At 39.2% G+C, this 137,378-nt stretch overlaps 1 protein-coding gene across 2 annotated transcripts; it reads right to left on the reverse strand.

Moving 5' to 3' along the window:
- Positions 1-46,932: 46,932 nt before the first annotated feature.
- LOC128659897 (gastrula zinc finger protein XlCGF26.1-like) lies at positions 46,933-117,198 on the reverse strand. 2 transcript variants are annotated; one of them, XM_053713484.1, is made up of 5 exons: positions 117,147-117,198; positions 116,591-116,754; positions 108,638-108,753; positions 106,292-107,697; positions 46,933-48,557 (listed from the first exon to the last, which is right to left on the reverse strand). In XM_053713484.1, exons 3-5 carry the CDS (start codon positions 108,654-108,656, stop codon positions 47,241-47,243), a joined length of 2,742 nt encoding a protein of 913 aa, XP_053569459.1. In that variant the 5' UTR covers positions 108,657-108,753; positions 116,591-116,754; positions 117,147-117,198; the 3' UTR covers positions 46,933-47,240. The 2 variants fall into 2 exon arrangements, with proteins under 2 accessions (XP_053569459.1, XP_053569460.1); XM_053713485.1 differs by lacking the exons at positions 106,292-107,697; positions 108,638-108,753; positions 116,591-116,754; positions 117,147-117,198 and having other exon boundaries at positions 46,933-48,079; positions 48,152-48,476.
- Between the last annotated feature and the right edge of the window lie 20,180 nt (positions 117,199-137,378).

Raw genomic sequence — 137,378 nt, forward strand, 5'->3', positions numbered from 1 at the left:
CCCCACAAATGTATTATAGGACAGACCTCCTCAAGCTTGAAAATATGGTTTGGTTCTGCTACAAACATTCATTTTACAAACTGCAGTAAATAATTATGTATTAAATTAGCCTTTTAATGAAATAACTAAACGTTAAATTCATTAACACAGCATGAAAAATATAGAAAACAAATTAAAAAAGTACAGTTGATTTTTTTTATATAAACTCTGTTTCTTATATAAAGTGAAATATTTTATCTTTATTATAACAAAATACAGAACAATATTTTCTCATCATAATATAAAACACAACAGTGTGAGGCTGTTAATAAAGATTTATGTCAGGGTTTGCATATTACCGTTTAGCTGAAGCTCTGTAAGTATGAAGTCTCTCTGGTTCCTACTGTGATATCACTGAGTGTTACACAGATATTTATACTAATGTGGGAGTGTCACCTTTCTCTGTGTGACTCACATGAGTACAACTTGTCAGTTGGGAGACAATGAGAGGGTCACACCTGGACTTTTGTTCTCATGTAGATGTCTATTGTCCCCTCTGGTGTCACATGAATACAGAGTCCCTGCCTCCCCCTCAGGATGTGATTATCATATGGATAAGTAAGGAGGAAACAAACTGTTTATTTAAATGTGAGAGATGTTTCTGTTGTGTCCTAAAATATCTCAGGATACAGCATTATATTATGTTTTTATTGATGGGAATTGTTATTCTAACATAATTTAGTTGCAAACAGACATATAATATTAACATGTTATTAGATAATAGAGTATGTGATACAATGCTGAGTATTTCAATATTAATCATTTGACCCTTTTATTGTTTGTTTACTAAATGTAGTTTCTTTTTCTAATCTTTCTAGCATACATTATATTTCTTATATATACTGTGTGTATGTTTGTGTGTGTGCGCGTGTATATATATATATATATATATATATATATATATATACGCACACACACATACATACATATATATATATATATATAAATCTAATTTCCCAAATATCAGCACTCACTGTTCCCTTGATCAAAGTGTGGGGTGCAATCCAGATAATATCCCAAATAAAGCCCAAGAGATGCACTCGCCGTGATTTTTTCACAGGAGTCTGAAGACGGGGGTCACTCCCCGAAAAGGTTAACTCACTTTTAATAATTTTTTTGTAACATGGCGAGTGCATCTCTTGGGCTTTATTTTTATTATATATATATATATATATATATATATATATATATATATATATATATATATAATTCTACACATAAATTGCTGCACTCTGCGACCAATTGTGTGCTTTTGTAATTAGTCACTGTATTACTTTTTGTATTTAAAAGAAGCTCCCGTCAGCTGTGTAACATTTTCCATACATATAATATATACTTCCATACATATAATATATACTTCCATACATATAATATATACTTACACACATATATATACTTACACACATATAATATATACTTACACACATATAATATATACTTACACACATATAATATATACATATAATATATACTTACATACATATAATATATACTTACATACATATAATATATACGTACATACATATAATATATACTTACATACATATAATATATACTTACATACATATAATATATACTTACATACATATAATATATACTTACATACATATATACTTACATACATATAATATATGGGGTGGGGGACTTTAAAAATGCATGGGACAAGCATAGGGCTATCCTACGAACTAGATAAGTTTATACTGTTAGGTAAGGTGGGGCAGACTTGCTGGGCCTATGGCTCTTATCTGCCGTCAATATCTATGTTTCTATATACTTACATACATATAATATATACATACATGCATATAATAATATATACTTACATACATATAATATATACTTACATACATATAATATATACTTACATACATATAATATATACGTACATACATATAATATATACGTACATACATATAATATATACTTACATACATGTAATATATACGTACATACATATATACTTACATACATATAATATATACATACATGCATATAATATATACTTACATACCCAGATACAGAACTTTTTTTCACTTTCTGCGATGAGATATTTTTTGTGAAAAATTTTCTGCAGGTAATTTTTAAATGAAATAAAATGTATAAATTTGTCAGTTACACTAAAGCACCAGATCAATTGCAATGTGTTGGTTATCTGGAGAATAAATCAATATTTTAAATTTTATAATCTAGTGCAGTAGTAGAAACTTGCATTGCATATTAGCTACAGACAAAAAAAGTAATTGTAAAATGTCTCTTGAATTCATTTGTTTCCTTTTCTCTTAGTCTAGCATAGAAACGTAGTAATAAAAAAGGTGCATTTCTCATACGAACAGCTTACATTTAGAGAAAAACAGCTTTGCAGACTGTGAAAAGCTAGGGAACGAGCTTGCAAAAATCTCAGAGCCAGACAACAATCAATGCACTGCTGCTTTGCAGCACTACTGCATATTTGATTGTTGTCTTCAAACAGCACTTTGCTATGGATGCACTGTGGTAAGGAAAACGTATGCAATGCAGCCAGGGAACAGCCCTGTTTAAAAAGAACAGCCTAATGTAGAGCAGCACTAAAAAAGTAAAGTGCTAACAGTTCCTGTTCTTTCTGCAAACATGCTGCATTTTCTGCGATGACATCTCAGATCACTCTATGTTCTGCCTTGGGGCTTACATACATATAATATATACTTATATCCATGTACACAAAACATATTGCTCTGTCATTTTTTAACATAAATCCATACTTTGCAAGAGCCTAAAATATAAGATTTTACAGGAATTTCTAAAATAACAGACCTGCAGTATTGTGGGTTTGTTATAATTAGCATCATCTAGCATTTTGTTAAAAAATAAGAAAATAGTAAAAACTATATAAATTGTTAAATGTCTGTAAAGCTGCATATATTTAAATTAACCCCTTAGTGACCAGACCATTTTCAATTTTCTTACCGTTGAGGACCAGTGCTATTTTTACTTTTCTGCAGTGTTTGTGTTTAGCAGTAATTTTCCTCCTACACATATACTGTACCCACACATATTATATACCCTTTTCTTGCCATTAAATGGACTTTCTAAGGATATCATTATTATCATCATATCCTATAATTTACTATAATTTTTTAAATAAAATATGATGAAAAAAAAAAAACTTTTTTCTAACTTTGACCACCAAAATCCGTTACACATCTACAACCACCAAAAAACACCCACGCTAAATTGTTTCTAAATTAAAAAATAACCAATGTTTACATGTTCTTTGCTTTTTTTGCAAGTTATAGGCCAATAAATACAAGTTGCACTTTGCTATTTCCAAACCATTTTTTTCAGAATTAGCAATAGTTACATTGTAACACTGATATCTGTCAGAAATACCTGAATATCCCTTCACATGCAGTAGACAAACCAAAATACTGATCTAGGCCCATTTTGGTAAATTTCATGCCACCATTTCACCACCAAATGCGATCAAATAAAAAATGTTTTTAACTTTTTCACAAACTTTAGGTTTCTCACTGAAATTCTTTTGTGCAATAATAATTAAAAGGCCGCCAATTACAGCTGCGCACCACACTTATTCCCAGCAGTGAAGTGGTTAATTAGGTAGATTGCAGTGGCGGCTCGTGGGTTATTTAAATGGGCTTTCACAATACATTACATTATCATATAATGGACCTGCAGGGATAACCATGTCTCTGCCAGCAGCCTGAGAGTATGAAAGCTATTAAACACTCCAAAGGTTTGGAAAACAGCACACTTTTTCTTAGGCCTGTGGGGCACGGAATAAAGGACCTGCCACGTCCAAAAATACAGTCCAAGTAACAAAGGATATCCCAGCCTCCAATATTTAAAAAGAACCTTTATTCTCTTACATGGGGTCCACAGCAATAGAACATTCAACGTTTCAAGCCTTAAGTGTACATGATTAAGAGCCTATAGCAGGCTTGAAACATTGTATGTTCTATTGCGGAGGACCCCATGTAAGAGAATGAAGGTTCTTTTTAAATATTGGAGGCTGGAATATCCTTTGTTACTTAGTGTGAAAGCTGTGCCAGCAATGCACTAGCCATGAAGTGCCTAATGATGGTGCAGTGTTAGGATTATTCTGTGAGTTCATATCTAGGACGTGTGGAGATCTATGTGCAGAAACACTAGCACACAGACAGACACACACACAGACTCACAGACATTAACACAAAGACACACACAGGCATACACACACATACAGACACACACAGAGAGATACTAACACACAGTCACACACTAACATAGACAGACAAACACACAGACAGACAAACACACAGACATTAACACAAAGACACACACAGGCATACACACATACAGACACACACAGGGACACTAACACACAGTCACACACTAACACAGACAGACTAACACACACAGGCATACATATACAAAGACACTAACACACACAGAGACACAGAAACAAAGACAGACACTAACACACACAGATACACATACATGCATACGCTCAGTCATACACACTAACACACAGGCATAGACAGACAGACACTAACACACACAAAGACACTAACACACACAGGCAGACACACACACAGAGACACTAACACACACAGGCATACACTAACACACACAGATACAGACACACACAGGCAAACTCACAAACAGACATTAACACACACAGGCATACAGACACAGAGAGACACTAACACACACAAAGACACTAACACACACAGGCATACACACAGAGACACACACAGGCATACAAACAGAGACACTAACATACAGAGGCATACACGCACGCACGCACGCACACACACACAGTGCTTGTTTATTTTTGGGGTTGTAATAGCAGCTAAGTTTAGCATTATGCTTGGTGATTGTATAGACAGTTTGCTCACACAGTGCTACATACATCAGCAGCCTTCATAAGTTGAGTAGTGCACGAGAATGCTGGTGCCCCAGCAACCAATCAACAACTGACCTGATTTCTGGAAGTAAAGAACTGCCTCTGAGGCAAAAAAACAAGCTTTCTTTAGCAGTGATCTTAGGACTGCAAAATATATTTTTTAAAACAAAATCTAATACATTACTGCTACTCTGACAATATAAAAATAAATAAAAACTTTCTGCATGCAGATCTGCTCACTGCCTAATTTAACTATTTAGGAAACAGCTTGCAAGTAAAAAGCAGTGCTCTAGTTGTTCCCTAAATAGTTACGTTAAGCAATTAGCAGATCGGCACGAATTGTGCTTCGTTTCTCCACTATGAGATAAGCAGCAGTTTAGGTGAGATTTTCTTTTAAAACAAAGCTGCTGATATTACCATAGGAAGCAGATTTCACTGCTATCAGATCTGTATACACTCACTGCAGACACGGACTGATAGCAGCTCTGTATACACTCACTGCAGACACGGACTGATAGCAGATCTGTATACACTCACTGCAGACACGGACTGATAGCAGATCTGTATACACTCACTGCAGACACGGACTGATAGCAGATCTGTGTACACTCACTGCAGACACGGACTGATAGCAGATCTGTATACACTCACTGCAGACACGGACTGATAGCAGATCTGTATACACTCACTGCAGACACGGACTGATAGCAGATCTGTATACACTCACTGCAGACACGGACTGATAGCAGATCTGTATACACTCACTGCAGACACGGACTGATAGAAGATCTGTATACACTCACTGCAGACACGGACTGATAGCAGATCTGTATACACTCACTGCAGACATGGACTGATAGCAGATCTGTATACACTCACTGCAGACACAGACTGATAGCAGATCTGTATACACTCACTGCAGACACGGACTAATAGCAGATCTGTATATACTCACTGCAGACACGGACTAATAGCAGATCTGTATATACTCACTGCAGGCACAGACTGATAGCAGATCTGTATATACTCACTGCAGACACAGACTGATAGCAGATCTGTATATACTCACTGCAGACACCGACTGATAGCAGATCTGTATACACTCACTGCAGACACGGACTGATAGCAGATCTGTATACACTCACTGCAGACACAGACTGATAGCAGATCTGTATACACTCACTGCAGACACAGACTGATAGCAGATCTGTATACACTCACTGCAGACACGGACTGATAGCAGATCTGTATACACTCACTGCAGACACAGACTGATAGCAGATCTGTATATACTCACTGCAGACACAGACTGATAGCAGATCTGTATACACTCACTGCAGACACGGACTGATAGCAGATCTGTATACACTCACTGCAGACACAGACTGATAGCAGATCTGTATACACTCACTGCAGACACGGACTGATAGCAGATCTGTATACACTCACTGCAGACACAGACTGATAGCAGATCTGTATACACTCACTGCAGACACAGACTGATAGCAGATCTGTATACACTCACTGCAGACACAGACTGATAGCAGATCTGTATACACTCACTGCAGACACAGACTGATAGCAGATCTGTATACACTCACTGCAGACACTCACTGATATCAGATCTGTATACACTCACTGCAGACACGGCCGGCATTGAACTACGGCGAGGAAGCTTTCTGTTTTGCAAGGCAACCACCAAGCCTCCTCCCCCATCTGCAACTCAGAATGTCTTGCAAAGTGCAAACTGACAACAGGAACATAAAGCAAACTAACAGAGGACTATATTTGTAATAAACTGAACCTGATAGCTTTTGGTTTTCTAAAGCCCCTTTACGGTGATTTTCTTCTGTTTGTGCTCACATTTAGGCTGCTTGACAAGAGAAACGGACGGTTTTCTTACTGAAAAGAAACATTATATTAATAGCTTATTTTCAGTTATTCACATGAATAGGAAGGACGTTTATTATTGCCCTTTAAAAACAGAGGCTTATATCATATGACATATTTATTGCCAGCAGATTATAAATGACAGAAGTAAACAAGCTGTTGTATCAGTACATTTGTATATGATGTGTACTTGTTCCTAACGTGCTGACAGCATGAATGAGTGAGGATCTCCAGAGAATAAAGAGAGGTGAAGCAATCACAACCAGCAATACAAGAAACGTTATGGTGATAATGAAAAGATATATCATCCTCTTACCAGAGTTCAATAAAACACGGCTCCAGCTCCGGCACCATAACAGTCTCATACACGGTGCAGCTCACAGATGACTCACAAGTTGTCACACACTAAGGTTCCTTATCAAGCTCGCACTCCTACTCATGCACACTGACAAGACCTCCTTATATCACATCCGCATTGAGCGCTCTGACTGTGCAGCGGTATTTGCAAATAAAGCACCATTCCTAACATGCACAAGGACCTTTGCCCTTCTTGACCCCATTTCCTCCTCTTATTGGGAGATACCATCACATCTGGAAAGTGTAATTTACTACTAGTTAAACTAGATGTGATGGTGTCTCCTAAAAAGAGGAGTTTAGTACTAACCTTCAGTGGCTTCTGTCACAGCTCAGCCTCAGCAAGCCCTTCCTGTGCTGCAGTACAGCTGATTGCTGTATGAGGATTAAGCTATCTGTCTGACACCCCTCCCCCTTTACAGGCTCCCATGCAAATACACAGTGCCTTCACAGCCTGTAGTTCAACCTTTGCCTTGAATGAGCCTCATCACATGACCTGAGTGGTGAAGTTGACGTCTTACTCGCACAGCATAAACTGTGCGATTAGAGACGTATAGGGGCTGGGTTGGTGTGGCGCCTGCAGGCACTTATGAATAAGTGCAGAGGGATATGCCAGGCATCTAAACTATACCGCACGTGCAGTTTAAAAAAAAAAAAAGTGTTTTTTTTAAACACAGTCTGGCTTGGACTTTTTTTGGCTGAGTATTTAAAGGGACAGTCTACACCCGTATTAACCTTTGCTTATATGTTAGAATAAGTGCTGATAGTTCTATCTCACCCCCTTTACCCTACGGAGTTTGCCTCACAAACGGAGATCCCAGAAATAAAAACTTTGTTTTCAGACGTTAAAGATGGCCTACAAAGTCCGCCCATTCCCTTCTTCTGCTACCTTGAACTCCCCTTCTCTTTCGATATCATACTCGTGCACGGTCAACTTCATACATCATTTACGTGTAAACACGCATGCTCCTATATACGGAAGTGACGTAGATGAAGTCCGTCTGTGCTGCACGTCTGAAATCTATCAGATTGTGTTTTAGTTCCTACGCTGCAAGCGTCCATGTTATTGTTCAAACAGTAAGTTACGCTTTTTTAGTTCCGCATAAGGTGCGCATGCGCAAAACGACGAAAGCGTGATCATGATTTTTCATCAGTGAACAAATTTTGATTGGAGCGTTTCAAAGCAGAGAGTGTATAATGTACATACTAGGCGGAGCTGGTACGCCATTTATAATGATTATATACTGAGTTTGGATTAGGAATAATTTGGTTTGTGAAGCAGGATGGTTATGGTATAGGGGGTGAGTTATAACTATCAGCACTTATTCTAACATATAAGCAAAGGTTAATACGGGTGTAGACTGTCCATTTAAATATAATTTTTCCAATAGGGGGGCTATTGGAAAAATTATATTTATTCAGCCCCCCAAAAAAATCTTCTTTTGTCTTTGGGGGTTCACATGCACCTGTGCACCTATGGAGGAGCCTCCACTGGTAGATTGTTAGGTTAATTTTAGCTTTAGTGTAGAGATCAGCCTCCCACCTGACAATTCTCACCCCTGATCCCTCTCAAACAGCTCTCTTCCCTCCCCCACCCCCAATATTTACCCCCATCTTAAGTACTGGCAGATAGTCTTCCAGAATGCAGATGTATTAGACCTTTTTTATTTTATTTTTATCTATTTATTTGTTTAAATATAATTATGTTCTTCAGTGTAGGATTACCCCCTTACTTTCCCACTTCCCTGATTCCTCCCAAAAAACATAATTTATGTAAGAACTTACCTGATAAATTAATTTCTTTCATGGTGGCAAGAGTCCATAAACTAGTGACGTATGGGAATATACATTCCTACCAGAAGGGGGCAAAGTTTCCCAAACCTCAAATGACTATAAATACACCTCCCACCTCACTCATACCTCAGTTTAATGTATAGCCAAGTTAGTGAGGTGTAAAAAAAAGGATTAAAAAGCATAAAAAAGAGGAACAGGATAAATAAAGTGCTTTATATACAGGGGGTGCAGAATTATTAGGCAAGTTGTATTTTTGAGGATTAATTTTATTATTGAACAACAACCATGTTCTCAATGAACCCAAAAAACTCATTAATATCAAAGCTGAATAGTTTTGGAAGTAGTTTTTAGTTTGTTTTTAGTTATAGCTATTTTAGGGGGATAACTGTGTGTGCAGGTGACTATTACTGTGCATAATTATTAGGCAACTTAACAAAAAACAAATATATACCCATTTCAATTATTTATTTTTACCAGTGAAACCAATATAACATCTCAACATTCACAAATATACATTTCTGACATTCAAAAACAAAACAAAAACAAATCAGTGACCAATATAGCCACCTTTCTTTGCAAGGACACTCAAAAGCCTGCCATCCATGGATTCTGTCAGTGTTTTGATCTGTTCACCATCAACATTGCGTGCAGCAGCAACCACAGCCTCCCAGACACTGTTCAGAGAGGTGTACTGTTTTCCCTCCTTGTAAATCTCACATTTGATGATGGACTACAGGTTCTCAATGGGGTTCAGATCAGGTGAACAAGGAGGCCATGTCATTAGATTTTCTTCTTTTATACCCTTTCTTGCCAGCCACGCTGTGGAGTACTTGGACGCGTGTGATGGAGCATTGTCCTGCATGAAAATCATGTTTTTCTTGAAGGATGCAGACTTCTTCCTGTACCACTGCTTGAAGAAGGTGTCTTCCAGAAACTGGCAGTAGGACTGGGAGTTGAGCTTGACTCCATCCTCAACCTGAAAAGGCCCCACAAGCTCATCTTTGATGATACCAGCCCAAACCAGTACTCCACCTCCACCTTGCTGGCGTCTGAGTCGGACTGGAGCTCTCTGCCCTTTACCAATCCAGCCACGGGCCCATCCATCTGGCCCATCAAGACTCACTCTCATTTCATCAGTCCATAAAACCTTAGAAAAATCAGTCTTGAGATATTTCTTGGCCCAGTCTTGACATTTCAGCTTGTGTGTCTTGTTCAGTGGTGGTCGTCTTTCAGCCTTTCTTACCTTGGCCATGTCTCTGAGTATTGCACACCTTGTGCTTTTGGGCACTCCAGTGATGTTGCAGCTCTGAAATATGGCCAAACTGGTGGCAAGTGGCATCTTGGCAGCTGCACGCTTGACTTTTCTCAGTTCATGGGCACTTATTTTGCGCCTTGGTTTTTCCACACGCTTCTTGCGACCCTGTTGACTATTTTGAATGAAACGCTTGATTGTTCGATGATCATGCTTCAGAAGCTTTGCAATTTTAAGAGTGCTGCATCCCTCTGCAAGATATCTCACTATTTTTGACTTTTCTGAGCCTGTCAAGTCCTTCTTTTGACCCATTTTGCCAAAGGAAAGGAAGTTGCCTAATAATTATGCACACCTGATATAGGGTGTTGATGTCATTAGACCACACCCCTTCTCATTACAGAGATGCACATCACCTAATATGCTTAATTGGTAGTAGGCTTTCGAGCCTATAAAGCTTGGAGTAAGACAACATGCATAAAGAGGATGATGTGGTCAAAATACTCATTTGCCTAATAATTCTGCACACAGTGTATAGAAAAAAAATCATAACCCCAAAAAATATTGGGTGGGTCTGATGGACTCTTGCCACTATGAATTAACTGAATTTATCCGGTAAGTTCTTACATAAATTATGCTTTTCTTCATGTGAGTTGCAAGAGTCCATGAGCTAGTGACGTATGGGAAAATAACCCAAGATGTGGAAGTCCCCGAGTCACTAGAGAGGGAGGGATCAAATAAAACAGCTATTTTCACTGAGAAATTAAATTTGTTTTAAAAATTAAGTTTTCTTAAAAATTAAAAAAAAACTCAAATCATAGGCACTAGAATCAAACTGAGACAGCTGCCTAAAGAACCTTTCTACCAAAGGCTGCTTCCGATGAAGCAAACACAACAAAATGGTAAAATTTTGTAAATGTATGCAAAGAACACCAAGCTGCTGCTTTGCAAATTTGATCAACTGAAGCTTCATTCTTGAAAGCCCAGTATGTGGCGACTGCTCTAGTAGAATGAGCTGTAATATGCTTAGGCAGAGACTGCCCCACCTCCAAAAAGGTTTGTGAATCAAAAGCTGTAACCAAGATGCCAATAAAATGGCAGATACTTTCTGACCTTTTCTGAAACCAGAAAAAAATAACAAATAGACTAGAAGTCTTTCTGAAAACTTTAGAAGCCTTAACATAATATTTCAAAGCTCTTACCACATCCAAAGAATGTAAAGACCTTTCAAGAGTTTATTAGGATTAGGACACAAGGAAGTAACAATTTCCCTATTGATGTTATTAGAACTCACAACTTTTGTAAAAAATTTAAACGAAGTCCGCATAACAGCTTTAGCTTGATGGAAAATCAGATAAGGAGACTCGCAAGAAAGAGCAGGCAATTCTAGCAGATGAGATAGCAAAAAGAAATAACACTTTCCAAGAAAATAGTTAAATATTTAAAGAATGCATAGGCTCAAAAGAAGGATCCTGCAAAATCTTTAAAACCAAATTGAGACTCCAAGGAGGAGACATTGATTAAATAACAAGTTTGATATGAATCGAAGCCTGAACAAAACAATGAATATCAGGAAGCTTAGCAATCTTTCTATGAAATAAGGGAAAGCTGGAGTACATTCTCCATTTTTAAACTTAAACAACTGTGTGAATTGTGGTTGAATGCTTTATTAGAATTTAATTTAAAAATGGTATGTCTCTGTGTGTGAGTGTTACCTGGGGAAACGGAGCTGCTTAATTCCACATACTCTTACAAGTACCTTACTTGTAGGAGTCTAATCTGAGATTCAGCGTGTGTACTTTTTATTTTAAGCCATGAGCAAGTACAGCTCTGACCTCTCTAGGTCTTAATCGCATAGAGACCCTGTTAAGTTCCAAAACCGGTAATCATAAATATATTAACCAGAATACCGGAGTGTCCCTTATAGGTTCTAAAATAATTCTATTACGCATATATTCTGATTTATTACCCTGGAGTACTACTTAAACCATAATATAGGGGTTACCTCTACAGTGCACCAAACACACTGACAACGATACTGGTACTAATTTCTTATAATAACTAGTCAATCCCTTCATAGTTAAGCGAACTTTGTACAGTATAATCTGCAGTATTGATCCAAGAAATTGGCGGTGTTACAACGAGGGCTGTGCAAAAGGAAAACATTTCAATAATACCCTGATATTATAGCTGCTGCTCTTAGAAATAGCCTCCACCAGAATAGGTGATAACCAGCTGTCTATTTAAACTCAAAACATTATCAAGTTAAGCACTAATGGAGTGCAATGCTATAATATAAGTATTACCTAAATTGAAATGGGAGGACATACAGAGTGAATCTTTTCTATTTTATAACATTCTCAGGAACACAATTAATATAGTAATCTGACAAACCGCAACTAACACTGAATATAGCTAAACGGAATAGTCCTCCGCCGGTTACGTTACCAGCAATCAACCAACCTATATGTTACTGCATTTAGAGTAAGTTCGTTATATAGAGGTTAAAAATCCCTTTAGTACCCAGTACCCAACAAATATATTACCTAGGGCATATTTACTATTTTCTAGTCTTGCAACTATACGTTTCTTAATGTATTAACACAAGATTCTAGTAACCTTTTGTATGCATTCACTTTGGTCTGATCATACAATTGCAGGACAGTTCAGAGCATTACACCTAGGTTTATTTCTCTGATACAAAAATACCCATTAGGGACAATCCGTGGGTCTCTACACACTAGTATTATCACTCACATTCTTTCGATATAAGAAGATGATCTAAAACTGGGGGTTAGATATTCTTGCAATAAATATAAATTATGGGCATATTCTGAATCCATATATATATATATACATATACAATTGCATATACCCTACCCCTTTCTTTGAGTGTATATTACTTGGTGAGCATACCACGTATTGGTCGCATTCTCCTATATTCACATTGGTTGGAATTTTAAAATACCTCACCCCCTTGCTTTTTATTTTTGAATAAATTAATAAAAGTTAAGTTTTAATCGCCTTTCTTGGACCTTCTACCTGGGTATTCATGGCCATTTTCCCCATACTTGCTGTTGAGTGCTAAATATGTACATTCTTTCAATTGCTGCTTGCAATTGATTATTCCAGTTTTCTATGAAATAAGACAGAAAGAGCAGATATTTGTCCTTTTAAAGTATTTGCAGACAAACCTTTATCCAAACCATCCTGAAGAAACTGTAAAATCCTAGGAATTCTAAATGAATGCCAAGAATAATCATGAGTGGAACACCATGAAATATAGGTTTTCCAACCCCTATGATAAATCTTACTTGAAACAGACTTACAAGCCTGTATCATTGTGTCAATTACTGAGTCAGAGAAACGTCTATGATTAAGAACTAAGTATTCAATTTCCATGGGCCTTGAGACAGAAGGTTTAGTCTTATAGGAAGTGACCAAGGCTGGCAACTGGACAAGGTTCGCATACAATTTAGAGGACCAAAATCAGCATGGTTTTACTTCAGGGAGATCATGTCAGACTAATCTAATTGACTTCTTTGATTATGTAACAAAAGTATTAGACAAGGGAGGAGCAGTTGATGTAGCATATCTAGATTTCAGCAAAGCATTTGACACCGTCCCACACAATAAACTTATTCACAAACTATATCTCCTTGGTCTAGATTCAAAAATTGTGAACTGGGTGGAATGCTGGCTTAAGGACAGAAAACAAAGTGTCTTAGTAAATGGAGTTCATTCAGCAGAGGGGGCTGTTACTAGTGGTGTTCCTCAGGGGTCAGTTCTGGGGCCTGTTTTGTTTAACATATTTATCTGCGATATCAGCAAAGGGCTACAGGGGAAAGTATGTCTCTTTGCAGATGATACAAAAATTTGCAACAGAGTGGATGTTCCAGGGGGGGTAGACAAAATGAGAAGTGATATACAACAATTGGAGGATTGGACAAACGACTGGGATCTAAAGTTTAACACAGCAAAGTGTAAAATAATGCATTTAGGGAAGAAAAATCCAAATGTTAATTACAGACTCAATGACACTTTACTGACTGTTACAGACGAGGAACAGGACTTGGGAATTATTATTTCAGATGATTTAAAACTTAGTAAACAATGTAGTAAGGCAGCGAGTAAGGCTAGCAGAATGCTTGGATGTATTGGTAGAGGTATTTGCAGCAGAAATAGTAAGGTTCTTATGCCACTTTATAGATCATTAGTTAGGCCTCATCTTGAGTATTGTGTGCAGTTCTGGAGGCCATATCTTCAGAAGGATATTAACAAACTTGAATCTGTGCAAAGGAGGGCTACCAAAATGGTACATGGTCTAAAAAATAAAACTTACCAGGATAGGCTCAATGACCTAAATATGTATAGCTTAGAGGAGAGAAGGGAAAGAGGTGATATGATAGCAACTTTCAAGTACATTAAAGGGTTTAGTAAAACTGAGGCTGTGGGTATTTTACATAAAATGGAAAACTCAAGAACAAGGGGTCATGAGCTCAAGCTAAAGGGTAGTAGATTCAGGAGTAATTTGAGGAAGCACTTCTTTACAGAAAGAGTGATTGATTTATGGAATAAACTTCCTCAAGAGGTAGTAGCAACAAACACTGTGGGGGACTTTAAAAATGCATGGGACAAGCATAGGGCTATCCTACGAACTAGATAAGTTTATACTGTTAGGTAAGGTGGGGCAGACTTGCTGGGCCTATGGCTCTTATCTGCCGTCAATATCTATGTTTCTATGTTTCTATGTTTCTATGTTTCTATGTTTCTATGTTTCATACCAGAACCTGTGAGGTAATGCTGGTGCTATCAGAAACACATAAGATTGCTTATTTGAGATCACTCCTGGAGGTGAAAAAATGTAAGCAGGTTGGTAAAACCATGAAACTGCTAGAGCATTCATCAATTCCGCCTGAGGATCCCTGGACCTGGAAAGGTATCTGGGAAGTTTCTTGTTTAGACGAGAGGCCATCAGATCTATGTAGGGAGGACCCCACATCTGCACAATCTTATAGAATACATCTGGATGGAGAGACTACTCCCCGGATGTAGAATCTGATGGCTGAGATAATCTGCTTCCAAATTGTCTACACCAGGTATATGAATCACAGCGATTAGACAAGAATTTGATTCTGCCTAAGAAAGTATTAGAGATACTTCTTTTATTGCTAGGGGACTGCGAGTCCCCTTTTGATGATTGACAAATGCCACTGTCTATATGAAACCGAATATAGGATTTTCTCTTTAATAGAGGCCAGGCCTGAAGAGCTCTGAAAATAGCACGGAGTTCTAAGATATAGATTTGGTAACCTCGTCTTTTGAGGATTACAAACTCCTTGTGCTGTCAGAGACCCCCAAACAGCTCCCCAACTGGAGAGACATGCATCTGTTGTGATCACAGTCAAGGTAGGACAAACAAATGAGAGGCCCCTTAAACAATAAGGTGATGGTATAAACAAACAGCTTGTACAATCATGGCACAAATGGTTGTAAAGGCTTCTCTGGGATCCCTTTTGTTCAGAAATAGCAGACATATATGGCTTTGGCATTGCTTTTTGTCAATTAGAAGGCCGCTGAGCACCACACTTGCATTATGCCCAGCAGTTAAGGGGTTAATTAGTTAGCTAGTAGGGTTAATTTTAGCTTTAGTGTAGTGATCAGCCTCCCGCCTGATAGCTCTCATCCCTCCCACACCTCACAATTGTCACAGCCATCTTAAGTACTGGCAGAAAGTCTGCCAGTATTAAAATAAAAGCCTTTTTTTTATTTATTTTTTCTAGCTATTCTGCAGTGTTAGATCCCCCCTTAGCCCCCAACCTCCTTGTTCCCCCCCCCAAAAAAAAACATCTCTCTAACCCTCCTTACTCTACTACCTAGTTGCCGCCATCTTGGGTACTGGCAGCTGACTAAAGTTAGAAGTTTAGATTTCCACTGGCGCTTATATATTAAGCTAGGATTTATGCTACCATTATATGTGTAACTTATCTAAGTGAGATATTCTAAGTGATGCTGATTCTTATCAGGTGAGAAAACAATAGTGTCTAAGTGTATCCGACAGCGGATATTTAGGATTTAAATCCTGTGTGTTGCCTGGTATACAATATTCTCTTAATATTTTATGTTGTAAAAAATAATAATATTACTAATCTGTAATTACAGATGATGTGGGTAGTGTTCGTGAATAGGTTATGAAGAGTAAATAAGTGTAAGTGAAGCTATTGACGATCCTATTAGCAGTGTTTAGAAATGGATATAACTATATCCAAATAATATAGAAAGTTGTAGAAGTGTTAAAACTGTTTTATTAAACTAAATTTACTGTCAACAATAAAACTTTAGAATAAACTAAAAATATACAGGCAAATAAAACAAATAAAAGCAAATAAAACAAGGGACATCTCCCTATGTGTTTTTTCTCAGTAAGTCGAGTGACTTGACAATATATGGTCTCTGAATATGACTTGATAAACAAAAAATGCCACCTTGGGATTAAAGCAAGCTGTAAGGTACCTTACAAATGTCTGTTGGGAATCGTATTAGTGCTGATGTTCTGTGAGCTTCCTTCTCAATTTTGTTCCTTCGCGGCTTAACGTGAGATAACAAACAAGCCTCCGTTCCTGATTGGTGGTTAAGGGTCACACCTCTCTTAGGATAGGCTGTGACTGTGCACGCTGGATGTTTAGCGTGTTCCGATGTAAGTAATCTTTTGCAAGATGTTTGAACTGCAGCTGTGAAAAACTTGTTTCTTCTGCACTTTGGTGTGCGGTGTTGGGGATCCACTGTTAGAAAGAAAAGCTGTACTCCACTTTCTCGCTGTTCAGATCCTTGGTCCTCCTTGTGGTTTTGGCTCCTAAATCATCAAAATTAGAGAGTCCACTTGAGGGGCTGGATCGCAGCTTGTTGGAGTTTGTAAAACTTTCTTTAGACGTGGTTGTAGAAAAGTGGTGGGGGCTTTATCAAGATACTCCAGACAGGTTGAGTGCTTCCTTATAAAGGTGTTTCTTGTGATATTATTGGTTAGGTAATTAAGGTAGGTTCCACAGAGACACACCTTCTTAGGTTTAAGGTGGAATTGCAGGTTAACAGTTTTTTTTTTTTTTTTTTTTTTTTTTTTATATAAAGGTGGTAATAAAGTTCACTTTATGCTTTTAACAAAATTAGATATTCATTTATGGAATCTTATACACATAATAAATTAAATATTATCACATATGATATTTATAACAGGGAACACAATAATGTGAATTTATAAAAATAGGCAAAAAGACAAAAAGGAAAATAATGATTATAAAGATAGACAAAAAGACATTATATATAAATTGGGAGAACTTAGAAAAGACCTATTAAACACAAAATGGGGAAAATTAAAAAGAGATCAAAATGACTATCTAGAACAAACTATAGAATTAATAAATATAGACACAGAGCCAACAACACCTAAACCATCAACAAGTAAGAATAATGAAACTATTACTGAACACAAACAAAATGAACATTTGAAACATTATAGAGGTCAATATGCCCCTCAACATATAAACAATAGATCCAACAGGGATGATAACTATAGAAGAGATTCCCACCATTACCACACTAATGATACTAATGATAATTATAATAGAAGGGAGGGGAATCAATTCCACTATAATAGAGAAAGAAGGCAAAATTCTGGTAATACATACAATAGACAAAACTGGAATAAGACCAATTTTTTTAGAGAAAGAAGAAATGAGATGGATAATGCCCACACTAGATCTAATACGTATTATACAGAACCAAGAAATTATTATGACAACACACACCCACAGAGAAACTATAACTATAGAAATAATGATTTTAATCATTACCAAACACGATACAATGACAACTATGACAGGTATGATAATAAACAGGAGAGAAACGAAAATTATTGGACCTATTCTAAACGTAGAAATCACAATTACATTGAAGATAAACCACATTGGCAAATACCAACTAGGAACAGATTTGCAGCAATTGAAACTCTAAGATCAGATGAAATTACTTTACAAAACCATCATCATTTTTTATCCCAAGGTCCAGTAGATCCAAAATCACCAAGATTAAGACCAAGAATAGAAACAGAAAAAGATATACAAAGACCCCAAAAAAGTCCAAGAAAAAGATTAAGAGAGGTTGTAGAGGAAGAGGAAGAGACAAAAATAAGAGATTACAAAAGGACGAAGTAATAGCTAAGGGTATTTTTAATTTAAGCAGTGTCAAGCTGAATAAAGATGAATTAAAAGTCCTAAACAGAGGTCTATCTTTTGCACCCTCTACAAGAATGAACAAATTTCAAACACACATACATATAAGTCAATTCGTCAGAAAACTGACTTTGAAAAAATATTTCATAAAAAATCCCATTGAAAGAAACTTCCAGACACCACTTAATCACACTACTAATGCTAATAATTCTCCAAAATATATACATACTGACTTAAAAGAAAAATCTAAATTTTATCCAAGACATGAACGTGGAAGTAATCTCGAGTTATTCGAACAACTAGTTCAAAAAGATATACAAAATACAAAATCAAAAAACCATACTAAATACAATCTTTCATTAAAAGAAAAACAAGCATTGCAAAGTTTACAAAAGAACAAAAACATAGTAATAAAACAAGCTGACAAAGGAGGGGGGGGTTGTAATTCTGGATAAAACAGAATATTTGAAAGAATCAAATAGATTACTTGAAGATCAGACCACTTATACCATACTTAAATCAGATCCAACTAATACATACTCTAACAGATTGAATGCATTACTAGATGAAGCCAAACAGAAAGGCATTATTAATACTAAAGAATTTAGATATTTATCACCAACATTCCCAAAAATACCCATTTTCTATTACCTCCCCAAAATACATAAAGATATACAAAATCCACCCGGCAGACCAATCATTTCAGGTATTGGATCAATAACATGGAACCTTTCAGAATACATAGATAAATTTTTACAGAAATATGTTAAAACTCTCCCATCATATCTGAAAGACACGACAGACGTACTACAAACTTTAGATAAAATTACATGGCAAGACAATTATTACCTCATCACTAGTGATGTTTCATCACTCTACACAAGTATCAAGCATAATTACGGTATAAAAGCAGTGGAAAATTATCTATCTAATGACAAAGAACTTGAGAAAGATCAGGCCAAATTCTTATTGGAGGGAATCTCTTTTATTTTAAATCAAAACTATTTTTCTTTCAATGGGAAATTTTACCTTCAGATAACAGGTACAGCTATGGGCACGAGGTTTGCGCCAAGCTACACTAACCTATTCATGGGCAACTGGGAACAAGAATTTATGCAGAGCCATGAGCTTGGCGCAAACTTTGTGCTATACAAACGGTACATAGATGAAATCCTGATGATTTGGAGAGGGGATATTGTCCATTTAGAAAAGTTTCTTGATGATATAAATCACAACACAATAGGTCTGCAATTCACAAACAATATAAGTAGAACAAAAATAATTTTTCTGGATTTAGAAATTGAAATTATTGACAATTCAATAAACACAAAGACACATTTTAAGACAGTAGACGCCAACAATTTAATACATTCAGAAAGTTGTCATCTAAAAAGATGGAAAGAGAATGTTCCAAAGAGACAATGTATTCGATTACGTCGAAACTGTTCTAAAACAATAGATTATTTGGAACAAGCGGACTTTCTAGAAAGAAAATTTCTAGAGAAAGGCTATAAAAAAGAGATAGTAACAAAAGCAAAAAAAGATGTGGAAGCAACTGATAGAAATGAATATTTAAAATATAAAGACAAATCTAAAGTAAACACTTCAGAAAATTCTATTATTAATGTACCACTAATCACCAATTATAATGATGACTTCAAAACCTTGAAAAAGATTGTCAATAAACATTGGCATTTGGTACAAAATGATCCAATAATAGGCAATAAAGTATCTCCATATCCCAATATTCTATACAGAAAGGCAAAAAACTTAAAAAATATCCTATCCCCTAGTGAGTTTAAAACTGAACATCGAAACATTAAACAAACCAGCCTATCAGGTAACGATATTAAAGGTTTTTTTCCCTGTTTTGGATGTAAGTCCTGCCAACATAGTTGTAAAACAAAAAATTACAAGTCCACACAAACTGGAAAAATATACGACATAGACTGCACAATTAGATGTCAAGATAAAGGGGTAATATATATGATCCAATGTACATGTAATAAACAATACATCGGAGAAACGACTAGGACCCTCAGGGAAAGAATCCGAGAACATCTATGGACAATTGAGAAAGGCAAAAAAGAAACCTACTTGTACCAACATTTTAAAGAACACCATAACAATAATTTATCAGATTTTAAATATTGGGGGATTAAAAAGATCACTCCGAATTGGAGGGGAGGTAACTTAGAAGTTGAACTCCTTAGAATGGAATCAGAAACCATATATACATTACAGACCCTCCAGCCACTAGGACTAAATTCAGAACTAGAGATATCCATTTTTCTTTGAAATTTCTATATTGCATGTTTTTTATATTTGCATTATGTACCCCTGATACTTTATATTTAGAAGCAAACTACAAAATGTAGGTACACTCATAATTGATATTGATATACATAACCGTTAATATCGCAATTAACTCTATGTGTCGAATTATAAGCAATCCAATCCCACAAATGGATTTAGAATTAGAAAACCTTTATATATGCAATATTTGGATATAATTCCAAATCCTAACATATGATAGACTCACTTCCTCCTTGTACACTATTCCATCAAGCCAACCTTTAGTGATGTCACTTACGTAGGTATAACATCATTAATTCTGTATGATAATATTTACACCAACAATTCATCCTTAACACTAATCTATTGCCTCAGAGATCGCTTTAAAACTAGCATAATGATATGTGTAACACCTCACTACATAAGGTATTCTTTCCAATGCAACACCCTTTTTTTAGTTAGAAAATACAAATTGCCTATTTTTATAAATTCACATTATTGTGTTCCCTGTTATAAATATCATATGTGATAATATTTAATTTATTATGTGTATAAGATTCCATAAATGAATATCTAATTTTGTTAAAAGCATAAAGTGAACTTTATTACCACCTTTATATAAAAAAAAAAAACTGTTAACCTGCAATTCCACCTTAAACCTAAGAAGATGTGTCTCTGTGGAACCTACCTTAATTACCTAACCAATAATATCACAAGAAACACCTTTATAAGGAAGCACTCAACCTGTCTGGAGTATCTTGATAAAGCCCCCAGAGGGTGAAACGCGTAGATCTTACTCCAGACTTTTCTACCACCACTCTTCTACAACCACGTCTAAAGAAAGTTTTACAAACTCCAACAAGCTGCGATCCAGCCCCTCAAGTGGACTCTCTAATTTTGATGATTTAGGAGCCAAAACCACAAGGAGGACCAAGGATCTGAACAGCGAGAAAGTGGAGCACAGCTTTTCTTTCTAACAGTGGATCCCCAACACCGCACACCAAAGTGCAGAAGAAACAAGTTTTTCACAGCTGCAGTTCAAACATCTTGCAAAAGATTACTTACATCGGAACACGCTAAACATCCAGCGTGCACAGTCACAGCCTATCCTAAGAGAGGTGTGACCCTTAACCACCAATCAGGAACGGAGGCTTGTTTGTTATCTCACGTTAAGCCGCGATAGTTATATCCATTTCTAAACCCTGCTAATAGGATCGTCAATAGCTTCACTTACACTTATTTACTCTTCATAACCTATTCACGAACACTATCCACATCATCTGTAATTACAGATTAGTAATATTATTATTTTTTACAACATAAAATATTAAGAGAATATTGTATACCAGTCAACACACAGGATTTAAATCCTAAATATCCGCTGTCGGATACACTTAGACACTATTGTTTTCTCACCTGATAAGAATCAGCATCACTTAGAATATCTCACTTAGATAAGTTACACATATAATGGTAGCATAAATCCTAGCTTAATATATAAGCGCCAGTGGAAATCTAAACTTCTAACTTTGTTCTCTACCCAAACTACTGAGGAGGAGTAGTTTCCCCCATCCACCAGGCATACAGGATTTTTAGTAAGCGCCAACCCTCTATCCACTCTATCACTACTGGCAGCTGGCTGTCAGTTAGGGTTGCCACCTCAGCGATGTTTTCCTGGACACTTATGAGTTAAACATGCTGCAGGGTAAGCAGAGGGGAACATGCATTGCAAACTTAAACAGCACATGAATAGTGACCCTGGACAGCACTATTTATGTTCCTCCCTGCATATCCTGCAGCATGTGTAACGCATAAGCGTCCAGAAAAACATGGCCGAGGTGGCAACCCTACTGTCAGTACCCAGTATGTTAAAAAAAACCAACCTTATTTATAAATAAAAACCCAATTTTCTGTAGTGTAGCTGCCCCCCCTCATGTACCTACCCCCTCCCAGATCCCTTTCAAAATATTTATTTGCCCCCTCTCCCTCCATCCGTTAGACTTTTCTGTAGTGTAGTGGTCCCACCCGCTCCCATGCACTCCCACCCACCTGCGTGCGCTCTCGTGCACCTGCCCAATATCAAGGCATCACGGCAATATCTTGAAAATGGCTGGAAGCGATCAGGATTGCATCCAGCCGCTTTAAACCCTAACGTCATACAGGGTACATCGCTGGTCTTTAAAGACCAGTTTGTGTGTGACGTACCCTGTACGATATGCGTCATTAAGGGTAGTTTTTTTGTAGGACGCACCTGGTACGTCCTCGGTCATTAAGTGGATAATATAACACTTTAGCTGTTGTCTGGTTTACAAATGAATAAACTACACCTGTGTGATGACACGTGAGCTGCACATTATACACATTACATGATAGTGTCTAATACTGATTTATATAACGTTTTATCTTATTCCCCTGCCCTGTGTGTAGCTGCTGTAAATGACTAGCTCATAAACATAACTTGTGCTACAGTTGTGCTTCTGTGTGTATTAACCCTTCACTAGCACAAAGAGCAACATAGTGTGTATTAAAGGGATACTAACCCCACATTTTTTCTTTCATGATTCAGATAGAGCATGCAATTTTAAGCAACTTTCTAATTTACTCGTATTATCAATTTTTCTTTGTTCTCATGTTATCTTGATTTGAAAAAGCAGTAATAAAAGGTTAGGAGCCGGCCCATTTTTTAGTTCAGCACCTTGGTAGAGCTGCTGATTGGTTTGCTACATTTAGCCACAAATCAGCAAGTGCTACCCATGTGCTGAACAAAAAATGGTCTGGCTCTAAAGCTTACAGTACTGCTTTTTCAAATCAAGATAGCATGAGAACAAAGAAAAATTGATAATAGGAGTAAATTAGAAAGGTGCTTAAAATATCATGCTCTATCTGAATCATGAAAGAAATAAATTGGGTTTAGTATCCCTTTAACCCTTCACTAGCAGAGAGAGCAGCACAGTGTGAATTAACCCTTCACTAGCGGAGAGCAAAACATTGTGTAATAACCCTTCACTAGCACAAAGAGCAACACAGTGTGTATTAACCCTTCACTGGCACAGAGAGCACCCCAGTGTGGATTAAACCTTCACTGGCACAGAGAGCAGCACAGTGTGTATTAACCCTTCACTAGCACAGAGAGCAGCACATGTGTATTAACCCTTCACTAGCACAGAGAGCAGCACATGTGTATTAACCCTTCACTAGCACAGAGAGCAACACATTGTGTATTAACCCTTCACTTGATAAAGGCTCAGGCCGAAACGCATAGATTTGCCCCTAGTGTGCACTCCAACAACTCAAGTCTGTATCTAAGACTACCCAGGACTGAATAAGAAAAACCCACTAACCATACCTGAAGCTCCAGCAAACCTTGAAAAAGGTAAACAGCTCCAGCAACTGTCAAGAAAATTTCTTTTTAATTACCAGTTGATCTGAAACTCCTGCAAACCACTTTAAGGTAAACAGTTTCACTATAGATCAACTACCAGCAACTGAAACTCCAGCAAACCCTGGGAGGGTATATAGTTTCAGCAACAACAGACGCCTACAAAAAGAATTGTTCAAACGGTTCTAAACAACAATACAGAGAACACCCCACGCAACTAGACAACTAGAAACTCCAGCAAACAAATACAAGGTAAACAGTTTCTATAACCAAGTTATACCAACAACTGAAACTCCTACAAACCCAGTATAGGTAAACAGTTTCTATAACCAAGTTATACCAACAACTGAAACTCCTACAAACCCAGTATAGGTAAACAGTTTCAGCATCTTTACCATCAAGTATGTGTTATCCTCATCTACAATCTTGATCTACAAGTTTTAAAGAATTTTAGTCAAAATTACAGCGGAATATATTATCTTATTCACATAAAGGCTTGTCTGTTCCAACCAATCAGACACCTTGGAAATTTTTTCATGCAAACTGTGAGTAATTACTTTTCCACTTAAAGTCACATCAAAAGATACATGCAAATCATCAGATGAACATTTATTTCCACCTTCCACAATAATTATTTTTACCTTTATTTTTGTTCTTATCAAATGCTTTGAATACTATAGTATGAATGTAATGTCATTTTAACTATACTATTTTCCTCACGGTAATAGAGCTCTTTACCACTAACTTAATCAAGTCAGAACTTATAATCCAGTCAAATATTGTGTTTTTTATTGCAACAATTAAATATTCTGTTTTTTAACCTCTTATAGTCTTACCTCCATTATTTTTCACCTATTTGTTCACCCATTTCTTAGTGCAATATATATTGCAGAAAAATAAAAAATGAACACGAGAAGCTCATCTATAGGTCACGATCACACACATATATATGTATTGAAATACACACAGCTCCCCTCACCTGTTTTTTTTTACCCCATCGATCCCTCACAGTTGTTTGCAGGAACAACTGTATATTAGGGTTGAGCTGTCTCATTCCAATAGGTGCACTCACTCTTAAGTGTTTTTCACTATTAACCCTTCACTAGCACAGAGAGCAGCACAGGATGTGTTAGCCCTTCACTTGCATAAAAGAGAAGAATATGTCTTAGTATCCCATTGCCTGGCATGAGCAGATGAATAACATAGCATTAAAAGGACAACAACATTTATAACAATGATAAACTTTTTATCACACAATACACACAGCCTGACTCACTCACCCAGCAACAGCAGCACAGGAAGTAGATGGGAGGGGAACAAAGAGCAGTTCAATACTGAACTACATCTCCCAGAACACATGCAGAGAAGTCACATGTTAAGCAGCAGCCAATCAGACAAAATAAAATGTGCAACCATTTCAAAGACAAATTGGATGCTTTTTAACGTTTAAATGCTGCAAAATCATAAAATTAGTAACTGAGCACATTGTCACTGTCATATCCTCTACTAGTGCATTACAGCTACACTATATACATAAAGCTACACTATATACATAAAGCTACACTATATACATTACAGCTACACTATATACATAAAGCTACACTATATACATAAAGCTACACAATATACATAAAGCTACACTATATACATAAAGTTACACTATATACATTACAGCTACACTATATACATAAAGCTACACTATATACATAAAGTTACACTATATACATTACAGCTACACTATATACATAAAGCTACACTATATACATAAAGCTACACTATATACATAAAGCTACACTATATACATAAAGTTACACTATATACATAAAGCTACACTATATACATAAAGTTACACTATATACATAAAGCTACACTATATACATAAAGCTACACTATATACATACAGCTACACTATATACATAAAACTACACTATATACATAAAGCTACACTATATACAGGTATACCCCACTCATACAGCGGGTTAGGGACCGGAGCCCCGCTGTAAAGTGAAAACCGCCTTAAAGTGAAACAAGGCAGTTTTAGCTTTCTTTTCACTTACCAGTGTGTTTAAAAACTTAAAAACATGTTTTAACTAACTTATATTAGGTGTACAATAGAGTTAAGTATAGTTTAACACTCGCACAGCACAGTATTCAATAAATACTGTACCTGTAAAATAGTGACAATCACTGTAGTACAATTTGCCAGAGTATAGCACTGAGACACAGATTGCACTGTAATGATGTAAACAGAGTGAACTAAGCATAATAAAATGGTGCCAGTCACTTTATGGTGCCAGTCACTTTATGGTGCCAGTCACTTTTCTTGCAATCTCACGAAGATTACAGCACTGTTTTAAAATCCTTGGAGGTTGAACTTCAGCTCCACAAAGCGCTGTATTAGCGAAGCGCTGTAAAGTGAAGCGCTGTAAAGTGAGGTATACCTGTACATTACAGCTACACTATATACATAAAGTTACACTATATACATAAAGCTACACTATATACATAAAGCTACACTATATACATAAAGTTACACTATATACATTACAGCTACACTATATACATAAAGCTACACTATATACATAAAGCTACACTATCATACCTCCCAACATTTCAAAATTCAAAAGAGGGACACCCCCCCCCCGCAAAAAAAATTATGTGGGCGGGGCTTAAAAAAATCATAAGACCAAAGTAATATAAATAAAATTATTAATAAATTCATAGATTTTAATACACTTAGGCAGCAAATCAAACACAAGCTCAAACCATTGGTATGGCTATGTGAGCTATGTATTTAATTATCCTTTGCACAGACATTGCTAAATATTTTTATCTTAATTGGACATTTAATAATAAATTCTTTAAAACTGCTCTCTGCATTCCCCATTAATATTCTAAATTCTGGCCTTTAAAGTCAGCAAAAATGCACAGTAGCACACTACATAGTATACACTTATACATGCAGATACACACACACACACACACACACACACTACATAGCATACACTTACACATGCAGATACACACACACTACATAGCATACACTTATACATGCAGATACACACACACTATATAGCATACACTTACACATGGAGATACACACACTACATAGCATACACTTACACATGAATATACACACACACTACATAGCATACACTTATACAGGCAGACACACACACATTACATAGCATACACTTATACATGCAGCATACACTTATACATGCAGATACACAGACACTACATAGTATACTACATAGTATACACTTATACATGCAGACACACACACACTACATAGCATACACTTATACATGCAGATACACACTTATACATGCAGATACACATACACACACTACATAGCATAAACTTATACATACAGATACACACACACAGTTATGGATACAGATAGACACACACTACATCATATATGGGTATCTGTAATTCATTGTATGGGGTCCTGGGGTTTGCAAGCACATTAGCTGGCAGTCTGCGGCTGCCACTGTTCGTTACACTGTTTGTTACCCTGGTATTAGCACTGCTCATTGTATAAAACTGAAGGCATGCTAGTATTATCACCAGGGGTTAGATATCCTCATTACCAGAGGTAGGTTAGAGAGGTCACCATTACCCGTGGTCAGAATGTATACAGCCTTCTTACTCCTGCTTAACCCACACACCATTCCTTTTTCCACAGGGAATGTAACAGGTATCTAACCATGTGAGAGCAAAGCCAGCTGCTTCTGAGTATGGGCCCAATAGAATTTAAAAAAAAAAAAAAAAAAAAAATTTTTTTTTTTTTTTTTTTTTTTAAATGCCTGGGGCAAATCGGGACAGATGGCTAGCAACTCGGGACAGAGGGACAGACCCCTAAAATCGGGACTGTCCCGCGAAAATCGGGACAGTTGGGGGGTATGCACTATATACATAAAGCTACACTATATACATTACAGCTACACAATATATATTAGCACTTTCACTAGCACTGAGATCTGCACTTTGTATTAACCCTTCACTAGCACATAGAGCAGCACAGTGTGAATTAACACTTCACTAGCACAGAGCGCTGCAGATTGTGTATTAACCCCTTAACTAGCACAGAGATCAGCACAGTGTGTATTAACCCCTTAACTAGCACAGAGATCAGCACAGTGTGTATTAACCCTTCACTAGCACAAAGAGCAGCATAGAGAACTGCACAGTGTGTATTAACCCTTCACTAGCAGAGAGAGCAGCACAGTGTGTATTAACCCTTCACTAGCACAGAGAGCTGCACAGTGTGTATTAACCCTTCACTAGCACAGAGAGCAGCACACTGTGTATTAACCCTTCACTAGCACAGAGAGCAGCACACTGTGTATTAACCCTTCACTAGCACAGAGAGCAGCACATTGTGTATTAACCCCTTTACTAAGACAAAAAGCTGCACAGTGTGCATTAAAGGGACAGTCAACACCTGATACTTCATACCATACCTTACCATACCTTAGATCAGTAATAGAAGATGCAGCTGCACCGCATCGCATGTTGATGAGCTCTAAGTGTATGGAGTGATCACCCAAAATACAAACGTTTATTTCAGGTAGATATGGCCGACAAACTCCTCCCCCTTCTCCTTCGTCCACTTCTCTAATCTTTTCCCTGCTCGTTCCTGTTGAAAGGGTGACGTTGCTGTTTTGATAATGCGCATGCACATTATCTTCTACCCGCTCGCAAACTCAAGCCGAAATCGTAAGTGCTATCCATTGCGCATGCGTGATTCTCAGTGAATGCGTATTAAACTCAACCGAGGATTGGATTATGATTGGAAGATTCAATCAAAAAGAAAGTTATTACGTAACAGTGGGGGGAGTTTGACGGCCATATCTAAATGGAAAAAGCATATGTATTTTGGGTGATCACTCCATACCCTTAGAGCTCATCAACATGCGATGCAGGGTAGCTGCATCTTCTATTACTGATCTAAGGTATGAAGTTATGAAGTATCGGGTGTTTACTGTCCCTTTAACCCTTCACTAGCAAAGAGAGCAGCACAGTGTGTGTTAACCCTTCACTAGCAGACAGTAGCACAGTGTGTATTAACCCTTCACTAGCACAGAGAGCAGCACAGTGTGTATTAACCTTTCACTAGCAGACAGTAGCACAGTGTGTATTAACCCTTCACTAGCACAGAGAGCAGCAGTGTGTATTAACCCTTCACTAGCAGACAGTAGCACAGTGTGTATTAACCCTTCACTAGCACAGAGAGCAGCACAGTGTGTATTAACCCTTCACTAGCAGACAGTAGCACAGTGTGTATTAACCCTTCACTAGCAGACAGTAGCACAGTGTGCATTAACCCTTCACTAGCACAGAGAGCAGCACAGTGTGTATTAACCCTTCACTAGCACAGAGAGCAGCACAGTGTGTATTAACCCTTCACTAGCAGACAGTAGCACAGTGTGTATTAACCCTTCACTAGCAGACAGTAGCACAGTGTGTATTAACCCTTCACTAGCACAAAGAGCTGCTCAGTGTGTATTAACCCTTCACTAGCACAGACAGCTACATAGTGTGTAATAAACCTTCATTAACACAAAGAGTTGAACAGCACTTAGTATCCCATTGCCTGGGACAAGTAGATGAGTAACATGCATTAATAGAACAACACTTATAACAATTATAAACTTTTTAAGAAGACCAGAAAGTGACTAAAACGTTTTAGCACACATTACACACAGCCTGACTCACTCACCCAGCTATGGCTACTGCACAGTCAAGAAGTAAATGGGAGGGGAACAAAGAGCAGTTCAATACTGAACTACATCTCCCAGAATACATGCAGAGAAGTCACATGTTAAGCCGCAGCCAATCAGACAAAATAAAATCTGCAACCATTTCAAAGACAAATTGGATGCTTTTAAACGTCTAAATGCTGCAAATTCATAAAATTAGTAACTGAGCACATAGTTGCCAACAGTCCCTAATTTCCAGGGACAGTCCCTAGATTTTGTTGTATGTCCCTAGATTTTTTTTGTCCCTGGAAATGTCCCTGAAAATCTCTTTTGCACAACATTTGTTGTTTGTATATATATATATATATATACATACACACATATATACATATATACAGATAGAAGATAGATATAGTGTATTATTTAAATATAATTCATTCCTAATGGAATATTATTATTATTGAATGGGTTCACATATTATTTGTCTTTCTAATTTTGATGCTGTGTTGTAAAAATAACCATATGCCCAGAATGTGTTCCAGAGACTGGGTAGGTGTAAGAGCTTGGTGCTGTAATCTGTATAATAAACTATGGATAAGGCTAAATTATACTATTACTATCAAATGGGTGTGTTTTGATTGCAGAACTGAGGGGGCGGAGCAGTTGAACAGTAGGTCGTCAATACTCCAGTAATCCGCTTGCTTACTCTGCTGCAAAGTGTCCCTGGAATTTTTTTTTAAATGTTGGCAACTATGTGAGCACATTGTCACTGTCATATCCTCTACTAGTGCATTACAGCTACACTATATACATAAAGCTACACTATATACATAAAGCTACACTATATACATTACAGCTACACTATATACATAAAGCTACACTATATACATAAAGCTACACAATATACATACAGCTACACTATATACATTACAGCTACACTATATACATAAAGCTACACAATATACATAAAGCTACACTATATACATAAAGCTACACTATATACATAAAGCTACACTATATACATTACAGCTACACTATATACATTACAGCTACACTATATACATTACAGCTACACTATATACATAAAGCTACACTATATACATAAAGCTACACAATATACATACAGCTACACTATATACATTACAGCTACACTATATACATAAAGCTATACAATATACATAAAGCTACACTATATACATTACAGCTACACTATATACATTACAGCTACACTATATACATTACAGCTACACAATATACATAAAGCTACACTATATACATAAAGCTACACTATATACATTACAGCTACACTATATACATTACAGCTACACTATATACATAAAGCTACACTATATACATTACAGCTACACTATATACATTACAGCTACACTATATACATAAAGCTACACTATATACATAAAGATACACTATATACATTACAGCTACACTATATACATAAAACTACACAATATATATTAGCACTTTCACTAGCACTGAGAAGAGCTGCACTTTGTATTTACTCCTTCACTAGCACAAAGAGCTGTGCAGATTGTATTAACCCTTCACTAGCACAGAGAGCAGTACAGGGTGTGATTAAGGGACACTAAACTGAAATTTCTTCTTTCGTGATTCAGATAGAGCAGCAATTTTAAGCAACTTTCTAATTTACTCCTATTATAAATATTTCTTTGTTCTCTTGCTATCTTTATTTGAAACAACAGGAATGTAGCTGGACCATTTTTGGTTCAGCATCTGGGTAGCTCTTGCTGATTGGTGGCTAAATGTAGCAAACCAATGAGCAAGCACTACCCAGGTGCTGAACTAAAAATAGGCCAGCTCTTAAAGGGACATTAAACACCTGATGAAAATTGCTGAAACCTACTTTTTCTTATTAATAAAAATAAAGAAACCACTGCTGCCTATTTTATCTGTTCCTCTTAGCCCAAACTTTTGAAGGAGATTGTTTTGAAATACAGTGTTGATCCAGTGCTTTATATCCTATGTAAGCTGCCATATTGTAGCGTACTTTACAGGGGCACAGTAGTCACATGGTCATGATGCAGTCATGTGACACACACACACCATATTGTCTATACATATACAGTACTTAGAGGAATCACATCTCTGCCTGCATCGTGTGAGCTGCGGTTAGGGTTGCCACCTTTTCCTTAAAAAAATACCGGCCATGTGTGGGCAGGGCCACAAAAGGGCGTGACCACAAAAAGGCAGGGCCAAAAAAGAGGCAGATTCTCTCAAAGTATTATAAATGTTTAACTAATATTTTCAGATATACAAGGCTGCTGTTTTTCATTAAAGTGCTTCAATTGCAATGTGAGTGCTGGTTTTTAAGAGGTTCTGATAAAACTTTATTTTTTAACATAAAACTTTGATGAGAACGGCTTCAAGGCAAATAAAGGTGTGTGTCAGCCTACACAGAAAGCAAGGGCTTGCATGAACATAAAAAAGTAAAATTAAAGGTAACAGTTGGCCCAATAGCATAACAAAAAGTCAGTCCACCAAACTTACAAAAACTAAAACATTCAGAAACTTTCTGTGTATAATAAATGACCAGAAGTCTTAAGGTCACAGTGTTCAGGCTAAAGTTATTTTAATTACAATAGAATATTAGCAGCTGTTAGTCACATTTTCTTTCCCTCATTATTTCTGGATATGTGCAACAGAGTTATTTTTTCTTGAAGGTATATTTAGTGTTTGACTTAGCTGCTTTCATCAATTGGGTATTTTTTAATGCCATGTCATAAAACTCTGAGCAAGAATAAAGTAAATGATAGCGAATGCAAAGTTCGCTCTTGACTATCTGCGTACCTAACCTGTTTTCCCTTGTGTGCCCCTCTTGTATCTTGCCCCCCCCCCACATCTCCTCTTGGGGGGGGGCAATGGAAAAAACCTGATTTAATGGTGTTTTTTTCCACAGAATGTGCTTCTGTTACTGTGCTTTCTGATAATTTCTCCTTACTTTGTAAATTATACTTGGAATAAGAATGGGGCTAGGCTTTTTTTAAAATAGGGTTTAAATGAACACTCCCTTCATTGGGCCTAACTGCTTGTGGTGTTTGTGTAGTGACCAGTTGTTCTTGTAATGTATTACTGCTGAGGGGGTATGGAGTATAGTTACTGTCTGTATCCTCCCCTCCTGATGCTGAACTGACACCCTGGGAGTCAATCTCACTTTCTGAGAACTGTATTCTCTTGTGTCCCCTTCTGCCTCTGCCCCTACTTCTATTTCTATTGCCTCTCCTCTGATTACCTGAGCCTCTTCTGTTATCAAACTCTTTTCTCCTAAAGAAACAATCTTTTGTATTCCAAATGTATACTAGATTGCTATTGAAATCAGTTTGGTCCCTCACATATTTATTATGTTTAATCTCCAATAACATTTCTTTCGCCTCTGCCACAGTGTTTTTCAATATCTGATCTAGGGCTGGGCAATCCTTATCTACACTGCGTGTATTCAATTCCTCCTGAGTTAGGCATATCTTGTCTGTTATTATCTTAAGTTGCGTTGTTTTGTATTGTACTAAAACCATCATTAATTTAGCTGAACTTTCAGAAAGGGTATCATTCCATAATTGTATAAATTCCTTATCTTCACTTGCAAAAGTGGGGAATTTGTTTATACGTAAACCCCTTGGAATCAGTCCCAATTCATTGTATTTGTTAAGAGTCAGAATGTCCCATTTTAATCTTTTTACCTTAATTAGTAGTTGTTCCATGTCCTCATAGAGAGCCGTCAAGGTAAATTTTGTGGGATCAGTTGTTAAAATATCCTCTATTTATATGGTATGTTCATCTCTTTCTGAGGCTGTCTTTAAAGAATAAAAACTGTGTACTTGCATCTGTGGGTTGCTGTCAGTTTCTGACATCCTTAGATAAGTCCTCTTGTCTTAACCTCCTCTGTATTCCGGAATAACACTGAGTAAGTATGTGTAAAGAGTGGGATTCCACATTCTGGATATTAAGAAACCAAACTGCAAAAGTTCAAATACTCCTCAAAGTGTAAGATACTGGTCAAAACGTCAATTGACTGTGTATATCGTCACTTGTGACTAGCTGCAAAGGCTAGCAACAGGGCAACGTAGTGTGTGAGTGGCTCTGTGTTCAATAACCAAGTTCAGAAAGTAGCTGTACTTGCTGTCTTACTGCGTCCGGTCCTGGGGTGTGATCGTATGAAATCTTGCTAGTCAATCCTACAGCACTTATCAGTCCCAATAACCCAAAAGTTTACAAGATATCCTCCATACCTTGAGCCAAGGTACATCTACTGGGTGGGTTCCGACTTTCTCCATTGGTGACTTCTTATAAACGTATCCAACAAGATGATTCCAAAAACAACTAAGAGACCTAATTGATGATGGTCTAGAGTTGGGGTTCTTTGACAAAGAGACAAGTCAGTTTCTATATGTCAGTCATCCTAAAATACCAATATTCAATCACCTCCCCAAGGTGCATAAATCTCTTATTGAGGTCAAGGGGAGACCCATTGTCAGCGGAATCGGGTCACTACTAGAACATATGTCGGAATGGCTGGACACTTTGCTACAGCCTATGATTAGGCCATTGGCAAGCTTTGTTTTGGACACAAAACATGTTCTCAACCTGACCTCCAACATTGAATGGTGTGTAAATTATATATGGGTTACAGTAGATGTTAAATCATTGTACTCATCCATTCCACATGACCAAGGACTGAAAGCTATTGAATACTTATTGCACAAATATTACACTTATGAAAATATCCTGTGTGAATTTGTGATGAGAGTTACTAACTTTATTTTGACCCATAACTTTTTTGAATTCAATGGCCAATTCTTTCTCCAAATGTGTGGTACAGCAATGGGGCTAAGTTTGTCTCCTCCTAAGCCAACCTTTTCATGGGTTGATGGGAGGAGGACCATCTATTTGGAAACATGAATCCACACAAACAGAGCATTGTTTTTTTACAAGAGTTTTATTGATGATCTCCTGTTTGTGTGGAAGGGGGACACTTTAGAGATTCCAAACTTCATTCATTCATTATTTGAACAAGAATGACAAGGGCATTGAATTCACTTTTGAACAGAATAAAACCAATATCAATCACCTTGATGTTACACTTACAGGGACACCAGGAACAAAAGTGTCCTCTACTATCTATTGTAAGCCTATCATAGGCAATACATTACTGCATGCTAAAAGCTGTCATCCCCAGTTCATACGTGTTAAAAGGAACTGCACTCACAACAAACAGTATGTAGTGGAAAGCAAAGAATTGGAGGCCAAGAAGAATTGGAGGACCTAGGATCATTGGCAAAGCTATGGAAACTGTGAATACAATAGACAAGAGAGAATTGGTATTGCCTAAAAAGGATACAGCACACAAGAGCAATGCTTCTAACAAAGGATTATTATGTGCAACAGATTATTCAGGAGAGTATCCTCAGATTTGCAGCATCCATAAGAAACATTTTGCATTATTATCAGCCGATGTTGACTGTTACGGTACCAACAGTGTACCAAGGGTTAATACCAGATGAACAATGTCCTGCATAGGGAATCAGCAATTCACAAACCAGTCAGTTTTCAGGTTTAAACAGAATGACATTTATTAAAAGGCTATGCCTAGTATTTATGCAGGTCTGACCCCAGATGGGGGTTGAAAGAATGTTGAACATTAGATAAAAGGGAGAAGCGCCCTTTTGACATGATACAAAATATTACTTAAACACTTCAACCACAAGACACTCTTGGCTCTTCTTATCACTTAGGCGTTTTCTCTCTGGAGGTGATCAAACAATAGAATGCTTAGCACTAATTAGATTATAGCTGGAGCCAGCAACTCTGTCTTTAGAAATTAGTTTCTTAGCTAAACACAATTAACTCCTTCAGTCCTGACAGAAGGGTCTGTCACATAGCTCCCCCCTTGTGGAACACTCCGGCAGACCCGGCTTGACCCTTTTGCGGGTCAACCTGGGGATGACCGGACTAGGAGGTGGTAGGCATGTCAGTTTGCCGGGACAATCCATCTGTATTCCCGTTATGAGAGAGAATTCCTGTCCATACAAACAAGGGTTCAACTTCCTCAGTGCCCAGACTAGGGCTAAACAGTCCTTCAAAATCCCATCAGCTTCTTTACGAGTTTTTTGTACCTGCTCTTTATAGGTATCCACAATCCCTTCATACTGACATAGGGTGCCCTTGAGTTGCTGCACCTCACTATGAGCCAGCGTCAGCTTCTCCTCAAGTGTCGCTAAGTTTGTCTTTAATGTTTCATGTCCCACTCTCAAGCTGGTGTTTTCTGCAGTCTGTCGGTGCAGCTTGTCTAGCAGAGATTCCTGTTCTAAACGTGCTTTTTCCTCTGCACTCCTCTTCTCTCCCGCTAGCACTGTTACATGATTCTTTAACGTGACCATTTTATCCTCTACGTGACTCTTCTCCTTCATCAGCGCATTGTAACGGGACTTCCACGTATCAATAGCGGATAGAGATTTACTGAGCTCAGCGTCCTGGGGCTTAGCAGCAGGGGGGTCAGTCTCTGCTGCACGGATCTGAGCACGGGTAGTCACAGGGTTAACATCAGCGGGACCCATGGGAGCATAGGCAGAAACAAGGGGGGCCAAGTTATTTCCAAGGAGAACATCAGCGGGTAAATCCTTCATGACCCCCACATTCACAGGTCTAGCGCCCACTCCCCAATCCAAATGTACCCTGGCAACAGGTAGGCAGAACACAGTGCCCCCTGCTACCCTCACAGCCACAGTGTCTCCAGTGTGCTGTTTCTCAGACACCAAGTTCTTTCGAAGCAAGGTCATGGTAGCACCAGTATCCCGTAGACCACTGACCTCCTTCCCATTCACTTTAACCAGTTGCCGGTTATTCCTCCTTTCCACTTGGGCTGCTGCAGCGCCGCTTTGGCGAAGTAGGTTGGCCTCCACAGCTGCTATGACCCGGTCGATAATTTCCGCAGATGGGTTGGGGCCATAATGTGCCAGTCTTATTTTAACCGCCCGATCAAAGCTTGCTTCTGCGGGGGTTCTGTCTGCTATGCTGGGCCCATTGGTTCCTTCTGTCCCTGGTACTCTTTCCATCTTAGTCAGTATTGTAATAATCCCCCTCTTCCTGAGGTTACTGGCTTGTGTAGTTGCTCTTCTGGGCGATAAGGTTCATTCCGTCGCTTGCCACCAATTGTTACGGTACCAACAGTGTACCAAGGGTTAATACCAGATGAACAATGTCCTGCATAGGGAATCAGCAATTCACAAACCAGCCAGTTTTCAGGTTTAAACAGAATGACATTTATTAAAAGGCTATGCCTAGTATTTATGCAGGTCTGACCCCAGATGGGGGTTGAAAGAATGTTGTACATTAGATAAAAGGGAGAAGCGCCCTTTTGACATGATACAATAGAATTATATTACTTAAACACTTCAACCACAAGACACTCTTGGCTCTTCTTATCACTTAGGCGTTTTCTCTCTGGAGGTGATCAAACAATAGAATGCTTAGCACTAATTAGATTATAGCTGGAGCCAGCAACTCTGTCTTTAGAAATTAGTTTCTTAGCTAAACACAATTAACTCCTTCAGTCCTGACAGAAGGGTCTGTCACATTGACCTAACTGATCTATCCAAGAACGGGTTCCAATTCTCTTACAAGAAAAATAAAATGATTGGCAACATGGTGTCACCTACTAAATTGAAGTAACACAGCAAGGAGGATCAGCTTGGTTAATGGTCAAAGGCATGCATAACTGCAACTTCAAAGATTGTGTTGCTTTTGAGAAAGTTGTATGTGGAAGCACATTCAAATCTTCAGCCACAGGGCAGCAGTTTGACATAAATACTTGTTTTAACTGCAGGTCAAAATACGTAATTTATCTTATCACCTGTAACCTATGTGAGGTACAGTATGTAGGTTTAACTACTAGGGAAGTGCGGTCCCGAATCAGGGAACATTTGTCTACCATTAGAATTGGCAGATCAAGTACCCCCATAGTACAACATTTTGTGAAGGTTCACGATAAAAACACAGAAAGCTTCAAATGGACAGTCATTGAAAGGCTAACTACACCTTCGAGGGGAGGAGACAGAGAAAAGGTCCTGGGCAAACAGGAGGTTTTCTGGATCTTCAAACTAAAAACCAGAACACCGTTTGAACTCCACATATGATTTAATAAACTACTGGCAGTAGTGACACTAATCCTCTATCACACAAGCATGCACCCACAGCATATGATAGACAGCGCATAACTACTAACCAGGTCAGTAATGCAGCGAATATCCCTAAATTGCATTACTGTTCATTTTAGAAAGTATAGTATGAATAGAATTGCAAACTTAACAGTAGTGAGATTATGAGTTTGTTTATGTTGAGAAAATGTCAGCTCTTGAATAAACTAGCATCCAATGTTGTCTAAAAGGGCACATATGATATTTTTTTTTTTAACTTAAATGTTTAAGTGATAAGACATTCATGTAGACCATACATGCTAAAACAAATTTGTAAAGTGACAACGATTATTATTTCTATGTAAATTGGTATAAGTGGTGCTACCAACTGTCTGGATGTTAAAGTGTATTGCATTGTGTACATGTGATTTGATTTTATAGGTTAACCAATGGGTAACATGAAGACCCTACAAAAAGGGCCAATCGGAATTAAGGTAGGAAAAATCTGATTGGCTGATCCAATCAGATTGAGTTTGCATTCTATTGGCTGATCGGAACAGCCAATAGAATGCGAGCTCAATCTGATTGGCTGATTGGATCAGCCAATCGGATTGAACTTGAATCTGATTGGCTGATTGCATCAGCCAATCAGATTTTTCCTACCTTAATTCCGATTGGCTGATAGAATCCCATCTTGGATGACGTCACTTAAAGGAATATCCATTCGTCAGGTAGGCGTTGTTGGAAGAGGATGGCTCCGCGTCGGCTCGTTTGAAGAAGGCTCCGCTTCGCTCCGGATGGATGAAGATTGAAGACGCCGCATGAATGAAGACTTCTATTGGATGGAAGACCTCTTCAGCGCCCCTTGGATGATGACTTCAGCCGCTGCGGATGTCCTCTTCTGTTCCATCGGTGGTCGGCTGGCTGAAGACGGCTAAAGGTAGGATGATCTTCAGGGGGTTAGTGTTAGGTTTTTTTAAGGGGGGTTTGGGTGGGTTAGAGTAGGGGTATGTGGGTGGTGGGTTTTAATGTTGGGGGGGTTGTATTTTTTTGTACATGCAAAAGAGCCGATTACTTTGGGGCATGCCCCGCAAAAGGCCCTTTTAAGGGCTGGTAAGGTAATAGAGCTGTTAACTTTTGTAATTTAGAATAGGGTAGGGCATTTTTGTATTTTGGGGGGCTTTGTTATTTTATTAGGGGGCTTAGATTAGGTGTAATTAGCTTAAAAGTCTTGTAATATTCTTTTATTTTTTGTAACTTAGTTTTTTTTTATTTTTTGTACGTTAGTTAGTTTATTTAATTGTATTTAATTGTAGGTATTTGTAGTTAATTAATTTAATTTATTTAATAGTAGTGTAGTATTAGGTTTAATTGTAACTTAGGTTAGGATTTATTTTACAGGTAATTTTGTATTTCTTTTAGCTAGGTAGCTATTAAATAGTTAATAACTATTTAATAACTATTCTACCTAGTTAAAATAAATACAAAGTTACCTGTACAATAAATATAAATCCTAAAATAGCTACAATATAATTATTAATTATATTGTAGCTATCTTAGGGTTTATTTTACAGCTAAGTATTTAGTTTTAAATAGGAATAATTTAGTTAATGATAGTGTAGTGTTAGGTGTAATTGTAACTTAGGTTAGTTTTTATTTTACAGGTAAATTTGTCTTTATTTGAACTAGGTAGCTATTAAATAGTTAATAACTATTTAATAGCTATTGTACCTAGTTAAAATAAATTGCCTGTAAAATAAAAATAAATCCTAAAATAGCTACAATATAATTATTAGTAATATTGTAGCTATATTAGGGTTTATTTTAAAGGTAAGTATTTAGTTTTAAATAGGATTAATTTAGTTAATAAGAGTAATTTTTATTTAGATTTATTAAAATAATATTTAAGTTAGGGGGGGTGTTAGGGTTAGTGTTAGACTTATGTTTAGGGGTTAATTAGTTTAATATAGATGGCGGTGGTATAGGGGGGCAGGATAGGGGTTAATAAATTTATTATAGGTGGCGGCGGTATAGGGGGGGCAGGATAGGGGTTAATAGGTATTATGTAGGTGGCGGCAGGGTCCGTGAGCGGCGGTTTAGGGGTTAATCAGTTTATTAGAGTGGCGGTGGGCTCCAGGAGCGGCAGTTTAGGGGGTAATACATTTATTATAGTTGCAGCGGTGTAGGGGGGGCAGATTAGGGGTGTTTAGACTCGGGGTACATGTTAGGGTGTTAGGTGTAGACAGCTCCCACAGGAATCAATGGGATGTCGGGCAGCAGCGAACATGAACTTTCGCTATGGTCAGATTCCCATTGATTCCTATGGGATCCGCCGCCTCCAGGGCGTTGGATTGTAAACCAGGTACACTGGGCCGGAAAAGTGCTGAGCGTACCTGGTAGTCATTTGATAACTTCCAAAAGTAGTCAGATTGTGCCGAACTTGCGTTCGGAACATCTGGAGTGACGTAAGAATCGATCTGTGTCGGACTGAGTCCAGCGGATCGGAGCTTACGTCACAAAATTCTACTTTTGCCGGGCAGCAGGGCTTGATAACTTAGGCGAATCAGCCTCGCCACAAATATGCTGCGGAATTCCAGCGTATTTGAGGTTGACGGCTTGATAACTAGAGGCCTTTGAGTAGTATGTGAACTTTTGCAATTTGCCTAGATGCAGCCCAGATCATGATGTTATCAGTGGGCTGAGCTTGGCAGCCATTTAAAAGTGGCCAGAGACAATATTCATTTTAAAATAACTTTTTTACTGTTCTTGCTGAACGATATATAAAAGGTGCAGGAGGCTATTTGCAGCTTAATCTAAGGTAAGACTTTAAGATGACTAAGGTGTAGACTGTCCCTTTAACTCCTGCAAAGTCAGCTATATAGAGCAGCAGTTAACTACTGGGAGCTAGCTGAGCATATCTGGTGAGCCAATGATGAGACATGTGTGTAGCCACCAGTCAGCTCTCAGTAGTACATAAGTTTGATAACAGAAGTGAAATTAAAAGTATCATAAAATTCCACATTCTATCTGAATCATGAAAGTGTAATTTCCTATCCCTTTAAGTAACAGAAAATGTCTGTGTATAAAGTCTTGCTGGTGATAAATAATCTGGGTTGGTGTAGGTCGGGAGTTAATTTGATATTGTTTTATGTACTGTTAAAAGGTCATTAACGTCAAAATTAAACTTAAATGGATTGGAAAGAGCATGACATTTCAAACAACTTTCCAATTTTCTTATATTATCCATTGTGCTTAGTTCTCTTAGTATCCTTTGTTAAAGAGTAATCCTAGGTGAACTCAGAAGCGTGCACGTATCTTCAGACAGCAGAGTTTGCAAGATTTATAGCATTGTTATACATAGTTACAAACACTGCTGCACAGAGTGCTAAATACACGTGCACGCCCCTAAGCTCATATAATATCAGCCTCCTAGGTTTACTCTATAACAAAAGATACCAAAAGAACAAAGCAAATTAGACAATAGAAGTAAATTGGAAAGTTGTGTAAAATTGCTGCTCTATCTGAATTATCAGCGTTTAACTTTCACTGTCAGATTTGGCTTCTGTCTGATGATGTTTTCCTAATTATTCTGTGATATTGGGTTTTTAATTATACAAAAAACACAAAATACTGGTCTGGATTACAATCACTTTTTATTTGCATGAAAAAACATTGTATATCATCATATAGTAAACAGCAGCATTACATGATATATGCACACAATGGTATAAATATACCTAACACTTGTGCTCTTGATACAAAGGGATTTATCAGACATATAATGTTCCCTTTATATATACAGTATGTGCTATTATCAGTTCTTGTGGCTTCTAACTAACATGAAAACATCTAACAGACATAATATCAAGTTACAGAACATGACACACATATTACATACCCAGTATACATGTAGGTTATAGTAGCCATTTAAATTAAACTGATTATGATCACGACATACATATTACATACCCAGTGTATGTGTAGGTTATAGTAGCCATTTAAATTAAACTGATTATGATCACATGACACACATATTACATACCCAGTATACATGTAGGTTATAGTAGCCATTTAAAATTAAACTGATTATGATCACATGACACACATATTACATACCCAGTATACATGTAGGTTATAGTAGCCATTTAAATTAAACTGATTATGATCACATGACACACATATTACATACCCAGTATACATGTAGGTTATAATAGCCATTTAAATTATACTGATTATGATCACATGACACACATATTACATACCCAGTATACATGTAGCTTATAGTAGCCATTTAAATTAAACTGATAATGATCACATGACACACATATTACATACCCAGTATACATGTAGGTTATAGTAGCCATTTAAATTAAACTGACTATGATCACGTATGTACCGTTTACTGATATTGTGTCTCATTAAATAAAATCAGTTTCCCCTCCTCCGGTATATAACATATACAAAGCTAAGCATCTATTGCTATAAGAAAAGGTTTATCCACATGATGTGCACATTAAATATATCTCCCAGGTGTCAATCATATGAGACTGATGTTCTTGTTTATATAATTATCTAACACTCTATTCATATAAAGACTCCTTTATTCTGTAAATGTAATTATTTCCTCCCTATGTAAAACAAACGTACAACTCCTAACACTGGCATATTAATAAACAACACTGGGGGTGCTTTGGGGGTGAATGGTTGTGTAAACTGGTCAGTATGAGGACAGATCTGTATATTCCTGTGTGGTGTTTGTATTCTATCACATTGATATGAGAGAAACTGAGCTGCACATATATAGAGGAACAAAGGACAGCAGGAGAGCACTTCCAATCTGGGGCTTATATAACTGGGATTAGAAAGTATTATTTACAATAGGATCCTTTTTGATGCTTCTATTTAGAGAGTTTGTCCTCTTTAGGATAACTGTAAAAAGGTTTTTACACTGTGTATATAAATTTTATTTGTGTATAAATATTTGGTGTTTTGAGGCTTCCGGTGTGGACGGTAGCAGAAGAACAGCACGCTTGCATGACTCCCAGGAGCACTGAGCACCAAGTGTGTTCGGCGGATGTCTTACCAAGCCTACCCTAATCCGTAATACTCCTAGTCAGGGAAGTTTTTGTAACCTTCCGGAGCAAGGGCCTGACTATGAACCAGGTGTAAGGAGGAAGCCTCTAACATGCCCAGAATTGCCTACTGGCGCAGGCAGAAGTCCGTCTTCCAGACGTACCAATACCTCAGGTTGATTACACAGACATTATTTGGAAGAGTGCAGCGGGCATAAGGCTTAGTAACATCATAGAAGCTTGTGAAAACATTGTGGTCCAAAAACCTTTTTCTGCTTAGAATTGGATGCACTAAGAGCAGTGGTGTAAGAGACTCTCCCTGTAAATCAGATCTCCCAGGACCCGCGGAGACCTAGTAAGCAGAGGTGAGTCGGGAGTTCACCTGATCCGCCCTTGCTATATTTCCTGGTAATGAGAGTGGGTAGGAGGTGTTTGCTGAAGCAAGAGTATACTAACACAGGAACTGGCGATGTGCAGAGTAAAGCCCATGAAAAGTTAACGACTGCAGTGAGCCTATATGGACCCTCTAAAAAAGACTCCCAAGACCCACTGAGACCGAGAAAGCAGACTTGAGTCAAGCACATACTCGGGTCACCCTGCTATTATCCTCTGGCCTAGAGAGCGGATAGGAGACGATTAACATTGAAGCAGAGAATATTTGCATAGGAAGTTTTTGCCGTGCAGACTAAAGCCAAAGAGGAAAAATCCACTGTAATAAAACACAAGATTCTGCTGGACATTGAACCATAAGTTAGGTACTCTTCCTTTTTTTCTCTCACTAATATAGCTGGCCACCTCAAAATAACCGGCTTGATAATACTACATAACCCATATACTATGGTCCCAGGATTTTTTGGGCTTATTTTCGTCTCTATTACTATGCCTATCATGACATAGGTCTGAAATTTAATACAGCATGTGGCTTGCTAGACTTTAGCCTGGACAGGGTGAAACACTACTCCAGAAATACATGAGTAAAGGAAGGAAAGGACTAAGCCATATAATATATCTATAGTGACATTTATCTCCTTTTTGCTGTCTGGACTCTTATAAAGGCCTTATCAAAAGAAATAGAGAAAGGTCAAGCGAATACTCAAGATTTCAAAAGAGCCATGGAGTAGCCTGTCTGAATTTCTCTTATATGCTGTACTATTGACTCAATGTTTTGTTTTCTTCTTGCACTGTAATTTCTGCTTTTTTTTTTTTTGCTGCCCTGACCCTAATGGAATAGAGCTTTAGTAGGAAAGATTTAAATGCCCACAGTGTATCAGTATTCTCTCTTTTTAGGGTAAACTACTGTGATAGCATAAAGGAGTATTAAGATTAACATACCTTGGGTAAACTGGGATAGTTACTCTACGCCCATAGCACTCTTTTTCACTTATAAGTCAAATTTCTGGTGAAAAGGTATATATAGTTAATGAGAGTTACTCACATCAGCTAACTTTATATGTATATTTCTAGCCTGATTTATGAATACCCAGGGTCTGGGATAATAACAAATTAATAATAATCCAGGAGGTTTATTTCTAATAGAAATTAAGTTAAGCTTGAAGGAAAAATAATATATTTTATCGTTTTCATCTGAAGATATTATATTCTTCTCCACAGATTGCTGAACCAATACACCTAGAACTATAAATACTAGTCAATTGTCTATTTGATATTCCATATATTGCACTCTATCTGGGAAGCCCCTGCCTTATTGCACCCCCCCCCTCTAAAAGAAAGAAAAGGGGAAAAGGGAAAGGGTTTTTTTTTCCTCCCCTCTGGGCACTCGCGTCCCCACCTGTTAGACTTTTTTAATATTCTTACTTTTTTATAACAATTATCGCAAACATGGAAAAATTTGTAACACAACACAATAATAAATCACCCAGCATTGCAGGGAAAACCAGAGAAAGACATAAGACATAAGGTAGATCACACCATAGATGAAGATGTTGAATCCAGCAATACAAATTTTCCCAACATTGATACACAAATATTAATCAAAAAATCTCTGAGCTATTTCTACCACAATTTGAAAAGGTTAAAACCGAGCTATCAGAGATAAAGAGGCCTATTTATCAAAGGTTATGCGGACCTGATCTGACAATGTGGACCTCGCTGAATGCGGAGAGAAATACGCTCTCTGTACTCAGCATTGCACCAGCATCTCACAAGAGCTGCTGGTGCAACGCCGCCCCCTGCAGACTCGCGGCCATTGGGCCGACAGCAGGGAGGTGCCAATCAACCCGATCGTACATGATCGTTTTGAATTGCGGAGATGTCTGTCCGCCTGCTCAGAGCAGGCGGACAGGGTTATGGAGCAGCGGTCTTAAGACCGCTGCTTCATAACTGCTGTTTCTGGCAAGTCTGAAGGCTCGCCAGAAACACGGCCCCATTCGGAGCTTGATAAATGGGCCTCCATGGGTGATAGCAGTTTGCTAAAAGGTTAAGTGAAGCAGAAAGCAGAATTTCTGATGTAGAGGACTTGACAAATTGTCAGCAAGAGAGTAGACTATTAAATATAATAAACTAGGCTGGGTGATCTAGAGGATAGGATGAGAAGAAATAATGTTAAAGCTATAGGCTTGCCAGAAATTCCTGAATTTGCAGATCTGCCTAAATTTGCCTCAATAACTTTACCTAATCTTCTTGGAATTGACACCACCAAGTAGGTTTTTTCATTAGAAAGAGCCCACAGATTAGGGCCGATCACTCTTAATAAGGAAGCAGAAAGCAGCAAAAGACCAATTCTGATTACATTTCTTTCTTTTCAAGATAAAATCGAAATTATGCAGGCATATAGAACTTTAAAACTATTTAATAAAAATTAGAATCATATTTTGCTTTTTCAGGATTACTCAATGGAAACTGTTCATAAAAAAAAAAAGAGATGGCTCCCTTATGCATGCAAGCCATAAATATGGGCTAACGAGCAACAATGCTATACCCAGTCAGATTAAGGATAAGTCTACACACTGGGGTTACCATTATTAGCTCAGTTGAAGAAGCTAAACAATTTTTAGAAAACAGTAAAAAAAGGAAATAAATGATGTTATTAAGATATTAGGAGTAAAGCTGTAGAATAGGTAGAATGACTGTACGTGCTGTATTTGTTTGGTTCTCTTTTTTAAAAAATTTTTCCTCCCCCTCCTCTACTTTGTCCTCCATAACTTAGCACTAGTCTCGGCTCCTTCTTTGAATATATATATATATATATATATATATATAAAAATAAATAAATGTTGAAGCTAAAATTTACGTAGTGTAATGTAGGTGGGTTAACCTCCCCCATTAAAAGAAAAGCTATACTCAATCATTTGAAAACCTAAATACAAGCATTGCTCTATTAAAAGAGACCCATCTTTCTATTAGTGAGGCTCAGAAATTAAAATCCAGATGGATTTTAGGGTGTGTAAAATGCCAGTTGCCAGACGCTAACTTAATTCACTGCATATATAACTGCCCCAAAATGCGACAATTCTGGGCCAAATTACAGTTTTTTACAAGTAAAATTTGTAAGGAAGAAATTAAATTTTGTATTTACGATATCATATTTCTCTGTAATGGGAAACTATGGGGATCCAGAACTAAGTTACTTAATTTAAGTATAATCTTGGGTCACAATGTAATTTGTAGGATCTGGAAAAATATAAAACCTCCAACTTTAAGCATAGTTATTAATTCCTTGAAAGATTAATTAATTTTGGAACAATACAGGCCATGTAGCTCTGGGGAGACATCTGTTGCTAAAACTCTATCGAAATGGGAGTGCTTTATCAAATACCTACCACTAGCAGAATTAAATCAAATTTTCTCCCCATTCAGATCATCTAAACTTTTAGACCAATGGGAGATAGATAATCTCTAGAGATCTTTGCTAGGGGCGGTCATGGTGATGGGTGGGTGGTCCTTTTCTATTTTTTTTTTCTTCTCTCCAGGATGAAGTTAAGGCTTATACTGGAGTTCTTTTTTCTTCTTTCTTTTTTTATGTTTTTATTATGTTATTTTATAATGTATTATACTTGATCAAATACCCTGGGACACTTTTTGTGTTTAAATTATTGTTATAATAGATGTTGTCCTGTGTGATGAAAATGCTTTTTGCTTTAAATGTATTATGTAATTGGAAAATAAACAGAAATATAAAAAAAATCGGTGTTTTATGATACCTGATTTCAATAAAAACCTTTTTACCACTTTCTAAACATGTGAAAGGTTTCTTCCGTTGTGAATCCTTTCATGCTTTTTCAGATTACTCATATGTGTAAAACTTTTCCCACACTCTTTACATGTGAATGGCTTTTCCCCTGTGTGAATCCTTTTGTGACTTTTCAGATTACTCTTTTCTGTAAAACTTTTCCCACACTCTGTACATGTGAAAGGCTTTTCTCCTGTGTGAATCCTTTCATGAGTTTCCAGATGATTTATTTGTGTAAAACATTTCCCACAATCTGTACATGTGAAAGGCTTTTCTCCTGTGTGAATCCTTTCATGCTTTTTCAGATGACTCTTATGTGTAAAACTTTTTCCACACTCTGTACATGTGAAAGGCTTTTCTCCTGTGTGAATCATTTCATGAGTTTCCAGAATACTCTTTTCTGTAAAACTTTTTCCACACTCTGTACATGTGAAAGGCTTTTCTCCTGTGTGAATCCTTTCATGCTTTTTCAGATCACTCTTTTGTGTAAAACTTTTTCCACACTCTGTACATGTGAAAGGCTTTTCTCCTGTGTGAATCATTTCATGAGTTTCCAGAATACTCTTTTCTGTAAAACTTTTTCCACACTCTGTACATGTGAAAGGCTTTTCTCCTGTGTGAATCCTTTCATGCTTTTTCAGATCACTCTTTTGTGTAAAACATTTTCCACACTCTTTACATGTGAAAGGCTTTTCTCCTGTGTGAATCCTTTCATGACTTTTCAGATTACTCTTTTCTGTAAAACTTTTTCCACACTCTGTACATGTGAAAGGTTTTTCTCCTGTGTGACTCCTTTCATGAGTTTTCAGATTACTCTTTTGTGTAAAACTTTTTCCACATTCTGTACATATGAATGGCTTTTTTCCTGAGTGAGTCCTTTCATGAGTTTTCAGATAATCCATTCGTGTAAAACTTTTTCCACACTCTGTACATGTGAAAGGCTTTCTTTCTGTGTGAATCATTTCATGACTTTTCAGATTACTCTTTTGTGTAAAACTTTTTCCACACTCTGTACATGTGAACAGCTTTTCCCCTGTGTGATTCCTTTCATGATTTTTCAGCTTACTCTTTTGTGTAAAACTTTTTCCACACTCTGTACATGTGAAAGGCTTTTCTCCTGTGTGAATCCTTTCATGAGTTTTCAGACTATTTATTTGTGTAAAACTTTTTCCACACTCTGTACATGTGAAAGGCTTTTCTCCTGAGTGAATCTTTTTATGGGTTTTAAGATGATTCATTTGTGTAAAACATTTGCCACACTCAGTACATGTGTGTGGTTTCTCACCTGTGTGAATGTTGTAGTGTTCTAGTAAATTAGACTTCCATCTAAAGCTTTTTTCACATTCTGTAGATTTGAAAGGTTTCTCCTTTGTATGAATCATTTGGCTAGACTGTACACTTTTCTCTTCTTTAATATGTTTTGAAAACTTAGTAAATGTGTGTGGTTTATCCTCTGGGATAATAATTTCACTAGGTAAGTCATAAATGTTGTCCTCTTGTTTGATGACTACATTCCACTCTGTACATAATGATTGCTTCCAAGTTCCTGCCAATTCACCATCTTCTTTAAATATCTGCTGTGATATCCCCAATGTTTGTGAATAGCCATTGGTGTCTGAGACTATTGGAGTTTGTGGTATCATTCTGAGGCTTAATGGAGTAAAGCATGGATATGAACTATTCATGCATTTGTCTACATAAAAAGAAATGGAATAAAGACAAATAAGACTGTTTATTCTTTATAATATAATCCATCTCAATAAAAACATTTTTTATACTAAAAAAATGTCTTCTGTTTTGTATTTTAAATGTATTTACCTGTAAATCACAAATTAAAAAGCATGAGAGAGAATGTAAACATTACTACATTACTACACCTAAATTACTGATGAAAATAAGTTATAGGGCCGCATTAAACAAGGTGCATGTGGATAATGTTCTCAGCCAGAGAACAAGTACATCTGTATTCTGGGCAAGAGAGGTGGCATCTACCATCCTCATATAACATTGCACAAGCAACTGCACATAAGCCCTGCCCGGCTCATGCACAACCAGTTGGGTGAGAACATTATGTCTTTATCATCACAGACTTATCAACAGTGTGAGATGTTTTGAGAGGGTAAGAATCAGTGACCTTATGATAATCTTTAGCTTTCGACTGTGGTTGTTCTATTTATATAAACAGCCAAAAACTTTATTAGTTTAATAATACTTACTGTAAAATTAAGCACACAAATCAGTGGTGGTTCTGGGGGAGTTGTGGGTGTTCCACACATGGGAACAAGGAAGGCATAAGTGTAGTTATGAGTATTCCATGAGTAAGGTCAGAGCAGGGGAAGGTGACGTTGATGGTGTTCTGAGTACAGAACTAGGTCAGGGGGCGAGGTTAGGCTTTTGTTGGACATGATCTATCTAAAACAACAGAGGGGGTAGTAGTTTTTTTTACCCTCCTCCTCAGTCCAATGGGGGTTGCTCCTTCTTTATAACTGTCAGAGACACAATGTATGTAAAGATGCATATATAAATATAATAGTTTATATTTGTTTAATGAGCTATATATTCTATTTTCCCAGTAATTAAAGTCAGCATAATATCTATTTTACTCACCTAAAACATATGAGTTCATGCTGATAACAGGCTCCAATGTCTGTGCTCAGGAAGAAGGTTCCCTTATTCACTCAATACCTGATATCTCTCAGTGATCTGGCCGTGTCTGTAAAAAGTATATTAAATGGTTTAAACAGATAATAATAAATAATGGTTCTGATGAACTTTTTAGGTTATTACATATGTGCTATTGATTCAGCACAAGCATTTAGTACAGTTACCTCTGTGGGTGTTATAATAGCCCCTTAAATACGAATCTCCCCAGATCTATACAACATAATGGTAGAAAATCTATTGAAGTGGGGCCCTATCACAACTTTACAAATATATTATAATCTTTGTTTTATATAATTTATATGAAACAATATTTTCTCCTGAAACAAATGTTAAATATCAGTAGTTTACATATAAGTTAAATGTGATACTGCACTATTGGTATTGTACTTCCTACTAATTCTCCCTGTCAGACATTTTGTCATGTGCTCCACCCCCAGTCCTTTAACTTCTCTTGGTCAATACTGAGTTTACTTAAATCACACTGCAATGGGGTGTGGGAGAGATAGGCACTAAAATGTTAATTTCAATTGTTATCTTGGATAGAGTTAAGAAAATAAAGAATGTGTGTTTACATAGAGAGATAATATAATGAGATGTTCTTTTGGGTAATTCAGTCCATTTAAAAGAACCATAAATTATAAAATTGCAAAACCACAGATGCAAAATAAAAATACAATGCAATAAAACTTACTATGATTTTTAAAAGAGCAATAGATTGTATTCTGATAAATGTAGTTCTGCACATGTACCATGTGACAGCTATCAGCCAATAACAGACTCATATTATCTTTATAAAATTTGAACTCCTGCATATGCTAAGTAGGAGCTGGTGCCTTATAATAGGTCATTAACCCTTTCAGTGCTAACGACGGCTCTGAGCCATCGCAGAGTTTCTCACTCAGGTGCTAACAATGGCTCAGAGCCGTTGCTATCACTTTTCCACCTTGAGGGAGATTTGGGGGCTCCCACACACTTCTACCCCAGCGTTTAGGCTTGTATAGTGACAGGCATCACCAAGGCTTCACGTTTTGCGCTGTGACGTCACATGTAATGATGTGATGACATCACTGTGCAACTTTATTAAAAATAGACAATGACAAGAATAGTGAAAAGAGGCATGCTGCTTAGAAGCCTGTAACTCAGGCATCTAAGCAGCTACAGACCCAAGATCCAACAGTGTAAGTCGTGGGGGTCTGAAAGAAATAAATAAAAAAAAAATATTTTAAAAAAATAATAAAAAAAACCTTTAGATCAGCTTAGCACCCAGGTGGGAATGTGCTTAGCACTCAAAGAGTTAAAAAGGCTGTGTAGAATTTGATAATGAAAATAAATTACAAACAGTATAAAGTGTATGGCAAATTTCACCTTTAGGTTTAGTTTTTATGTAAAATAACTGTTTGACGTTTTATACACCGGTAAAACAAGTCATTAGAAACACATTAAAGGGACAGCAAAGTCAAAATTAATCTTTTATGATTCAAATTTAAACAACTTTCCAATTTCCTTCTAGTATCAAATCTGCTTTATTCCCTTGAGGACCTTTGTGACAAAGCTTATAATGCACTATGGTGCGCTAGCTGCTGATTAGAGGTGCATACAAGCCTCTTGTCATTGGCTCACCGTATGTGCTCAGCTAGCTCCCAGTAGTGAATTGCTGCTGCTTCAGTAAAGGATATCTAGAGAATAAAGCAAATATCATAATAGAAGTCAGTTGGAAAGTTGTTGAAAATTATATGTTTTGTTTAAATGATGAAAAACATTTGGGGTTTCTTGTTATTTTAAGGGGAGAACAAATTTACAGGACACTGTCCCTTTAAGTCTGATCATGTGACATAAACAGCAGCAGCTGAAGATGCAGAATACACTTACTAAGGTCTTTACTAACAACAAGAATCAGTCTCAGATCAGTGGGATAAACGTTCTGATGATAAACAGGTGCAGCTAATAGAAATAAGAAAAGTATTATAAAATAACCTCATTAGAAATAAAATAATATGCAGATCACAAGATATTTATCATTAGATCAGTATATGTGATGAGACTGATACAACAGGGCCATAAGCTGAGTGATATTTATTACTGAAGCAAATAGCAGCTTCAGACTAATATTAAATGAAAATGGTTTATCTGGGCTCTACAGTTAATTATAAACCTATAGGGAAATACAGGATTCTAATTGGCTGATACATACAAATCTATTGCTCATTGGATAACAGGAACAACCCCACAAATGTATCATTAGACAGACCTCCTCAAGCTTGAAAATATGGTTAGGTTCTGCTAAAACTGCTGTAAATCATTATGTATTAAATATAGAAAACAAATGAAATAAGTACAGTTGAGGTTATTTTTTTTATATAAACTCAGTCTCTTATATGAAGTGAAATATTTTATCTTTATCATAACAAAATACAGAACAATATTTTCTCATCATTATATAAAACACAACAGTGTGAGGCTGTTACTAAAGATTTATGTCAGGGTTTGCACATTACCGTTTAGCAGAAGCTCTGTAAGTATGAAGTCTCTCTGGTTCCTCCTGTGATATCACTGAGTGTTACACAGATATTTATACTAATGTGGGAGTGTCACCTTTCTCTGTGTGACTCACATGAGTACAACTTGTCAGTTGGGAGACAATGAGAGGGTCACACATGGACTTTTGTTCTCATATAGATGTCTATTGTCCCCTCTGGTGTCACATGAATACAGAGTCCCTGCCTCCCCCTCAGGGTGTGATTATCATATGGATAAGTAAGGAGGACACAAACTGTTTATTTAAATTTGAGAGATGTTTCTGTTGTGTCCTAAAATATCTCAGGATACAGCATTATATTATTTTTTTATTGATTGAAATTGTTTTTTTAAACATTTATTTATTGTTAACATGAACATAGTAGAGTATCACAGACATCTATATTATAAACACAAGTATCAATTGCGTCTGCAATAAAAGGCCATCTTGTTACAGTCTGTGTAAAAGTAAAAAAAGAAAAGGCTCTTTACAGAGATAAGACAATCCTTATCAATTCCTACTGCATTTTTAATCACAATAATAATTTTTACCAACGACAACAATAACTTGAATACAGTAGTTGCAATGACGTGAGCTTAAGTTCTGCAGTTGTAGTATCTGAATGAGATATATGGACTATGTATCACGTGATTTTCTAACTTTCCTGAAGGATGTAAGATAATAATCTCAACAGAAAGAGGAATACATGACTGTCTTGATAGAGCTTTAAGTATACCATTTAGTATCGTCACCACAAGGGGGAGTAGGAAAAACAAAACAAAACAAAAAAAACGAGAAAACCTGAAGTGCCCCCCATCCCTCCCCGCTCCCTCTCTCCACTAATCAATCCAAAATAATGGGTAGCTACCCGCGTTGATCAGCTGTAGAATATAAGTAGGTTGGCTTATAGGCTTAATTAATTGATGTTGTACAGGAGGTGGGAGTGACAGGATAACTATACTCCATTTGTCCAGAAATCTTTTTAGCTGAGCCTCACTGAACTTTGAGATTGCATATTGTTCCACCATACATTGTTTCAGCGCTTCTTTTTTAAATTTCATAAATTTGGGGGAATGGGAGAGTTTCCAATTTTTCAGGATCAGGTTCCTAGCTATTAATATTAAAGTATTAATTAGCTTATAGTTTTTTTTGTTGCTGTGAAAATTTAACTAGGAAGATAACCATTTGAGCCTCTAGACTTATTTCTGTCTCTAGGATTCTGTTCAGCCAAAACTTAATTTTCAGCCAGAACTGTTGGATTTTGGGACAAGACCAAATGCAATGCAAAAGATTTGCTTGTTGCGCCTGACACTTCCAGCACCCACTAATGTTTCTATACCATTTTGATAGTTTATCGGGAGTGATATATGTTGCATAAATCATTTTTAAATGCAGTTCTCGCCATGCAAAGGCGTTTCCTGTTTTATTAAGTAGATTCAGACTCACTTGAATATGATGAGGCCTAAGTTCTGGAAAGCTATTGTTCCAGATAGCTACTATTTTCTCTAATTGGGCCTCGTGTTTGGAAGCGATCATCAAGCGATAAAATGGGAAGATTGACGTAGACCCACTCTTATATTGATTTATTAAACTCCTTAGTGGGGCATATGTTCAATTTGAACCAAATTTAAGTTTGAGTTCTGCAATAAAATGCTTGATTTATAAGTATGCATCTTGATCAGTTTGTGGAAGATCAAATTCTACTCTGATATCAAGAAATGATCTAATTATTATTTCAGGAGTAACTAATTGTTTAATGAAAGTCAGCCCTTTCAATTTCCATATCTCAAAAACCTTATAAGTAAAACCTGGAACAAATCCTGGACACCCTTGGATTGGGAGATATTCAGAGACAAATGGAGATGTTCCTATTGCTACACAAAATTTCTGCCAATCCAAAATCACGTTTTTAAAAGTCGGCATCTTAGCAATTACTGGGGGAAGTTGTGCAATTGGACAATGGAGTAATGCTTTTAAACTGAATGTGTAGACGAAAATCCAGTCAACAGCCAGTTTTGCTATTGTGGCAATATTGTAATAAGTAATATTAGGGAAAGCGAGGCCCGCCGACTCTTTAGGGAGTGCTAGTGTATTTAAGGCAATTTGCGGTCTCTTTCCTTAACAAAGAAATTCATTCGATATTCGATTGAATAATCTTACATCTGCCTTATGCAAGAAAAGAGGTATATTTTGAAGAAGATATATTAACTTTGGTAAAAGTATAATTTTGATAAGCATAATACGAGCTGAAAGTGAGATGGGCAGAGAGGTCCAGTCTTTCAGTTTCTGCTTACAATAGTTGAAGAATTCAACATAGTTCAGCTCATACCATTCTTGGGGAGTTTTTGATATCACTACTCCTAAATACTTTATTTGAGTAACTTCTCTGAATGGGTGCTCTAATGGATGGTGAAAAGTTCTGTGGATCCAAAGTAGTTCAGATTTTTGTACATTAATTTTGTAACCGGAAAAAGACGCAAATACCTGTACTGACTCTAGTAGTTTAGGTAGGCTTTCTTTTAGGTCAGATAAAAAAAGTAATAAGTCGTCAGCATACAGGGCTAGAACGTATTTTTGTTTGCCAATCTGGATACCTGCTAACTGCTGTCTAAGAAGGATCGCCAATGGTTCTAACAAGATATTAAAGAGGATAGGCAAGAGAGGGCATCCCTGCCTAGTGCCTCTCTGCAGAGTAAAGCCCTCAGTTGTTGAGCCATTGATAAAAATTGCTGAAGAGGGGTTGTTATAAATAGTCTTAATTAATTTTGTAAAATACCCAGAAAAGCCAAACTATTCCAAGGCCAAAAAGAGATGGTCCCAACAGATGAAGTCGAAAGCCTTTTCGGCATCGACTGTTAAAATAGCGGCATCCTTTTTTAAAACTTTCTTATTATTCAGCAGATAGTCCAAGATGAGCATAACTTATATTATTGATTGAAATTGTTATTCTAACATAATTTTGTTGCAAACAGATGTATAATTTTAACCTGTTATTAGATACATACAGTATGTGATACAATGCTGAGTATTTCAATATTAATCATTTGACCCTTTTATTGTTTGTTTACTAACTGTACAATTTCTTTTTCTAATCTTTCTAGCATACATTATATTTCTTATATATACTGTGTGTATATATATATATATATATATATATATATATATATATATATATATATATATATAATTTACCCAAATATCAGCACTCACTGTTCCCTTTTTCAAAGTGCGGGGTGCAATCCAGATAATATCCAAAATAAATCCCAAGAGATGCACTGAAGACGGGGGTCACTCCCTGAAAACGTTAACTCACTTTTAATACATTCTTTGCAACATGGCGAGTGCATCTCTTGGGCTTTATTTTTATATATATATATATATATATATATATATATATATATATATATATATATATATATATATATATATATATATATATAAAATTCTACACATATACATTGATGCACTCTGCAACCAACTGTGTGCTTTTGTAATTAGTCACTGTATTACTTTTTGTATTTAAAAGAAGCCCCCGTCAGCTGGGTAACATTTTCCATACATATAATATATACTTATATACATATACACAAAACTTATTGCTCTGTCATAAATCCATACTTTGCAAAAGCCTAAAATAAAACATTTTACAGTAATTGTGGGTTTGTTATTATCTAGCATTTAAAAAAAAAAAAGAAAATAGTAAAAACTAAATATCAATTGTTAAATGTCTGTAAAGCTGCATGTATTTAAATTAACCCCTTAGTGACCAGACCATTTTCAATTTTCTTACGGTTAAAGGGACACTTAGTTGCCAACAGTCCCTGATTTCCAGGGACAGTCCCTGGATTTTGTTGTATGTCCCTGGATTTTTTTTGTCCCTGGAAATGCCCCTGAAAATCTCTTTTGCACAACATTTGTTGTTTATATATATATATATATATATATATATATATATATATATATATATATATATATATATATATATATATATATATATATAGGTGGCCCTCGTTTTACAACGGTTCAATTTACACCCTTTCAGAATAACAACCTTTTTTTCCAGTCACGTGACTGCTATTGAAAAGCAATGCATTTATTAAAATAGCCAGTAGGTGAAGCTGTCCACTTGTGCTGCAGCAAAGCCAAGCAAGCTGAAATTAATCAGTTAGTTTAACCAGATCTGAGCTATCGAGCAGATTTCAAAGGAACAAGATCTTCCTGTCTATAAATCAGTCCAGATTGGAATGCATAGAAAGAACTGTTTGCAGAAAAATGCAAGTGAAGTCTGTGTTGTGTGATTATTTTATTAGGTTTATAATGCTGTTTAGCAGTTAAAGTCTTCATTTCAAAGCTTTAAAAATAAATGTATTAGGTGTTACCTATGACAATTTTAAGAGGGGCCTGGAACCTATCTCCCTCATTTCCCATTGACTTACATTATAAACTGGGTTTCAATTTACAACGGTTTCGATTTACAACCATTCCTTCTGGAACCTAACCCCGGCGTAAACTGAGGGCTACCTGTATATATATATATATATATATATATATATATATATATATATATACACATACATATATACAGATAGATAGATGATAAATAGATATAGTGTATTATTTAAATATAATTAATTCCTAATGGAATATATTATTTGTCTTTCTAATTTTGATGCTGTGTTGTAAAAATAACCATATGCCCAGAATGTGTTCCAGAGACTGGGCAGGTGTAAGAGCTTGGTGCTGTAATCTGTATAATAAACTATGGATACGGCTAAATTATACTATTACTATCAAATGGGTGTGTTTTGATTGCAGAACTGAGGGGGCGGAGCAGTTGAACAGTAGGTCGTCAATACTCCAGTAACCCGCTTGCTTGCTCTGCTGCAAAGTGTCCCTGGAATTTTTTTTTGAAATGTTGGCAACTATGGGACAGTTTATCCAAAAAGTGTTCAATTTTTAAACACAATAGCAGGAATAGTTGAGTATAGTGGTGCTGAACATTCTGTTATAATCATGCTCTGTATTTAGAAATATTTTTTTGAAATGTCTGTTATGGAGTTATGCAAATTATGTGACTCTGTTTGTTTATGGTGATATTGCATTGCCTTATACTTCCTGTTTCCTGTTCCTACCTCTGACCTGGATGCAGTTCTTTAGTTCAATATGATTCCTCATACTAACAGCTTGTAGTGTCTTTATTTCTATACATGAAACATGGTGTCAGAAGTATCTAGAATCAGGACTGAGCCTCTTGCTTGGAGCACAGCAGCTTTAAGATACAGCACAGCTTTGTGAGTTACAGCCTAAAACGTTTTTTGTTTTTTCTGATATTTGAGAGCTTAGAGACTTAAAGACAATATGACTGCCATGAATTGCATACCTCCCCCAGAGGAAATGAGAATCAGTGGGGATTGCAGCAGCAATTGGGAAACTTTCAGAGCTGAATTTGAAGATTATTCCCTGGCTACAGGGTTAAATGAGAAATGTGCAGCAGTGCAGGCAGCAACTCTGAGAAGATTCATGGGCAGTGAATGCAGCATGTGTATAAGCACAATCTGACCCTCACAGGAGTGCACGCAGCTGAGAAGAGTCATGGGCAGTGAATGCAGCATGTGTATAAGCACAATCTGACCCTCACAGGAGTGCACGCAGCTGAGAAGAGTCATGGGCAGTGAATGCAGCATGTGTATAAGCACAATCTGACCCTCACAGGAGTGCACGCAGCTGAGAAGAGTCATGGGCAGTGAATGCAGCATGTGTATAAGCACAATCTGACCCTCACAGGAGTGCACGCAGCTGAGAAGATTCATGGGCAGTGAATGCAGCATGTGTATAAGCACAATCTGACCCTCACAGGAGTGCACGCAGCTGAGAAGAGTCATGGGCAGTGAATGCAGCATGTGTATAAGCATAATCTGACCCTCACAGGAGTGCACGCAGCTGAGAAGAGTCATGGGCAGTGAATGCAGCATGTGTATAAGCACAATCTGACCCTCACAGGAGTGCACGCAGCTGAGAAGAGTCATGGGCAGTGAATGCAGGCATGTGTATAAGCACAATCTGACCCTCACAGGAGTGCACGCAGCTGAGAAGAGTCATGGGCAGTGAATGCAGCATGTGTATAAGCACAATCTGACCCTCACAGGAGTGCACGCAGCTGAGAAGAGTCATGGGCAGTGAATACAGGCATGTGTATAAGCACAATCTGACCCTCACAGGAGTGCACGCAGCTGAGAAGAGTCATGGGCAGTGAATGCAGGCATGTGTATAAGCACAATCTGACCCTCACAGGAGTGCACGCAGCTGAGAAGAGTCACGGGCAGTGAATGCAGGCATGTGTATAAGCACAATCTCACCCTCACAGGAGTGCACGCAGCTGAGAAGAGTCATGGGCAGTGAATGCAGCATGTGTATAAGCACAATCTGACCCTCACAGGAGTGCACGCAGCTGAGAAGAGTCATGGGCAGTGAATGCAGGCATGTGTATAAGCACAATCTGACCCTCACAGGAGTGCACGCAGCTGAGAAGAGTCATGGGCAGTGAATGCAGTCATGTGTATAAGCACAATCTGACCCTCACAGGAGTGCACGCAGCTGAGAAGAGTCATGGGCAGTGAATGCAGGCATGTGTATAAGCATAATCTTACCCTCACAGGAGTGCACGCAGCTGAGAAGAGTCATGGGCAGTGAATGCAGCATGTGTATAAGCATAATCTGACCCTCACAGGAGTGCACGCAGCTGAGAAGAGTCATGGGCAGTGAATGCAGGCATGTGTATAAGCATAATCTGACCCTCACAGGAGTGCACGCAGCTGAGAAGAGTCATGGGCAGTGAATGCAGGCATGTGTATAAGCACAATCTGACCCTCACAGGAGTGCACGCAGCTGAGAAGAGTCATGGGCAGTGAATGCAGGCATGTGTATAAGCACAATCTGACCCTCACAGGAGTGCACACAGCTGAGAAGAGTCATGGGCAGTGAATGCAGGCATGTGTATAAGCACAATCTGACCCTCACAGGAGTGCACGCAGCTGAGAAGAGTCATGGGCAGTGAATGCAGGCATGTGTATAAGCACAATCTGACCCTCACAGGAGTGCACGCAGCTGAGAAGAGTCATGGGCAGTGAATGCAGGCATGTGTATAAGCACAATCTGACCCTCACAGGAATGCACGCAGCTGAGAAGAGTCATGGGCAGTGAATGCAGGCATGTGTATAAGCACATATTGAACCAACAGAGAGGAAGAGACCTCTCTAAAAGACTGCACATACAGCACTCTGTGTCTGGACTTATAGTGGAGAAATTGGGAATTTAAAATATAACTTTTATTAATTTTTATTAAAATAAAACACTCAATTAAAAACAACCTAATAGTGGTAGGCCACTTCCTTAATCCTCTGTAAGCCTTTGATGTGTAAAAGGTGCTTGGAAGGAAGTTGGGTAGGGAGTTATAAATGAGACCTCTTGATTCAGTAATATTCCTGATAATAAAGGGTTAATCTTTATGTGTCAAATACACATATGTTTGGCTATTGAAATAAGTTGTTGATTTCTGCTTGTAGGATTTAGGTAAATGTGAGTGATGTTCAGTGACCTCAGAAATATACCTACAAAGTACAGTTGTAAAATACCCTCTGTATGATAAATATCACTTATGTTCAATTTTATTGTGGAGTATAGTTGATATAGATATTCACAATAGATGTGGTTTCACATGACAGAATATGAACCTATATTGTTCTGGATATGTCGTGAAACATTCAAATGGCTAGTATGTATCTCATTAGATCAACTTATTTCCACAGTTTTGTGGGTTTATTATCACCATAAGTTGTTGCAGGCTCTCTGAGGATTTATATGCAGTGTAAGTAAAGCAGTATAATTTAGATTTATTTGTAATAGCTAGTCGTACGTCTATTATGCCAGTTGTCTTGTGTTGGCATTGGGGTTTTTTCCTATTGTCTTAGCGTCACTACCCCCTATATATAATTCATGTGGTTGTGTTATTCTAATATAGGGGTTATATATGTACCTTTCATTACAACAAATCCAAATGTTAATATTGTGTACTTATGAATAGCTTAGTACACTTCTTGCACCTAATGTCTCAGCCAGTATGAATATGCTGAATATTTTTAGCTATTAGATTAATAAGCTACACCACCTGTTACATTTGGCTATTTGTTTTTCAGTGATAGAGGAACAAACTTGTATTGTAAATATGTGGCCGCAATATTGTGCCACTGTTTGCGATATTATCTTATGTTTGCCCCTCTTACTGCAATATTTTTAGTATCTTGTGTTCTCTCATATAGTAATTTGATCTTTTCGTGTGATTCAGTGTCACACTAGAAATGCAGTATTGTGCTTTGTGTACATTACTTTAGAACCGGATACTTATTCTCTTGAATTCATTTGTTGTTAGCCAAAATTAAGCTAGTTCTAATAAATTAGGTATATATGCACCTTCAGCTGGGCTAGTATAGCTATTGAAGTACTAACTGAAAGGTATTTTTTAAAGGTATTTGTTAAATACTGTGTACTTATGAATAGCTTAGCACACTTCTTGCACCTAATGTCTCAGCCAGTATGAATGTGCTGAATATATGTAGCTATTAGGTTAATAAGCTACACCACCTGTTACATTTGGCTATTTGTTTTTCAGTGATAGAGGAACAAACTTGTATTGTACATATGTGGCCGCAATATTGTGCCACTGTTTGCGATATTATCTTATGTTTGCCCTTCTTACTGCAATATTTTTAGTATCTTGTGTTCTCTCATATAGTAATTTGATCTTTTCGTGTGATTCAGTGTCACACTAGAAATGCAGTATTGTGCTTTGTGTACATTACTTTAGAACCGCATACTTATTTTCTTGAATTAATTTGTTGTTAGCCAAAAGTAAACTAGTTCTAACAGATTAGGTATATATGCACCTTCAGCTGGACTAGTATAGCTGTGGCGCTATTGAGGTACTAACTGAAAGGTATTTTTTGTAGTGGCAAACGTTAGATAATGCACTGGTAAACTACAGTTATCTGGCTATACGTATAACTAAGCTAGTTCCCCCAATATAATATTGTGAGGTTGCCACTTGATAAACGCTTGATAAATAGTTAATTGTGAGTAACCCTCTGTTAAATCCAGATAGTTTTAAGGTCAAAGTTATAACTGAGACAAACAGTCCTGATAGTGACTCTTTGTCATATATTTAAGCTATATGCGTAATACCAATTTTTATCCCGCCTAAACAGGCTAACCACTATAGGTAAAGTTTTTTAAAAAATTAATAGAGCTCCCATCAGCTCTATAACCCCCTGACCGGTTTCGCCCGTATCGGGCTTTTTCAAAGGCGGCGCGCCGCCGGAAGTTTCGAAGTATAAGCGGGTTGAGGACCCGGTCCCAATGTCATCTCCTATTCTGATTGGACAGTCTGGCTGTCACTCACGACGGTTAGCCAATCAGTGATTTCCTATGTTACACATAGTGATTTAGGGCTCGGCTATTGCGGACCTGCATTGAATGATAGCTATTACATATAATAGGTATAGAAGAGATCGACAGATACATATTATAATTGTGAACTAGATCTTCTTTTCTATGTTCAGAATTAATATTGTAGATTGGGGCTTATTCATTTGGGCTTGATATGGATATTCTGTTTTGGGATGTCAAATATGAGCCTATGGTTAATGCCTTATACTGAGCTTGGTGTTAGAAGTGATGAAGACAAGATTTGAATTATAGCCAACACATATGTTTTTAAAATAATCATGTTGTTTATTATTATAAGTTAGTGGAATGCACTTTCCTACCGGTGTTAAGTTTGATTTACAGGTTCAATAAGGAAGCTGAAATTAGTGTGGTACATAAACATACTTGTATTATCCAAATTCTTGGTATACTTACTATTAATAAACTCGTTCTTTTTGTTATTAAATTAATTAATTTTTTAAAAAACTTTACCTATAGTGGTTAGCCTGTTTAGGCGGGATAAAAATTGGTATTATGCATATAGCTTAAATATATGACAAACAGTCACTATCAGGACTGTTTGTCTCAGTTATAACTTTGACCTTAAAACTATCTGGATTTAACAGAGGGTTACTCACAATTAACTATTTATCAAGCGTTTATCAAGTGGCAACCTCACAATATTATATTGGGGGAACTAGCTTAGTTATACGTATAGCCAGATAACTGTAGTTTACCGGTGCATTATCTAACGTTTGCCACTACAAAAAATACCTTTCAGTTAGTACCTCAATAGCGCCACAGCTATACTAGTCCAGCTGAAGGTGCATATATACCTAATCTGTTAGAACTAGTTTACTTTTGGCTAACAACAAATTAATTCAAGAAAATAAGTATCCGGTTCTAAAGTAATGTACACAAAGCACAATACTGCATTTCTAGTGTGACACTGAATCACACGAAAAGATCAAATTACTATATGAGAGAACACAAGATACTAAAAATATTGCAGTAAGAGGGGCAAACATAAGATAATATCGCAAACAGTGGCACAATATTGCGGCCACATATGTACAATATAAGTTTGTTCCTCTATCACTGAAAAACAAATAGCCAAATGTAACAGGTGGTGTAGCTTATTAACCTAATAGCTACATATATTCAGCACATTCATACTGGCTGAGACATTAGGTGCAAGAAGTGTACTAAGCTATTCATAAGTACACAGTATTTAACAAATACCTTTAAAAAATACCTTTCAGTTAGTACTTCAATAGCTATACTAGCCCAGCTGAAGGTGCATATATACCTAATTTGTTAGAACTAGCTTAAAGGGACAGTTTACTCAAAACATTTCTCCCCTTTAATTTGTTCCCAATGATCCACTTTACCTGCTGGAGTGTATTAAATTGTTTACAAGTAGCTCCTTTACCCTTATATCAGCATTTGAAATAGGTGATTTAGCATGTGGTATCCCCACCTATTCTGAAAGTTTGTGGCCGCAGGTCCAAGCTATAGATAAGCTTTGTAAACATAGCCAGCAGAAGAAATTACATCCCCAGTGGGATATAGCAGAGATAAGGTAATAAAATGTTAATTTTCCATTGTTCTCTCCAAGTACTGGTGATTGTTTTATGGACAGATATAAGATAAAGAAGCAGGTATATGTAGATAATGGGATAAAGTAATGAGATCTGATTATACCTACAAGCTCAACCCATTTTATTAGGTTGTGGCTTCAAAACACAAAATCAGAGCTTTAAAATACACAAATAAACCTTAAAAAGCTTATTTTCATATAGTTTTTACACTGCAGTTGGTAATAAAAGCAATTGTAAACACATTAAGGGAAAAACTATTTTACAGTATACTGTCCCTTTAATTTTGTCTAACAACAAATGAATTCAAGAGAATAAGTATCCGGTTCTAAAGTAATGTACACAAAGCACAATACTGCATTTCTAGTGTGACACTGAATCACACGAAAAGATCAAATTACTATATGAGAGAACACAAGATACTAAAAATATTGCAGTAAGAGGGGCAAACATAAGATAATATCGCAAACAGTGGCACAATATTGCGGCCACATATTTACAATACAAGTTTGTTCCTCTATCACTGAAAAACAAATAGCCAAATGTAACAGGTGGTGTAGCTTATTAATCTAATAGCTAAAAATATTCAGCACATTCATACTGGCTGAGACATTAGGTGCAAGAAGTGTACTAAGCTATTCATAAGTACACAATATTAACATTTGGATTTGTTGTAATGAAAGGTACATATATAACCCCTATATTAGAATAACACAACCACATGAATTATATATAGGGGGTAGAGACGCTAAGACAATAGGAAAAAACCCCAATGCCAACACAAGACAACTGGCATAATAGACGTACGACTAGCTAGTACAAATAAATCTAAATTATACTGCTTTACTTACACTGCATATAAATCCTCAGAGAGCCTGCAACAACTTATGGTGATAATAAACCCACAAAACTGTGGAAATAAGTTGATCTAATGAGATACATACTAGCCATTTGAATGTTTCAAGACATATCCAGAACAATATAGGTTCATATTCTGTCATGTGAAACCACATCTATTGTGAATATCTATATCAACTATACTCCACAATAAAATTGAACATAAGTGATATTTATCATACAGAGGGTATTTTACAACTGTACTTTGTAGGTATATTTCTGAGGTCACTGAACATCACTCACATTTACCTAAATCCTACAAGCAGAAATCAACAACTTATTTCAATAGCCAAACATATGTGTATTTGACACATAAAGATTAACCCTTTATTATCAGGAATATTACTGAATCAAGAGGTCTCATTTATAACTCCCTACCTAAACAACTTCCTTCCAAGCACCTTTTACACATCAAAGGCTTACAGAGGATTAAGGAAGTGGCCTACCACTATTAGGTTGTTTTTAATTGAGTGTTTTATTTTAATAAAAATTAATAAAAGTTATATTTTAAATTCCCAATTTCTCCACTATAAGTCCAGACACAGAGTGCTGTATGTGCAGTCTTTTAGAGAGGTCTCTTCCTCTCTGTTGGTTCAATAGATTACTTAACTGCACAGCACCACCTTTTCTGCCATTATAAGTACAGAAACATTAACTATATGTTAGCAACTTACGGCAATCATAGAAAAGGCTGCCGCAGTGGTGCCACTGTATATCAGTTGTGGTAAAAATGTGTATAAGCACAATCTGACCCTCACAGGAGTGCACGCAGCTGAGAAGAGTCATGGGCAGTGAATGCAGGCATGTGTATAAGCACAATCTGACCTTCACAGGAGTGCACGCAGCTGAGAAGAGTCATGGGCAGTGAATGCAGCATGTGTATAAGCACAATCTGACCCTCACAGGAGTGCACGCAGCTGAGAAGAGTCATGGGCAGTGAATGCAGGCATGTGTATAAGCACAATCTGACCCTCACAGGAGTGCACGCAGCTGAGAAGAGTCATGGGCAGTGAATGCAGGCATGTGTATAAGCACAATCTGACCCTCACAGGAGTGCACGCAGCTGAGAAGAGTCATGGGCAGTGAATGCAGGCATGTGTATAAGCACAATCTGACCCTCACAGGAGTGCACGCAGCTGAGAAGAGTCATGGGCAGTGAATGCAGCATGTGTATAAGCACAATCTGATCCTCACAGGAGTGCACACAGCTGAGAAGAGTCATGGGCAGTGAATGCAGGCATGTGTATAAGCACAATCTGACCCTCACAGGAGTGCACGCAGCTGAGAAGAGTCATGGGCAGTGAATGCAGGCATGTGTATAAGCACAATCTGATCCTCACAGGAGTGCACGCAGCTGAGAAGAGTCATGGGCAGTGAATGCAGCATGTGTATAAGCACAATCTGACCCTCACAGGAGTGCACGCAGCTGAGAAGAGTCATGGGCAGTGAATGCAGTCATGTGTATAAGCACAATCTGACCCTCACAGGAGTGCACGCAGCTGAGAAGAGTCATGGGCAGTGAATGCAGCATGTGTATAAGCACAATCTGACCCTCACAGGAGTGCACGCAGCTGAGAAGATTCATGGGCAGTGAATGCAGCATGTGTATAAGCACAATCTGACCCTCACAGGAGTGCACGCAGCTGAGAAGAGTCATGGGCAGTGAATGCAGCATGTGTATAAGCATAATCTGACCCTCACAGGAGTGCACGCAGCTGAGAAGAGTCATGGGCAGTGAATGCAGCATGTGTATAAGCACAATCTGACCCTCACAGGAGTGCACGCAGCTGAGAAGAGTCATGGGCAGTGAATGCAGCATGTGTATAAGCATAATCTGACCCTCACAGGAGTGCACGCAGCTGAGAAGAGTCATGGGCAGTGAATGCAGCATGTGTATAAGCACAATCTGACCCTCACAGGAGTGCACGCAGCTGAGAAGAGTCATGGGCAGTGAATGCAGCATGTGTATAAGCACAATCTGACCTTCACAGGAGTGCACGCAGCTGAGAAGAGTCATGGGCAGTGAATGCAGGCATGTGTATAAGCACAATCTGACCCTCACAGGAATGCACGCAGCTGAGAAGAGTCATGGGCAGTGAATGCAGCATGTGTATAAGCACAATCTGACCTTCACAGGAGTGCACGCAGCTGAGAAGAGTCATGGGCAGTGAATGCAGGCATGTGTATAAGCACAATCTGACCCTCACAGGAATGCACGCAGCTGAGAAGAGTCATGGGCAGTGAATGCAGCATGTGTATAAGCACAATCTGACCTTCACAGGAGTGCACGCAGCTGAGAAGAGTCATGGGCAGTGAATGCAGGCATGTGTATAAGCACAATCTGACCCTCACAGGAATGCACGCAGCTGAGAAGAGTCATGGGCAGTGAATGCAGCATGTGTATAAGCACAATCTGACACTCACAGGAGTGCACGCAGCTGAGAAGAGTCATGGGCAGTGAATGCAGCATGTGTATAAGCACAATCTGACCCTCACAGGAGTGCACGCAGCTGAGAAGAGTCATGGGCAGTGAATGCAGCATGTGTATAAGCACAATCTGACCCTCACAGGAGTGCACGCAGCTGAGAAGAGTCATGGGCAGTGAATGCAGCATGTGTATAAGCACAATCTGACCCTCACAGGAGTGCACACAGCTGAGAAGAGTCATGGGCAGTGAATGCAGGCATGTGTATAAGCACAATCTGACCCTCACAGGAGTGCACGCAGCTGAGAAGAGTCATGGGCAGTGAATGCAGCATGTGTATAAGCACAATCTGACCCTCACAGGAGTGCACGCAGCTGAGAAGAGTCATGGGCAGTGAATGCAGGCATGTGTATAAGCACAATCTGACCCTCACAGGAGTGCACGCAGCTGAGAAGAGTCATGGGCAGTGAATGCAGGCATGTGTATAAGCACAATCTGACCCTCACAGGAGTGCACGCAGCTGAGAAGAGTCATGGGCAGTGAATGCAGGCATGTGTATAAGCACAATCTGACCCTCACAGGAGTGCACACAGCTGAGAAGAGTCATGGGCAGTGAATACAGGCATGTGTATAAGCACAATCTGACCCTCACAGGAGTGCACACAGCTGAGAAGAGTCATGGGCAGTGAATGCAGGCATGTGTATAAGCACAATCTGACCCTCACAGGAGTGCACACAGCTGAGAAGAGTCATGGGCAGTGAATGCAGGCATGTGTATAAGCACAATCTGACCCTCACAGGAGTGCACACAGCTGAGAAGAGTCATGGGCAGTGAATACAGGCATGTGTATAAGCACAATCTGACCCTCACAGGAGTGCACACAGCTGAGAAGAGTCATGGGCAGTGAATGCAGGCATGTGTATAAGCACAATCTGACCCTCACAGGAGTGCACACAGCTGAGAAGAGTCATGGGCAGTGAATGCAGCATGTGTATAAGCACAATCTCACCCTCACAGGAGTGCACGCAGCTGAGAAGAGTCATGGGCAGTGAATGCAGGCATGTGTATAAGCACAATCTCACCCTCACAGGAGTGCACGCAGCTGAGAAGAGTCATGGGCAGTGAATGCAGCATGTGTATAAGCACAATCTGACCCTCACAGGAGTGCACGCAGCTGAGAAGAGTCATGGGCAGTGAATGCAGGCATGTGTATAAGCACAATCTGACCCTCACAGGAGTGCACGCAGCTGAGAAGAGTCATGGGCAGTGAATGCAGCATGTGTATAAGCACAATCTGACCCTCACAGGTGTGCACGCAGCTGAGAAGAGTCATGGGCAGTGAATGCAGCATGTGTATAAGCACAATCTCACCCTCACAGGAGTGCACACAGCTGAGAAGAGTCATGGGCAGTGAATGCAGCATGTGTATAAGCACAATCTCACCCTCACAGGAGTGCACGCAGCTGAGAAGAGTCATGGGCAGTGAATGCAGGCATGTGTATAAGCACAATCTCACCCTCACAGGAGTGCACACAGCTGAGAAGAGTCATGGGCAGTGAATGCAGCATGTGTATAAGCACAATCTGACACTCACAGGAGTGCACGCAGCTGAGAAGAGTCATGGGCAGTGAATGCAGCATGTGTATAAGCACAATCTCACCCTCACAGGAGTGCACGCAGCTGAGAAGAGTCATGGGCAGTGAATGCAGGCATGTGTATAAGCACAATCTGACCCTCACAGGAGTGCACACAGCTGAGAAGAGTCATGGGCAGTGAATGCAGGCATGTGTATAAGCACAATCTGACCCTCACAGGAGTGCACACAGCTGAGAAGAGTCATGGGCAGTGAATACAGGCATGTGTATAAGCACAATCTGACCCTCACAGGAGTGCACACAGCTGAGAAGAGTCATGGGCAGTGAATACAGGCATGTGTATAAGCACAATCTGACCCTCACAGGAGTGCACACAGCTGAGAAGAGTCATGGGCAGTGAATGCAGGCATGTGTATAAGCACAATCTGACCCTCACAGGAGTGCACGCAGCTGAGAAGAGTCATGGGCAGTGAATGCAGCATGTGTATAAGCACAATCTGACCCTCACAGGAGTGCACGCAGCTGAGAAGAGTCATGGGCAGTGAATGCAGGCATGTGTATAAGCACAATCTGACCCTCACAGGAGTGCACGCAGCTGAGAAGAGTCATGGGCAGTGAATGCAGCATATGTATAAGCACAATCTGACCCTCACAGGAGTGCACGCAGCTGAGAAGAGTCATGGGCAGTGAATGCAGCATGTGTATAAGCACAATCTAACCCTCACAGGAGTGCACGCAGCTGAGAAGAGTCATGGGCAGTGAATGCAGCATGTGTATAAGCACAATCTCACCCTCACAGGAGTGCACGCAGCTGAGAAGAGTCATGGGCAGTGAATGCAGCATGTGTATAAGCACAATCTGACCCTCACAGGAGTGCACGCAGCTGAGAAGAGTCATGGGCAGTGAATGCAGGCATGTGTATAAGCACAATCTGACCCTCACAGGAGTGCACGCAGCTGAGAAGAGTCATGGGCAGTGAATGCAGCATGTGTATAAGCACAATCTGACCCTCACAGGTGTGCACGCAGCTGAGAAGAGTCATGGGCAGTGAATGCAGCATGTGTATAAGCATAATCTGACCCTCACAGGTGTGCACGCAGCTGAGAAGAGTCATGGGCAGTGAATGCAGCATGTGTATAAGCACAATCTCACCCTCACAGGAGTGCACGCAGCTGAGAAGAGTCATGGGCAGTGAATGCAGGCATGTGTATAAGCACAATCTCACCCTCACAGGAGTGCACGCAGCTGAGAAGAGTCATGGGCAGTGAATGCAGCATGTGTATAAGCACAATCTGACACTCACAGGAGTGCACGCAGCTGAGAAGAGTCATGGGCAGTGAATGCAGCATGTGTATAAGCACAATCTCACCCTCACAGGAGTGCACGCAGCTGAGAAGAGTCATAGGCAGTGAATGCAGGCATGTGTATAAGCACAATCTGACCCTCTCAGGAGTGCACGCAGCTGAGAAGAGTCATGGGCAGTGAATGCAGGCATGTGTATAAGCACAATCTGACCCTCACAGGAGTGCACACAGCTGAGAAGAGTCATGGGCAGTGAATGCAGCATGTGTATAAGCACAATCTGACCCTCACAGGAGTGCACGCAGCTGAGAAGAGTCATGGGCAGTGAATGCAGTCATGTGTATAAGCACAATCTGACCCTCACAGGAGTGCACGCAGCTGAGAAGAGTCATGGGCAGTGAATGCAGTCATGTGTATAAGCACAATCTGACCCTCACAGGAGTGCACGCAGCTGAGAAGAGTCATGGGCAGTGAATGCAGGCATGTGTATAAGCATAATCTTACCCTCACAGGAGTGCACGCAGCTGAGAAGAGTCATGGGCAGTGAATGCAGGCATGTGTATAAGCACAATCTGACCCTCACAGGAGTGCACGCAGCTGAGAAGAGTCATGGGCAGTGAATGCAGGCATGTGTATAAGCACAATCTGACCCTCACAGGAGTGCACGCAGCTGAGAAGAGTCATGGGCAGTGAATGCAGGCATGTGTATAAGCACAATCTGACCCTCACAGGAGTGCACGCAGCTGAGAAGAGTCATGGGCAGTGAATGCAGGCATGTGTATAAGCACAATCTGACCCTCACAGCAGAGCAGGCAGCTGAGAAGAGTCATGGGCAGTGAATGCAGCATGTGTATAAGCACAATCTGACCCTCACAGGAGTGCACGCAGCTGAGAAGAGTCATGGGCAGTGAATGCAGGCATGTGTATAAGCACAATCTGACCCTCACAGGAGTGCACGCAGCCGAGAAGAGTCATGGGCAGTGAATGCAGGCATGTGTATAAGCACAATCTGACCCTCACAGGAGTGCACGCAGCTGAGAAGAGTCATGGGCAGTGAATGCAGCATGTGTATAAGCACAATCTGACCCTCACAGAAGTGCACGCAGCTGAGAAGAGTCATGGGCAGTGAATGCAGGCATGTGTATAAGCACAATCTGACCCTCACAGGAGTGCACGCAGCTGAGAAGAGTCATGGGCAGTGAATGCAGCATGTGTATAAGCACAATCTGACCCTCACAGGAGTGCACGCAGCTGAGAAGAGTCATGGGCAGTGAATGCAGGCATGTGTATAAGCACAATCTGACCCTCACAGGAGTGCACGCAGCTGAGAAGAGTCATGGGCAGTGAATGCAGCATGTGTATAAGCACAATCTGACCCTCACAGTAGTGCACGCAGCTGAGAAGAGTCATGGGCAGTGAATGCAGGCATGTGTATAAGCATAATCTGACCCTCACAGGAGTGCACGCAGCTGAGAAGAGTCATGGGCAGTGAATGCAGGCATGTGTATAAGCACAATCTGACCCTCACAGGAGTGCACGCAGCTGAGAAGAGTCATGGGCAGTGAATGCAGGCATGTGTATAAGCACAATCTGACCCTCACAGGAGTGCACGCAGCTGAGAAGAGTCATGGGCAGTGAATGCAGGCATGTGTATAAGCACAATCTGACCCTCACAGGAGTGCACGCAGCTGAGAAGAGTCATGGGCAGTGAATGCAGCATGTGTATAAGCACAATCTGACCCTCACAGGAGTGCACGCAGCTGAGAAGAGTCATGGGCAGTGAATGCAGCATGTGTATAAGCACAATCTGACCCTCACAGGAGTGCACGCAGCTGAGAAGAGTCATGGGCAGTGAATGCAGCATGTGTATAAGCATAATCTGACCCTCACAGGAGTGCACGCAGCTGAGAAGAGTCATGGGCAGTGAATGCAGCATGTGTATAAGCACAATCTGACCCTCACAGGAGTGCACGCAGCTGAGAAGAGTCATGGGCAGTGAATGCAGCATGTGTATAAGCACAATCTGACCCTCACAGGAGTGCACACAGCTGAGAAGAGTCATGGGCAGTGAATGCAGGCATGTGTATAAGCACAATCTGACCCTCACAGGAGTGCACGCAGCTGAGAAGAGTCATGGGCAGTGAATGCAGGCATGTGTATAAGCACAATCTGACCCTCACAGGAGTGCACGCAGCCTGAGAAGAGTCATGGGCAGTGAATGCAGCATGTGTATAAGCACAATCTGACCCTCACAGGAGTGCACGCAGCTGAGAAGAGTCATGGGCAGTGAATGCAGGCATGTGTATAAGCACAATCTGACCCTCACAGGAGTGCACGCAGCTGAGAAGAGTCATGGGCAGTGAATGCAGGCATGTGTATAAGCACAATCTGACCCTCACAGGAGTGCACGCAGCTGAGAAGAGTCATGGGCAGTGAATGCAGGCATGTGTATAAGCACAATCTGACCCTCACAGGAGTGCACGCAGCTGAGAAGAGTCATGGGCAGTGAATGCAGGCATGTGTATAAGCACAATCTGACCCTCACAGGAGTGCACGCAGCTGAGAAGAGTCATGGGCAGTGAATGCAGGCATGTGTATAAGCACAATCTGACCCTCACAGGAGTGCACGCAGCTGAGAAGAGTCATGGGCAGTGAATGCAGCATGTGTATAAGCACAATCTGACCCTCACAGGAGTGCACGCAGCTGAGAAGAGTCATGGGCACTGAATGCAGCATGTGTATAAGCACAATCTTACCCTCACAGGAGTGCACGCAGCTGAGAAGAGTCATGGGCAGTGAATGCAGCATGTGTATAAGCACAATCTTACCCTCACAGGAGTGCACGCAGCTGAGAAGAGTCATGGGCAGTGAATGCAGGCATGTGTATAAGCACAATCTGACCCTCACAGGAGTGCACGCAGCTGAGAAGAGTCATGGGCAGTGAATGCAGCATGTGTATAAGCACAATCTGACCCTCACAGGAGTGCACGCAGCTGAGAAGAGTCATGGGCAGTGAATACAGCATGTGTATAAGCACAATCTCACCCTCACAGGAGTGCACGCAGCTGAGAAGAGTCATGGGCAGTGAATGCAGGCATGTGTATAAGCACAATCTCACCCTCACAGGAGTGCACGCAGCTGAGAAGAGTCATGGGCAGTGAATGCAGCATGTGTATAAGCACAATCTGACCCTCACAGGAGTGCACGCAGCTGAGAAGAGTCATGGGCAGTGAATGCAGGCATGTGTATAAGCACAATCTGACCCTCACAGGAGTGCACGCAGCTGAGAAGAGTCATGGGCAGTGAATGCAGGCATGTGTATAAGCACAATCTGACCCTCACAGGAGTGCACGCAGCTGAGAAGAGTCATGGGCAGTGAATGCAGGCATGTGTATAAGCACAATCTGACCCTCACAGGAGTGCACGCAGCTGAGAAGAGTCATGGGCAGTGAATGCAGGCATGTGTATAAGCACAATCTGACCCTCACAGGAGTGCACGCAGCTGAGACGAGTCATGGGCAGTGAATGCAGCATGTGTATAAGCACAATCTGACCCTCACAGGAGTGCACGCAGCTGAGAAGAGTCATGGGCAGTGAATGCAGCATGTGTATAAGCACAATCTGACCCTCACAGGAGTGCACGCAGCTGAGAAGAGTCATGGGCAGTGAATGCAGGCATGTGTATAAGCACAATCTGACCCTCACAGGAGTGCACGCAGCTGAGAAGAGTCATGGGCAGTGAATGCAGCATGTGTATAAGCACAATCTGACCCTCACAGGAGTGCACGCAGCTGAGAAGAGTCATGGGCAGTGAATGCAGTCATGTGTATAAGCACAATCTGACCCTCACAGGAGTGCACGCAGCTGAGAAGAGTCATGGGCAGTGAATGCAGGCATGTGTATAAGCAAAATCTTACCCTCACAGGAGTGCACGCAGCTGAGAAGAGTCATGGGCAGTGAATGCAGGCATGTGTATAAGCACAATCTGACCCTCACAGGAGTGCACGCAGCTGAGAAGAGTCATGGGCAGTGAATGCAGCTGGTATAAGCACAATCTGACCCTCACAGGAGTGCACGCAGCTGAGAAGAGTCATGGGCAGTGAATGCAGGCATGTGTATAAGCACAATCTGACCCTCACAGCAGTGCACGCAGCTGAGAAGAGTCATGGGCAGTGAATGCAGCATGTGTATAAGCACAATCTGACCCTCACAGCAGAGCAGGCAGCTGAGAAGACTCATGGGCAGTGAATGCAGCATGTGTATAAGCACAATCTGACCCTCACAGGAGTGCACGCAGCTGAGAAGAGTCATGGGCAGTGAATGCAGGCATGTGTATAAGCACAATTTGACCCTCACAGGAGTGCACGCAGCTGAGAAGAGTCATGGGCAGTGAATGCAGGCATGTGTATAAGCACAATCTGACCCTCACAGGAGTGCACGCAGCTGAGAAGAGTCATGGGCAGTGAATGCAGCATGTGTATAAGCACAATCTGACCCTCACAGAAGTGCACGCAGCTGAGAAGAGTCATGGGCAGTGAATGCAGGCATGTGTATAAGCACAATCTGACCCTCACAGGAGTGCACGCAGCTGAGAAGAGTCATGGGCAGTGAATGCAGGCATGTGTATAAGCACAATCTGACCCTCACAGGAGTGCACGCAGCTGAGAAGAGTCATGGGCAGTGAATGCAAGCATGTGTATAAGCACAATCTGACCCTCACAGGAGTGCACGCAGCTGAGAAGAGTCATGGGCAGTGAATGCAGGCATGTGTATAAGCACAATCTGACCCTCACAGGAGTGCACGCAGCTGAGAAGAGTCATGGGCAGTGAATGCAGGCATGTGTATAAGCACAATCTTACCCTCACAGGAGTGCACGCAGCTGAGAAGAGTCATGGGCAGTGAATGCAGCATGTGTATAAGCACAATCTCACCCTCACAGGAGTGCACACACCTGAGAAGAGTCATGGGCAGTGAATGCAGGCATGTGTATAAGCACAATCTGACCCTCACAGGAGTGCACGCAGCTGAGAAGAGTCATGGGCAGTGAATACAGCATGTGTATAAGCACAATCTGACCCTCACAGGAGTGCACGCAGCTGAGAAGAGTCATGGGCAGTGAATGCAGGCATGTGTATAAGCACAATCTGACCCTCACAGGAGTGCACGCAGCTGAGAAGAGTCATGGGCAGTGAATGCAGCATGTGTATAAGCACAATCTGACCCTCACAGGAGTGCAACGCAGCTGAGAAGAGTCATGGGCAGTGAATACAGGCATGTGTATAAGCACAATCTGACCCTCACAGGAATGCACGCAGCTGAGAAGAGTCATGGGCAGTGAATGCAGCATGTGTATAAGCACAATCTGACCCTCACAGGAGTGCACGCAGCTGAGAAGAGTCATGGGCAGTGAATGCAGCATGTGTATAAGCACAATCTGACCCTCACAGGAGTGCACGCAGCTGAGAAGAGTCATGGGCAGTGAATGCAGGCATGTGTATAAGCATAATCTGACCCTCACAGGAGTGCACGCAGCTGAGAAGAGTCATGGGCAGTGAATGCAGGCATGTGTATAAGCACAATCTGACCCTCACAGGAGTGCACGCAGCTGAGAAGAGTCATGGGCAGTGAATGCAGGCATGTGTATAAGCACAATCTGACCCTCACAGGAGTGCACGCAGCTGAGAAGAGTCATGGGCAGTGAATGCAGCATGTGTATAAGCACAATCTCACCCTCACAGGAGTGCACGCAGATGAGAAGAGTCATGGGCAGTGAATGCAGGCATGTGTATAAGCACAATCTGACCCTCACAGGAGTGCACGCAGCTGAGAAGAGTCATGGGCAGTGAATGCAGCATGTGTATAAGCACAATCTGACCCTCACAGGAGTGCACGCAGCTGAGAAGAGTCATGGGCAGTGAATGCAGCATGTGTATAAGCATAATCTGACCCTCACAGGAGTGCACGCAGCTGAGAAGAGTCATGGGCAGTGAATGCAGCATGTGTATAAGCACAATCTGACCCTCACAGGAGTGCACGCAGCTGAGAAGAGTCATGGGCAGTGAATGCAGCATGTGTATAAGCACAATCTGACCCTCACAGGAGTGCACACAGCTGAGAAGAGTCATGGGCAGTGAATGCAGGCATGTGTATAAGCACAATCTGACCCTCACAGGAGTGCACGCAGCTGAGAAGAGTCATGGGCAGTGAATGCAGGCATGTGTATAAGCACAATCTGACCCTCACAGGAGTGCACGCACCTGAGAAGAGTCATGGGCAGTGAATGCAGCATGTGTATAAGCACAATCTGACACTCACAGGAGTGCACGCAGCTGAGAAGAGTCATGGGCAGTGAATGCAGCATGTGTATAAGCATAATCTGACCCTCACAGGAGTGCACGCAGCTGAGAAGAGTCATGGGCAGTGAATGCAGCATGTGTATAAGCACAATCTGACCCTCACAGGAGTGCACGCAGCTGAGAAGAGTCATGGGCAGTGAATGCAGCATGTGTATAAGCATAATCTGACCCTCACAGGAGTGCACGCAGCTGAGAAGAGTCATGGGCAGTGAATGCAGCATGTGTATAAGCACAATCTGACCCTCACAGGAGTGCACGCAGCTGAGAAGAGGTCATGGGCAGTGAATGCAGCATGTGTATAAGCACAATCTGACCCTCACAGGAGTGCACACAGCTGAGAAGAGTCATGGGCAGTGAATGCAGGCATGTGTATAAGCACAATCTGACCCTCACAGGAGTGCACGCAGTTGAGAAGAGTCATGGGCAGTGAATGCAGGCATGTGTATAAGCACAATCTGACCCTCACAGGAGTGCACGCACCTGAGAAGAGTCATGGGCAGTGAATGCAGCATGTGTATAAGCACAATCTGACACTCACAGGAGTGCACGGCAGCTGAGAAGAGTCATGGCAGTGAATGCAGGCATGTGTATAAGCACAATCTGACCCTCACAGGAGTGCACGCAGCTGAGAAGAGTCATGGGGCAGTGAATGCAGCATGTGTATAAGCACAATCTGACCCTCACAGGAGTGCACCGCAGCTGAGAAGAGTCATGGGCAGTGAATGCAGCATGTGTATAAGCATAATCTGACCCTCACAGGAGTGCACGCAGCTGAGAAGAGTCATGGGCAGTGAATGCAGCATGTGTATAAGCACAATCTGACCCTCACAGGAGTGCACGCAGCTGAGAAGAGTCATGGGCAGTGAATGCAGCATGTGTATAAGCATAATCTGACCCTCACAGGAGTGCACGCAGCTGAGAAGAGTCATGGGCAGTGAATGCAGGCATGTGTATAAGCACAATTTGACCCTCACAGGAGTGCACGCAGCTGAGAAGAGTCCTGGGCAGTGAATGCAGGCATGTGTATAAGCACAATCTGACCCTCACAGGAGTGCACGCAGCTGAGAAGAGTCATGGGCAGTGAATGCAGCATGTGTATAAGCACAATCTGACCCTCACAGAAGTGCCACGTAGCTGAGAAGAGTCATGGGCAGTGAATGCAGGCATGTGTATAAGCACAATCTGACCCTCACAGGAGTGCACGCAGCTGAGAAGAGTCATGGGCAGTGAATGCAGGCATGTGTATAAGCACAATCTGACCTCACAGGAGTGCACGCAGCTGAGAAGAGTCATGGGCAGTGAATGCAAGCATGTGTATAAGCACAATCTGACCCTCACAGGAGTGCACGCAGCTGAGAAGAGTCATGGGCAGTGAATGCAGGCATGTGTATAAGCACAATCTGACCCTCACAGGAGTGCACGCAGCTGAGAAGAGTCATGGGCAGTGAATGCAGCATGTGTATAAGCACAATCTTACCCTCACAGGAGTGCACGCAGCTGAGAAGAGTCATGGGCAGTGAATGCAGCATGTGTATAAGCACAATCTCACCCTCACAGGAGTGCACACACCTGAGAAGAGTCATGGGCAGTGAATGCAGGCATGTGTATAAGCACAATCTGACCCTCACAGGAGTGCACGCAGCTGAGAAGAGTCATGGGCAGTGAATACAGCATGTGTATAAGCACAATCTGACCCTCACAGGAGTGCACGCAGCTGAGAAGAGTCATGGGCAGTGAATGCAGGCATGTGTATAAGCACAATCTGACCCTCACAGGAGTGCACGCAGCTGAGAAGAGTCATGGGCAGTGAATGCAGCATGTGTATAAGCACAATCTGACCCTCACAGGAGTGCACGCAGCTGAGAAGAGTCATGGGCAGTGAATACAGGCATGTGTATAAGCACAATCTGACCCTCACAGGAATGCACGCAGCTGAGAAGAGTCATGGGCAGTGAATGCAGCATGTGTATAAGCACAATCTGACCCTCACAGGAGTGCACGCAGCTGAGAAGAGTCATGGGCAGTGAATGCAGCATGTGTATAAGCACAATCTGACCCTCACAGGAGTGCACGCAGCTGAGAAGAGTCATGGGCAGTGAATGCAGGCATGTGTATAAGCATAATCTGACCCTCACAGGAGTGCACGCAGCTGAGAAGAGTCATGGGCAGTGAATGCAGGCATGTGTATAAGCACAATCTGATCCCTCACAGGAGTGCACGCAGCTGAGAAGAGTCATGGGCAGTGAATGCAGGCATGTGTATAAGCACAATCTGACCCTCACAGGAGTGCACGCAGCTGAGAAGAGTCATGGGCAGTGAATGCAGCATGTGTATAAGCACAATCTCACCCTCACAGGAGTGCACGCAGATGAGAAGAGTCATGGGCAGTGAATGCAGGCATGTGTATAAGCACAATCTGACCCTCACAGGAGTGCACGCAGCTGAGAAGAGTTCATGGGCAGTGAATGCAGCATGTGTATAAGCACAATCTGACCCTCACAGGAGTGCACGCAGCTGAGAAGAGTCATGGGCAGTGAATGCAGGCATGTGTATAAGCATAATCTGACCCTCACAGGAGTGCACGCAGCTGAGAAGAGTCATGGGCAGTGAATGCAGCATGTGTATAAGCACAATCTGACCCTCACAGGAGTGCACGCAGCTGAGAAGAGTCATGGGCAGTGAATGCAGCATGTGTATAAGCACAATCTGACCCTCACAGGAGTGCACACAGCTGAGAAGAGTCATGGGCAGTGAATGCAGGCATGTGTATAAGCACAATCTGACCCTCACAGGAGTGCACGCAGCTGAGAAGAGTCATGGGCAGTGAATGCAGGCATGTGTATAAGCACAATCTGACCCTCACAGGAGTGCACGCACCTGAGAAGAGTCATGGGCAGTGAATGCAGCATGTGTATAAGCACAATCTGACACTCACAGGAGTGCACGCAGCTGAGAAGAGTCATGGGCAGTGAATGCAGCATGTGTATAAGCAAAATCTGACCCTCACAGGAGTGCACGCAGCTGAGAAGAGTCATGGGCAGTGAATGCAGCATGTGTATAAGCACAATCTGACCCTCACAGGAGTGCACGCAGCTGAGAAGAGTCATGGGCAGTGAATGCAGCATGTGTATAAGCACAATCTGACCCTCACAGGAGTGCACACAGCTGAGAAGAGTCATGGGCAGTGAATGCAGGCATGTGTATAAGCACAATCTGACCCTCACAGGAGTGCACGCAGCTGAGAAGAGTCATGGGCAGTGAATGCAGGCATGTGTATAAGCACAATCTGACCCTCACAGGAGTGCACGCACCTGAGAAGAGTCATGGGCAGTGAATGCAGCATGTGTATAAGCACAATCTGACACTCACAGGAGTGCACGCAGCTGAGAAGAGTCATGGGCAGTGAATGCAGGCATGTGTATAAGCACAATCTGACCCTCACAGGAGTGCACGCAGCTGAGAAGAGTCATGGGCAGTGAATGCAGCATGTGTATAAGCACAATCTGACCCTCACAGGAGTGCACGCAGCTGAGAAGAGTCATGGGCAGTGAATGCAGCATGTGTATAAGCATAATCTGACCCTCACAGGAGTGCACGCAGCTGAGAAGAGTCATGGGCAGTGAATGCAGCATGTGTATAAGCACAATCTGACCCTCACAGGAGTGCACGCAGCTGAGAAGAGTCATGGGCAGTGAATGCAGCATGTGTATAAGCACAATCTGACCCTCACAGGAGTGCACGCAGCTGAGAAGAGTCATGGGCAGTGAATGCAGCATGTGTATAAGCACAATCTGACCCTCACAGGAGTGCACGCAGCTGAGAAGAGTCATGGGCAGTGAATGCAGGCATGTGTATAAGCACAATCTGACCCTCACAGGAGTGCACGCAGCTGAGAAGAGTCATGGGCAGTGAATGCAGGCATGTGTATAAGCACAATCTGACACTCACAGGAGTGCACGCAGCTGAGAAGAGTCATGGGCAGTGAATGCAGGCATGTGTATAAGCACAATCTGACCCTCACAGGAGTGCATGCAGCTGAGAAGAGTCATGGGCAGTGAATGCAGGCATGTGTATAAGCACAATCTGACCCTCACAGGAGTGCACGCAGCTGAGAAGAGTCATGGGCAGTGAATGCAGGCATGTGTATAAGCACAATCTGACCCTCACAGGAGTGCACGCAGCTGAGAAGAGTCATGGGCAGTGAATGCAGGCATGTGTATAAGCACAATCTGACCCTCACAGGAGTGCACGCAGCTGAGAAGAGTCATGGGCAGTGAATGCAGGCATGTGTATAAGCACAATCTGACCCTCACAGGAGTGCACGCAGCTGAGAAGAGTCATGGGCAGTGAATGCAGGCATGTGTATAAGCACAATCTGACCCTCACAGGAGTGCACGCAGCTGAGAAGAGTCATGGGCAGTGAATGCAGCATGTGTATAAGCACAATCTGACCCTCACAGGAGTGCACGCAGCTGAGAAGAGTCATGGGCAGTGAATGCAGCATGTGTATAAGCACAATCTTACCCTCACAGGAGTGCACGCAGCTGAGAAGAGTCATGGGCAGTGAATGCAGGCATGTGTATAAGCACAATCTCACCCTCACAGGAGTGCACGCAGCTGAGAAGAGTCATGGGCAGTGAATGCAGCATGTGTATAAGCACAATCTGACCCTCACAGGAGTGCACGCAGCTGAGAAGAGTCATGGGCAGTGAATGCAGGCATGTGTATAAGCACAATCTGACCCTCACAGGAGTGCACGCAGCTGAGAAGAGTCATGGGCAGTGAATGCAGGCATGTGTATAAGCACAATCTGACCCTCACAGGAGTGCACGCAGCTGAGAAGAGTCATGGGCAGTGAATGCAGGCATGTGTATAAGCACAATCTGACCCTCACAGGAGTGCACGCAGCTGAGAAGAGTCATGGGCAGTGAATGCAGGCATGTGTATAAGCACAATCTGACCCTCACAGGAGTGCACGCAGCTGAGAAGAGTCATGGGCAGTGAATGCAGGCATTTGTATAAGCACAATCTGACCCTCACAGGAGTGCACGCAGCTGAGAAGAGTCATGGGCAGTGAATGCAGGCATGTGTATAAGCACAATCTGACCCTCACAGGAGTGCACGCAGCTGAGAAGAGTCATGGGCAGTGAATGCAGCATGTGTATAAGCACAATCTGACCCTCACAGGAGTGCACGCAGCTGAGAAGAGTCATGGGCAGTGAATGCAGGCATGTGTATAAGCACAATCTGACCCTCACAGGAGTGCACGCAGCTGAGAAGAGTCATGGGCAGTGAATGCAGCATGTGTATAAGCACAATCTGACCCTCACAGGAGTGCACGCAGCTGAGAAGAGTCATGGGCAGTGAATGCAGGCATGTGTATAAGCACAATCTGACCCTCACAGGAGTGCACGCAGCTGAGAAGAGTCATGGGCAGTGAATGCAGGCATGTGTATAAGCACAATCTGACCCTCACAGGAGTGCACGCAGCTGAGAAGAGTCACGGGCAGTGAATGCAGGCATGTGTATAAGCACAATCTGACCCTCACAGCAGAGCAGAAAGAGAATGTTACAGCCATTTTAGATGCACTGGAAGCTTATTTTAAATCTGCTAAAAATGTTATACATGGAAGGTTTGTGTTTGGATGCTGCAAACAAGAAGAGGGAGAATCTCTTGATAACTCTGTTACACGCTTGAGAGAAAAGGCAGCAACTTGTGAATATGGTACTCTAAGGGATGAATTAATAAGGGACAAAATTGTTCTCGGTGTAGCTAGTGAGAGCACACACAGGCGTTTACTAAGAGAACATGACTTAACTTTAAACACAGCCATTGAAACGTGCCGTACAGCAGAGCTCACTGACAGACGTCTGAAAGTTATGGAACAGGACAGACAGCAGACCGACAGCATAAACATTGCAATGCAGCGACAACACATAAGCAAACCGCAGCAACAACGCCGCCTGTTTAGCACAAATGCTGCAAACCCTACAGCATGCAAATATTGTGGGACTGTGCGTCAAAGAATTAAAGAACAATGTCCAGCTTATGGGAAGTCTTGTAGGTCTTGTGGAAGAACAAATCACTTTGCTAATGTTTGTTTGTCAAGTAAAAGACAGACATCACTAGGTAAGTTACACACCATTGAGAACACATCTGCATATGAGGAAGAGCCACACTCCGCTGAAGTGATATACAGTAGTGAATTGATCGGCACTGTGCAAGCCAGAGGAAAGAAATGGTTTGTCACTTTAAATTTAAATAATAAGCCCCAATCCTGCCAGCTCGATTCAGGAGCAACATGTGATGTAATGTGCTTGAGAGACAAAATGATGTTAGCACCAGAAGTACGTCTACTGCAAAGTGACACCAGACTAAAGATATTTTCTGGCCGCACGGCCAGTCTGCTGTTACTCCCCCTCAGTGCATTGCACATGTGACGTCCTCTCCAAAAGCTATTGAAAGCAAGCTGCCTGATGAGCTGTGCCTAATGACTTGAGTGCACGCTATATTTTAATACATTATATAGCTGTTGCACTTAGATGCTGTGGATGCCCTGCATTGCCTGCTAAACCTTAAAAATACATCACCTTTAAAAAATCCTTACGTGTAATAAATGTCAGAGCCTTAACGGCAGACATCGTCACTGTAAGATTGATGAGACAGGCTGTAGAACCATACCGGAAAATGAGCAAAGAAATCGCTTCGGATAAACTTCTCAGCCTGCTTGTAGCCTGATGCAGCAAGACAGGTAGTGAGCATGTCACAAATACAGAGGCAAGAATTTCAGCTCCAATGGTTTCTGTTTTGTTTCAGTCTTGCTGCATCAGGTTACAAGCAGGCTGTGAGAAGTTTAGCCAAAGTGATTTTGTTGCTTGTTTTGCAGTATCGTTCCTGTCCCAGTCTCATCAATCTTACAGAGACAATGAGGGGTAGTTATCAACGTGCCTACCTCAAATACGCTGGAATTCTGCAGCATATTTGAGGCGAGGCTGATTCGCCTTAGTTATAAAGCCCTAGACACCGGCAAAAGTAGAATTTAGTGACGTAAGCTTCGATCCGCCGGACTCAGTCCGACACAGATCGATTCTTACGTCACTCCAGATGTTCCGCACACAAGTGCGGCACTATCTGACTACTTTTGCTAGTTATAAAAAAACTAGCAGGTACGCTCGGCACTTTTCCGGCCCAGCGTACCTGGTTTTCAATCCGCCGCCCTGGAGGCGGGAGATCCCATAGGAATCAATGGGAGTCTGACCATAGCGAAAGTTCATGTTCGCTGCTGCCCGACATCCCATTGATTCCTATGGGAGCTGTCTACACCTAACACCCTAACATGTACCCCGAGTCTAAACACCCCTAATCTGCCCCCCCTACACCGCCGCAACTAAATAAAGTTATTCCCACCTAAACCGCCGCTCCCGGAGCCCACCGCAAGCTATACTAAATATGTTAACCCCTAAACCGCCGCTCCCGGACCCCGCCGCAACTATATTAAACATGTTAACCCCTATACCGGCGCCCCCGGAGCCCCCCGCAACTAAATAAAGTTAGTAACCCCTAAACCGCCGCTCCTAGACCCCGCCGCAACTCTTATAAATGTATTAACCCCTAATCTGCCCCCCTACACCGTCGCCACTGTAATAAAATGATTAACCCCTAAACCTAAGTCTAACACTAACCCTAACACCCCCCTAACTTAAATATTAATTAAATAAAAATAAATTTAACTCTTATTAACTAAATGAATCCTATTTAAAACTAAATATTTACCTTTAAAATAAACCCTAATATAGCTACAATATAAATAATAATTATATTGTAGCTATCTTAGGATTTATTTTTATTTTACAGGCAATTTTCAATTTATTTTAACTAGGTACAATAGCTATTAAATAGTTATTAACTATTTAATAGCTACCTAGCTAAAATAAAGAGAAATTTACCTGTAAAATAAATCCTAACCTAAGTTACAATTACACCTAACACTACACTATACTTAAATAAATTATTCCTATTTCAAACTAAATACTTACCTGTAAAATAAACCCTAAGATAGCTACAATGTAATTAATAATTACATTGTAGCTATTTTAGGATTTATATTTATTTTACAGGTAACTTTGTATTTATTTTAGCTAGTTAGAATAGTTATTAAATAGTTATTAACTATTTAATAACTACCTAGCTAAAAGAAATACAAAATTACCTGTAAAATAAATCCTAACCTAAGTTACAATTAAACCTAACACTACACTATCATTAAATTAATTTACTATATTACCTACAAATAACTACAATTAAATACAATTAAATAAACTAACTAAAGTACAAAAAATAAAAAAAGCTAAGTTACAAAAAATAAAAAAAATAAGTTACAAACATTTAACAAATATTACAACAATTTTAAGCTACTTACACCTAATCTAAGCCCCCTAATAAAATAACAAAGCCCCCCAAAATAAAAAAATTCCCTACCCTATTATACATTAAAAAGTAAACAGCTCTTTTGCCTTACCAGCCCTTAAAAGGGCCTTTTGCGGGGCATGCCCCAAATAAAACAGCTCTTTTGCCTGTAAAAGAAAAATACAACCCCCCCCAACATTAAAACCCACCACCCACATACCCCTAATCTAACCCAAACCCCCCTTACATAAACCTTACACTACCCCCCTGAAGATCATCCTACCTTGATTCGTGTTCAGCCAGCCGACCACCGATGGAACCGAAGAGGAGATCCGGAGCGGCAGAAGTCATCATCCAAGGGGCGCTGAAGAAATCTTCCATCCGATGAAGTCATCATCCAGGCGGCGCTGAAGAAATCTTCCATCCGATGAAGTCATCATCCAGGCGGCGCTGAAGAAATCTTCCATCCGATAGAAGTCTTCATCCAGGAGGCGTCTTCAATCTTCATCCATCCGGAGCAGAGCCATCTTCAGAGGAGCCTACGCGGATCCATCCTCTTCTTCCCGACGACTAACGACGAATGACGGTACCTTTAAGTGACGTCATCCAAGATGGCATCACTCGAATTCCGATTGGCTGATAGGATTCTATCAGCCAATCGGAATTAAGGTAGAAAAATCTGATTGGCTGATAGAATCAGCCAATCAGATTCAAGTTCAATCCGATTGGCTGAACCAATCAGATTGAACTTGAATCTGATTGGCTGATTCTATCAGCCAATCAGATTTTTCTACCTTAATTCCAATTGGCTGATAGAATCCTATCAGCCAATCGGAATTCGAGTGACGCCATCTTAAAGGTACCGTCATTCGTCGTCGGGAAGAAGAGGATGGATCCGCGTAGGCTCCTCTGAAGATGGCTCCGCTCCGGATGGATGAAGATTGAAGACGCCTCCTGGATGAAGACTTCTATCGGATGGAAGATTTCTTCAGCGCCGCCTGGATGATGACTTCATCAGATGCAAGATTTCTTCAGCGCCCCTTGGATGATGACTTCTGCCGCTCCGGATCTCCTCTTCGGTCCATCGGTGGTCGGCTGGCTGAACACGACTCAAGGTAGGATGATCTTCAGGGGGGTAGTGTTAGGTTTATGTAAGGAGGGTTTGGGTTAGATTAGGGGTATGTGGGTGGTGGGTTTTAATGTTGGGGGGGGTTGTATTTTTCTTTTACAGGCAAAAGAGCTGTTTTATTTGGGGCATGCCCCGCAAAAGGCCCTTTTAAGGGCTGGTAAGGCAAAAGAGCTGTTTACTTTTTAATGTAGAATAGGGTAGTGAATTTTTTTATTTTGGGGGGCTTTGTTATTTTATTAGGGGGCTTAGATTAGGTGTAAGTAGCTTAAAATTGTAATATTTGTTAAATGTTTGTAACTTATTTTTTTTATTTTTTGTAACTTAGCTTTTTTTATTTTTTGTACTTTAGTTAGTTTATTTAATTGTATTTAATTGTAGTTATTTGTAGGTAATATAGTAAATTAATTTAATGATAGTGTAGTGTTAGGTTTAATTGTAACTTAGGTTAGGATATATTTTACAGGTAATTTTGTATTTCTTTTAGCTAGGTAGTTATTAAATAGTTAATAACTATTTAATAACTATTCTAACTAGCTAAAATAAATACAAAGTTACCTGTAAAATAAATATAAATCCTAAAATAGCTACAATGTAATTATTAATTACATTGTAGCTATCTTAGGGTTTATTTTACAGGTAATTATTTAGTTTTAAATAGGAATAATTTATTTAAGTATAGTGTAGTGTTAGGTGTAATTGTAACTTAGGTTAGGATTTATTTTACAGGTAAATTTCTCTTTATTTTAATTAGGTAGCTATTAAATAGTTAATAACTATTTAATAGCTATTGTACCTGGTTAAAATAAATACAAAGTTGCCTGTAAAATAAAAATAAATCCTAAAATAGCTATAATATAATTATTATTTATATTGTAGCTATATTAGGGTTTATTTGACAGGTAAGTATTTAGTTTTAAATAGGATTAACATATGGCTAGATTTAGAGTTTTGTCGGTAACGACCCGCATAGCTAACGCCGCCTTTTTTCTGGCCGCACCTTTAAAATAACTCTGGTATTGAGAGTCCATATAATGTCAGCGTTAGGCTCCAAAAAAGGAGCGTAGAGCATATTTAACGCAAATGCAACTCTCGATACCAGAGTTGCTTACGGACGCGGCCAGCCTCAAAAACGTGCTCGTGCACGATTCCCCCATAGGAAACAATGGGGCTGTTTGAGCTGAAAAAAAACCTAACACCTGCAAAAAAGCCGCGTTCAACTCCTAACGCAGCCCCATTGTTTGCTATGGGGAAACACTTCCTACGTCTGCACCTAACACTCTAACATGTACCCCGAGTCTAAACACCCCTAACCTTACACTTATTAACCCCTAATCTGCCGCCCCCGCTATCGCTGACCCCTGCATATTATTATTAACCCCTAATCTGCCGCTCCGTAAACCGCCGCTACTTACATTATCCCTATGTACCCCTAATCTGCTGCCCTAACATCGCCGACCCCTATATTATATTTATTAACCCCTAATCTGCCCCCCACAACGTCGCCTCCACCTGCCTACACTTATTAACCCCTAATCTGCCGACCGGACCGCACCGCTATTATTATAAAGTTATTAACCCCTAATCCGCCTCACTAACCCTATCATAAATAGTATTAACCCCTAATCTGCCCTCCCTAACATCGCCGACACCTAACTTCAATTATTAACCCCTAATCTGCCGACTGGAGCTCACCGCTATTCTAATAAATGTATTAACCCCTAAAGCTAAGTCTAACCCTAACACTAACACCCCCCTAAGTTAAATATAATTTTAATCTAACGAAATTAATTAACTCTTCTTAAATAAATTATTCCTATTTAAAGCTAAATACTTACCTGTAAAATAAATCCTAATATAGCTACAACATAAATTATAATGATATTATAGCTATTTTAGGATTAATATTTATTTTACAGGTAACTTTGTATTTATTTTAACCAGGTACAATAGCTATTAAATAGTTAAGAACTATTTAATAGCTAAAATAGTTAAAATAATTACAAATTTACCTGTAAAATAAATCCTAACCTAAGTTACAATTAAACCTAACACTACACTATCAATAAATAAATTAAACACAATTCCTACAAGTAAATACAATGAAATAAACTAACTAAAGTACAAAAAATAAAAAAGAACTAAGTTACAAAAAATAAAAAAATATTTACAAACATTAGAAATATATTACAACAATTTTAAACTAATTACACCTACTCTAAGCCCCCTAATAAAATAACAAAGCCCCCCAAAATAAAAAAATGCCCTACCCTATTCTAAATTACTAAAGTTCAAAGCTCTTTTACCTTACCAGCCCTGAACAGGGCCCTTTGCGGGGCATGCCCCAAGAAGTTCAGCTCTTTTGCCTGTAAAAAAAAACATACAATACCCCCCCCCCCAACATTACAACCCACCACCCACATACCCCTAATCTAACCCAAACCCCCTTAAATAAACCTAACACTAAGCCCCTGAAGATCTCCCTAACTTGAGTCGTCTTCACCCAGCCGAGCCAAATTCTTCATCCAAGCGGAGCAAGAAGAGGTCCTCCATCCGGTAGAAGTCTTCATCCAAGCGGGGCAGAAGAGGTCTGATCCAATCAGCCAATCGGATTGAACTTGATTCTGATTGGCTGATTCCATCAGCCAATCAGAATATTCCTACCTTAATTCCGATTGACTGATAGAATCCTATCAGCCAATCGGAATTCGAGGGACGCCATCTTGGATGACGTCATTTAAAGGAACCGTCATTCGTCGTTCAGTCGTCGGCCAGGATGGATGTTCCGAGTCGGAGGTCTTCAGGATCCTGCCGCTCCGCTCCGGATGGATGACGATAGAAGATCCCGCTTGGATGAAGACTTCAATCGGATGGAAGACCTCTTCTGCCCCGCTTGGATGAAGACTTCTACCGGATGGAGGACCTCTTCTTGCTCCGCTTGGATGAAGAATTTGGCTCGGCTGGGTGAAGACGACTCAAGGTAGGGAGATCTTCAGGGGCTTAGTGTTAGGTTTATTTAAGGGGGGTTTGGGTTAGATTAGGGGTATGTGGGTGGTGGGTTGTAATGTTGGGGGGGGTATTGTATGTTTTTTTTTTACAGGCAAAAGAGCTGAACTTCTTGGGGCATGCCCCGCAAAGGGCCCTGTTCAGGGCTGGTAAGGTAAAAGAGCTTTGAACTTTAGTAATTTAGAATAGGGTAGGGCATTTTTTTATTTTGGGGGGCTTTGTTATTTTATTAGGGGGCTTAGAGTAGGTGTAATTAGTTTAAAATTGTTGTAATATATTTCTAATGTTTGTAAATATTTTTTTATTTTTTGTAACTTAGTTCTTTTTTATACTTTAGTTAGTTTATTTCATTGTATTTATTTGTAGGAATTGTATTTAATTTATTTATTGATAGTGTAGTGTTAGGTTTAATTGTAACTTAGGTTAGGATTTATTTTACAGGTAAATTTGTAATTATTTTAACTATTTTAGCTATTAAATAGTTCTTAACTATTTAATAGCTATTGTACCTGGTTAAAATAAATACAAAGTTACCTGTAAAATAAATATTAATCCTAAAATAGCTATAATATCATTATAATTTATATTGTAGCTATATTAGGATTTATTTTACAGGTAAGTATTTAGCTTTAAATAGGAATAATTTATTTAAGAAGAGTTAATTAATTTCGTTAGATTAAAATTATATTTAATTTAGGGGGGTGTTAGTGTTAGGGTTAGACTTAGCTTTAGGGGTTAATACATTTATTAGAATAGCGGTGAGCTCCAGTCGGCAGATTAGGGGTAAATAATTGAAGTTAGGTGTCGGCGATGTTAGGGAGGGCAGATTAGGGGTTAATACTATTTATTATAGGGTTAGTGAGGCGGATTAGGGGTTAATAACTTTATTATAGTAGCGGTGCGGTCCGCTCGGCAGATTAGGGGTTAATAAGTGTAGGCAGGTGGAGGCGACGTTGAGGGGGCAGATTAGGGGTTAATAAATATAATATAGGGGTCGGCGGTGTTAGGGGCAGCAGATTAGGGGTACATAGCTATAATGTAGGTGGCGGCTCTTTGCGGTCAGCAGATTAGGGGTTAATTATTGTAGGTAGCTGGCTGCAACGTTGTGGGGGGCAGATTAGGGGTTAATAAATATAATATAGGGGTCGGCGGTGTTAGGGGCAGCAGATTAGGGGTACATAAGTATAACGTAGGTGGCGGTCGGCAGATTAGGGGTTAAAAAAATTTAATCGAGTGGCGGCGATGTGGGGGGACCTCGGTTTAGGGGTGCATAGGTAGTTTATGGGTGTTAGTGTACTTTAGAGTACAGTAGTTAAGAGCTTTATGAACCGGCGTTAGCCCAGAAAGCTCTTAACTACTGACTTTTTTCTGCGGCTGGAGTTTTGTCGTTAGATTTCTAACGCTCACTTCAGCCACGACTCTAAATACCGGAGTTAGAAAGATCCCATTGAAAAGATAGGATACGCAATTGACGTAAGGGGATCTGCGGTATGGAAAAGTCGCGGCTGAAAAGTGAGCGTTAGACCCTTTCCTGACTGACTCCAAATACCGGCGGTAGCCTAAAACCAGCGTTAGGAGCCTCTAACGCTGGTTTTCACGGCTACCCCCAAACTCCAAATCTAGCCGATAGTTAATAAGAGTTACATTTATTTAGATTTATTTAATTAATATTTAAGTTAGGGGGGTGTTAGGGTTAGTGTTAGACTTAGGTTTAGGGGTTAATCATTTTATTAGAGTTGCGGCGGTGTAGGGGGGGGGCAGGATAGGGGTTAATAATTTTATTACAGTGGTGGCGGTGTAGGGGGGGCAGATTAGGAGTTAATAAGTTTAAGATAGGTCGCGGCGGGGTCCGGGAGCGGCGGTTTAGGGGTTAAACTATTTATTTAGTTGCGGCGAGGTCCGGGATCCGCAGGATAGGGGTTAATAATTTTATTATAGGTGGCGGCGGTATAGGGGGGGCAGGATAGGGGTTACTAGGTATAATGTAGGTGGCGGCGGTGTCCGGGAGCGGCGGTCTAGGGGTTAATACATTTATAAGAGTTGCGGCGGGGGTTTAGGAGCGGCAGTTTAGGGGTTAATAAGTTTATTATAGTGGCGGCGGGGTCTAGGAGCGGCGGTTTAGGGGTTAGTAACTTTATTTAGTTGCGGGGGGCTCCGGGGGCGCCGGTATAGGGTGTAGAACAGTGTAGTTTAGTGTGGGTGCTTAGTGACAGCTTGTCAATAAAGCTGTCAAAAAGCCGAAGAGCAGCGAGATCGGATGAGTGATAACTATCACAATCCGCTGCTCATCGCCCCGTACTTGGTGTGCGGCTTTTTGACAGCTTTTTTGATAACTTAGGCGAACGTATTCAGGTCCGCGGCGGCGATGGTAGGCGAGCTTAGGCGGGCGTATAGGACCGGCGAAGGCAGGTAAAGTAGACGCCTTGATAAGTACCCCTCATAGTCTGCAGTAAAAGCTCTGACATTTATTACATGTAGGAATTTTTAAAGCTGGTGTATTTTTACTGTTTAGCAGGAAAAGAGGATTAGTGCAGGAAAAGTATACATTTGACATAGGAATTTACAAATAGCCTATGATTGGAGGGTGGGCATGCTAGACTAAAGCACATCTCAGCCCTTTCCTGTGGGAGTGCCAGCACTGTGGATAATATTCACATGAGGAGGAATGAAAAGCTAAAATTTACAAAATGTATTGTTAGCAAGTTTAACTATATAGGTCTAATGACTTTAGTCATTGTATTTCCTTTAGGAACATAGACTTGTGATTGCTGTGTAAACTAGCCCTTTAAGGACCAGTGCTATTTTTACTTTTCTGTAGTGTTTGTGTTTAGCTGTAATTTTCCTCTTACTCATTTACTGTTCCCACAAATATTATATACCCCTTTTCTTGCCATTAAATGGACTTTCTAATATCATTATTTTCATCATATCCTATAATTTACTATAATTTTTTAATAAAATATGATGAATTTTTTTTTTTTTTTTAAAAATCACTTTTTCTAACTTTGACCACCAAAATCCATTACACATCTACAACCACCAAAAAACACCCACGCTAAATTGTTTCTAAATTTAAAAATACCCAATGTTTACATGTTCTTTGCTTTTTTTTTGCAAGTTATAGGGCAATAAGTACAAGTAGCACTTTGCTATTTCCAAACCATTTTTTTTTTCAGAATTAGCGATAGTTACATTGGAACACTGATATCTGTCAGGAATCCCTGAATATCCCTTCACATGCAGTAGACCAGGGGTCGCCAACCTTTCGGATCTCAGGGACCACTAAACTCACAATTTTGAATCCCGTGGACCACTAACATAATAAGAATTGTTATATATATATATATATATATATACACACAAACACACACATACTGTACATAACTAGTATAACCATAGCTAAGTTTACATTATGTATATATTTACACGTTTAAGAATTATTTTTTGGAATTAACTAACTGAATGACAAAACTGAGAGAATACTTCCTAATGAGTAGGGAGATTGCGTAGGGAGATTGTAATTTAACTCCTCCATTTTCACACAGGGTGACACCATCAGAGGAGACTAATTCCTGCTTGATGGTGTCAAGGACCACCAACATCTTCTCGTGGACCACCAGTGGTCCATGCACTACTGGTTGGCGACCGCTGCAGTAGACAACCCAAAATATTGATCTAGGCCCATTTTGGTAAATTTCATTACACCATTTCACCACCAAATGCGTTCAAATAAAAAATGTTTTTAACTTTTTCACAAACAACTAGGTTTCTCACTGAAATTATTTACAAACAGCTTGTGCAATAATAATTAAAAGGCCGCCAATTACAGCTGTGCAGCACACTTATTCCCAGCAGTGAAGTGGTTAATTAGGTAGATTGCAGTGGCGGCTCGTGGGTTATTTAAATGGGCTTTCACAATACATTACATTATCATATAATGGACCTGCAGGGATAACCATGTCTCTGCCAGCAGCCTGAGAGTATGAAAGCTATTAAACACTCCAAAGGTTTGGAAAACAGCACACTTTTTCTTAGGCCTGTGGGGCACGAAATAAAGGACCTACCACGTCCAAAAATACAGTCCAAGTAACAAAGGATATTCCAGCCTCCAATATTTAAAAATAACCTTTATTCTCTTACATGGGGTCCACAGCAATAGAACATACAACGTTTCAAGCCTTAAGTGTACATGATTAAGAGCCTATAGCAGGCTTGAAACATTGTATGTTCTATTGCTGAGGACCCCATGTAAGAGAATGAAGGTTCTTTTTAAATATTGGAGGCTGGAATATCCTTTGTTACTTAGTGTGAAAGCTGTGCCAGCAATGCACTAGCCATGAAGTGCCTAATGATGGTGCAGTGTTAGGATTATTCTGTGAGTTCATATCTAGGACATGTGGAGATCTATGTGCAGAAACACTAACACACAGACAGACACACACACAGACTCACAGACATTAACACAAAGACACACACAGGCATACACACACATACAGACACACACAGAGAGATACTAACACACAGTCACACACTAACACAGAGAGACAGACTAACACACACAGGCATACATATACAAAGACGTTAACACACACAGGCATACAGAAACAAAGACAGACACTAACACACACAGATACACATACATGCATACACACTCAGTCATACACAGTAACACACAGGCATAGAAAGACAGACACTAACACACAAAGGCATACACACACAGGCAGACATTAACACACACAGGCATACACACACACAGAGACACTAACACACACAGGCATACACACACATATACACACAGACCGACACACAGATACAGACACACACAGGCATAGACAGACAGACACTAACACACACAGGCAAACTCACAAACAGACATTAACACACACAGGCATACAGACACAGAGATACACTAACACACACAAAGACACTAACACACACAGGCATACACACAGACATACACTAACACACACAGAGACACACACAGGCATACACACACACAGACAGACACTAACATACACAGGCATACACGCACACACACAGTGCTGGTTTATTTTTGGGCTTGTAATAGCAGCTAAGTTTAGCATTATGCTCAGTGATTGTATGGACAGTTTGCTCACACAGTGCTACATACATCAGCAGCCTTCAGAGGTTGAGTAGTGCACGAGAATGCTGGTGCACCAGCAACCAGTGGATGTGAGCGGAGCGAGTGGGGAGCGCGAGCGTGCCGATTTTGGACAGAGCGCAGAGCGTTATTTTTAAAAGGACAGAGCGTTGCCCTATGTCCCGCTCCAATTTCGCTCCAACACACGGCGCCACACTCTCTGAAGCATACCCAAGCCAACCCAGAATCCATCTGTCTTCTTGGCCAAGCCAACCCAGAATCCATCTGTCTTCTTGCAACTTGTCATCAAAAGTAGTCAGTAGACTATATTTTCTGTAAAAAAAAATCGCATGGAATTCACAAAGTATTTCAAAAAAGAAAGTGAGAAGTCATACAGGTGTACAATAAATACAAAAATAACTAACAACGATAATGTGGTAGAAGAAAAAGAATGTGGTAATATCGTTTCAGTCAGTAAAGATTCATTTTGGAATCTAAAAAGACACCTCTCTCGAAAACACGAAAGTGTGCTACGTGAACACGCTGGGAAGAAAGCAAAAGGTTAGCAAAATATGAGCCTAATATATTCATTTCTATTTTTTAACACAAATTAGTTTTGTCATAAAGGGACAGTCAACTCAATTCAAAAAATAATTTCAGGATTCATGATCAAAGTAATAGGGTATACTATTAGTATTAGGGCATGTAATAATTGTAAAAAAACTTTACAATGTACTTTTACCACCTGCTTTGTTCTTTTTGGTATTCTTAGTTGAAAGCTAAATCTTAACCTAGGATCACTTCATATGCTAATTTCTTAGACCTTGAAGGCCGCCTCTCTAATCTGAAAGTTTCTCACGACTAGTAGTCGACTAGACTAGAGGGTGGGTGTTAGTAATTTAGTTCATGTATTTTATAGATAACATTGAGCTCATGGCCTCATGCATGTGAATTTTCCGAGGAGTGACTGCACTGATTGGCTAAAATGCAAGCCTGTCAAAACAGTACTGAAATACGAGGGCAGTTTGCAGAGCCAGAGGCTTAGATACAGCCAGGTATTAATCACACAGAGGTAAAACGTATATTATTATTATTATAACTGTGTTGGTTATATATGCAAAACTGTGGGGGAAATGGGGAATGGATATTTAAAGGCATTATTTATCCTTTAAAACAACAAAATACTGGTGCTGTTGACTGTCCCTTTTAAAGTAGGCCTAATATGGTTCTTTTAATTTAATTTGTGTTTAATTTTTATTTTATAGAGAGAGAGGAGCAGCAGCAGCTACAAGAGAAAAGGGATGAGAATTTCAAAGGTTTTTTCACTGGTCACAAAGGCCCAACCATTACAAGGGAGAGAAAGAGAGAGCTGGATGTTGCATTTTTTAAAATGATTTACATGGACTATGAACCGCTGAATACAGAAGAACGGGAAGGGATGCAACACTTCACCAGCGTGGCTCAACCGGGCTACACCCTCCCTGCTACAACACTGTGCTCATGCCACATGCCCTGGAAGAGATGGAAGCCAAACTGCAAGAACTACTGCAAAATGGTGATGAGTTTGTTCTGTCAGCGGATATCTGGACCAGTAGAAGAGGGCACAGCTTCATTGGCATCGTGGCCAGTTTAATTAATTGGATGTTAAGAGGGCATACAGTTTTTTTGGGATGTGGGCACATACAGGGGCACCATACCGCAGATCGTATTTATCAAAAGTACGAAAGTGTACTGAAATATTGAAACGTGCAACGACGTGTGATTAGGGTCGTCACTGACAGTGCCAGCAACATGATCAAGGCATTTAACCTCCTCCCAGGCACTGAACAGGAGGCCGAGGGTGAAGTGGCCGCAGATGTCAGCAGCAGCGCTGAACATGAAGAGGCGGAAGGACCACCTGCACCCTCGCAAGTCCAAGTGGAAGAGATAACCACCAATGTAGAAAATATGATAAATCAGTACTTTACTGTGTCTAATTTACATCTGAGATGCCCCACTCACATGCTTCAGCTGGCGATCAAAGACGCCGTTAACGAAAACAACAACATTTATAGGCTGTTAGTGAAAGTTGGGCACCTGGTGAAAAGTGTACGCAAGAGCACCCTGAACTCCGAGGAAACCGACCGATTAGGTGTCCATCTGACAAATGCTTGTGCCACTCGATGGAGCAGCCAGTTGCAGATGATTCAGTCGGTCATCCGGTTGTTCCAAAAAGATCCGTTATGGCAAAACAAGCTAGTCAAGTCTAATGTTGCAAACAACATCACCCTGAATCAAGTACGGCAGCTGACACACCTTGTCAGTGTGCTGAGACTGCTAGCAGACCTCACAGACAAAATGCAGAAGGAGCTGGGGAACCTGGGGATGATCCTCCCAGCTGTCACAGAAATCAAATTCCTGCTCAGTGACAGCGATGGCACTCACGCTGCTGCACTTCCAATCGGCATTGCTGCTTTTGCTGAAACGTTGGCAAACAATGTGTCAATTCGCTACGGAATATACTATTCTGATAAACATCTCATTTTAGCATCAGTGTTAGATCCCCGTTTCAAGACAGAATGGATCATTCGAGATGAGTCAGTATGCAACAAACTCTGGGAAATCCGAGACCTCCTAATCAAAGAAGCTGAGGAAATGAATGCTCCCAGCGGGACCCCCGAGTCCGATACCCCACCAGCTGCCGAATTGAATCATGACCCTGAAACAAAAAGAGCTCGACTGTTCGGGTCATACTTCAGCGAGCCACAACGCATAACCGGAGATGCCAAAGGTGAAGTCGAAAAGTACCTCTCATGCCCGAGACATAACCCGGATGCCGATGTTATTCAATTTTGGAAAGAAAACTCCACGTCTTTTCCCCGCCTGGCTAAAGTAGCTCGCATTGTGTTCAGCATCCCAAGCGGCTCTGCAAGTGCAGAGAGGGTTTTTTCTGCTGCCGGACTGCTCTCAAGAAACCACCGCATGAGTCTGAAACCTCAGACTTGTCCAAACTTGTGTTCTTGAAAGTGAACTCAAAAGAACTGTAGATATTAGGAAAGAAATTAATTTTATATTTTGTTTTAAAGGTTGACTAATATATGTAGGCCAATTTAATTTGTAACCCTCCAAGGTCTTGCTTAGTTACTGTGCAAAAAGTTAGTTAAAACAATTTTGGGCTAATACTTGATTTACTTTTAAAAATTTGATGGGTAGACTAGAGACTGTGAGAGTCACTATCCCAGCCTCGGAGTCGTCACTATAGGCCCAAAAAATGATTTTAATTTTACAGAAGTCAGACTTTTGTTGTTATGTTATATACCTTTTATGCAAGCCTAATTTGTAATTTGAAATTAATCATTTCTATTTGAAAAATGTAGTTGTTGAAGGGCGGAGCTAGCCAGCTACCGAGGCAGCAGTGCTTGTGAAGAGCTCCTGTGCAAATAAACGATTAAACCGGCAAAAAGACACTCTAGAAAACTACTAAGGCCATTAATCAGCACCTGGTAGTACCCTCAGCTAGAAGGCAACAGGCAAAAGATTGGTTTTTAAAAATTTCGGCAGTCGCAATTTGATCCGGACTTGAGAACCGGAACAGAGCTGGGAAAGTCCGCGGCTGCAGCCTACTCTGGGTCGGAAGACCATCCTGAAGGCATCTATACACCTCTGAGGCCATTACAGCCACCACGACTAAGTAATTAAACGGTCAAACATCAAGATATCTAAGCTGAGTGACAAGACCTGCTTCAGTTACGGCAGAGAGACAGTGCAACAAACAGGATTTGGCACGTATCACCATTTTAAAAGTACAATTTTCCTCTTTTGCAATCCTTATGTTGTGAGGACAGATGGGCTACTAGATATCATTAACAGTGGGCCTGAGAGACATTACCTAGAATGGGACAGCAAATAGGGGTATAACTCTTTATACATAACCCCAAATAACTGAATGAGGCCTTGCAGCACATCACATCACTGCAAAAATACTAGCACCACATTCATCTACTCCCCCACAGGTCCAGACACAGAGCTGGTTTTACAGTCTAGGCTCCCAGCCTTAATTTGCAATCTCATCTGGAGATCATCAGGGAAGTTAATTAAGAAGCTAGCCCAAGAGCACTGAAGCAGCCAGAAACAGTTTATTTTAGCCTCTGCTAGCTGACAGTTTTTGTGAACCACCTATTGTGGAGAATAGCACTCTCTCCTCACCCCTTTCCTGCCAGTTAATTTGCTGGTGGGTCATATCCAAGGTTCCCTTCCCGTGATGGTCCTGTGAGGACAACCTTCCCTGAGGAGCTGAGTGCTGGGTGGTAACTAAACAGAATTCAGAATAAGGTGGTCTCCATACATCATCCTATATGACTTTTAACTAACAGATGGTCTATTGATAAAGTGGCACAGTTCCTATAAGGGCTATTCCCATTCACTGCCCTCTCATCCTCTAGCCTAGAGAACTTTAGGCAACAGGGAATACAGGAGAGGTGAACTTTGCAGGCCCTACTCCACTTCACCATATCAAGTTGTTTAATACTCTTCAAATAATCTCTCACTTTCCAGCACAGATGGATACAACAAGGGCTTAAATGACTTAACTAATGAGTATTTCGGGCATGTCTGAATAGCTTAGAAGAGATTCCGGGTCTCTAGGCTGCTACGTTGGCATCAAAGTGATAGTGTTCCAAGGAAAAGAAGCTAAATAACTAACCATCAGTTTTTATATAGTGCAAAGTTCAAGAATCTTTTCTATATATCATCTCTAATTGCATTCCTAAGATGAAAAGCCGTACGCAATCAGTTAAGGAGTGTCTATCCAAATCGCAACAGAAAAAAAGCAAGCTCTGTTGGATTCATCTCCATGTAAGGAAAGAGAAGAAGCTATAGGGGACCACTCTACTTCCTCTCCTAAGTCAACTTCCTCAAATGAGGCTCTCTTAAAGCAGATAAAACAAATGTTTCACGAAGAAATGAGAGCGGCTCTTTCAGAGTTAAAACAAGATATTGCTGATATAGGCGAGAGAACTTCAGCAATTGAAGATAAAGTTGATGAAATAGTGGAAGAGATCCCAGAATTACAGGCAACTGTGAGCTCGCAACAAGCACAAATACAGAAATTGGAGGATCACCTGGAAGATCTGGAAAATAGATGTCGTAGATCTAACATACACATACGCAACTTACCTGAAAAATACAATAATCTTCCAGACATCATCACACAGATCTTTCAACAATTACTGCCAGAGGAAGATGCATCATTCCTTCTAATGGATAGAGTACATTGAGCCTTAGTCAAACCTCCAGCTCCTGGAGCTCATAGAGATGTGATAACAAAACTTCCCTATTACCATATTAAAGATAGAATCATGCAAGTGGTTCGAGGAGTTCCAGAGATCACCTTTGAGGGCCACAAAATCCAAATATTTGCTGACCTATCCCCTACCACTCTGAAGAAGAGGAGAGAATTCAAGCCAATAGTAGCAGCCCTAGCCAATGCCCAGATCAAATACAGGTGGGGATTCCCTTTTAGATTGTCTTTCACAGTGGACAAAACATTATATTCATGTGTTACAGTTGAAGAGGGACAGTCGATCTTAAATAAACTTCATATTGACAAAACGTCATCTACACCAGCTCGGTCCCCTAAGCCACAGCGAAAAGCTCTAACACGCACTTGGACACCAGTGCTCCAAAATGGGAAGACACAGAGGCGAAACCAAGAATCAGAGAGCCCCACCTGAACTATGGAAGCAAAGCTCATGCTTTAGTTACAATTTGATATACTCCCTGGCAGGGGATCTGCGTGTCCAATTGGGCTTAACTTCCGAGAGCAAGCTCGAGAAAACTGTTATCACTACCAGGACTGGACTACCAGGACTGTTATCACTACCAGGAAGGTCCACCTTCAATTCTAGGAGAGATACTTAGCAGATATGTATTTAATATTTTAATATTATATGCCCGAAGTTTCTTTTTGTTCTTCATGTTCTTTATTTTACTTGTTGTTCCTATGTTGCATTGCATTTTGGGATCATGGATCCTAGTTAAGACCGAACACGGTCAGTTGTTACTTGGTTTTTTATTGCTTAGACTAACTGTTAAATGTTTTTCCATCTCAGCAATTTGTACATTTCATAGAGGTATTTTTCAAAATATATGTGCCAAGTGGCATGATTGACGGCTCTACACCCATACTGGGGGGGGGGACCGGTCGGACAACAATTGGTAAGTTCCCAAGTTTGTGTATTGAGAGTTTTTCATTTTTAGTTAAGAAATGTCTATAAATATAGTCTCCCATAATGTTAGGGGGTTACACTCCAATGTCAAGAGACGTAAGGCTTTAGACGCATATAAATCCATGAAGGCTTATATAATCCTATTGCAAAAAACTAATTTCACAAAAGCAAAAAACCCAAAATACTGGGATAAGAGTTACCCCACTCAATTTCATGCCAATCTAAGAAATGCGGGGTATCCATTTTGATTCACGCAGAACTAAATTTTAAGGAAGACGAAGTGATTATAGATAAGGCAAGACGATATATTATTGTTAAGGGTAGAATACATGATACACATGTCATACTGGGTAATATATACGCTCCCAATGATTCTCAGGCTACATTCTTGTCCAAGTTAGAAAATTGCTAACTACTTGGGAAATCCCATTTAATCATAGGCGGGGGGGGGGGGGTTTTAATTTGGTAGCTAATGCAGAAATAGATAAATCATCGATCCCATTAACAACTTCCTCCCAAAGTTCTTAAAAGCTTATGTATGATTTTTTTCCTGGATCATAATTTGGTAGATAGTTGGAGATATATAAACCCAAAAGTAAGAGATTATTCATTCTACTCCACATCACAAAATGTATATTCTAGAATAGATTATATCCTGGTTAGCCAGATCATGTCCCTTCTGATAATGGCTTCTGACATCGTACCTGCAACTTGGTCAGATCACAATATAGTGTTGACGAAACTGTCTGGCTTGATTGACCCTCACAGGGGCAGAAGCTGGACCATAAACCCAACATTGTTTAGGGATAAGTTATTCACGCAGAATTTTCAGACAGAAATAACTCACTTTTTAGCAATTAACCATAACTCAGTGTCTAACCCTATGCATATCTGGGGAGCATTGAAAGCTTTCGCTAGAGGTATTCTGATAAAAGGATCTAACAAGCGGAATAGGGCCTATTTAACACAACTTGAGCAACTTAAACAGGAGATCAAGCACTTGCAATCTAAACATCAAATAGCACATGATGACAGAACACTTAAGCTATTGAAGGATAAAAAATATTCTCTAGATAAATTATTGACAAATGAGGCTACCAGGTCCCTAAAACTTGTTAATACCCAATACTTTATACAAGCTAATAAACCTGATAAATTACTAGCGTATTTTAAATTAAAAGAAATATCTAGGGCGACTTCTGTGCCATAAATCCAAAAAACAGATGGATAGGTTTCTAATCATCTGTGGATTATTGCTGAGTATTATCAGAGATTATATGCTCTGCCCACACTCAACAACTCTTATACATTAGACAAGGACACAAATTAATTTTTACAGGCTTGTAACTTGCCTAAGATTGCTGCAGAGGATTTGGATAAACTAAACTCCCACATAACCATTCAGGAAGTGAAACAAGCAATTCGCAATCTAAAGATTGGTAAGGCGCCTGGCCCAGACGGGTACTCATGTATCTTTTATAAAACACTTATACAAGATATTAGCCCCATTTTAGTCACGATATTCAATCACATTCTGGAGAGCGGAGTTATTCCCAAGGAACTTTTAGAGGCTCGTTTATCAGTAATACCCAAGCCCAGAAAATGTAAATGAATGAATGCAGTGTCAATTTTTAATAAAGAAAAGAAAAAACTAAAAAAATATATATATATATATATATATATATATATATATATATATATATATATATATATATATATATATATATATATATATATACTATGATCTTTTATAATAAAATACATAAGCAAATAAATGATGCTAAAATATCATTAGCGTTATAAAAATACAAAATTTTATAAAATACAAACATATCTTTTTAACTCAATATATTTTCATTTGTTTTGATTTAAACATAAACCAATAAATAAATATAAATATATATATATATATATATATATATTATCAATTCGAAATTTGCAAGTAAAAAAAATTGTTTGAAAGATAATGGCAGATATATAATCTATTAGATTATATTGTAAACTATCTTGTTAAATTATTGTTACAATTATAAAGATAATGATTTAAAAAAAGATGTTTCAAACTATACTCACAATCGTATTTTTTACAAAAAACCTTCTGAATAATACGGCAATTCGGATGAGATGCTTTGCTTCTATAGCCAATGATAGTATTCAGTGAATGTATTCATTCACTGAATACTATGTTGATTGACAGCGGAATCGGGAATTGACGCATGTGCAGTGTGTAGCAGAGATGGGAGCACGCATTGCCACTACGTAAACATCGGGTGGGACCACTGTATACGTAATATTGAACAGAATAAGAAAGTTGAGAGTGGGAGGAGCAGGTATAGACAAAGAACAATATTTGCAAATGTATATAAAATGTTATTATACATCTTATGACAAAATGAAAGTTGTGGTTTGTTTAATACACTTATTAGCTATATAATTATACTTTCAGAACTTAAAAAATTGACATTCACTTTAAACATAAAAACACTTCCACCCTAGCAAATTGGAACAAATATTTGGATTGTAAAAAGGAAAGAGATACATTTCTATTACAGAAAACTGAAACACAAAATCTAAAAGCTAGATCTGCCTTTTTACAACATGGGAATAAAAAAGGCAAATTTCTTGCCAAATTAAATAATATTTATTCTAGTTATAAGAGCATTAAAACTATCCAAATGGAAACATTATTATTAACTCATACATCTCAAATTAAAGAAGCATTTAAAAAATATTATGAACAAATATATACACAGCCTTCTATAGATTTTGCGCAAAAGGAAATATTCTGGAAAAATGTGTCCCTCCCACAAATTAATGTGGAGCAGTTAGAAAGTTTAAATAAAGAAATCTCTCAAGAACAAGTTTGTGAGGTAGTTAGGAACCTAGCCCTAAATAAGACAGAAGGACTGGACCAATTACCTAATGAGTATTATAAGCTATTGATAGAGTTTGTTACACCAATTCTTACAAAACTTTACAATGAATATTTAAGTAATTTTTTTTCTCTCTTCTAAACTCTGATTATAAGATCTTCACATCTATCCTAGCAAATAGGTTTCAAAAAATCATTCAAGATATTATACACCCATATAAAACAAGCTTTATTAAAGGACGGACCTCATTTACTAACTTTAGAAAAGGTTTTTTTTTAACTGTCTCCAATATAGCAATATTTAAAGGATATATCAGACCCTTTACTGCAAAAAACAGATAATGCTATTTTATGCCTAGACGTGGAAAAAGCTTTTGATTTCCTGTCATGGGATCATATCTTTACCACACTTTCAGAATTTGGTTTCAAGGGTCCCATGTTTCAGCTACTTCAGAAGCTATATCATTTTCCTAAAGCTGTTCTTATAATTAATAGAGAGAGATCTGATTCTGTTTAAGTAGAGGGACCAGACAGGGTTGCCTTCTTTCACCACTTATTTTTGACTTGGCAATTGAACCTCTTGCAGCTTATATTCGAAATAGCATGAATGTTATACAAATTGGTACTAAGGCAGTTAAACTGTCCTTATATGCGAATGACCTACTTTTATTTACCAATAATACTCACTCTACTTTCCCCTAAGATAGTGAATTTGATGCATGAATTCAGTACTTTTGCCAGATATAAATTAAAATTAAATAAATCCAAAGTTTTATGGTTAAACTAAAATGAGCAATCATGCTCGAATCACCCTTTCAAAGAAGCTAAGGGACACATATATCTGGGTATTAATATTTCAAATTCCCCAAATCTTTGGTATGACCTGAATTATAAGACCATAATTAAAGAGATATTATTAGAAATAGGCAGATGGACAGCTCTACCCTTAAATATATTTGGCAAAATTAACTTGTTTAATATTGTATATTACGCAAAATCTACCTTTGATAATTCACAAACAAGATCTTAAAGGGACACTGAACCCAAATGTTTTCTTTCATGGTTCAGATAGAGCATGCAATTTTAAGCAACTTTCTCATTTACTCCTATTATCAAATTTTCTTCATTCTCTTGGTATGTTTATTTGAAAAGCAAGAATGTAAGTTTAGATGCCGCCCCATTTTTGGTGAACAAACCAGGTTGTCCTTGCTAATTGGACAGCACCAATAAACAAGTGCTGTCCATGGTACTGAAACAAAAATTTGCTGACTCCTTAGTTTAGATTCCTTCTTTTTCAAATAAAGATAGCAAGAGAACAAATAAAAATTGATAATAGGAGTAAATTAAAAAGTTGCTTAAAATTGCATGCTCTATCTGAATCATGAAAGAAAAAAAATGGGTTCAGTGTCCCTTTAAGCTACCAAATATGTCTATTACAAAATATTTATGGGGTAATAAAACTCCTAAAAGTGCCTTAAGAAAGCTTCAACTAGATAAGAACTCAGGTGGCTGGTCACTACCGAACACTGAAGCATACTCTATTGCATGTCTCTCTAAAGTAGCTTTGGATTGGCTGACTCAAATGGGTCATTTTGCTTTATTGGAAATAGAATCAGAAATGATAAAACCTCATACCTTGCGAGTAATATTACATATAAAACCACATAAACTCCCAAAGCCACTTCAAAATTTACAAATCTTTAAAGAGCAGGTTGTTGCTTGGAGTAAGATGTGTACTCGCTGTTTAATTAATCCTAGTGTTTCACATTATTTACCTATTTTAGGCATCCCAGATTTTACACCTATCTTACAAGACTACCCTTTTGCTCTTTGGAAGAATAAAGGATTAGAGTATGTACACCAATTTATAGATTTAGTTAACCGAAAAGTGAAAACTTTTCAACAATTAAAAAAGGAATTTTAAATCGCGAACCTAAATTATTTTGCTTTCTTACAGGTCAGACACTTCTGTACGAAATTAATTCATTTTAATACTATTAACAGGGAATGGCAGGTTACTGATAGCCTAATCAATATTTACGTGACTGGGAATTATAACATTTCTTATTTATATGCTAATCTAACCAAAGAAAATAATATAAAAAAAAATCTGATCTCGCTTTCAACTAATTGGGTAAATGAGACCTCTCCTACTCTCATCAAACAAAGTGGAAAAAGATACTGCTTCAATGGATAGAATGGAGTCTCAATTAAAATTATTACACCAAGCATGTATGACCCCCCCGTCGGTTAATAAAATGGTCTAAAACTAAGAAAATAGGGTGCGTAAAATGCCGGTTGCCAGACGCTAACTTAATTCACTGCATATTTAACTGCCCCAAAATAAGACAATTCTGGGCCAAATTACAGTTTTTTATGAGTAAAATTTGTAAGGAAGAAATTCAATTTTCTATTTACGATATCATATTTCTCTGTGATGGGAAACTATGGGGATCCAGAACTAAGTTACTTAATTTAAGTATAATCTTGGGTCACAATCTAATTTGTAGGACCTGGAAAAATATAAAACCTCCCACTTTAAGCAAGGTTATTAATTCCTTGAAAGATTAATTAATTTTAGAACAATACAGCCCATGTAGCTCTGGAGAGACATTTGTTGCTAAAACTCTATCCAAATAGGAGTGCTTTATCAAATACCTACCACTAGCAGAATTAAATCAAATTCTCTCCCCATTCAGATTATCTAAACTTTTAGAGCAAAGGAAGATAGATAATCTCTAGAGATCTTTGCTAGGGGCGGTCTTGGTGGCGGGTGGGGGGTCCTTTTCTTTTCTTCTCTCCAGGATGAAGTTAAAGGATTACTTTCTGTTATAATTTTTAAGCTAAACAACTAACATATTAAAGTTAATAAACATTAATTAAAACCTACTGACCTATATTTTCTCCAAAATGAAGTTTCATAACGTTCTAAAAGTTATATCTTTTATTCGCCGATGATGTCACGTTATCCTGCCCACTATTTTCAGCACTGCATGTTCAAAATACTTAAACCAATAACTTTGTGTTTAAAGCGCCATTTTGAAACCTAGGTATTGTAAACGGATTGGTACAGAGCAAAGGATACCCACGGAGTGGGTTTGGAAAACAATTAAATTTGCAGACAAGATTTCTGATATACGGTAGAGATATGTTAATGAAATGCTATTGATAAAAAGCGTATTTGGGGTAGTTAGTTAGTAACAGGCATAGAAAATATTTACTTACAGTGGACTTCTCTTTTCTTCTTTCTTTTTTTATTTTTTCATTATATGTTATTTTATAATGTATTATACTTGATCAAATACCCTGGGACACTTTTTGTGTTTAAATTATTGTTATAATAGATGTTGTCCTGTGTGATGAAAATGCTTTTTGCTTTAAATGTATTATGTAATTGGAAAATAAACAGAAATAAAAAAAAAATTGGTGTTTTATGATACCTGATTTCAATAAAAACATTTTTACCACTTTCTAAACATGTGAAAGGTTTCTTCCCTTGTGAACCCTTTCATGCTTTTTCAGATTACTCATATGTGTAAAACTTTTCCCACACTCTGTACATGTGAAAGGCTTTTCCCCTGTGTGAATCCTTTTGTGACTTTTTAGATTACTATTTTCTGTAAAACTTTTCCCACACTCTGTACATGTGAAAGGCTTTTCTCCTGTGTGAATCCTTTCATGAGTTTCCAGATGCTTTATTTGTGTAAAACATTTCCCACACTCTGTACATGTGAAAGGCTTTTCTCCTGTGTGAATCCTTTCATGCTTTTTCAGATGACTCTTATGTGTAAAACTTTTTCCACACTCTGTACATGTGAAAGACTTTTCTCCTGTGTGAATCCTTTCATGACTTTTCAGATTACTCTTTTTTGTAAAACTTTTTCCACACACTGTACATGTGAACGGCTTTTCTCCTGTGTGAATCCTTTCATGAGTTTCCAGACTACTCTTTTGTGTAAAACATTTTCCACACTCTGTACATGTGAAAGGCTTTTCCCCTGTGTGAATCCTTTCATGACTTTTCAGATTACTCTTTAATGTAAAACATTTTCCACACTCTGTACATGTGAAAGGCTTTTCTCCTGTGTGACTCCTTTTGTGACTTTTCAGATGACTCTTTTCTGTAAAACATGTTCCACACTCTGTACATGGGAAAGGCTTTTCTCCTGTGTGAATCCTTTTGTGACTTTTCAGATGACTCTTTTGTGTAAAACTTTTTCCACATTCTGTACATGTGAAAGGCTTTCTTTCTGTGTGAATCCTTTCATGAGTTTTCAGACAATACATTCGTGTGAAACTTTTTCCACACTCTGTACATGTGAAAGGCTTTCTTTCTGTGTGAATCCTTTCATGAGTTTTCAGCTCAATCTTTCGTGGAAAACTTTTTCCACCTTCTGTACATGTGAAAGGCTTTTCTCCTGAGTAAATCTTTTTATGAGTTTTCAGATGATCCATTAGTGTAAAACATTTGCCGCACTCAGTACATGTGTGTGGTTTCTCACCTGTGTGAATTTTGTGGTGTTCTAGTAAATTAGACTTCCATCTAAAGCTTTTCTCACTTTTTGTAGATTTGAAAGGTTTCTCCTTTGCATGAATCATTTGGCTAGACTGTAGACTTTTCTCTTCTTTAATATGTTTTGAAAACTCAGGAAATGTGCGTGGTTTATCCTCTGAAATAATAATTCCACTAGATAAGTCATAAATGTTGTCCTCTTGTTTGATGACTAAATTATTCTCTGTACATAATGATTGCTTCCAAGTTCCTGCCAATTCACCATCTTCTTTAAATATCTGCTGTGCTATCCCCAATGTTTGTGAATAGCCATTGGTGTCTGAGACTATTGGAGTTTGTGGTATCATTCTGAGGCTTCCTGGAGTAAAGGATGGATATGAACTATCCATATGTTTGTCTACATAAAAATAAATGTAATAAAGAAAAATAAGAATGTTTATTCTTTATAATATAATCCATCTCAATAAAAACATGTTGTTATACTCAAAAATGTCTTCTGTTTTGTATTTTTAAATGTATTTACCTGTAAATCACAAATTAAAAAGGATGACATAGAATGTAAATATTACTACATCATAGTAACCTAAATAACTGATTACTGATGAAAACAAGTAATAGGGCCGCATTAAACAAGGTGCATGTGGATAATGTTCTCAGCCAGGGAACAAGTACATCTGTATTCTGGGCAAGAGAGGTGGCATCCACCATCCTCATGTAACATTGCACAAGCAACTGCACATACAGCCCTGCCCGGCTCATGCACAACTAGTTGGGTGAGAACATGATGCATTAATCATCACAGACTAATCATCAGTGTGAGATGTTTTGAGAGGGTAAGAAGCAGTGACCTTATGATAATCTTTAGCTTTCGGCTGTGGTTGTTCTATTTATATAAACAGCCAAAATCTTTATTAGTTTAATAATACTCACTGTAAAATTAAGCACACAAATCAGCGGGTGGTTCTGAGGTGGGGAACACTGGGGAAGTTGTGGGTGTTCCACACATGGGAACAAGATAGGCATAAGTGCAGTTATGGGTGTTCCATGAGCGAGGTCAGGGCAGGGGAAAATGGATTTGCCGGTGTACTAAGTAATGAACCAGGTCAAGTAGTAAGGTTAGGCAGTTGTTGGACATGATCTGTCTAAAAGGGCAGAGGGAGGAGTAGTATTTTTTACCCTCCTCCTCAGCTCAATGGGGGTTGCTCCTTCTTTATAACGTCACTGACACAAATGTACTTAAAGACGCAGATATAAATATAATAGTTTATATTTGTTTAATGAGCTATCTATTCTATTTTTCCAGTAATTAAAGTCAGCATAATATCTATTGTACTCACCTAACACATATGAGTTCATGCTGATAACAGGCTCCAATGTCTGTGCTCAGGAAGAAGGTTCCCTTATTCACTCCGGTTACATCAATACCTGATATCTCTCAGTGCTCTGGCCGTGTCTGTAAAAAGTATATTAAATGGCTTAGACAGATAATAATAAATAATGGTTCTGATTAACTGTATGTATGGTATAATTAAAGGCACACATAACAATTCATGTGATACAGATCAGCTGTTTAGGTTATTACATATGTGCTATTGATTCACCACAAGCATTTAGTACAGTTAGCTCTGTGAGTGTTATAATTGCCCCTTAAATATGAATCTCCCCAGATCTATACAACATAATGGTAGAAAATCTATTTAAGTGGGGTCATATCACAACTTTACAAATATATTATTATCTTTGTTTTCTATCATTTATATGAAACAATATTTTCTCCTGAAAGAAATGTTAAATATCAGTTGTTTAAATATAAGTTAAATTGGATACTGAAGTATTAGTATTGTACTTCCTACAAATTCTCACTGTCAGACATTTTGTCATGTGCTCCACCCCCAGTCCTTTAACTTCTCTTGGTCAATACTGAGTTTACTTAAAGGGACATAATACTCAAATGCTAAATCACTTGAAACTGATGCAGTATAACTGTAAAAAGCGGACAGGAACATATCACCTGAGCATCTCTATGTAAAAAGGAAGATATTTTACCTCACAATCTCCTCAGCTCAGCAGAGTTAAGTTCTGTGTAAAAAGTTATACTCAGCTGCTCCCAGCTGCAGGTAAAAAAATAAAAAGAATGAAGAAATTAACTGCAGCCAATCAGCATCAGCAGTGCTGAGGTCATGAACTCTTTTAGTTTGATCTCATAAGATTTGACTTAACTCTCATGAGATTTCATAGTAAGCTTCCTTTAACCTGAATAGGGAAATAATATGAGAGTTCACGAGGCTCATCCCCTAAGCTTTCCCAGGACAGACACACTAATAAGCTGCTTAGAAATCCTTTACAATGGGATGTGGCTACTGAGGAACTTTTGAGGTAAAATATCATTCTTTTTTACATAGAGATGTTCAGGTGATATTTTCTAATCAGCTTTTTACAGCTATGCTGCATCACTTTCAAGTGTTTAAACTAGGGTTGCACCGATACCATTTTTTTAAGACCAAGTACAAGTACCGATACTTGTTTTCAAATACTCGCCGATACCAATTACCGATACTTTTTTTTTTAATCTCATGTGACAGTTAACTAAGCACAATACAGACTAATTATTTAAGAAGGACTTGTAACTTAAAAGGAATAATAAAACAGTTTTATTTCTCATAAAGTTCACAGAACATGTTTATAAATAAAAATATTAAAATAAAATATATTAATAATAACAACAAATAACAAATATAAAATCACAACCATCCAAAAGTGCAATGCAGTAAAAATAGAAAAAACATAATTTATGTAAGAACTTACCTGATAAATTCATTTCTTTCATATTAGCAAGAGTCCATGAGCTAGTGACGTATAGGATATACATTCCTACCAGGAGGGGCAAAGTTTCCCAAACCTCAAAATGCCTATAAATACACCCCTTACCACACCCACAAATCAGTTTAACGAATAGCCAAGAAGTGGGGTGATAAGAAAAAAGTGCGAAAGCATAAAAAATAAGGAATTGGAATAATTGTGCTTTATACAAAAAAATCATAACCACCACAAAAAAGGGTGGGCCTCATGGACTCTTGCTAATATGAAAGAAATGAATTTATCAGGTAAGTTCTTAAACTTATTCATAATTCATAAATTATGTTTTCTTTCATGTAATTAGCAAGAGTCCATGAGCTAGTGACGTATGGGATAATGACTACCCAAGATGTGGATCTTTCCACGCAAGAGTCACTAGAGAGGGAGGGATAAAATAAAGACAGCCAATTCCGCTGAAAAATAATCCACACCCAAAATAAAGTTTAAATCTTATAATGAAAAAAACTGAAATTATAAGCAGAAGAATCAAACTGAAACAGCTGCCTGAAGTACTTTTCTACCAAAGACTGCTTCTGAAGAAGAAAACACATCAAAATGGAGACTCACAAGAAAGAGCAGATAATTCAGAAACTCTTCTAGCAGAAGAGATGGCCAAAAGAAACAAAACTTTCCAAGAAAGTAATTTAATATCCAGCGAATGCATAGGTTCAAACGGAGGAGCTTGAAGAGCCCCCAGAACCAAATTCAAACTCCAAGGAGGAGAGATTTACTTAATGACAGGTTTTATATGAACTAAAGCCTGTACAAAACAATGAATATCAGGAAGATTAGCAATCTTTCTGTGAAAAAGAACAGAAAGAGCAGAGATTTGTCCTTTCAAGGAACTTGCAGACAAACCTTTATCCAAACCATCCTGAAGAAACTGTAAAATTCTAGGAATTCTAAAAGAATGCCAGGAAAAATGATGAGAAGAACACCAAGAAATGTAAGTCTTCCAGACTCGATAATATATCTTCCTAGATACAGATTTACGAGCCTGTAACATAGTATTAATTACGGAGTCAGAGAAACCTCTATGACTGAGAATCAAGCGTTCAATCTCCATACCTTCAAATTTAAGGATTTGAGATCCTGATGGAAAAAAGGACCTTGCGATAGAAGGTCTGGTCTTAACAGAAGAGTCCACGGTTGGCAAGTAGCCATCCGGACAAGATCCGCATACCAAAACCTGTGAGGCCATGCTGGAGCCACCAGCAGAACAGACGAACGCTCCTTTAGAATCTTGGAAATCACTCTTGGAAGAAGAACTAGAGGTGGAAAGATATAGGTAGGATGATACTTCCAAGGAAGTGACAATGCATCCACTGCTTCCGCCTGAGGATCCCTGGATCTGGACAAATACCTGGGAAGCTTCTTGTTTATATGAGAAGCCATCAGATCTATTTCTGGAAGTCCCCACATTTGAACAATCTGAAGAAATACCTCTGGGTGAAGAGACCACTCGCCCGGATGTAATGTCTGGCGACTGAGATAATCCGCTTCCCAATTGTCTATACCTGGGATATGAACCGCAGAAATTAGACAGGAGCTGGATTCCGCCCAAACAAGTATTCGAGATACTTCTTTCATAGCCAGAGGACTGTGAGTCCCTCCTTGATGATTGACATATGCCACGGTTGTGACATTGTCCGTCTGAAAACAAATGACTCTCTCTTTAGAAGAGGCCACGACTGAAGAGCTCTGAAAATCGCACGGAGTTCCAAAATGTTGATTGGTAATCTCGCCTCCTGAGATTCCCAAACCCCTTGTGCTGTCAGAGACCCCCATACAGCTCCCCAACCTGTCAGACTTGCATCTGTTGAGATCACAGTCCAGGTCGGAAGAACAAAAGAAGCCCCCTGAACTAAACGATGGTGGTCTGTCCACCACGTCAGAGAGTGTCGTACAATCGGTTTTAAAGATATTAATTGCGATATCTTTGTATAATCCCTGCACCACTGGTTCAGCATACAGAGCTGAAGAGGTCGCATGTGAAAACGAGCAAAGGGGATCGCGTCCGATGCAGCAGTCATAAGACCTAGAATTTCTATGCATAAGGCTACCGAAGGGAATGATTGAGACTGAAGGATTCGACAAGCTGAAACCAATTTCAGACGTCTTTTGTCCGTCAGCGACAGAGTCATGGACACTGAATCTATCTGGAAACCTAAAAAGGTTACCCTTGTCTGAGGAATCAACAAACTCTTTGGTAAATTGATCCTCCAACCATGTTCTCGAAGAAACGATACAAGTCGATTCGTATGAGATTCTGCTAAAAGTGAAGACTGAGCAAGTACCAAGATATCGTCCAAATAAGGAAATACCACAATACCCTGTTCTCTGATTACAGATAGAAGGGCACCGAGAACCTTTGTAAAAATCCTTGGAGCTGTTGCTAGGCCAAACGGCAGAGCCACAAACTGGTAATGCTTGTCTAGGAAAGAGAATCTCAGAAACTGATAGTGATCTGGATGAATCGGAATATGCAGATATGCATCTTGTAAATCTATTGTGGACATATAATGCCCTTGCTGAACAAAAGGAAGAATAGTCCTTATAGTTACCATTTTGAATGTTGGTATCCTTACATAACGATTCAATATTTTTAAATCCAGAACTGGTCTGAAGGAATTCTCCTTCTTTGGTACAATGAAGAGATTTGAGTAAAACCCCAGCCCCTGTTCCAGAACTGGAACTGGCACAATTACTCCAGCCAACTCTAGATCTGAAACACATTTCAGAAATGCTTGAGCCTTCACTGGATTTATTGGGACACGGGAAAGAAAAAATCTTCTTGCAGGAGGCCTTATCTTGAAGCCTATTCTGTACCCTTGTGAAACAATGTTCTGAATCCAAAGATTGTGAATCGAATTGATCCAAATTTCTTTGAAAAAACGTAATCTGCCCCCTACCAGCTGGGCTGGAATGAGGGCCGCACCTTCATGTGGACTTGGGAGCTGACTTTGGCTTTCTAAAGGGCTTGGATTTATTCCAGACTGGAGATGGTTTCCAAACTGATACTGTTCCTGTAGGGGAAGGATCAGGCTTTCGTTCCTTATTATGACGAAAGGAACGAAAACGATTAGCGGACCTAAATTTACCTTTAGATTTTTTATCCTGTGGTAAAAAAGTTCCTTTCCCCCCAGTAACAGTTGAAATAACAGAATCCAACTGTGAACCAAACAATGTATTACCCTGGAAAGAAAGGGAAAGCAAAGTTGACTTAGAAGACATATCAGCATTCCAAGTTTTAAGCCATAAAGCTCTTCTAGCTAAAATAGCTAAAGACATATACCTGACATCAACCCTAATGATATCAAAGATGGCATCACAAATAAAGTTATTAGCATGTTGAAGAAGATTAACAATGCTATGAGTATTATGATCTGTTACTTGTTGTGCTAAAGCTTCTAACCAGAAAGTTGAAGCTGCAGCAACATCCGCCAAAGATATAGCAGGTCTAAGAAGATTACCTGAACATAAGTAAGCTTTTCTTAGAAAGGATTCAATTTTCCTATCTAAAGGATCCTTAAAGGAAGTACTATCTGCCGTAGGAATAGTAGTACGTTTAGCAAGAGTAGAGATAGCCCCATCAACCTTAGGGATTTTGTCCCAAAACTCTAATCTGTCAGATGGCACAGGATATAATTGCTTAAACCGTTTAGAAGGAGTAAATGTATTACCCAGATTATTCCATTCCCTGAAAATTACTTCAGAAATAGCATCAGGGACGGGAAAAAACCTCCGGAATAACTACAGGAGGTTTAAAAACCGTATTCAAACGTTTAGATTTAGTATCAAGAGGACCAGACTCCTCTATTTCTAATGCAATTAAGACTTCTTTAAGTAAAGAACGAATAAATTCCATTTTAAATAAATAAGAAGATTTATCAGTATCAATCTCTGAAACAGAACCTTCTGAACCAGAAAAATCAGTATCAGAAACAGAATCAGAATGATGATGTTCGTTTAAAAAGTCATCTGAAACATGAGAAGTTTTAAAAGACCTTTTACGTTTACTGGAAGGAGGAATAACAGACATAGCCTTCTTAATAGATTTAGAAACAAAATCTCTTATGTTAACAGGAACACCCTGAATATTAGATGTTGATGGAACAGCAACAGGTAATGGAACATTACTAAAGGAAATATTATCTGCATTACAAAGTTTGTCATGACATTCATCACAAACAACAGCCGGAGAAACAGTTACCACAAGTTTACAACAAATACACTTAACTTTGGTAGATCCAGCATCAGGCAGCGATTTTCCAGAAGATGCTTCTGATTCAGGGTCAATCTGAGACATCTTGCAATATGTAATAGAAAAAACAACATATAAAGCAAAATTGATCAAATTCCTTAAATGACAGTTTCAGGAATGGTAAAAAATGCCAATGAACCAGCTTCTAGCAACCAGAAGCAAATAAACAATGAGACTTAAATATTGAGGAGACAAAAATGACGCCCATATTTTTTAGCGCCAAAAAAGACGCCCACATTAATTGGCGCCTAAATGCTTTTGGCGCCAAAAATGATGCCACATCCGGTAACGCAGACACTTTTGGTGCAAAAACGTCAAAAAAATGACGCAACTTCCGGCGACAAGTATGACGCCGGAAATGACACAGAAAATTTTTGCGCCAAAAAAGTCCGCGCCAAGAATGACGCAATAAAATGAAGCATTTTCAGCCCCCGCAAGCCTAACAGCCCACAGGAAAAAAAGTCAAATTTTAAGGTAAGAAAAAATTGGTTTATTCATATGCATTATCCCAAATATGAAACTGACTGTCTGAAATAAGGAACGTTGAACATCCTGAATAAAGGCAAAAAATGTTTAAACACATATATTTAGAACTTTATATAAAAGTGCCCAACCATAGCTTAGAGTGTCACAAAATAAGACTTACTTACCCCAGGACACTCATCTACATGTAGTAGAAAGCCAAACCAGTACTGAAACGAGAATCAGTAGAGGTAATGGTATATATAAGAGTATATCGTTGATCTGAAAAGGGAGGTAAGAGATGAATCTCTATGACCGATAACAGAGAACCTATGAAATAGACCCCATAGAAGGAGATCATTGAATTCAAATAGGCAATACTCTCTTCACATCCCTCTGACATTCACTGCACACTGAGAGGAAAACCGGGCTCCAGCCTGCTGCGAAGCGCATATCAACGTAGAATCTAGCACAAACTTACTTCACCACCTCCATGGGAGGCAAAGTTTGTAAAACTGATTTGTGGGTGTGGAGAGGGGTGTATTTATAGGCATTTTGAGGTTTGGGAAACTTTGCCCCTCCTGGTAGGAATGTATATCCCATACGTCACTAGCTCATGGACTCTTGCTAATTACATGAAAGAAATAGTAAAAATAGAACAGTGCACTGTTTAATCATATGGAACAACACTATGGGCTAAATTACATTTGACTGGTAAGTTTTACCAATGCTATGCAAAAGTCTATGGAGTTGGAAATGTGAACAACGCATTGATAAAGCTTACCAATCAAATGTAATCTAAATCTAGTCCTATAATTGCAGGATGAGTGTTCATTGGAATTAACTTAATTTTTGCCATGAGTAGTCTTCCTGCAATTATATAAGCTAACCTATGGATGTTCCTCAGAGTACAGTATGTTTTGAACATCATTGTGCAAGATGAGAACTACCAGTAAAAAAAGGCAATTTAGCAATTAGAATAATTTTTCAAAAGTCAGTGGCAAGTTCTTTTTAAGGAACAGAACAGAAGCCTCTCTGCATGTTCAGCTATAAGTCTGTTTTTGCTATCAGTAAGGAGGTTTGACTCTAAGTTGATCAGTCTTTTACTTTCCACAATACTGCATGGGGCAAGATATTTTTGGACCATTTTAGCCAGAGCTGGAAATCTCAGTTTATTAACTGCCCAGTACTTCAGGGGTTTGTCTGAACGAGGTACAGTGATCTCTCCTACAATAATACAAATAACAGCAATTTGTATTGGCAGAACAGTAGTAAACAATTTTTAGTTTAGTCTCCACTTCAGCTTAAAATGAAATGGGAACATGCAGTTTGAAAAAACGCCATGAGATAGCATATGGGTAGGAAGTGGAGCTATCGGTATAAGTATCAGTGCATTTGCACGTGTACAAGTACCCATGCAAATACTTGGTATCGGCACCGATACCGATACTAGTATCGGTGCAACCCTAGTTTAAACATTTGGGTATTATGGCCCTTTAAATCACACTGCAATGGGGTGTGGGAGAGATAGGCACTAAAATGTTCATTTCAATTGTTATCTTGGAAAGAGTTAAGAAAATAAAGAATGTGTGTTTACATAGAGAGATAATATAATGAGATGTTCTTTTGGTAAATTTAGTCCATTTAAAAGAACCATAAAATATAGAATTACAAGACCACCTATGCATAATAAAAATACAATACTTACTATGATTTTTAAAAGAGCAACAGATTGTATTCTGATAAATGTAGTTCTGCACCTGTACCATGTGACAGCTATCAGCCAATAACAGACTCATATCTTTATAAAATTTGACTCCTGCATATGCTAAGTAGGAGCTGGTGCCTTATAACAGTGTAAGTCGTGGGGGTCTGAAAGAAAAAAATAAACAAAAATATTTAAAAAAATAATAATAAAAAACCCTTAGATCAGCTTAGCACCCAGGTGAGAAAGTGCTTAGCACTCAAAGGGTTAAAAGGCTGTGTAGAATTTGATAATGAAAATAAATTACAAACAGTATAAAGTGTATGGCAAATTTCACCTTTAGGTTTAGTTTTTATGTAAAATAACTGTTTGCTGTTTTATACACCGGTAAAACAAGTCATTAGAAACACATTAAAGGGACAGCAAAGTCACAATTAAACTTTTATGATTCAAATTTAAATATTTTTCCAATTTCCTTTGATTATCAAATCTGCTTTATTCCCTATGGTGCGCTAGTTGCTGATTAGTGGCACATACAAGCCTCTTGTCATTGGCTCACCTTATGTGCTCAGCTAGCTCCCAGTAGTGCATTGCTGCTGCTTCAGTAAAGGATATCTAGAGAATAAAGCAAATATCATAATAGAAGTCAGTTGGAAAGTTGTTGAAAATCATATGTTCTATTTAAATGATAAAAACATTTGGGGTTTCTTGTTATTTTACAGGAAAACCAAATTTACAGGACACTGTCCCTTTAAGTCTGTGATCATGTGACATAAACAGCAGCAGCTGAAGGTGCAGAATACACTTACTAAGGTCTTTACTAGCAACAAGAATCAGTCACAGATCAGTGGGATAAACGTTCTGATGATAAACAGGTGCAGCTAATAAAAATAAGAAATGTATTATAAAATAACCTCATTAAAAATAAAATAATATGCAGATCACAAGATATTTATGATTAGATCAGTATATGTGATGAGACTGATACAACAGGGCCATAAGCTGAGTGATATTTATTACTGGAGCAAATAGCAGCTTCACACTAATATTAAATGAAAATGGTTTATCTGGGCTCTACAGTTAGTTATAAACCTATAGGGAAATACAGGATTCTAATTGGCTGAAACTTAAAAATCTATTGCTCATTGGATAACAGGAACAGCCCCCACAAATGTATTATTGTACAGACCTCCTCAAGCTTGAAAATATGGTTTGGTTCTGCTACAAACATTCATTTTACAAACTGCAGTAAATTATTATGTATTAAATTAGCCTTTTTAATGAAAAAACTAAACAATAAATTCATGAACACAGCATGAAAAATATAGAAAACAAATTAAATAAATACAGTTGAGTTTTTTTTTTATATAAACTCTGTTTCTTATATGAAGTGAAATATTTTATCTTTATCATAACAAAATACAGATCAATATTTTCTCATCATTATATAAAACACAACAGTGTGAGGCTGTTAATAAAGATTTATGTCAGGTTTTGCATATTACCGTTTAGCAGAAGCTCTGTAAGTATGAAGTCTCTCTGGTTCCTCCTGTGATATCACTGAGTGTTACACAGATATTTATACTACTGTGGGAGTGTCACCTTTCTCTGTGTGACTCACATGAGTACAACTTGTCAGTTGGGAGACAATGAGAGGGTCACACCTGGACTTTTGTTCTCATATAGATGTCTATTGTCCCCTCTGGTGTCACATGAATACAGAGTCCCTGCCTCCCCCTCAGGGTGTGATTATCATATGGATAGGTAAGGAGGAAACAAACTGTTTATTTAAATGTGAGATTTTTCTGTTGTGTCCTAAAATATCTCAGGATACAGCATTATATTATGTTTTTATTGATTGAAATTGTTATTCTAACATAATTTAGTTGCAAACAGACATATAATATTAACAAGTTATTAGATACATACAGTATGTGATACAATGCTGAGTATTTCTATATTAATCATTTGACCCTTTTATTGTTTGCTTACTAACTGTACAGTTTCTTTTTCTAATCTTTCTAGCATACATTATATTTCTTATATATACTGTGTGTGTGTATGTATGTGTGTGTGCGCGTGTATATATAAAAATCTAATTTCCCAAATATCAGCACTCACTGTTCCCTTGATCAAAGTGCAGGGTGCAATCCAGATAATATCCAAAATAAAGCCCAAGAGATGCACTCACCGTGATTTTTTCACAGGAGTCTGAAGACGGGGGTCACTACCCGAAAATGTTAACTCACTTTTAATACATTTTCTGTAACATGGCGAGTGCATCTCTTGGGCTTTATTTTTATTATATATATATATTTCTACACATATAAATTGCTGCACTCTGCGACCAACTGTGTGCTTTTGTAATTAGTCACTGTATTACTTGTTGTATTTAAAAGAAGCCCCCGTCAGCTGTGTAACATTTTCCATAGATATAATATATACTTACATACACATAATATATACTTACACACATATAATATATACTTACACACATATAATATATACTTACATACATATAATATATACTTACACACATATAATATATACTTACATACACATAATATATACTTACATACATATAATATATACTTACACACATATAATATATACTTACATACATATAATATATACTTACACACATATAATATATACTTACATACACATAATATATACTTACATACATATAATATATACTTACACACATATAATATATACTTACATACATATAATATATACTTACATACATATAATATATACTTACATACATATAATATAAACTTACATACACATAATATATACTTACATACATATATATACTTACACACATATAATATATACTTACATACATATAATATATACTTATATACATATAATATATACTTATATACATATAATATATACTTACACACATATAATATATACTTACACACATATAATATATACTTACATACATATAATATATACTTATATACATATAATACATACTTACATACATATAATATATACTTACATACATATAATATATACTTATATACATATAATACATACTTACATACATATAATATATACTTACATACATATAATATATACTTACATACATATAATATATACTTATATACATATACACAAACCATATTGCTCTGTCATTTTTTAACACAAATCCATACTTTGCAAAAGCCTAAAATAAAACATTTTACAGGAATTTCTAAAATAACAGACCTGCAGTATTGTGGGTTTGTTATAATTAGCATTATCTAGCATTTTGTTAAAAAAAATAAGAAAATAGTAAAAACTACATATAAATTGTTAAATGTCTGTAAAGCTGCATATATTTAAATTAACCCCTTAGTGACCAGACCATTTTCAATTTTCTTACCGTTAAGGACCAGTGCTATTTTTACTTTTCTGCAGTGTTTGTGTTTAGCTGTAATTTTCCAAAAATACTCAATGTTTACATGTTCTTTGCTTTTTTTGCAAGTTATAGGGCAATAAATACAAGTAGCACTTAGCTATTTCCAAACCATTTTTTTTTTCAGAATTAGCGATAGTTACATTGTAACACTGATATCTGTCAGGAATCCCTGAATATCCCTTCACATGCAGTAGACAACCCAAAATATTGATCTAGGCCCATTTTGGTATATTTCATGCCATCATTTCACCACCAAATGCGATCAAATAAAAAATGTTTTTAACTTTTTCACAGACTTTAGGTTTCTCACTGAAATTATTTACAAACAGCTTGTGCAATAATAATTAAAAGGCCGCCAATTGCAGCTGCGCAGCACACTTATTCCCAGCAGTGAAGTGGTTAATTAGGTAGATTGCAGTGGCGGCTCGTGGGTTATTTAAATGGGCTTTCACAATACATTACATTATCATATAATGGACCTGCAGGGATAACCATGTCTCTGCCAGCAGCCTGAGAGTATGAAAGCTGTTAAACACTCCAAAGGTTTGGAAAACAGCACACTTTTTCTTAGGCCTGTGGGGCACGGAATAAAGGACCTGCCACGTCCAAAAATACAGTCCAAGTAACAAAGGATATTCCAGCCTCCAATATTTAAAAAGAACCTTTATTCTCTTACATGGGGTCCACAGCAATAGAACATACAACGTTTCAAGCCTTAAGTGTACATGATTAAGAGCCTATAGCAGGCTTGAAACATTGTATGTTCTATTGCGGAGGACCCCATGTGAGAGAATGAAGGTTCTTTTTAAATATTGGAGGCTGGAATATCCTTTGTTACTTAGTGTGAAAGCTGTGTCAGCAATGCACTAGCCATGAAGTGCCTAATGATGGTGCAGTGTTAGGATTATTCTGTGAGTTCATATCTAGGACGTGTGGAGATCTATGTGCAGAAACACTAGCACACAGACAGACACACACACAGACTCACAGACATTAACACAAAGACACACACAGGCATACACACACAGACAGACACAGACTCACAGACATTAACACAAAGACACACACAGGCATACACACATACAGACACTAACACACTGGCATACACACACATACAGACACACAGAGACACTAACACACAGTCACACACTTACACAGACAGACTAACACACACAGGCATACACACACAGACACACTAACACATACAAAGACACTAACACACAGAGACACACACACAGACAGACACTGACATACACAGGCATACACGCACACACACACACACACACACACACAGTGTTTGTTTATTTTTGGGGTTGTAATAGCAGCTAGGTTTAGCATTATGCTTGGTGATTGTATGGACAGTTTGCTCACACAGTGCTACATACATCAGCAGCCTTCAGAGGTTGAGTAGTGCATGAGAATGCTGGTGCACCAGCAACCAATCAACAACTGACCTGATTTCTGGAAGTAAAGATCTGCCTCTGAGGCAAAAAAACAAGCTTTCTTTAGCAGTGATCTTAGGACTGCAAAATATATTTTTTAAAACAAAATCTAATACATTACTGCTACTCTGACAATATAAAAATAAATAAAAACTTTCTGCATGCAGATCTGCTCACTGCCTAATTTAACTATTTAGGAAACAGCTTGCAAGTAAAAAGCAGTGCTCTAATTGTTCCCTAAATAGTTACGTTAAGCAATTAGCAGATCTGCACGAATTGTGCTTCGTTTCTCCACTATGAGATAAGCAGCAGTTTAGGTGAGATTTTCGTTTAAAACAAAGCTGCTGATATTACCATAGGAAGCAGATTTCACTGATATCAGATCTGTATACACTCACTGCAGACACGGACTGATAGCAGATCTGTATACACTCACTTAAGACACGGACTGATAGCACATCTGTATACACTCACTGCAGACACGGACTGATAGCAGATCTGTATACACTCACTGCAGACACGGACTGATAGCAGATCTGTATACACTCACTGCAGACACGGACTGATAGCAGATCTGTTTACACTCACTGCAGACACGGACTGATAGCAGATCTGTATACACTCACTGCAGACACGGACTGATAGCAGATCTGTATACACTCACTGCAGACACGGACTGATAGCAGATCTGTATACACTCACTGCAGACACGGACTGATAGCAGATCTGTATACACTCACTGCAGACACAGACTGATAGCAGATCTGTATACACTCACTGCAGACACGGACTGATAGCAGATCTGTATACACTCACTGCAGACACGGACTGATAGCAGATCTGTATACACTCACAGTGACTCACTGAATACACTGACTGATAGCAGATCTGTATACACTCACTGCAGACACGGACTGATAGCAGATCTGTATACACTCACTGCAGACACGGACTGATAGCAGATCTGTATACACTCACTGCAGACACGGACTGATAGCAGATCTGTATACACTCACTGCAGACACGGACTGATAGCAGATCTGTATACACTCACTGCAGACACGGACTGATAGCAGATCTGTATACACTCACTGCAGACACGGACTGATAGTAGATCTGTATACACTCACTGCAGACACGGACTGATAGCAGATCTGTATATACTCACAGTGACTCACTGAATACACTGAGTGACAGCAGATCTGTATACACTCACTGCAGACACGGACTGAGGACTGATAGCAGATCTGTATACACTCACTGCAGACACGGACTGATAGCAGATCTGTATACACTCACTGCAGACATGGACTGATAGCAGATCTGTATACACTCACTGCAGACACGGACTGATAGCAGATCTGTATACACTCACTGCAGACATGTACTGATAGCAGATCTGTATACACTCACAGTGACTCACTGAATACACAGACTGATAGCAGATCTGTATACACTCACTGCAGACACGGCCGGCATTTAACTACGGGGAGGAAGCTTTCTGTTTTGCAAGGCAACCACCAAGCCTCCTCCTCCATCTGCAACTCAGAATGTCTTGCAAAGTGCAAACTGACAACAGGAATTTACGGTGATTTTCTTCTGTTTGTGCTCACATTTAGGCTGCTTGACAAGAGAAACTGACGGTTTTCTTACTGAAAAAGAACATTATATTAATAGCTTATTTTCAGTTATTCACATGAATAGGAAGGGCGTTTATTATTGCCCTTTAAAAACAGAGGCTTATATCATATGACATATTTATTGCCAGCAGATTATAAAGGACAGAAGTAATCAAGCTGTTGTATCAGTACATTTGTATATGATGTGTACTTGTTCCCAACATGCTGACAGCATGAACGAGTGAGGATCTCCAGAGAATAAAGAGAGATGAAGCAATCACAACCAGCAATACAAGAAACGTTATGGTGATAATGAAAAGATATATCAGCCTCTTACCAGAGTTCAATAAAACACGGCTCCATCACCAGCACCATAACAGTCTCATACACAGTGCAGCTCACAGATGACTCACAAGTTGTCCTACACTGAGGTTCCTTATCAAGCTCACACTCCTACTCATGCACACTGACAAGACCTCCTTATATCACATCCACATTGAGCGCTCTGACTGTGCAGCAGTATTTGCAAATAAAGCACCATTCCTAACATGCACAAGGACCTTTGCCCTTCTTGACCCCTTTTCCTCCTCTTATTGGGAGACACCATCACATCTGGAAAGTGTAGTTTACTACTAGTTAAACTAGATGTGATGGTGTCTCCTAATAAGAGGAGTTTAGTACTAACCTTCAGTGGCTCCTGTCACAGCTCAGCCTCAGCAAGCCATTCCTGTGCTGCAGTACAGCTGATTGCTTTTAGAGGATTAAGCTATCTGTCTGATGCCCCTCCCCCCTTTACAGGCTCCCATGCAAATACACAGTGCCTTCACAGCCTGTAGTTCAACCTTTGCCTTGGATGAGCCTCATCACATGATCTGAGTGGTGAAGTCGAGGTCTTACTCGCACAGCATAAACTGTTTGATTAGAGATGTATAGGGGCTGGGTGGGTGCGGTGAATAAGTGCAGAGGGATATGCCAGGCATCTAGACTCTACCGCACTTGCAGCTTAAAAAAAAAAAAAAAAAGTGTTTTTTTTTAAACACAGTCTGGCTTGGACTTTTTTTGGCTGAGTAATTAAATATAATTTTTCCAATAGGGGGCTATTGGAAAAATTATATTTATTCAGCCCCCCAAAAATTCTTCTTATTTTGTCTTTGGGGGTTCACGTGCACCTGTGCACCTGTGCACCTATGGAGGAGCCTCCACTGGTAGATTGTTAGGTTAATTTTAGCTTTAGTGTAGAGATCAGCCTCCCACCTGACAATTCTAACCCCTGATCCCTCTCAAAAAGCTCTCTTCCCTCCCCCACCCCCAATAGTTACCCCCATCTTAAGTACTGGCAGAGAGTCTTCCAGAATGCAGTATTAGACCTTTTTTATTTTATTTTTATTTATTTATTTGTTTAATTATAATTATGCTCTTCAGTGTAGGATTACCCCCTTACTTTCCCACTTCCCTGATTCCTCCCAAAAGACATAATTTATGTAACTTAACTGATTTCTTTCTTTCATAGTGGCAAGAGCCCATAAGCTAGTGACGTATGGGTATATACATTCCTACCAGAAGGGGGCAAAGTTTCCCAAACCTCAAATGCTTATAAATACACCTATATGCTTATAAATACACCTCCCACCTCACTCATACCTCAGTTTAATGTATAGCCAAGATAGTGAGGTGTAAAAAAAGATTAAAAAGCATAAAAAAGAGGAACAGGATAAATAAAGTGCTTTATATAAAAAAAATCATAACCCCAAAAAATATTGGGTGGGTCTCATGGACTCTTGCCACTATGAATTAAATTAATTTATCAGGTTAATTGTTACATAAATTATGCTTTTCTTCATGTAAGTGGCAAGAGTCCATGAGCTAGTGACGTATGGGATAATAACCCAAGATGTGGAAGTCCACAAGTCACTAGAGAGGGAGGGATCAAATAAAACAGCTATTTTCGCTGAGAATTTTTTTTTTTTTTAAAAATTAGGTTTTCTTAAAAATTAAAAAAAAAAACCTCAAATGATAGGCATTAGAATCAAACTGAGACAGTTGTCTAAAGAACCTTTCTACCAAAGGCTGCTTCCGAAGAAGCAAACACAACAAAATGGTAAAATTTTGTAAATGTATGCAAAGAAGACCAAGTTGCTGCTATGCAAATTTGATCAACTGAAGCTTCATTCTTGAAAGCCCAGGATGTGGTGACTGATCTAGTAGAATGAGCTGTAATATGCTGAGGAGGAGACTGCCCCACCTCCACATAGGTTTGTGAATCAAAAGCTGTAACCAAGATGCCAAAAAAATGGCAGATACTTTCTGACCTTTTCTGAAACCAGAAAAAATAACAAATAGACTAGAAGTCTTTCTGAAACCTTTAGAAGCCTTAACATAATATTTCAAAGCTCTTACCACATCCAAAGAATGTAAAGACCTTTCGAGAGTATTCTTAGGATTAGACACAAGGTAGTAACAATTTCCCTATTGATGTTATTAGAACTCACAACTTTTGGCAAAAATTTAACGAAGTCCGCAAAACAGTTTTGTCTTGATGGAAAATCAGATCAGGAGACTCGCAAGAAAGAGCAGGCAATTCTAGCAGATGAGATAGCCAAAAGAAATAACACTTTCCAAGAAAATAGTTAAATATTTAAAGAATGCATAGGCTCAAAAGAAGGATCCTCCAAAATCTTTAAAACCAAATTGACACTCCAAGGAGGAGACATTGATTAAAGGGACACTGAACTCAAATTTTTTCTTTCGTGATTCAGATAGAGCATGCCATTTTAAGCAACTTTCTAATTTACTCCTATTATCAATTTTTCTTCGTTCACTTGCTATCTTTATTTGAAAAAGAAGGCATCTAAGCTTCTTTTTTGGTTCAGGACTCTGGACAGCACTTTTTTATTGGTGGATGAATTTATCCACCAAACAGCAAGAATAACCCAGGTTATTCACCAAAAATGGGCCGGCATCTAAACTTACATTCTTGCTTTCAAATAAAGATACCAAGAGAATAATGGAAATTTGATAATAGGAGTAAATTAGAAAGTTGCTTAAAATTGCATGCTCTATCTGAATCACGAAAGAAAAAATTTGGGTTCAGTGTCCCTTTAACCCCTTAATGACAACTGACGTACCAGGTACGTCATGCAAAAACTAACTGTTAATGACAATAGACGTACCTGGTACGTCAGTTGTCTAACAGAGTGCTGGAAGTGATCACAATCGCTTCAAGCAGCTCTGAGGGTATTGCAGTGATGCCTCGATATGGAGGCATCCTGCAATACCCCTTTACAAGCCTCCGATGCAGAGAGAGCCACTCTGTGGCCCTCTCTGCACCGGTAGTGATGGTGCCGATGGTGCCTTTGTCCGGTGGGAGGAGGGAGCGTGCGCGCGCGTGCACGATGCGCGCGCGTGCACGATGTGCGCACGGGCGCGCGTGTGCACGTGGACGCGCGCACATTAGCCACACTGACACCAATGAAGGGAAGGAAGGGGAAAAAAAGTTTTTTGGTTTTTTTTACATATAAAAGGATCTGGGAGGGGGAGGGGTGGGGGTATTGTGGGGGGGCTGCTACACTACAGATATATTTAAAAATACAAAAAAAGTTATAAATAAAATTAAAATAGTTTGGTTTGTGGGGCCAAACTGGGTACTGGCAGACAGCTGCCAGTACCCAAGATGGCGGTAATTAGGTAGGGGAGAGGGTTAGAGAGCTGGAGGGGGGGGATCAGGGAGGTTGGTGCTAAGGCAGGGGTCCATCACAACTAAAATATTTTATAATTTTTATTTTAAAAAAAAAAACAAAAAAACTCTTTTATTTAGTACTGGCAGACTTTCTGCCAGTACTTAAGATGGCGGTAACAATTGTGGGGTGGGGGAGGGAAGAGAGCTGTTTGGGAGGGATCAGGGGGTGGGATGTGTCAGGTGGGAGGCTGATCTCTAAAATTAACCCTGCAAGCTCCCTACAAGCTACCTAATTTAACCCCTTCACTGCTGGGCATAATTCACGTGTGGTGCGCAGCAGCATTTAGCGGCCTTCTAATTACCAAAAAGCAACGCCAAAGCCATATGTCTGCTATTTCTGAACAAAGGGGATCCCAGAGAAGCTTTTACAACAATTTTTGCCATAATAGCACAAGCTGTTTGTAAATAATTTCAGTGAGAAACCTAAAATTGTGAAAAATGTAAAGTTTTTTTTTTTATTTGCTCACATTTGGCGGTGAAATGGTGGCATAAAATATACCAAAATGGGCCTAGATCAATACTTGGGGTTGTCTACTACACTACACTAAAGCTAAAATTAACCCTACAAGGGGCGGAGCCTGGAGCCGAGCAGAGATGGAGGTCTGATCCTTTAGCTCTGTGAGACGTCGCCATAAAAAGCTAATTAAACTGTCAATAGAACACTGCAGACTTAGCCACATGAACCCTTGGCTATAGAAGAGGCACAGGACTGCCCGGCACAAAAGTTTAAACGGCGGAGTAAAAGGAGAAACTTTCAAACAGGTGCGGCACTAATATGTAACGGCCGCCATATTAACCACGCGGCACTACTCCACACGGCTACCAGAGACCGGAATGCATCCTGAGTGCCCATTGTGAAATGTGGAACTGAAATAGGAGAAGTGGAGAGAATCGGAGAGTAACAGGCTTCAGGTACTGTGAACTGTGGTTATAAACTTTCACGAAAGTTGGCGGACATTTTTCTAAATGTACACAAAGATGTATCATGCTAAAGTAGCAGCTCAGTGAGCTGAAGGGCCGCACAGAATATCAAACAAACACAGCATTACTACTCACGCAAGTAACAACTCCTGCATATATAAGATGAACAGAGGGGGAAAACTTTATTCTCTTATTTTGGGACTTCAGGTATATAACATATTAGCATAACGCCATGCTGCAGTGAAAAGCAACACACGATACACAATGATGCTGCATGATATAAAGACCCGGTTCTGAGGGAACATTAGCATTACTAATATAACGAACAGAGTCACTACCACTCCAGGCTGATACTTAAGATCCAAGTAAGGGTCAAACATATATAAGGCCTCTGCAATATAATTCCTTTTCATCTTGACAAGGGGACTCTTATACATTCCCTGCAAACCCACAGCGGAAAGATTGCTGCTAATAGTTTTCTGAAACTAGCTTTGTCCCACACTGCCGTATTCACAAGAGATCTAAGCCATTAAAGGCATATACCCTCACTTACAGTAAAATGTCTGCCAGGAAACAGAATAAACCACCTGCAACAAGCAAATCTCAGGTCTCAAGCCTCTTTTTCAAATCTAAAGGAGATAAAGTAGCAGGACAACAGCAATCTACTATAGAGGAAGATGCAGGATCAGACTCAGACTCTAGATCAGCAGAGGGGGATGCCACGCCGGTGACTAAGGCAGATCTCAAATTACTTGTCTCAAAACAGGACATCAACTTAAATTTTGAAAAATTATGGGACAAATTTGACAGCTTCCAAACTACTATCACCAATAATCTTGCCGAAATTAAATCTGACATGCTAGATTTGGGTAACAGAGTAGCCTCGCTAGAGGAACATGAAGATACTACCACAGAAGAAATTTCTGCATTGAACCAACAAATTAACTCCCAACAACAAGTAATAACTGAAATAGAAGATAAATTGGAAGATATTGAAAACAGGAATCGGAGGAACAACTTGAGGATCAAAGGGATCCCAGAATCAGTATCTTCTTCAGAATTACAGAACTATTTACATCAACTATTCCAAGCTATCACGGGAGAAACGGGTGATGAGAAGCACCAAATGGAGAGAGCCCACAGATCACTTAGAGCAAAACCTAAAGAGGACGCCCCACCAAGGGACGTGATAATCAAGATGTTTCGCTTCCCTGAGAAAGAGGCAATATTATCTGCAGCAAGGAAGCACCCAACCTTCAAATTCCAGGGATATGTTATTCAATTTTACCAAGATTTGTGCCTGCGCACACTACAGAGGAGAGGTACACTGAGACCACTGACTTCTTTACTGAGAAAACATCAGATAATTTATAGGTGGACTTTCCCATTTGGCCTGCATATCCAGTTTGAAGGCAGATATATCACTCTCAAAGATTCATCAGAAATACCAGATGTCTGCAAGAGGCTCAGACTGGAGGTACCCGACATGCCTTCCAATACATTCCCCGAAGAGGATCTACAAAAGAAGCACAAAACTCCTCATATTCAGAATCAGAAATGGTCCAAAGTATCAAAGAGGGGTACCAAGACCTGAGAAATATCGATTTTCATCATACATCTCTCTGCTTTCACAGCACTCTAGGAGGTGCTGACACGAGGAAAATTCTTCCCTAATTTAGAAGAATGTCAAAGCTCAGTTTTGTTTATATCAAAGGGGAAATTAGATGGTTACAACCATATCGAGCTCCCATCTCTTACATCATCAATGAGGGAACTTTCAACAAAGGGTAGCTGGACATAGATATCACTCCCTTTTCTCCAAGAACTGTTGGACACAATATTTCTTTCAAATACATTGTGAAATCCTTGGAGTAAGGGTCACAGTGACTCACATAGGTTGGTTACTTAAACATGTAAGACATAAGTTAACGTCTCCACAAAGCTTTGAGGTTCATTATTGATGATATGTTCAAGTCAAAATAATGCTTTAACCTGCTTTTCTTTACAGTTATAGAAATTCATCATACAGTATATTATAGTACAGTTGATATGAGGCGATGTCTCGCATTGCTTATTGATAATTGTTCTTTGTTTTTTTCTTATTACCAAAGTTTTGTTTCAGAATCGGATAAATGGAGAATAGCATTTACCGGTTAAAAGTTACAAATTTCTCACTAGTTAAATTTTGTTTTTTTTGTTATTATGTCGCCATATCTAATTATGTTTGCAATTGCCTTATTATCCAGAAGGAGGGTCAGGGTCAGCAGAGCCGGGGGGGTGGTACAGAACTACGTCTAGGATCTCAGGATACTCTTGGAGGAAGGAGTATGTATAGCGACGACACCAGGGTAAGATAACAATGACTAATCATATACACCTAATATCACATAATGTAAGGGGTCTCAACACAGATGTTAAACGCAGATCAGCCATGACCCAATATGATAGACTAAAAGCAAATCTGATTTTCCTCCAGGAAACACACTTCACCAGCTCCATTATTCCTAAATACTGGTCTAGACAGTTCCCCCAACACTTTCACTCGGTAACAGATAGCAAGAAAAGAGGGGTCTCCATACTAATACACCACTCACTAAACTTCAACACAGAAGAGGTACTGAAAGACGCGGAAGGTAGATACTTAATAGTCAGGGGATCAATTCAAGGGACAGAGATAACGCTTTGTAACATTTACGCCCCAAACGAAAAGCAGGACATCTTCCTGACTCACATAGCACACCTACTCACACAATGGTCCCAATCAAGAATTATATTGGGGGGGGACTTTAACTTGCCTATTCAAATTATTGAGACAGAGGGGTCGTCTGTACTAACACACAAACAAAGACATCACAATGCTATGGTTAGATCAATTAAAAGAGCCTTGTCGGCCCAAAATGTTATTGACTCTTGGGAGTCATTATATGGCAAGACTAATGACTATACATTCTACTCCTTTGCTCACAAAACATACTCCAAGCTAGATTATGTATACCTTAGCCAAATACTTATACCTAACTTACAGTCCTCCTCCATACATGCATGCGCATGGTCTGACCATTCTATTGTTAGTATTAAATTGACAGGAATTCTTAGACATTGCAGTAATCGTTCATGGACATTTGACCCAAATATACTTAGAAATCAGACTACACAGGACTCAATATTAAAAGCCCTAACTGAGTATTGGTCTATAAACACAGACACAACTAATAATCCACTTTATACTTGGGCAGCACATAAACCATTTATTAGGGGTTTGCTCATACAAGCAAAAGCCACTTATAATAAAATGACGAGATCAAAAACAGATAAATTACAAACAGAGATAAATGAACTGACTACACAACATCAACGTACTTCTTCTACAAAAACATTCAAACTCCTCCAGGAGAAGAGAAGGGAACTGTCTGGGATCATGTCAGCCGCCTCTCTTAGAGCAGCACAGAGACTAAAGGCACATTACTATATTTACTCAAACAAACCAGACAGATACCTAGCACATAAACTACAGGAAAAAATTAGATCTTTCTCGATCCCCTCTATCCAGACCCACATTGGTTCATACACATCAAATCCACAGGAAATTACAGATACTTTTGCAAAGTACTACCAATCACTATATGATGGTAAAAAAACTAATCCATCGGCACATACTAAAGTACTTAGAGAACAATTCTTAGCAGCAGCCCACCTCCCAGTAATCGATAAGGAGGCCTTAAAGGAATTAAATGCAAATATAACGACAAAAGAGATCTTAGAGGCAATTAAAAGTCTAAAGCCAGGAAAAGCAGCAGGCCCGGATGGGTTTCCAGGGGAATATTATAGATTATTTAAGATGGCATTGGTACCACATCTCCACAAATTTTGTAATGATATTATGTTAGGTAAAAACATCCCTATGGATATATTGCGTGCTAAGATAATAGTTATCCCCAAACCTGGTAAGAACCCGAATTTATGTAATAGCTACCGCCCTATTTCATTAATAAATCAGGACATAAAGATCTTTACTAAGATACTGGCCAACAGACTGAAAATACATCTCCCCTCTCTGGTGCATCCAGACCAGGTGGGATTTATTATAGACAGAGAAGCACCTGATAACATTAGAAGGACAGTGGACCTGGTTGATCACCTAGATAAGACCAAAACGCCTTCTCTGCTCCTTTCACTGGATGCAGAGAAGGCGTTTGACAGAGTGGACTGGGAATACATGTTTGAGGTATTAGCTGGTTTTGGACTCAGGGGCCCCTTCGTGAAAGCTATCAAAAATATCTACTCCTCCCCTACAGCTGTGATTAGAGCGGCGGGGTATCAATCGAACCCTATTGATATCCGTGGAGGTACTAGGCAAGGTTGCCCCCTTTCTCCGCTGATTTTTGCACTATGCATAGAGCCCCTAGCGGCAACAATCAGACTTTCCCCAGATATACATGGAGTTAAGATAAACCAAAAAGATTATAAACTCTCGCTTTTTGCGGATGATATTCTTCTGACACTAACGAAACCCCTGATTTCACTACCAAATTTGTATAAAATTCTGCAAGACTTCTCAGATGTGTCGGGATATAAAGTCAATTTAGATAAGTGCGAAGGACTGCCCATAGCTCTCCCGACCCATACTTCTAAATTAATAGAAACGAATTTCACATTTACCTGGGCTAGAAAAGCGATACAGTATTTAGGAGTCAAAATACCTAAAGACTATAAGGATTTGTATAAGATTAACTATATCCCTCTTTTTAAAAAAATTAGGTCAGACCTACACAGATGGAAGAGTAAACAATTCTCATGGTTTGGACGCCTTTCGGCAATTAAAATGACTATTCTTCCACGCATATTATACCTCTTTAGGGCTTTACCTATCAAAGTCCCAGCCCCAGATATAATCAAATTACAACAAGACCTAACGGGATTTCTAAGAGGCAGTAAGATAGCTAGAATTGCTTCCAGAACTTTACAACTTCACAGACAGGTGGGGGGGGGGGGGTGGGTATGCCGAACTTGATGGAGTACTATCAAGCAGCTAGATTAGCTCAAGATCTACTACTGAACAAAAACACAAACGACATTATATGGACTACACTGGAGGCTGAAGTAGAAAAAACTGATAAGTCTTCTGATATACTATGGAGACCCACTAAGGGATACACAAATACCAACACCACCTTATCAGCCTCTGGGGACTCGGTAAAGACCTGGACAGCGTTGACCAGTGCTCTTCACCTATTACCAATAGACTCAATAGCCAGACCGATTAAAACTCTGCTCCCGAATGATCTACATTTACAACTGGAAAAATGGGAGAATAAGGGACTTTACAGAGTGGCCGACTTTCTAGTAGATGGTAAATTCATTACATTCGCACAAACCCAAGATAAATTAGCTCCCTACAAACTTCACTGGTTTCTATACCTGCAGATCTCATCTGCGGTACACAAATACCTACATTTTCCTCTTACAAGAAAATTAACAACATTGGAACAATTTATAATTAACAAGAAAAGGGATAAAAAGATGATTTCCTATCTATACATAGCTATACAAAAGGCAAGATACACCTCAAACACTCCAATAGTTGATAGATGGATAAAAGATATAGGTACAGATTTAAAAATAGAGGACTGGATAGCCATCACACGTGACGTTGGTAGAGGTATGATTAGTGCTGACTTCAAAGAGAACTGTATTAAAACCACTTTCAGGTGGTACTTGACCCCGACTAAAACCTCTCACTATTCGCGTGGTTCCACCAACCACTGTTATAGAGGGTGTCGAGAAGTAGGTACATACATTCATATGTGGTGGGAATGTCCTAAAGTGCGGCTGATATGGTCTGAGCTATCGTCTCTACTGAGTACTTTGCTATCAGAAAATATCAATCTCTCGATGGCGCAGACCTTACTGAACGAACACATCCCAAGATTTAACTCTGCCATAAACACTTTTATAAGAACACTATGCACAGCCACAAGGATATGTGTAGCAAAGTATTGGAAGGTGGGGGTACCAACTTGGACTGAGATAATGGAAAAGTTTAAAGTTACATACTCCATGTCGGAGCAAGCTTCCTTGATTCAAGGTTCGACAGAGAGTTTTCAGAAAATGTGGTTTTATTGGATTATGGGAGACAGAGGAGTGAGAGGAGGTATAGAGGAAGCTGAATCTACTTAGAAATTAAGACAGGATGGGTGTGGAGGGGACTGACAGGGAGAAGGGATCTAGCCTTCCCCGGCTCTGCTAAACTCTAACAATGTAAAAAAAAAATTTTTTTTTTTTTTTGAGATATTGTTACTGACCTTACCTTTTTTCCTTCTTGTTTACAAGCTATAAGTATTATGTCAAAGATAGGCAAAATGTATAGGCTAAGACATATGCATTGGTTACAGGTTTCTGTTATGTTGATTTTTACTTTTGGGTTCTTAAGTTTAAATATCTACTTTGGTGGTCATATATACTAGATAGCAAAGAGTAACTTAACCACAGAAGACAACAACTTATTGAGATTGGGCTTCCAGAGCCCCAGGAATTGCTGGACTTAATTATCGAACGTGCCCTAGTGCTCCATCAGTTATATGGCAGGACAAGAGTGTATAGGAGCCAATTCAGCCAGATATTTTGTAAGCTATACTTTACACGTCAATGTTGTTGTACATTTTATGATGTTAATTATTTGAAAACTAATAAAAATTATTTCAACCTAAAATTAACCCTACAAGCTCCCTACAAGCTCCCTAATTAACCCCTTCACTCCTGGGCATAGAACATGTGTGGTGCGCAGCGGCATTTAGCGGCCTTCTAATTACCAAAAAGCGACCACAAAGCCATATAAGTCCGTTATTTCTGAAAAAGGGGATCCCAGAGAAGCATTTACAACCATTTGTGCCATAATTGCAGAAGCTGTTTGTAAATAATTTCAGTGGGAAACCTAAAGTTTGTGACAAAATTTGTGAAAAAGTGAACTTTTTTTTTTTTTTTTATCGCATTTGGCGGTGAAATGGTGCCATGAAATATACCAAAATGGGCCTAGATCAATACTTTGGGATGTCTTCTAAAACAAAATATATACATGTCAAGGGATATTCAGGTATTCCTGACAGATATCAGGGTTCCAAAGTAACTAGCGCTAATTTTGAAAAAAAGTGGTTTGGAAATAGCAAAGTGCTACTTGTATTTATTGCCCCATAAATTGCAAAAAAAGCAAATAACATGTAAACATTGGGTATTTCTAAACTCAGGACAAAATTTATAAACTATTTAGCATGGGTGTTTTTTGGTGATTGTAGATGTGTAACAGATTTTGGGGGTCAAAGTTAGAAAAAGTGTGTTTTTTTCCATTTTTTCCTCATATTTTATCATTTTTTTTTAGTAAATTATAAGATACTAGTCCTAAAGCCCGTTGACACGGGCCGTGTTGTGTGATATATATATATATTTTTTTTTTCTCTCTCTCTCTCTCTCTTCATCGCGCTGCGTTATTTCACCCCCTGCGCGTGCGTTCAGCTCTGCTGCCGGGTCCTCGCGCTGCGTTGTTTCACCCCCTGCGCGTGCGATCAGCTCTGCTGCCGGGTCCTCGCGGCAAGAGTTTGTCTGAACTGCGCATGACGGCTTCAGACAAACTCTTGTCTTTTATAATATAGGATGATGAAAATAATGGTATCTTTAGAAAGTCCATTTAATGACGAGAAAAACGGTATATAATATGTGTGGGTACAGTAAACGAGTAAGAGGAAAATTACAGCTAAACGCAAACACTGCAGAAATGTAAAAATAGCCATTGTCATTAAGGGTAAGAAAATTGAAAAATGGTCCGGTCATTAAGGGGTTAAATAACAGGTTTGATACGAATCAAAGCCTGAACAATACAGTGAATTTCATGAAGCTTAGCAATCTTTCTATGAAATAAGACAGAAAGAGCAGAGATTTGTCCTTTTAAAGTATTTGCAGACAAACCTTTATCCAAACCATCCTGAAGAAACTGTAAAATCCTAGGAATTCTAAATGAATGCCAAGAATAATCATGAGTGGAACACCATGAAATATATGTTTTCCAACCCCTATGATAAATCTTACTTGAAACAGACTTACAAGCCTGTATCATAGTGTTAATTACTGAGTCAGAGAAACATCTATGATTAAGAACTAATTATTCAATTTCCATGGGCCTTGAGACAGAAGGTTTTTCTTATAGGAAGTGACCATGACTGGCAATTGGACAAGGTTCGCATACCAGAACCTGTGAGGTAATGCTGGTGCTATCAGAAACACGTAAGATTGCTCCTTTGAGATCACTCCCAGAGGTGAAAAAAATTTAAGCAGGTTGGTAAAACCATGAAACTGCTAGAGCATTCATCAATTCTGCCTGAGGATCCCTGGACCTGGAGAGGTATCTGGGAAGTTTCTTGTTTAGACGAGAGGCCATCAGATCTATGTAGGGAGGACCCCATATATGAACAATCTTATAGAATACATCTGGATGGAGAGACTACATGTAGAATCTGATGGCTGAGATAATCTGCTTCCAAATTGTCTACACCTGGTATATAAATCACAGTGATTAGACAAGAATTTGATTTATGAATAAGGCTACCTACCAGCCGAAACGCGTAAGACTGACTGGTTGCTGAGGAGTAATGGCATACTTTTTTACTCATATTTTTTCTTAACCCCTTATATTAGAGTGTAATTTATTTACGTGTGTTTTTTTATATCATAAACTCACCACCGTTTTTTCTATGAGGCTCGCTGGATTTCTGTTTTGTTCTTAAGAATTTGATTCTGCCTAAGAAAGTATTAGAGATACTTCTTTTATTACTAGGGGACTGCGAGTCCCCTTTTGATGATTGACAAATGCCACTGTTATGACATTGTCTATTTGAAACCGAATATAGGATTCTCTCTTTAATAGAGGCCAAGCCTGAAGAGCTCTGAAAATAGCACGGAGTTCTAAGATATAGATTGGTAACCTCGTCTTTTGAGGATTACAAACTCCCTGTGCTGTCAGAGACCCCCAAACAACTCCCCAACCGGAGAGACATGCATCTGTTGTGAACACAGTCAAGGTAGGACAAACAAAGGAGGCCCCTTAAACAATAAGGTGATGGTATAAACAAAAAGCTTGTACAATCATGGCACAAATGGTTGTAAATGCTTCTCTGGGGTCCCTTTTGTTCAGAAATAGCAGACACATATGGCTTTGGCATTGCTTTTTGGCAATTAGAAGGCCGCTGAGCACCACACTTGTATTATGCCCAGCAGTTAAGGGGTTAATTAATTAGTTAGCTTGTAGGTTTAACTTTAGCTTTAGTGTAGAGATCAGCCTCCTGCCTGACATATCCCCACCCCCTGACCCCTCCCTGACCCCTTGAAACTGCTCTCTTCCCTCCCACACCTCACAATTGTCACTGCCATCTTAAGTACTGGCAGAAAGTCTGCCAGTATTAAAATAAAAGCCTTTTTTTAATGTATTTTTTCTAGCTACTCTGCAGTGTTGGATCCCCCCTTACCCCCCAACCTCCTTGATTCCCCCCCCCAAAAACAGCTCTCTAACCCTCCCTCCTCTACCTAGTTGCCGCCATCTTGGGTACTGGCAGCTGACTGTCAGTTAGGGTTGCCATCTCAGCCATGTTTTCCTGGACACTTATGAGTTACACAT

The sequence above is a fragment of the Bombina bombina genome, chromosome 5, assembly GCF_027579735.1.
Source record: "Bombina bombina isolate aBomBom1 chromosome 5, aBomBom1.pri, whole genome shotgun sequence".
NCBI lineage: Eukaryota > Metazoa > Chordata > Amphibia > Anura > Bombinatoridae > Bombina > Bombina bombina.

Excerpts from the sequence above, each read along its gene's own strand:
- LOC128659897 (XM_053713484.1), bottom strand. Across the intron at positions 48,558-106,291 it reads ATCTGAAAAAGCATGAAAGG|TCTAATTTACTAGAACACTA; the intron begins GTTCACAAGGGA and ends TTTAGATGGAAG.